Source organism: Leucopleurus acutus (genome assembly GCF_964270905.1).
Source record: "Leucopleurus acutus genome assembly, chromosome: 3".
NCBI classification, from domain to species: Eukaryota; Metazoa; Chordata; class Mammalia; order Artiodactyla; family Delphinidae; genus Leucopleurus; species Leucopleurus acutus.
In genome coordinates, this window is record NC_139145.1 from 138052535 (window position 1) to 138196713 (window position 144179).

Below are 144179 nucleotides of genomic sequence, written 5' to 3' on the forward strand. Positions count from 1 at the left end.
AGATGACACGGGTCTCTCATTCCTAATTATTAATTCTGATTTTTTGTACATGTATTACTCTGCAAGTTATGATTTGAATGGGGTAGAAGATCCTTAATAACATTAATGACATATTATTAAATATTGAAGAAATTAACTTCCACACATAAAAATAGGAAAGACTAATGAGGATTTTTATGCACAAGATAATACTCTGTTGACTAATGCTTAAATCACAAAAATATTTGTGAAGCTACAAATGTTTAGTTGATGGATTTTAAATTTTTAATTACTAAAATGTATTATGGAATATTTTATACATTCCAAAAGAACAAAATGTTAACAACAATCTATATGCTAATCGCCAGCTTAGAAATAAAACACTCCGATATAGTTAAAGCTGATTATGAACCTCTTTTTAATAGCAACACATTTCCTTCAACTTCTGAGGTTACTTCTTTCATGAAATTGCTGTTTATTACCACCATGCATGGCAGATTATATATATATGTATAATATGTATATATAAAGGGTTTAAAAGTTTTATTTAAAAAGCATCATACTATATATATTTTCTGGCAATTTTTTTCAACATTAAATTTGTAAGGTTCACCCATATGGGTTTGTATAGCTTGGATTTATTCGTCCTCTCTGCTGTGTAACATTTCATTTTATGGGTCTATCACAATTTATCTAGTTTCCAATTAATGGACATTTCAGATTTTTTTCTATTATAAAAGTACTGTAATCAGTTATTTTAATTACTATCATAGGTGGATGACTGATCCTGTGACTGGAAAATTCAGGTGGCTTGTTGAAAAAAAGTTCTACTTGCAGATGTTTTCCCATGATCTGTCATATTTTAAACGTTTCAGTAGATTTCTTTCCTTCCAGTTTTATACATTCAAAATACGATTATTGTGTATAGATATTGCCTTGTATTCAATTTACACAGAGGAAAGAAATGGAGTATTTTAAAACCACATTAGAGAACAATTTTCTGGGAGCGGGGGAGAAGGAATTGTTTGGTTGGTTGGTTTAAAACAAACTGTGCCTAGAAAGTGTTTAATACATTTTGTTGAATAAATGAATAATAAATTTAGAAATATTTTATAGCTTGGGAGTCCAATTTAAAATAGCCTCTGGCTTATTGTTTCCCAATTTCCCATTATAATATGTATAAAGACAAAGACAAAGCCCACATTGCCATCAAACACCTAGGATGGCAGTAACCCTACTGCTAGAATCTGAGAGGAATATTTACTATCCATAGGTTGATACAACCAGTTAGAAAAATGCAATGGACAACTTCCTTGGAAGAGTGCATCTCAGATGGTACAATACTGCCTTCTGAAGGTAGGTTGAGAGCAGTGTGCTGCAGCCAGCTCATAGTGGTTTGAAATAGTCAAGTGCTAAATTATCAGAAATTTTGCAAGCTGGTTGTTACATTGGAGCTTGAAATCAGCCACGGTGCGAATATTTACATCATAGAAATCATCAAAGGCTACAAATCAGCCTTTATCCCCCAAGCTGGTTATGAAACATTTATCAACTCATCACTCCTACCGTACTCCCTTCCTTCTCATTACCCCAATCAGAATTCTAAATGGCTGTTATGCTACTATATAGGTACTGCTTTGAAGGCAGCAGGGATATTTAAAAGTGCTTCATTTGTGTGTTTTGTTTTGTTTTTTATGCAGTTGGACACTGTAAATTTCAGAAAACAAAGTAAGGAGAAGTAGGCAAGGGAATAGAATTTACAGAGGCAACACGGTGCCGAGGGGATATGGGCATGGTAAAATCCCTACAATTAAAGTATTGCATTGCAGGTCAGACATGGTTTGGGGAGGGGACTGGTGGACAAAGCAGACCCATCCAAGGACTAAGTTTCATTCCCCAATTATGCAGCCACTTATCAGGGAAGTGACGGGATGGATGTTGGACACGAACCACACTGTTTACTTCAGCTTGGCTTAGCCTACTGAAATGGACTCATTCTATCTGGTCAACCTTATTCCTCATGATTTTGTAATAGGCACAAAAATTAGGCTATTTTTACTAAATTTTTATCCTTCAAATAGTTTCCCCTAAATGGATCCTCCTTTCCCCCTGTCTGGACTGTCTGATCTCTCCCTCCCATAGACCTTCAGACTCAGGGTCTACGCATTACTTGCGTCACCTGTCAACACAGCCATGTTTAAACCTCTGTGTGTTTAAAAAAGTTTCTTAGGCTGATATGTATTGTTTTTATACTCCCTTTTCGATTACCTTTCTGTAGCTCAAATTCTTGAGTCTCTCTAATCTTCCTATTGTGTCTGCGCAGCCTCTTTCATGGCAATTTATTTCTGTGATTTCCACATGTGTTGTTAGTTTTTAACTGTCATTTTATTCCAGCGGGGCTTTTGTCCTCCCTTTCTTGTGAGACTATATATGTGGCACAGCTTTAAGGAACAGCTTTGCACTGGCTGTACCAGGTGGCCTAATGGTAATCACTGTCTCAGGAACAATATGATGCATTAACAATACGTGCTAATTTTCCCTCAAGCCCACCATAGCCATAGGACTAGAATTTCACTTTATTTGGGGAGATATATATATATATATTTTTTTTTTTTTTTTCCACATAGAGTGGAGGAAGAGACGGGACAAGCTTTCTTATTATCTCCCCGTAACATTGGGCAATTTAAAAAATTAAATCATCCACCAAACTTGTAGACATGTGAGGGTCCCAGCTCTGTTCAAATTTCTGAGTTCCAATTCACTGTCCTGTGTAGGCTGGAGAGCACACCCCTTGTTCCCCGTCTCACATGGGATGGACAGCTTGAGTCCCTAAAGTTCTGGGAGAAAAAGCACATCACAGGACAGTCTCAGGTTCCACTCACATGCTTACCATTTGGTTTTCGGTTTCCAGTTTATTTCTGGTATCGACCAATCTGCGTCTTTGTTGAAAACTTAGTTATGCATTTAAAATAAGTTTTGTTATATTTCACCTGCCGTGTCTAGGTATTTACAGTGATGGTAGGGTTTCTTAGTCAACTTTCCTGCTAGAAATAGAAGTTGCATTTTACAGAATTTTATAGTCAGGAAAAATTCTTTGAAAAGTGAATTTAGCCTTCAGTAGGAATAACAATTGCTAGTAAGCACATTTTGGTAGAATTAGATGCTGCTTTCTATACTGCTAAAGTATAATATATATTTTTTAATGGGCACTACATAAAATTTGCCACTACAAATACATGTGGGGGCTTTGAATTGGTAGAATTCTTCTTAAGTTTAATAAATAAATAAAAAGCTCCCTCCAAATGTAAAATATTACTAAGAATATCAAGAAAATAGGGAAAATAAGGCATATCAGAAGAATATAGCTTTGTGGAATATTTGGGGAAGATACAAAACAAATTTTTCTCAACAAATGGGAGTTTATTCATACCCTAACTAAAAACTGAGCTGTAAAGGTAGTCGTATAAATCAGACTGCAACAATGCTGATGTAATAATCCATTTCAATTTATTTCACAAGCATTTGAGATGCATGTAAAACGTGCTGTGCTCAGACCTGGGCAACCCAAACACCATAATTATTCTCAAGCATCTTACTGCCTACTGTGAGAACGGCATGTAAAAAAAATTAAAACCCAGAATAATGGTGTGGTACTAACAGCACGTACAAGAAACACAGGGAAGGAAGACTTCACTGAGGAGATAGCACCCTAGCAAGAATTTGAAAGATAAACAGAATTTGACGTGTTAACTAATAAGGGAAGGACATTCCAGGCAGGCACAATGAAGAAAATGCCTCACACGCTGATGTGCAGCTTAATGGAAATGATGCTTAGTTGGGATCATCTATGTTGAACAAGAGTATATTAATACTGATTCACAGAATTGGAGCCAGAGGACCTTGGAATATCTGAGTCCTCCCTTGTGAGTTTGATTCAGTTACTAATCAAGAAGAAACGCATTTGAGAACTGATGTGGATTTCCCACACACGAGAGGAACAACCAATTAGAAAATAGAATATAAATCTTAGAATTTGCTAGAGTATCCCGCAGTCACATGAGAAATGTGAGTTAACTTGGATGGGAGCCTGTTTTGTACCAATGCAGGTGCATACTGTGTGTCAATGATGGTTGTATGATCAGCACTCAATTATAAGTCCCCCTTTTCTCTACACATTTTGTATGTGATGTGGTGGTTTTGAGCAGAAGCAGGAGCCTATGATTAGCTTCAAATCCAAACTCCACAACTTGCAAGTTCCAAGCCTTACTTAGGTTCAAAGCCAAACTCCACAACTTGCAAGTTCCATGACTTTGGAGAAAGTACTTAACCTCTAATTGCCTCAGTTTACTCATTTGCACGATCAGAATAATCTAGTAACTACCTCGGGTCCTTGTAAGGCTTCAGTGTGCTAATGTGCACACAAGTATTTTAAAAAGCGACTGGAATTTAGGAGATATTAGCTATTTCTATTATTGCTATGTAGATCGTCTGCCTTGGTTTTGTCCCTCATTCCTGTTACAAAATATTTGTTCAGAGTTCTCTTGGGGGAAAAAAAATCCCACATATCCACAAATCAATATTATATGTATTATCTATGGGGTTATGTTCAAAGTGACCTTAACCTTATCTACAATATTTTAAAATTTTTATGCAGAGAAAAAATGTATTACTTACATGTGATACAAATTTACAATCATTCCTACTCTCTGCTTGTAATTTTAGTTTAATGCTGACTGAGATACAAGTTTTATCTTACCAAGGATATTTATTTTATCTTTTGAGCTTTTTTCAGATACAAATACAGATATAATCAGTATCTCCCTTCTCCCACCACGGGTGCATTTACCATTCATTCATTCGTCATTCATTCAGTCATTCATTCCTTTAATCTTCAGTTACTGAGTTCTGACTATGTACAGACATTGCTTCTCATTATTTAGATATGAATTATAGTTTGATCTGCACAATTAGCAGATGGGTAAAAGAGAACAAAAATATTGTGTATACACATTTGAAGCATCTCAGCAGGAAATCAGTATTTTAGGAAAATTTATAAGACTTGTAAGAAACACAGAATAATGATTCTCATATACGCATAAAGAACAGGTAGAATGCTGATGATAGCACCACCTGGGCAATTTTAAATATAGCTTGCAATGGAGGAGGGGATGTTTTTCACATGTTGATATGTGATTTTTTTAAAGGAAAATAAACATAAATACAGCCAATCAACTATGAAGCACACATAGGATATTAGTTCTGTAATATATTGGGAAAAGATTTAAAATGTTTTCTGCAACTTTGTAGGTGGAATAAATGATCCATAGGTGATTAAACTATGCACAAAGAAGTGAGGAAGAAAATAAAATTTATATTAAGGTTTGTTTGTGGTTGCATTACTTATGTTTTCTGCCAATAGGAAACAAAAAAGATACTCTGAGGCTGAACTACATGTTTTTTTTGCTGATTTTTTTAAATTGAGGCAACATTCGCTGATAACATTATATAAGTTCCATGTGCACAAATTATATGCCGACTTCTGTATACATTACAGCGTGCTCACCAGCAAAAGTTTAATTTCCATCCATCGCCATACAGTTGACCCCCTTTATCCATTTTGCTCTCTCCCCACACCCCTTCCCCTCTAATAACCACTAATCTTGAACTTAATTTTTGTAAGAAAATACTTAACCCAACAAAATGTTCTTTCCTTTTTTTCTTCCTTTCTTTCTTGCTTTCTCTTTTAAAAAGAAATCTAAACATCATACTTTTAGAAAGAATCTCCATTTCTGTACTCTGGTGGAAAATACATAAGGTTTGGCATTTTGACCAGTTTCATTTTGAAGTATCTTGATTTTATTAAAGTCTCATGATATATTTCCATGCCGCTTAAAAAAAAATTTTCCCCTCCACTAAGTTTGAGAATCTTTATTAATATGCAGGGCCCTTGACACCACACCTCCCAACAGTCAAGTTGTTTCTCACACTCACCCAGCTTGTTTGTCCTTCCCCATTGCCATTTCAGATGTGTTCCCTCCTGCAGGACAGCTCTATATTAAGCTTTATTAAGCACATTCCCTCCTAAACCCACCTGATATCTGTCATGACTACTCTAAGTCACCCCAGTACTTGTACCATCAATTTAGATAAACTGTTAATTTGTACTTACTTGTTCCTCATATGTAGTGTGTTTGGCTAAAACAACAATAGCTAAATTCTTCTTACACCCACCTTATAAACCTTTTTAAAAACTCTTAAAGAGTAGAAACTATGTTATATTTATTTTGTGTTTTCTTTTCCATTCCCTGAATCTTTATGTAAGATAAAGAACAAGTATTTTATTTCTTCTCTAAATTTTAATAGATAAAGTGTCCAAAACCAAATAAAACAGAGAATTGGTCAGTATAAACTCTACCTGTAAAAGCCAATTTTTCTTTGATTATTACTCTAAGGATGATGACAGAGTCTTTTAAATGACTGGATTTGCTCTGAATCTACAAGAACTACATTTATTTTATTTGCTTAGGGAATTTCTTATCCTAAGAGAAATGTATTTGTGTATCAAACCAGAAACGAAACAGAGGAGGTCAAATGAATTAAATTCAAAGTTTGTTTTCAATATGTACCTTAAAAATAAGTAGAAGTTTAATGATTTATTTTGTTTTCATTTTTAGATTCTCAGAATAGCCTTCTCTCTCAATCCCTTCTAGCTAAGGGCCTATTTTCCAATTTTCTGTGTATCCCGCAAAAGAGAAAAAAAAATCGTATTATATATATGAACATTGACCAAAGGTGTTTGTGAGATATATTTAGCAGTATTATAATGAGGTCATTATCATGAGAACAGAGAGAACTGAAAAAAAAAGTACTGTCAACATAGTAGAAGTACTTTCAACAATTACCTCTTTTTCAAGTTGTTTGATCTGCTGAGTGTTCCATGAGATGATTTTAAATCTATGAGAAAAACATCTTGTGAGAGTTTTTTCCCCTTAAATGTGGGGGACACCACAAGATAATGTAAGTCAAAAATGACAGTGAACATTTGGATAGCTTTAAAACTAAGCTAAATTTAAACTTAGAAATAGATAAAATATTATCTTTCTAAATTTTTAAAGTGGGGATCTACTTTCTCTTTATCTCTATGTCTTTATTGTATATCTTACTACGTACATTTTCATAGATCACATATATGTGTTTGTCATATTTTCCTTTCAAAATGACTCCACCCATGTCAATTTTCCTTCATTCCTTTATTCTGTGATAACACTTAATGCCTGGATAAGCACAAGGCATTATTGCTGCCTCCTGACTTCCCAGGTGTCACTCTTGATCTCATAAACCAAGATCAAGCCTTCTAAAATACTGTTTTTATAGTAACATCCCTTGCTCAAGAACCATAAATTGTCCTCTACTGCCACTCCAATGGGAAAAAAGCACTGACATAGGAATCAGATGGTAGCTCCAACATCCGTACAATAATAAGCCTTCTCTACTATAAAAATGAATAATGATAATATTTACCTCACAAAGTTGTTAAAAGTGGTTTTGTTTAAAGGACCAAAAACGATAAGTATCTCAAAGCAGTTTTAAAATTGTAAAGCACTATACAGATAGAATAGTGTACTATGTAAGTTTCAAGGTTCCTCATAAATGGACTACCACCTACCTGTCTAACCTTATTTCCCATCACTGATGTATAGGCATAGTCTGCTCTAAGTAAATTAAACTCTCTGTCCTAACATGTCATATCGATCCTATCTTTATTCCTGCTTGTCCATTCTATCTGCTCACTTCTCCCCCTTTAACCCTACCTGACTGCCCAGGAAAACTCTTCATTCTATCCTGACCTCCTGCTACATGTATCTTCATGTCCTACTACATGGATTAGATTTACAGTCTAAAGGCAGTTTGTGAACACACAGTAGGTATGCAGTAAATAGTTGTCAATGGGTTTGGTTTTTGTGTCAACTCTCTCTCCTTCCTCTGAATGCTATCGCATTATTTGTTAGGTTGAGAAAACAAAGGAAACTAATTAAAGTCACTTATGATAGTTAATTTTATGTGGCAATTTGACTGGGCCACAGGTATTTGGTGAGATATTATTTTGAATATTCTTGTGACAGTGTTTGGATGAGATTCATATTTGGATCAGTAGACTGAATAAAGCAGATTGCCCTCCCTAATGTGGACGGGCCTCATCCAATCAGTTGAAAGTCTAAATAGAACAAAAAGGCTGAGTAAGAGGAAACTTCTTCTGCCTGGCTTTGAACTGAGATATCAGTTTTTCCTGTCTTCAAACTCAAACTGAAAGATTAACTCTTCCTGGGTATGAAGCCCACTGTCCTAAGGACTGGAACTAGGCTTTAGCTCTCCTGAGTCTCTAACTTGCTTACTCACCCTGCAGATCTTGTGCCTTTTCAGTCTCCATGACGGCATGAGCAAATTCCTTATAATAATAAATTCATATATATATATATATATATATATATATATATATATATATATAGGTCCCTTAGGATGCTTCTTGTCAGTGTCTTTTTCAAATACAAACTACTTACTCTTAAATCTCCATGCAAACAAAACAAGACAAAACAAAACAAAACAAAAAACAACAACAAACCAAGACCAACAAAACAAAAAAGAATGAAAGAAAAATCAAATGGTTAAAAGACCTACAATTAAGCTATACTCTAGGGAGGATACATACAAGAACTTAAAAAAAAAAACCCCAGAAAATTAGCTATAAGCATGAATAACAGTATTCTATCTAATTTAAATTTGAGAGAAAGAAATACTTTAAGACACTCATTCACAAAGCCCAAGGAATAAACATTTAGTTACAGTGGGTATATTAAGATATGAGTATGTAGTAGCCTACTCTCTCTGAAGATACTTTGGGAGTATGTGCATAATGTATACATTCAACTTGTTTTTAAAAAATGAAATATCACTCACGAGAAATCTTAAAATATGATTTCCATCCCACTAACTTGGACAGTTTAATATACATTCCCATCTTGATCTCAAGTGTTGTCTTCCTAGTGGCATTCTTGTACTTTGATTGTAATAAAATTTGAAGCAGAGGCTTACTTTTTAAAGGGAACAGTAGATTATAGTATCATTATTACTATTTTACTTCATCTCTCTATTGCACCGAGCCCTTGATTTATATAGCTTCCAATGTGCTTTCCACTGTATTTTGCAGTTTTGCCTTAGGTCATTGGACTGAACACAGGCTCCATAGAGTCAGGGTCCTTTCTGGTTTTGCTTGCCTTATATTTTCAGCGTTTAAAATAGTGCCCGGCCTATTGTAAAACATCAAAAAATTTTACGGGTGAATACATGGCAAAATAGTGTGCCACAAGAATTCAGCAGAGTCTGTTCAGGCAGATTTCCATTAGAAGATAAGATCTGAGTAAAATCTTAATTTGTAAAATTTTGCTACACTACCTAAACTTTACAGGTAATATTAAGAATAAGATAAAGATAAAGGTTTCTAAATACACCTAAAGCAATACATATATGTATATTTTTAATACATATATATTTATCGGAAGAAAATTAATGGAATCAGTTACCTTAAGTGAAACTTTTTTTTTAATAATATAGAATCTCATTAAGAACAGAACAACTCCCGTTAACTGTTAAATATAAAACATGTCATATTTAGCACTGATAATTTAAGAGAATTTCCAATAATTCCATTGTAATTTTTAAAAGAGAACTTATGCCCTTTTGTGGTAAAAACAACAACAACAAAAAGTTTCTGAAACTGTGTGATTCCGGGGCAGAGAGGAAGAAAGCAAACACACTTTAGAAGTTCCTCATTGCCTATGCTTGATATAAATTTGCAGGTTTCATAGCAGCATTTCTAACCTGGGTGGAAAATAATGAAGATTTTTCCTACTTCAAACTTATCAAACAAGTAAAATATGTAAAAATGTAAATGACTGCAAAATTCAATTAAAGTGTAGAGAAGAAGTACAGTACTTTAAAAAAATTAAAGTAAAATCTGCATGAGTATGTCTGGTGGTTAGATTTTTAAGGTATGGTATTTCTTAATGGTTGTCTTGCTAAATCTTTTTTAATGTAGCTCCTGAAGAATAATGGAAAAATTCCAATTGTCCACTTCTTACCTATTTACATACTTTAACTTCTTGATTATCCAATTTCTTGGATGTTTCTATCTGCTTTCTTATTTCATAGAGTGAATTTCTCTTGTCTTTGTTGTTTGCTTTTATTCTTTTCTAGACTCCCTCCCTCCCTCCCTTTCATTGTGTCTTGTACAAAAGAAATGTATATAGTTGTAATAATTATGTTGTGTATTTTGATTTATACATTACCTTCTATCCTCTGGTACATTCATTGACTAAAGCCTTGTATATAGTAAGATCTTAGTGTGGTGCTTTTTTATTCAACTAAAATAAAGATCTCAGTTTCCTCACTTGTAAGGTAAGGTGGAGTGGATCTTTAATCACAGAATACATCTGCCCCATTCTTCCAACGAATCAGCTTTCCATATTTAACAAGCATGGAAGCACCGGTCACTGAACTACCCAGGCCCCAAATGGGAATTTCAACTTTGGTTTCTTCCCTTCTGTTTCCTATACCCTAGAGCCAAGTAATCCCCAATCCCTATATATTCTGTTTCCTAAATAATTCTTGAATAAATCCATTTCCTATCTTGTTTATTCCAATCCATTTTCCAACAAAAAAGCCATGTTAACCATAACTTGAAACTCCTGCATATTTCCCCTTCCTGTGTGATGAGGTATAAGCTCTAACATACCCTAAGAGGACATTTTAGACTCTGGCTCCAGTCTTCCTCCTTCATCTTGGATTTCCCCATCACTCTCTTCCCTGCCCCACAGCTCTACTCTCCAGCTATGTTGAATTTCTTTCAGCTCCTTGAACCTGCTCATTCACTTGTGCTGGTGGATTCTTTTTCTTGCTTCCTGGCATTTGCTCTTCTCTCTGTCTGGAGCACTCTTTTCTCATTTCTTCCTAACTCCTGCTTATCCTTCAGGATTCATCTTAGATGTTATTTCCATGGGCAAATCTTAACTGACTCTCCAAGACAAGTTCTCTGAAGAACTCTATTCTCGACCCCTTCATGGTCCTTACACATTATTTTTAAGTGGGTAGTCCACCATACTGCCATTTTTTAGAAGGAAATTTTTGTTCATTATTTTGTCTCCAATACCTAGCATAGTACATTACTATGATAAGCACTAATAAAACATGTTTCAATCAGTGAGTTCATATATTTCCCTTTAGTGTTATTATTTTTACTAGATTGGGCACCTGCTTTTTGTGGGTATGGGGCACTTCTTATTTTTTTCTGTTTCTTCCACTTCCTCTGTCAAAGATAAACGAAGCCAGACAGTAAAGTGGTAAGGACAGACTTTAATCAGTAATATACTATTGCACAGTGAAAAGAGTCTGATGTGAACTGAACTCAACTTCGATTTATATAGAAGTGACTGGTTTTAAAAGGAACGCTTTACACAGAGTTTTAAAAGAAGGAGTGAATAGGGAAGGAAGTGAATGAGGGCTCAGTAGAGTCAAGGAAGTGAAAAATTACAAAAAGCAGGTAGAAGGGTTGGTCCATGTGAATGCCATCTGGGTTTGCTAATTGGCGTTTATTACTTACTGAAGATAATTAAGCTCCTATCCTCCATCAATGCTGAGAGACAGGAGCTCCCTCTTCAGGTGTTGGCTGGAATACAGTAAATTTGGGGGGCATCTGTGAGTTTTCTCTGGTCTTGAGCTGTTAGAGAATATGCTACTGTTTAAGCCTTTAAAGGCCAAGGTTTAGCTTTAGTAGAGAGGAGGGCTTGGAGGAGCTTGGCTAGAGTTTGGTCAAGGAGACAACCTTTGTCCTTCTTTGACTAATTTTTTAAATCTCCTCTTTTTAATTTTATTTTGCTTTTGCTAACTCTTCCATCCAATGGAATTAAAATAAATTAAGTGTATTAAATAAATCTTAATATTTAATATAAATTTAACACACCTATATTAGCTTACACTGATTATGCATGTAGAATTTGGAATTGAGAGAAAGTTGAAAAGAACTGGTACTAAAAATTGATTTCTAATACTGGTGCTGTTGCCCCAAAATAGCGGCTTATGTATCTGGTTTATATCTATTCCTGAAAAGCCCTTGCTGGCCTTTCCTAAAGTGACTCTCATATTTCTTTTCTGAAGTGAGTAGTCAGTCTTACCATTTTTTCTGCTCTTATCTTTCTTACTCTACGATAAGGATTATAATCTTACATCTAGCATGTCTGACATCTACATGTCTTCATTATTTCACTAACTCAGAAAGGGCAGGTAATAAAACTTTCTTTATAGTAAGTGTTTTTTCACTCCAAGCTCAAAGAGGGAAGTTTTAGGGAGCTTGAAATAAATGTTATCAGTCAAACCGAACAGACTCGTTAAGCCAGGAAGTTCTTTCCTTCTCTTATATTTATTGTCCTATCCCGATCAAGGACAAAATAATCTATGAATAAATTAAGTAGCTTAAGATTGTTTTTTGAATATTTGATCCACATGCTAAATCATGTAGTTTATTACTAGTATAGTTCTTCTTCAATTCTCCTTTCTGACTCCATTTTTTGGTTTATAAATAAAAATACAAGGGCTTTCAAATAACTCAATTAATTTCTTATAGTTTAATATAGCCCTCTTTATGATATGTCTATTTGCTAAAGCTGTATGGTCGAAGATGATATTTTTCTTTCTTTCTTTTTTTTTTTTGCAGCCGCTCTGCGGCATGTGGGGTCTTCCCGGACCGGGGCACGAACCCGTGTCCCCTGCATCGGCAGGCGGACTCCCAACCACTGCGTCACCAGGGAAGCCCGATATTTTAAAATTCTATATAAAGAGCTATGTTGTAAAATCACCTAAGATCTGTTCTTAAGAATGCCAGTTAGCGGGGAGGTTATACCTGTGAGGGGCGTATGGGGAATGTCTGTAACTTTCTCTAAATCTTGCTGTGAAACTAAAACCACCTTAAAAAATTGTCTGTAAAAAAGAAAAAAGAAAAGTGCCAGTTAGGTCTTTGCTATTATTTATATTCTGATAGTGCGGAAAGGGAAATAGGAAGGCAACTGGTCAGTTGTTGTTTATACCAATTGACAATAATCTCCTTCACCATAAAACAGTTAAGAATAATCTGTTTTAAAGAGTAGAATAGTGGTTGCCAGGGGCTGGGAAATGGGGGAGATGGGGAGATGTTGATCAAAGGGTAGAAGCTTCCAGTTACAGGATGAGTAAGTTCTAGGCATCTCATGTACAGCATAGTGACTAGAGTCAACAATACTTTATTATATACTTGAAGGTTGCCAAGAGAGTAGATCTTAAATGTTCTCACCACACACACACAAATGGGAATTATGTGATGTGATGGAGATGTTAACTAACCTTATTATGGCAATCATTTCTTAATAAATATGTGTATCAAATCGCCACATGTACACTTTAAACTTATATGAAGTTATATCTCAATAAAGCTGGAAGAAAGGATAATCTGCTTCATCTCTAAATTCAGAGTGAGTATAAGTAAAGGTTTTAATAAGGAAAGGAAGAGAAGGGAAGGAAGTTGACAGATTTTTTCAAGGCAACCAATAACTTCAAGTAAGTATTTTATCATTATTTGATTAAGCTTCCAAGCTTATGGATGCTACCATTTTATCTCTGGGACACTGTTACCTTTGTAGATAAATGCTTATTTTTCAGGAAACAGGGAAATAATACCTTTAATGTAAAAATGCCTTGCTACTCTTACAGGGCTTAAAATGGGGTGAGAGCTTATAGGGGAATGTCAGGTAAAGGAAGAGTTTTGTTTGTTTTGTTTTGTTTGGCAGCACCATGCGGGCTTGTGGGATCTTAGCTCCTTGACTGGGGATTGAATGCAGGCCCTCACAGGCAGTGAGAACACAGAGTCTTAACCACTAAACCGCCAGGGAATTCCCAAAGGAAGAGTCCTTGTTTCTAGAGAAAGGTATTACTTTCAGACAAAGCTTTCCTAGAGAAATGAATCCAAAAACCATTGAAGAGAAAATTTCTTTTGCAACACAATCCCCAAACTATTCCTTACCAAATCCATAAAAGATGGTTGCAAATTGCATGTAGTCATACATATATAAGATTGCACTTGAACTAATTTGGGTTTAATAGGATCAGGGAAACAAAGTAGGTTTATATTCAAGAAAAAGAATTTCATATAAAATCAAAGAACTCATATTTAAAATTACCACTAGAGGGCAGAAAACAGGGGGAAAAGGATAAATAATTGGGTTTCTACAATCAAAATTTTTAAGCTCCTGGAATCTCTGAAAACAACTGTAATAATAACAACAGTTAACATTTATGAGGTGCCTACCATGTACTAGGCCCAGTTTTAAGATATATATGTGAAATGTGAATATATATATATAAAATTAACTCATTTAATTTCACAACAACCCTATGAGATAGGTATCTGGTAGATGGGGGAAACTGAGGTTAAATTGAGTAGTGCAAGGTCATGTAGTAACTCAAAGGTATCACTGGATTCAAATCCAGTCAGTTTTACTTCCAAAACTGTACACATACTCACTACCTTTCCTCATGGGTGACAATCTCTTTTTGTGTGTGTGTACTTTATTACAGTCATCCTCTGAACTGTGAGAGCAAGTAGCTTTTTTTCTAGCATGACAAGTTTCCTAACTTGCTTCTACTGCGTTATCTGGCAAGCCACGAATTTTGTGGCTGGCCTCAAATATACACCTGAGAAGTCTAAAAATGTGTTTTATTAATGTTGCGAACTGCCAACACTATTAAGTTTTCTGGATAATCTGAACTAATAAGCAGGGCCTGTAACGGTAACATTAACAGTGTCAGGGGGAGGCTGACCCCAGAATGGAAGAGTAGCTGTATTAACTAAACACAGCAGAGTGATACAGGACAGTGCTGGAGCTCTCCTGGTAGACACTGAATGATACCAGGTATAGAAAGACCAGAGACCCCAGCTTGTCCTTAAGCCATACTGGTGCTGTGTGGAGAAGGGTGCAAATTAAAATAGAATGGTTGAGCCTTGATTGTTAAACCACAAGCTCTCTGTACTCATCCCATTTCTAAACTTACCAGTCAATTGCAAGTTAGGGTCTAAATTTCAAACCTGCCCTGAGCACATATGACTTGTCAAGGTAGCTGATTCTCCAATACCAATGCCCAGGAAAAATTAGGAAACTGTCATATCGGTGTTATAAAAGAAAGCCAATAAACTAAAACCTAAAGTCAGCGGGATTAAGGGACCAGGCAAAATAAGGGTCTAAAATATGCATGGTCAATATTTTCAAGGAGATGCTATCCTATTTTCAATCAAAATTCAATCATGCAGGTTTGGAGGAACTTAGCAATTATATTCAAAAATATACATGGAAGAATAAAGGTCCATGAATAATTTAGTCATTTTTATCTAAAGAAAAGCAAAGAATGGGAACACATCCTGCTAGATACAAGACATAGTACAAAGCCATAATAATGATATGATAATAATAAAATCAGTGCGGAATTCATCACAGAAAGACCACAGAACACAACGGCAAGCTCAGGAATATATATACACACATAAATCACATACATGAATTTTCTATATGATAATGTTGAACTATAAGTGAGTGCAAAAATGATAGATTGTTTGGTAGATGGCATTAGGAAACTGATATAATTCAAGAAAATTAAGTTGGAGCCATACCTTGTACCATAAATAAGCTACCCCAGGTGTGTTTAAACATTATAATGAAAAGTAAAATTTAAAAAGTAAGAAAAAATTCAGAAGAATATATATGTTGCCTTGGGGCAGTGGAAAATCATATTAATTAAAACTCTAGGGACTTCCCTGGTGGTCCAGCGGCTAAGGCTCCACACTCCCAATGCAGGGGGCCTGGGTTCTATCCCTGGTCAGGGAACTAGATCCCACATGCCTCAACTAAGAGTTCGCATGCTGCAATTAAAGTTCCCACATGCTGCAACTACAAGATCCCTCATGCTGCAACAAAGATCCTGCATGCCACAATGAAGATCCTGTGTGCTGCAACGAAGACCTGGTGAAGCCAAATAAATAAATAAATATTAAAAAATAAATAAATAAAAACAACTCAAGGAGGACAAACCACAAAGGAAAGAAAGAGAGTTTGATAGAGAGAGAGAATATGGATTTGATTACATTAAATTAAAGAGCTATTTCAGTGAGGAAAAAACAGAGACAAAGTTAATAAATGGTTAATAAACTAGGAGAAGTGTTGCAATGTATGAAATAATCTAGGGATTGGCATCTAAAATATGCAAGAAATTCTTGAAAATCAACATGAAAAAGACAAGTATTCCAGTTTTTAAAAAATGGGCAAAGGAGAATAATAGACAATTTCCATCCAGAGAAAACTACACAGCTAAGAATTCTGTGGAGAGTTGCTCAACTTTCCCTGTAAACAAAGATGGGTAAAGTAAATCAACAACGAGATATGACTTCACCCATTAGTTTGGCAAAATGTTGAGAGCTGGATATCACCAAGTATTGGTAAAGCAATGGAAAAGGGAGTGTAAACCTGTGTAGCCACTGCAGAGACCAAACAGAGTGGAATTAAAACTGTACAATTTATGCCCTCGTAATCCTACTCCTGGGAGTTTCCTAGAGAACCTTCTACCCAGATCCATAAGGAGACATGTATGAAAACATGTGTTCATTACAAGATTGTTTTGAAAGCAAGAAGTATGTTACAACCTTGCTGTTCTTACAGGAGAATAAATTTTAAAAATGATCAAGGCATACTAGGAATAACAGTGTGGCAGAGAGAAGCACTGAGCTAGATGTATTTGAAGAGCATGGATAGATTTTTAAATAATGTTAACAGAAAAAAGTAAAAAACAGCCAGACCAGAACTTCCCTGGTGGTCCAGTGGTTGAGAATCTGTCTTGCAATGCAGGGCACGCCAGTTTCATCCCTGGTCAGGGAAATAAGATCCCACATGCTGCGAGGCAACTAAGCCTACATGCCATAACTAGAGAGAGGCCCAAGCACCACACAAAGCGAAGAGTCCACACGCCGCAACGAAAGATCCTGCGTGCCGCAACTAAGACCCAATGCAACCAAAAATAAAATAAATAAATAAATATTAAAAAAAACAACAGCCAGACCACTAGGATACAATCATTTAGTTAATAAATTCAAAACACCTACATTCCCCAAATACAATACAATTTTCAGAGTATAGGGGAGAAAAAACTATTTTCCCTCTACCCATCTTAGGTTCATTGACTGGGCCCTATAAATTAGACTAACAAAATACAGATTAGCAAGAGAAAAGCAGTTTATGAATGTATGCATTGTGCATACATATGGGAGCACCCAGTGATGAGTATCTTGGGAGCAGGTGGTTAGAACTTGGGTTTATACAGCATCTTAACAAAAGAACAATACATTTTTAGAGAAGTGACAAGAAAAAAGCAAAGGACTTTGAGCTTCTAGGGGCACGAATTGTGGGAAGGCAAATATTTTGGGACAAATAATGGTAGATAATGCCTCTTAGGGCAAGGTTTGCTAAGTAGATTCTTCTGGTTCTGTCTTCGGCTGATAAGGGTTTAGAGCTGTCTCCTGTGAGCAACTGCTTTTCTTCCTGGTACAGAGGGAGGGGGAGATGCGTTTATAAGTTTATGTCCCACTTTTAGGCAAATAAAGGGCAAGTAGAGAGCTATTCTTATATTTGCTTCTTCTCAGTTACCTTTAGCTCAAAATAATCCTTATGCAAAGTGGCGCATTTTGGAGTGGCATATTCTGCTGCCCTTCAAGGGTAATTTAAGACCAGATATCCAGCAAAGTGCTTAGGTGGTGAGGTGGGAAAGGTGATAAAGGCAGGACCCAGAGCTAATAGGAAAAAGTGAATACAGACCAAGAGAAGGCCTTTTCTGTGCTGATAATACTTTTCAGAGTAAAATTAACTCAATTTCTTGCAACTGAGTTTTTAAAAAGTAAGAAAAATAGAGCAGTTTGAAAGAGGGATATGGAAATCTCTAGAAAAAGAATTTCATTTTTATATGTAAGTAAATTCACATTGCTATGTTTATAAATTATAGAATATTTCCAATATATTTTGAAACACTGTTACTGTTGAGGAAGTACTTTGAACAGAAAATTTTCTCATGTCTTTTAATAAAAATATTTATATTTGAGGTACTGGGCAGAAGGGGCCTTAGATTATGAGCCAAGAGCAAGATGGTCTGTATGCCTGTGAGAAGCCAGAGAGCACAGAAGACACCGTGGAGATGTTCTTTTCTGTAGTACAATTTCAAAGTCAGTAGATGATATCTGACTTACAAAACTTAATAAGAGGAAATCAAGGGTAGGAAAAAAGGGAAGGAACCAATTCATAAAAAAAAGACAAACATTTCAAATTCCTTGAGTTTTAAGAGAATAAACTGGTATTCTCATTGCATCAATAGTTCACTGTGATACAAACACTGGCATTATATATATATATATATATATATATATATATATATATATATATGATACAAACACTGGCATTATACACACACACACACACACACACACACACACACATTTTATATATACATGCAAGGTACCTATATGCAAACCCATAAACATTCCTAAGTGACCACTATTTTGTATTCTCAGTATTTTTATCTGTAAAGTAGAACTAGTCACATTCAAATGAATGGTGACTTCTAAGCCACTGAAAGTAAATAAAAAATGAAGTCATGTTTTGGTCTATTATCTCGTAGGGAACAAATAGACATTACTATCAGGGAAAATGGAAACCTTTACTTCTCTTCCACCTAGTTTTATAATTCAATAGACAATTTCAAGCTGCCCAAGAAAGTATAAAATATTTTTCATCATTGTACTATTTTTATGATTCTATTAAACTATAATTTCTCTAAGATTTGAGATTTTTATGAATCTTTTATGGAGGCTGCTTATGTTTTTAAAGTTTCCTGTTATCTGATTTTTACAACCTTGTAATAACATAGGCTTATGAAGAGATGGTGTGCTTACTATACTGTGATACAATGGAAGTATGGAATACATTTATAGTCCATTTCACTTTTTTTAAATCACTTTACACACGTGTCAATATGTACTGAGCATGGGAAATTAGAAGCATATGTGCACACACACACGCACATAATATTCCCTGCCTTTGTAGAGCTTGCAGTCCAGATGGGGTTTTGACTTTAAATTGAACCAAAAATCTCAAAAAATCTACCTTCCTGTGACATTTTAACTGCTCAACCTCAGCAGCAAACCAATTAAACTTATTACCTCTTCTACATGAGAGGCTCTTTAAAAATTTCAAGATTCACCAGAACCTTCCTTATACAAGTATTGAGTGCATCCTCAGATCACATTTCATTTCCACCAAGACCCTCTTAAAATGCAATACCCAGAATTGAATGTAGATACTGTCTACCCAAACAGTTAAATTATTAAGTATGAGAAAACAGATGGTATGCAGTATTTTAAAGCAGCTGGTGTCAACAACACGTCATTATTGTTGAGGTTTTGTAATGTGTCAATTTGGCTATGCAGAACTACATTTTCCGTAATTCTCTTTCTTGTGTGCTAGGGTGAACCACAAGGGAGATACTTGGGAGACTGGAGGCGAAAGGGGAAGCAACAGTTCTTTTGTAGCTCACAAATGTTTTTGTTCTGCTGACTCACCTCCTTGAGGTGAAGTAGCAGCTGGGTGGGCCTGCAACTGCTCTAGCTTGCCCTGAATCGGAGGTCAGCTTCATTTACACCTGGGTCAGGTGTGTGTGTTAGCTCTGTGACAAAGGACCCGGGAAATTCGGCAGGACACCCTTGTCACCAAGGTCCCAGGCAACAAAAACTGACGTGACTTTCAGTCTGCCCTCTTGTGGTTCCATTCGTGCTTATGGGCTCCCACCTTCCCTTGATCTCCTCCACTTTACGTCCATCTTCCCTTCCTGCCTCCCTTCCTAGTGGACTTCATGCTCCAGCATTAGAATCGGGGACAACCCCCTAAGACTGCTTAACCAGCTCCCACATTTGCCCAACTCCCTGTAACAAATTGTATATATTTATCTCCTAGTAGTTCTGCTTCTCTAGCTGAACATATACAATTACTAAGTTTTTATTATTTTCTAATTTAATTTTGAAATAATTCACACACACAGATATATCCCATTTATGAAGCAAAACATTACTGATCCATCTGATGCTGGTGCCCTTATGCTTCCATTACTATTATACTTGCATGGCCTCACGGATGCCTCTTCTCTCTTAGTAACCACTGATCTGAATTTTATGCTTATCATTCCTTGCTTTTCTTAAAGTTTTAATGTATATATTATTTAATTTTGAATATTTTTTGAACTTTAAATAAATGGCAAAATTTTAGGCAGCCATATGACAGTGAGGACTTAAAAATTATTTACTTAGGGGCTTCCCTGGTGGTGCAGTGGTTGGGGGTCCGCCTGCCGATGCAGGGGACATGGGTTCGTGCCCCGGTCCGGGAGGATCCCGCATGCCGCGGAGCGGCTGGGCCCGTGAGCCATGGCCGCTGGGCCTGCGCGTCCGGAGCTTGTGCTCCGCAACGGAAGAGGCCACAACAGTGAGAGGCCCAAGTACAACAAACAAACAAAAAAAATTATTTACTTAAATCTGTACATCTTTTGTTAAAAAATATTTTCTGTATAGGTGTCTTCCATCCCATACTATATTTTTCTCTTATTAAATGTGGTAACATTGATTTTGGACCCTCAACCTAGACAGTTGACATTAGCTTGGATCTTGGTTCAACTCTCTAGCATATCAGATTTCCCACCTGAAGCTTTGCTTTCCCTCAAGTCTTGCTAAGAATATTTTCTATGTTTTCATTCAAATGATAAAAATATTAAGAGGAGGGCTTCCCTGGTGGTGCAGTGGTTGAGAGTCCGCCTGCCGATGCAGGGGACACGGGTTCGTGCTCCGGTCCGGGAAGATCCCACATGCCGCGGAGCGGCTGGGCCCGTGAGCCATGGCGGCTGAGCCTGCGCGTCCGGAGCCTGTGCTCCGCAACTGGAGACGCCACAACAGTGAGAGGCCCGCGTACCGCAAAAAAAAAAAAAAAAAAAATTAAGAGGAGAGGCTGAAGGACATTGTACAGACATGTGCTACTATTAGCTTCACCTTCGTTTGGCCTTCTAATTCAATTTATATGTTGCTTTGCTGCGTTACCAAAGTGTTCTCAGGCATCATCCTTATCACACATTGCTGTAACTGTTTATTTACTTATCACTCTCAACAGCCAGACAGTAATATCCTTGGTGAAGGGACAAAGACTGATTCAATTCATATTTTCTGTGCAATCACAATTCTTGCATTAAAGAGGCATTCAGTAATTATTTACTGAATGTACAAGCTTCATTTAGAAGGATAAATAGGAATTCAAGAGATGAATAAGGTGGGAAAGGGTGTTTTAGGCAGTGGAAGCAATGAATAGGCAGGGCACATTGGGCAAAATTGAGGACAAGCTCGGTACTATTAAATTTCCTTTAAGGAATTAATATTATAGAAACATAGGTAGGTAAGTAAACCAACCATCAGATTAGGCCTACAGCTGAAGCATCTCCAGAAATTTCAAAAAATACTACAGGAAAATGATAGTAGGGACCACTGACTTTTGAAAGAAGTGTTCGTATTTTAAAAGGCATAAAATGGGGGCTGTCTTCCTGGTCTTACATCTGTTTTTGAATAGTTTGGTGTGATTTTAAACGGGCTGGATAAACCATCATATTTTTCACTTAAAAAAGAAACGCAGAGCTAGGATATTTGAATATTTGCTTTTGTTTTCTTAAGCAAGGATTTCTTGATACTGACTTCTTCATTATTTCTTTGTTTCTCTCTTCCATCTTACATCAGTGATTTTTGTCCTTGTAATATGGTTGAAGAGAGAAAGAGGGAGGGGAGGAAGGAGAAAGTTGGAGGGAGGAAGGGAGAGAGGCAAGGAGGGTAGGAAAAGGGTTATAAGTTTTTCTTCCTAAAGATTCTAATTCAGTAGATCTGAATTGGGTTGTACTGTGAACCTGTAGTTTTAGACATTTCCAGAATTGATGGTGATGTGCCACTCAGGTTGAGAACCATCATCTAAGGGGTATGACAATGAACTGATAGAAAAGTGAGCACAACCACAAAAAAAATCATCTATAATATGAGTCTAGTGTAAGATACTGATCCACCATTAGAATATTAGTGAAGGATCTCTCCAAAGGAAAAAAGATGGCTCAAAATTGGAAGCTCATCTCCATTAAGCTCATTCTCACATCAAGAATTACCTGGAATATTATTCCAAATTATTCCATAACAAAATATGGGAGACAGGAAAAGCCTAAGAAAAACAACTACACAGAATCAGAAGCCATAATAAATTTCAAAGTCAAGCTGTCATGAATATAATATAGAAGTATTAAGGGAGAACATTATCTATTCAGAGTACAGATTTTTAAACCAAATTAACTACAATTGGTTACAATGTTAAAACTGGACTTTGCTGCAGTAGTTATATTTTGAGACACCTTGATTTTTCAGAGGTTTAAAGTTATTTTCTAGTAAAATATCTTTAAAAATCAATCAGTATCAGAGCTTCAGTGATGTGTAGTTTTCAACTATAGTGCATTTCTGGTTTGTCTTTTTTTTACTACATAGTTTAATTTGAGAAAGATAGGGATTGAAATAAGCTTAGGTTTGATCCTAGACTGAGAGAGTTGCTATTTGACAGGATTATGTTGCTATCTTAATACCACTAGTAAGTTCATATACAAAAAAGTTCTGATTAGTTATAAGTTGTATATATAGTTTCATATTCCAAAGGGTAATAAACATTAAATTTTACTTTTTCATGGAATATTTGGACTTTAGTCAAATATTCTGACTTTAATCACATATTTTGGGGATATAGATTTATTAAACTGAAAATTTTTTGTTATATATATGAATTTGATATATATGAATATATATATATATAAAAATCTATATAGAGGTGTGTGTGTGTGTGTGTGTGTGTGTGTGTGTGTGTGTGTGTGTGTGTGTGATTTGAACTGAATTTATGTATTTTAAGGCCATCTTGTTTGCTTCCATTCCCTGAGAGCACTACTTTTGTTATTTGAGAGTTTCTGAATATTCTTTTCTGCAGATAAAATAGAATTAAGGAAAAAAATCTAGACAAAATATTTAACAAGTGTTTTAGATGATTAATTATAATAATTCAGGGCAATAAAGGATATTAAACAGATAACTATTCCTAGTCATGCTAAAAGTCTAATGGTATGTCTAATGGTATAAAATTTTTATAATATATGTATAATGTTGATGAAATTCCTCATTAGATTAGAATACAGAGAAAAATACCATTTTATAGTCCAAGTCCATTTATATGCAATGCAGAATGTAGCAGTAGAGCTATCTGATAAATATATGTAATATTTAACGGTAAATATTATAATTTTCATAAAATATTTTTGCATTTACTCTCCTTGAAATTGGTAGTAGATATATAAGGTACAGATCCTACTGAATAGACAGTAATCAGTACCTCCATATACTACATACACACATGCACGCACACACACACACACACACACACACACACACACACACACACACACAGAACAATACATCTTTAGGACCAGTCTCTATTTGGAACTTTTGGAAATATAAATTTTAGAGAAAAATTTGGCTATTGCTGTCAAATAAGCAATAACTCCGAATGTAGAGATGTTAACCCAGCCAGGTACTAACTCTTAACAGAAATGTATGTAAAGTTGGTGGAATGGCTGAAGTTGTGGAAGAAAGCAAATTCACCCAAGGAGTTTCTTTAGTAACAGATTGGCAAGAGTCCATCTTCTCTTCTGCCTTTCTCTTGATGTTACTTACTTGTCTCCCCATCTATAAACTTGAGTTGATTAGAGAAGTGAAACTGAAAGACAGATGTCTAGAATTTCAGTTCCTTGAGGAGCAATGATATCTGATCTCACACTACTCCACTTCAAAGATAAATGGCTTTGTTAAAATAGGAAACATAGGTAATATAATGCCACTGATGGGTACGATCAGTTGTTTGAAAATACTCTAGAAATTGCAAAATACTGTAGCTTTTAAGATGAGGTAGGAGAAAATTAAAAAAAAAAGAACTTTGCTATGTATTTATAGTTATTTCTGATAATATTTTAAAGTAAAAATGTTTATTTAACTTTAAATATAAAACACTTTCTTTACGGTTTCTAAAGTTTAATTGTATTATATTGAAATAATCATTTTTGTTGAGGTATAGTTGATGTATAACAGACTCATCTATTCAGGAAAATAATTAAATATTGAAATGTAAGGTACATTTATTATTTGTACATTATAATCCTTTAAAGACTAATCTACCAAGTAATCTTCATTAATAAATATGATGTGTGGAAGAATGGATCACCTTTGAAATCAATACATGTAAACTATGAGCCCTCATCTTACACTGAAAATGACATAGAAGGAAACATAGGGCAAACCTTAGTTCCTTCATGTGTCAGTCCTTCCTTACTCATCAGTAAGTTGAAGGAAGAGAGTAGGTATAATGTGCATGTGTCAAAAAGCAAAATAAAAACAGCTGAGTTACTTTTGAGCAGCATTTTCATTCACTTGGTAAGAACCAAATATATACTTACATATAAGCTATGAAATATGAATTGTGTAATTTCAGTGATTCTGCAAATGAGTTAAATGCTCTTATATTTACATCTAATCTGGTATTGCATAATCTAATGACGAACGGTAAAATTCTTTCTAGTAATTAAAAACATTTTTTTTCTTTACTTAGAACACCATTACATAGGAAATAAAAAAGACATGATAAGTCAAGGGAGAGAACACAGAAGAAAGTTAAAAACTTTATAGTTTAGTATTGGTAATGAAACTTCTTCCTGCTTTTTGAACAAGAGGCCCACATTTGCATTTTGCATTGGGTTCTGCAAATTATGGAGCTATCTCTGCCCAGTTTAACGAGGCCCTGGAGAGGATACCACAGTGGCACAGATGTCAGTGATTCCGTCTCGCAGGTGCTGCAGCAGGTACTTTGACCACCCTTCCTGGCTCCACTATTGTGGCAAATCTCTCCAGATTCTCTTTGAAAGCTTGCTGGGGCCAACTCACTCAGACTCACACCATTGCCCTGGCCTGCCCTGTTAACTTGCTTTGCCAACCATGGGGCCAGCATTTCTAAAATGTTTTTTTCACAGCATTGCCAAGACAATGGAGCTCTTTTCCTTTGCCTAAGGAGCCTGGCTGAGTCACAGATGGAGAATGTAATTCATCCCCTCAAAGTTCTGAAAGATACAAAGAACCTGCAGTACTTGCTCGGCACCTGGCTCCTCCATTGGACCCCGTGATCTGAATGAACCTGCTGGTTACTTTTCCGGCTGTCTCTGTGCCAAAGACTTTTCTGATGGCTCTATCTGTCCTTTTTATTTCTAATCCATGCAGAAGCTCATTATAGAAGCCATGAACTGAGATCTATGGTGTTTGGAGTCTAGAAAAGGAGGCTGAGAAACTGCAGTAGACTCTACTTTCTTACACAGACTTTTAAGACTAAGCCTAATCCATCTATATATTGTCTCAAATGCATCCCATCCCACTTTTTTTCAAGTGGAGGCTTTATCTTTTGTACTGATTTATTAGTATTCTTTTAATATTAAGGGTATTAATGCTTTGTAGGTGATATCCTGTACATATTTTCTCCCAATCTGTATTTCATTTTTCATCATGTAAATGTTTTCTTTTAAATTTTATATAGTTAAAAATTTGTGACTTATTTTGATCTTATTGAATACTTTGGAATTCCTATAGTATTCTGCTGTTAAATATATATATTTTTGTTGTTGCTAGATACCCATAATTATACAAAGAAAGTTTCCTTCTATTCCTTGCTTACTGAAAATTTTTGGGTTGTTATTATTTTAATAGAAAAATGGATGTTGACTTCTTATCAAATACCTTTTGAGATGTATAGAGATAACTATATATTTTTCTCCATTAATATAAAATAATAAATTACATGAGTAGTTCCCTAAGGTTGAATTATTCTTTCAAAATATACCCCATTTGACCTTGTGGTGTTATTGCTAAATTGCTATTTTGGTATTATTAGTGGTCTTGATAAATATTCAGTGTTTACATTATTAGGTCTATATATTTCACAGCTGATAATTTTAGCATATTAGGAATATTTTTGTTTTTCCCCCTCCTTTTGTTTTTCTTGTGTGTGTGTGTGTGTGTGTGTGTGTGTGTGTGTGTGTGTGTGTGTGTGTATCTGTTGCTATTTCCCTCCACCGCTTATCAGTAGTAGCCTCTAAATACAATTTCCAACAAGGTCAATCACATAAGGTGAACTTAGACATCTCAATTATTTTCCTGGAAACAACCCTCCTGGAGACCCTCTTTTTCCGGTCTGAGCTGGTTGTACTCTGGATCTGAAGCACAACGGTCATTCTAGGACTCCCCTTTTCCTTCATACTTTGAATTCTTTGTCTTTTTCTGGCTTGGATCTATTGTTTGTGGCTCCCATCTTCCTCTTACTTGATTTGTTGCAGAGGCAGGGGGATGAGAGCCCTCAAAAAGTTACACTACTCTAATCTGAGCTGATGGTGCTCTGTGCTGGTGCTCATTTATCATCCTGGGATCTCCCTTCAATGTCATCCTGATGATTTCTGTTCCTGTATCTCCCCTTTTCATTTGATTTACTCTCTTGATTTTGAGGAGTTCCTTCTTCAGTAGCTTGCTGAGAAAAAGTATGCATGGGAGATAAATTTTTTGAGACAGTTCATACTTTAACATGTGTGTATTTCATTCTCAAATTTAATTGACTTTTCAACAGGGTACAGAATTCTAGGTGGTAAATGTTTTCCTTCAGAATTTTGGAGATATTTCTCTTCTGTTAAGACCATCAAAACTATTCTATTTTCTGACCAGTTCCATACTCCTTCCCCCTTCTATGGAACCTATAGAATTTTCTCCTTTTCCACAGTGTTTTGAAATTTTACAGTGATGTGCCTTGGTGTGGGTCTATTTTCATTCATTTGACAAGGAATGTGGTGGCTCCCTTCAGCCTGAATTTCCTTCAGTTTTAATTTTTGAATTATTTCATTGTTGATTTCCTCCCTTCTGTTTTCTCTGTCCTATCTTTCTGTTATTTGGATGTTGAGCCTCCTGGACTAATCATTTAATATTATCTTTCTTCTCTTCTTACGGCTATCTTTGTCCTTCTGCTCCACTTGCTGTGGGATTTTTCTTAACTTTATTTTCCAAAACTTCTTTCATTTAGTCTATCATGTTTTAAAATCTGATCACCTTTTTCTTTCTTAAATGTTCATTTACATAATAACTTGCTCTCTTTTTCACAGATGTAAAATTGTCTCTTAATATGAGGGTTTTTATGATAGTTTTCTATTGATATTTTTTCTCTGTGTATATTTTTTACTTATAAATGATGTTTCTTCTGTTTTGGTTTCTTTTTCCATATTAAATCTTTTCCTTGGGTGTTTGGAAATCTTTAGGTGTTTATTTTGTTTAAGATTGTGGGATTAAAATTTTATTTTAATCACTGTGAGTGTATTGGACTTTTTTGACTTTAAACTTCACTTGAAGATTATCTTAAATAATATGTTTTGAGGGATCCTTGGGCTGGTCATATACACTTGAAAATATTCTTTCAATCTCCTCTTTGGAGAGTAAAGGTAATGGCCCATTAGTAAAGCTTCTCAGTGTTCAGCATACACTACGTGTGTGGACACTGACCCTCCTATCTTCAGTAAAGTACTATGTAGCCAATTATATGGGGGCAGAACCAAATTGTACAGTCACATTGAGCCCTGAGAAGAGCCCCACACTTGATTTGTCTATTGTAATTATCTTGAAATTAGTAATTTTTGAATAATGAACCCAGCAAGTTATGTATCCAGTCCTGGGTATCCACACCCTCAAGTCTGCAGATCTAAGGCCAAAAACCGTCAGTTTTATCTTCTCCAGTTCTCTTTAAGGGTGGAAGAAGGGCATTTGCCCAGCAACGTATAATTCAAGTGGGCATCTAGGGATCTGTTTCTAAATTGGACTTCACAGAATTCTCTAGCACTGCCTTTCATCCTCCTTCTCCCTCCCTCAAAAAGTAGCTGTGCCTAAATCTAGCTTTCCATGGGCACCAAGGTCACAGACTGCTAGTAGCTGATTTTTCTCTGCCATTCCTACATGTGGCTAGCTACCCAAATCCAGAATGCCTGTTAATATGTAATCTTTTATTCCTCCACCAAAAAGGTTGCTCTATATTAACCGTGGGGTAGGGTCCTTCCTGTGAATGCTAACCCTCCCTCTGTGTCCAGTAGAGCACCCTGGCCCTAGAATACTTCTCTGTGTGATAAGGGGACATATTGGAGGACCTGTGCATTTCTTTCCTGTGATCATGCACTTTATGCTTTGCCAATAAAATTTGTTTCTTAACCCATTAGAGTGACTTGGTAGCGGCTTCAACAAAACACAGCTCCAAACGGATGCATTCGACACTGTGGGGGAGCAAAATTTGCCACCCCAAAATGTGTCTCTTTAGAATAAGGATTAATTTAGGCTGCTTATTTTTAAGAAACAGAGGACTCAGAAGTCTTTCTTTTTACCTCCCCCTTAACTGCAGAATGTATATAAAGGGCCTGTTGAATAGCGCTATCGCTAGAGATATCTGCAAAGAATATGGGCTAGGTGTGGTGGGCAGACTCAGCAAGGCCTGCAGATCAGAGTCCACTCTGTTTCCCATTGTGTCTGTTTGGCTCATAAACCATTTATTTACCAAACATTTGCTTTTCATCTCCATGTCAATTGCCTTTCTCCCCTTTGAAGTCCCAAACCAGTACCCCCAACAACCTCTTTTGTCTTTAGCTAAGGATGGTATTAAAGATGAGGGTTTTGGCCATTTTGGCTAAGTTACCTAGTTTTCCTGGGTCTCTCCCACATATAGATGTTCTTAAAATTTTGTTTGATTTTCTCCTGTTAATCTATCTATCTCATGTCAATTTCATTCTTAGACCAGCCAGAAAAACACAGAGAGGTAGACAGAAATGTTTTTTTCCTCCCTTACACCACAAAACTAGAAAAAAATATAACTTTTGTGAAATCTACAATAATAATAGTAACAACAACAAACGTTCACATATTTTGTTTTATCATTTGCAATACTGCCAAAACTGTTTCTTTCACCTTTACGACACTGGCAGATACGTATTATTTTCCTATGTTATGGAAAAAGAAACTGAGGCTTGGAGTGGTTAAGTGATATTCCCAAATTTACAAAACGATTAAGTGGTATTGCTCAGTCTCCAAACTGCTGCCTCCAAATATCTTCTTAATCAGTGTGAACATGCAAGGCTGTCTCATCCACGGGCTGAGTTTTCTCCTTTTTTATATGGCATCTCCATTTTTGCTAATTTTTTCATTGAGGAAAGCTAATCTTCCTGTCTTTCCCTCTTAGTCAAGAGCTCCTTAAGTAATACCTAAGTTTATTAACTAAACACTTTCCTTAGCAACCATTAATCTTCCAGAATGACTACAAAGCTGCTTTGTATCAGAACGCAAATCAGGGTTACAAATGATAGATCGATTGATTGATTTCTTATGCCACATCTTCAAAGACATTTATAGAGCACCTAATAGGTTGTAAAAACTAAGAATATGTTTCCTTGGCAACAGTTTAATGAAAAAAAAGAGGACATCATTACAAACGGCCAAATATCTAGTTGTTGAGATCAATCAGTTTTATTTAACTTGTCAATCTTATTTTTAAAAAATTTTAACAAAACAGTTAAAATGTTATGGGAAATAATATATTGGCTCTATTTTGAGATAAAACTCTCTGCATAAAGTCAAACATTTGGATGAAAATTGAGAATTTGAAAGCAGTTATAGTGGAAAATGTCCTTTCTCGCCATCCCCTCTTTCACCCCTCACTCCTAGGAGTTTTATTTAACTCCTAGGTTAAATAAAATTTTATGGATCAGGCTTGACATCTTTGATTTTGCTTTCTGTAAACTGCTTTACCTCTAAAATGTGAACATGAACGGGATCTCTTGAGAATCAGTCCAGCTATGAAATCTTCACTTCCATCAGTCTAAATAATCAGATAACTGGGTATAATCAGGTTATTTAATTTTCCTTTCTCATTCATATATTCGGTTAGCCCTCTTCCCCATAGTTTTAATTAGACATTGTCACTTCCTTGAGTTAGCATGAAGTACGAGAAACAGTTAGGAATATTAAACAAATAATAAATGAATAATTCATTTAAATGAGTGGATTATTTTATTGGCCCAAACGCAGAAGCAAAATGAAATTCTAAAATAAAAGATGACTGGATATGACAGGAAGATGAGTCATAACTGTTGTTTATAAATGCATCAAAAAAATCAAACACAAAAAGAGAAAGCAAAAAATACTAGAAGAAATCATAGATATTTTTATATTTTTCTTAAAATAATGAAGGCTTTTTCTAGCTATGACAAAAGCAGAAGTCATTTTTCTTTTTTTCTAAAGACTGGTTAATCTGACTGCATAACACATAATTTTTGGTGATAATGCCCAAGACAAAAGGCATACTGGGAAAAGTTACCACCAGAAGTGAAATAGACAGTGACAAGTGACCCAAGGAGGCTTGGTTTCTCCTGAGGCCTCTTACCTTGACCTGTAGATGGCCACCTTCTCTCTGTGTCCTCACATGACCTTTTCTCTGTATGCACATCCTTGGTGTCTCTTCTGTAATCTTGGATTATGTCCAAGATTAGTCATATTAGATTCTGAGCCCACCCATATGACCTCATTTAACCTTAATCACCCCTTTAAAGGCCTATCTCCAAGTACACTCACATTCTAGGGTACTGGGGGGTTAGCGCTTCAACATATGAGTTTTGGGGGAACACAATTCAGACCGTAACACTTTGTGCCAAGTGATCATAGGGTATCAGGCTTTGGTCTTCCACTCTTCACCTTTATGTTGGGACGCCCAGAATCTCCTCAGTCACAGTGCTGAGTGAGTCCCACAGCAAAAGGTCTGTATATCTTTAAGTCATTTCTAGACTAGGTGGCTAGCAATAACTTGTCTCTATACCAAAGGGACTGCAAAACACAAAATTATATTAGAATAAATCTCTACCAAGTATATCCTTAACTCAACTTCCTTTTAGCAGGACCCCCAAAACAGTCACAGCATGCCATCTGACATGTGGGAAAGTATGACGCAAGAGAAGTTGGAGTAGAAATAAATGGTCATATTGAGTAGTTCCAGTTAAAACAGCTTACTTTAGCAAATTTTACAAAAAATCAGATGGAAAGTGAACATATTACTAGTTCCTGTCCCAGAGCCTTAGAATGCATCTGTACAAGTCATGGATCTGACTTCCCCTTCTAACAAGACTTGCCTATTTCTGGGGTTAGATGGAGTGTCTGCATTTGATATGAGTAGAAGGTATATTAAGTTGAAGGAGTATCTGCTTTTGTTTCAGAGAATAAGTATGAAGAAGGGGTGCCTGTCAACAGTGAATAGGACTGGAGAGAATATTTGACATATTCAGGACTTCTTATATTCTGAAAATGCTTCTGTATTTGGGGAAATTTTCACATTATGAATCCTACCTCCCCCCACTGAGATCAGAACTCAAATACTAGCCTCTCTTGCAGCTAGCACTCAGGCATGTGCCCTAGCCCTTCACACACCCAGGTGAATGAGACCAATTCAGAGATGAGCCTGGCGGCACTCCTGTTTATGCAGGGTAGCCTCCCATTTGGCTGGTGCAGGTGGCAGCAGGAATTGCAGGAACAAGTTCCTGACACACAGGCAGCATCAGTGATGGAGGCAGTAGTGGATGTGGGGCGCTGAGTCCCTGGCATTTCATGTTTGATGGAGGAGGCATCAGTGGTATCCATATCAGACCAGTATACTGTATGGTTCTTGGTGTTCCTGGAAGTTTATCCTTGAGTTTGTTTCTTCAACAACCCCAAGTAGGACCTAATAAGCTTTAAGAGGTTATTTTTCTGGTTAAACTAGCCAGACTGGATTTTGTTGTTTGCAATGTTTGTATATCACATTTTAACATATAAAAAATACACATCCCGACTTACAACTTCTTATAAAGAAGTACAAATTGTAAATACATGCCATTTTTCAACTGTCAGATTGGCAAAGATCAAGGATTTGATTTCTTGGCATTAATATAGGGAAACAGGCCCTTTCACTGTTGGTGAGAATGTAAACTAATAATTTTGAAGAAAAACAATGGTACAGTATCTATCAAAGTTTAAAACACAAATATCTTTTGATGAGGAAATATTATTTCCATGATTATATTCTACATGTATACCCTTGTATGAACCACTAAAGAAATGTACAATGATATTAATTTTTAAGCTGCTTGTAAATGGAAGTATTTAAAACAATATAAATGCAGTCAAGTGAGACCTGGTAAATACATAGTTGGACATTCACAGAATGGAATGATATTTAGCTGTTGAAAGGGGAAAGCTCTATTCAGAGGAAATAGATATATTGTCAAAGTAGAAAAGTAGGCACGGAATGCCGCCATCCATGTGAAAAGGCATAGGCGTACAGAAATGTTTTGCATAGATTTGGAATATCCCTGAAGAAGGCAGCACAGATAACTATCATCTCCGGGGAGGGAGTCTGGGTGAGGGACATGCCAAGAGATGGTTACTTTTCAGAGAGCATCTGTAGATTTTGAGTTTCATTCTTTAATTCATCTCTGTGACAACTGTGTGCTGCTTGCTCTGGCACATGGGACATGAAGGTAAACCAGACACTGTTTCAGCATTTAGGGAGCTAAATGACATAACTACACAGATGATTATAGCATAATGCATTAAGAGCTGGGATAGGTGTGCACACAAGATGCTGTGGAAGCCAGAGAAGAAGCTCTTGAAGTGGCACAAAGAGAACTTTCTGGAAAAAAGGGCACACAGAAATTGAAGTGAGAATTGGCAGTGGAGCTATAGGCAAAGCTATTCCAAGCATTAAAAAAAGAGAAAAGAAAAGAAAAAGAAAATAATCAGAGGTAAAGTCAGTGAGCACACAAAACAGTCAACTTTGGGGGAATTCTAAGTATTTCAGGATGAGTATAGTTTGGGTGGGGGAAGATGTCGAAAGGTAAATTAAAGAATTATTTAAGGTCCTTAGATACTGGATATTATCCTCACAGAAAAGGTGAGTAACTAAAGCTAGGAGGTGGAAGGAGAATCCTGTGTGGAGACAGAATGGGAGTTCCAAGGCAAAGTGCAAGGCTTTTAATTTAAACTAAGGAAGTACTCGAACAGATAGGAATGCATTCAACTGCTATGAACCAAAAAGAGTGCTGTAACCAGTAGTTATTATTTGATACAGGTCTGGAGGGAGGCATCTCAGGGCTGGTACAGTAACTCAGAGATGTACCAAGGACCCAGGTTTCTTTCTTCTTTCTTCTCTGCTATTCTTGGAAAAGTTGCCTGGTCACCACATCACTGCAAAGTTGCCACCGCTGATACTGGTATCATGGTTATATCCAAGGCAGGAAGAAAGAGGCAAAGGGATGGGACAAAAAGCCTTCTCTACTTAAAGCTTTTCTCTCTTTGATGAGGGAAGCCATTCACAGCAGACATGCTCTTGTATTTCATCAGCTATGCTCCCCTTAGACACACCATTGCTAAGGGGAATGAGATTTTACTCATGCTTTTAGACCAATTATGATTTATCTCCTAGCATGTACTAGAGGACTTCCATCCCTGAGATCAAAGGATCTCCATACATTGCATAAATAATTTAGCAATTATTAAATATATATACATATGTGTATATAGTATATATATATATACATGCATGTCTATACATGTAATACCCATGTATATATACACACATGTATGTGCATATATATATATATATATATATATATACACACCTATATATCAATGTATCTATATATTCTTTTTCTTCCTTCCAGAGAAGGAAAGCAAATGACTGTCAGATGGTCATAGGTCCCAATTTAGAAATGGTATAAACTTCTGAGTAGCTTTGGAACTTTTTCATCTAATTCTTAATATCTAGAGACAACTAATGTGGTTTCTTTTTCCTTCCATATCCATTCCTGACCTTGTTCAAGTATAGGATCATTTTTTTACAATGTAACTAGAATCACATCTGATGGGTTGCCCTGTATTAGTTTATTACCAACAACTTAGTGATTTAACACAAATTTATGATCTCATAATTTCCATGGGTCAGAAGAGACAGGCACAGTTAATTGCATCCTCTGCTCAGGGTCTCACCAGGCTGCAAAGTGTTGACTGGGGCTGTGATGTCATCTGAGGCTTGGGGCTTCTTCCAAGCTCACTGGTTGTTGGCAGAATTCAGTTCCCTGGGGCTGTAGGACTGCCATGCTCAGCTCCTGGAGGATGCCCCTCTCCATGGGCAGTTAGTTCACCATGTGGCTGTTTGCTTTTTCCAGACAAGCATGAGGGTATCTGCCTCACTAGGAATGTCTCCCTCCAGCCTGCTGAAATAGAGTCTTATCAAATGTACCCTAATCAAAATAGTGACTACCCCAACATATTCACAAACCTGCCCACATTCCAGGATCACCCCATGTGACCAGGTGTCAAGAATCTTGGGGGGGCCACTGAAGAATTCTGCCTACCATTATCTCATGACTTGGATTTGTATTCTACTAATGGGCAGTAGCAAATTCCCACCTTTATTTTCAGTACTTTACATATTACTGGCTGATATAATGTTTTTTTCTAATAAAATTTTAAAATTAAATATTATTTTCAGTAGGAACTAACCCACTCCACATTCCCATTCTCATTTTCAGAGTTTCCCAGGATCATGTCATACACTTTTCACTCAACAATAGCTTAAGGAAAAAAAAAAAGAAAGATTTTATAGCATTATTTTACTATAGAAAAAGGGAAAACAGAGTTTTAGGAAAAACAGAAGAAAAGAGATGGTTTGCCTATACTGAAAAGAGTTGTAATGTAGTCGGGAAAGAAGATAAAATCACATAAGTTGAATACCAATAAAATATTTAAATGGGGGTTGAAACCAACCATGAAGGTCAAGTCACAAGGCTGTAAATTGTTGTCAAATTAATCCTAGGGAGATTCAGAGGAGAGTGGTTGGATAATTTATTGTGGTGACACAAGCTACCCTTAACTTTAGTGTCTTAAAACAATAGTGTTCTTACATCTCACAATTGTGTGGGTCAGGAGTACAGGCAGGGCTCAGCTGGACAATTCTTCTGCTTCAAGGAGCATCACGTGGCACTCAGCAGGCCTTGTCTGAAGCTCCAAGAAGGGTCCCTCACAAAACTAGAACACCTTACTGCCCCTCAGCCCCTCTTTCTACATGGCACCTCATCCTTCTAGGCCCCCCATGTAGTTTGGGCTTCTCACAGCACGGTGATCTCAAGGTAGTCCTACTTCTTTCCTGGCAGCTGTCTTGTAAGACAAGAAGGAAGGAAATGGACACTCTTGTGGTCTGGATCCGGAAGTAACACAGTGTTACTTCAGTGATATTCAATATGTCAACAGGAGTCACCCAGCTCAAGGGGAGGAAATACAGGACCCTCTTTCTTCCTCAGCATACCTCATGATGAGGACAGTGTCAAAGCAGATGTGGCCATATTTAATTCACCATGGAGGGAAAGGTCAATCTGGACCAGAAAGGTCAGAAAAAGCTGTACATGGAAGGTAGTATATAAATTGATTTTAAAGGATACGGATCATTTGAAAAAAATGGACTGGGGATAAGGCTAAAAAATATCAAATATATAAATATAAACCAGTACTAATGGGGAAAACTTTCAAAATGCTTAGCAAAACAAGAATTATATTTCTTCCTCAATTTATTTTGCTCTAACAGCAAAAGAGAAGTGGAAACTTGCCTCAACCTGGCAAGTCACTTTTTTCTCTTCATAAACACGTTGATCTGACTGGGAAGATAATTTTTCCTTAAATGAGGTCAGCTTATTTGAAGAAAGGTGAATTTGAGCTTAAGGATTTTATTGGAGTAATTGGGGAAGGTCAGTCAGAGTCCAGTTTGTTTCGAGAAGTGCTTAACTGTTAAAACTCTCCAAAGACATAGGGAAATGCTTGTAGTTAGTCTTGAGACAGGATGCAGGGCAGGAAGACAGGGGTGTGACTTAGCGACAAGTGATCAGGCAGTTTGGGTTTAGCAAGTCCGCTCAAGGTCTTAAGAGGGTCATGATGTAAAATGTAGTCCTTCAGGGTCTCTCATAAGGCTTTGTTCAGAAAGGTTTAATCATTATAGCCATAAATTTCTGACTGAGACGAGGCTTTCCTTAGATTTGTAGTTCATAGATAAATAGCTCTCTAGGTGTGTGTGTGTGTGTGTGTGTGTGTGTGTGCGCGCGCACCCGCACATGCGGGCACTCCTTGCAATACAAGAAATGAACACATTGCCTGGCACTTGGTGGAAATTTAATATTGCTTAACGAACTGTATTATTCATGTTCTCTCGATACAAATTCAAATAATCTGCATTTTCCCTCAAAGTTTTGCCTATGTAACATTAAACTGGAAACAGGAATATTTTAAAAATACACACCAATTAAAAATCATTCCTGGGCTTCCCTGGTGGCGCAGTGGTTGAGAGTCGGCCTGCCGATGCAGGGGACACGGGTTCGAGCCCCGGTCTGGGAAGATCCCACGTGCCGCGCAGCGGCTGGGCCCATGAGCCATGGCCGCTGAGCCTGCGCGTCCGGAGCCTGTGCTCCGCAACGGGAGAGGCCACAGCAGTGAGAGGCCCACGTACCGCAAAAAAAAAAAAAAAAAAAAACAAACAAAAAAACACATCATTCCTGTATGAGGTGAGCATAGCTCTTGTCTTCACTTCAATTTTCAAAATTCGTATCTAACATTTTCTTTCAATCCTTTTTTTGACACTGATATATTTTGAATTTATGACTATCAAACCGGACATTGCAAAGACAAAGGCAGAGGGAACAAACTCATGAGAAATACTTTTAAAATATATCTTTTAATGTGTTATAACAGCCTGGAGAATTATCACATCTTACTACTCCTTTATGTGGTAATTAGATTCCTCCTACCCTCTCCGATAAAGCAGTAGCTTTTAGCTGTTTTATTTTATTTGGTCGGGAGCACTGAAAAATTCCAAGCTACAGTAAGGGATAACATCTTAAACGGTGTTGGAGTTTGACAAAGGTCTACAGGCTTGTGCATTTTACACAGTTATCTACTTTCCGTAGTTTTGTTTCTTGAGCTCTAAGTGGCTTCTCGGAAACTGCTAGGTTAAGCAAACAAAAGAAAAAGGAAAACAGACTGCGGGACTCTTGAGACTCTCAAACCGTAATCTAGAGCGAACCGGTTAAGCCTTCAGAGACCGGAGAGGAGGCTGTGTGCGATTGGTAGGCAGAGCAAAGACATTAGTCCAGGATGCCGGGCAGCTGGATAGCGCCTTTCACCAGCGCACACATAAGCCTTCTTAACCCAGAATGGCCGGGGGAGCTGAAACGCGTTCCCACCCTCTGTCCCACTAAAGTAAATAAGTGAACCTTGCTTCAGATGAACTGCAAAGGATAGTCTGCAGATATATCTATAGATATATAAATATTAGGAGTTTCGACCTCTCTCCCAGGAGATGGGCTAGGGGCCACCTGCCAGCGTCTTCAGCTATCTCCCTCCCTGACCTGCTGGGGCGGAGAGGAGGCGGCGGAGGATGCGGCGCGGGGGTGGCCACCGCACATCCGGGCGCTCCTGCAGCCGGCCGCTGGCTGCATAATTGATGGAGGGCCGGGCGCAGCTCTGGGTGTGCTGCTGGCGCGGTCAGAGTGTCTCAGGGGAGGAGGGCAGGGCGGCCGGCCCCTCCCACTCCGCCTTTTCTCGAGTGTCCTGCCCCCGGGCCTGGCAGCGAGTGCCGGGCCGCCGGCGAGTGTGCGCTGCGACTCCGGGGACCGACGGCGGTGGGTGCGCGAGGACCGCGGCGGACCTGCTGGCGCCATGCGCTCCCTCCCCAGTCTGCGGGGGCCCCGGGCGCCGCCCCTGCCGCTGCTCCTCCTGTGCCTCCTCGCCCCGGTGCGCCGGAGCTCGGAGGACGGCCGTACCTCAGGTGTGATGGTTTCTGGGCCAACGAGGGGGCGGAGAGCGCGCGGGGATGCTGGCTACCGCGGGTGGGGAACGGCGTCCGCCTCCGCCCGTTTGCCACGCTAGGGTTATCTAAACTGGCCGAGAGGCCGGTGCGGTTCGGGCTCCTCCGCTGGAACGAACAGCGCCCTACGAGACGGGGTCGTGGGTTGTAGGGCAGTGTCTGGGTGTTCCTAGGAAAAGGGCGTGAGGGTACGGGCAGGAACAAGGCAGCGACTTGGCCTCTGCTAAAGTGGCAGGATTTCTGAAAGCCACATTTCCCAAGGCCCTTCACTTAAATCGATAGTGAGGCTTAAATATCCCCTCCTCCCTTCCTGGCAGGTGGGTTGGCTTTGATGATGTGTTTTAGAGCTGAGCTGAAATAACACAACAACAACAAAACAAAGCCCCACGACTTAAGGATAATAATGTGTGTGTCTTCTTTTCTACCTTGGTCTTTGAAAACAAAGACCATGGGTTTTTCTTTGTTTGTATTTGTGGTTGTATTATTAAGACACTGAAAGAGGGATTTTGGTGCAAAGCATCAGGGAGACGAACACCAGATTTGCCATTTTAGCTTCACCTGTTTATAATTACTTTTTATGGTGAAAGTATTCTATCTAACGTACTTTCTAATGCAAGTTCCTGTGTTATAAATTTCAAAGTATTAGCGGCTGATTAGGATAACAGACCACCTCCAAGTTTGCAAATATTGCCCATCAGTAACTAAAATCAGGATATTATTCTACACAAGGTTTCGAACCTTTAATAGGAATTCATTTTTTATGAGCTTATAGCATGTAGATTTTTTGTAACATACTTTGAAGATGGAAAGATAATCAAATAGTAAGATTACTCATTTTTAAATAAATGTCCTTTAACAGGCCTAGCTGTTAACAACTTGGACAAAACATTTTGGGTTGCCTCAGTTTCTAAATTTCCTCACCCCGCTTTGCAGCCACCTTTCTCTTTTTCATTCACACCACTTATAAAGAATGGTCAAGGACGTTTTCTACACCCTGGGCTATCCCTGATTCACCTATCATTCACCTGAGGGTACTACACTTCTGAGGACCAACGCATTCTAGGTGTGTCCTAGAACTTTGGTTCTCGAGTTGGCTGTATGTTGGAATTACCAGCGAGCATTAAAAATGCTGATAAGTGGATCCTGCCCTCAAAAATTCTGATTCAGTTGGCCTGGGATTCAGCCTACACGTGAGGAGTTTTAAAAGCTCCCATGTGATTTTAATCATATGAGCCTAAGCAGGTTGAAAACCACTGCTTTGAAATGATATGGCCTAGAGAGTGCACTGTTGGATAGGTATTCCATTGGTATCAGGGAGTCAGGTTTAAATTGACACTTAGAGCAGACTTCCAAAGAGAAAAGTAGGAAACAAATGAAGGTGGGATAAATTAACAAATAAAGTTTTAAATAAAAAGAATGATGTATATATGTACGGCCGATGTCTGTGTGTGTATGTAGCACAAGTCCTGTCCTTTAAGCTCCACTTAAGCTAAAATTATGGAAGAATGTGACATATAAAAGGCATGCAGTTACTTAACATTTCATTTCAAGGCAGAATTAAAACTTGTGAGGCAGCCTCATCTCACTTTATAGATACTGTATCGATGTCGGTGAGGTTCAGTTTCCTCCTCGCTAAAGACCATTGTGAAGTTTACTCGCTGTTTTTTACCTAGGTGCTTTTAACTACTTGGAAGTAGGTGTTCTATAAACCTAAGATTTGGGGCCAAATTTTAAAAATAAAAATGTTTATCATTTTTTATCATAAATGTATCATATTTACTATGTAACAACTGTGTGCCAGGCATTGCACCATATAGTTTATAGCTCTATGGGTTAGTTTTTATTATCCCTGACTTTCAGATGAGGAAATTGGAATTTAGAGAGGCTAAATAGTTGCCTAAGTACAAATGATTAAGCAGTAGAGCAGGAAATTTAGCATGTTCAGTCCGATTCCAAATACTGTGTTCTTAAACTCAGTTGTCTCTCTGAGATGAGTGGGTATGTTTATGAAAGTTTGGAATCACTGACAGCAGAGTGTGTGGATACAAATGCTAGATTTGGGTTGTAGGGCTTGCTGACTCAGTTTGAGTCCTGGAATAAAGTTGGCACAAGGACTCACCTTAACTCTTTTAGGCTGTTTTAATTAAATAAGAAATGTAGAATATCTTTATGAAGGAGAAATATTACATAAATGGGAATGTTTAAAAATCATTATTATTACTCTTATGGGGGAACAAATTGAAGGAAAGGGTCATGCTTATCCTTTGAAAAATGTTTGCAGGGGAGTCATTTGAAATGATCATTTTTAACTTCTAAAGGATGTTGCTTACATGCTTCCTTGATCAATGCCCCCTTCCTTTCTAGAGACACACAGAGCAACTGCCCGGTAGTAAATATTTGTTGGAACAAATATTCGAGTACCTACATATACCTTACATTGTTAGTCTATATCTAAGCAGAAAACTTTAGCAGTTTTTACCTTTCATGGCATTTAAACTTTAAAGGAACGGATGGGATATAAGCCTGTCTTTAATAGGGTTATATCTGAGGCATCAAAATTTTGACCCTAAATTACCATCACATTTGAAATTACATTATATACACTTTTGTTAAGAATTAGTTCAACTGGCTCTTCCTCGTCCTGGTCTTTTATCCCCACCTCTCATCCCCATCTCCTTCCCTTCCTTCTGGGAATGAGTCCTGTAGTCATTAGGTGGGGAAATGCGGAAGCGTCTCCCCTGTTGAAGGGACCCAAACTGTTTCAGATCAGGGAATTAGAAGCTGAGCCCAGTCAGGATGGCATCCAGGTAGGAGGGCAGCCCCGTGTAGAGTGTTAGAGCCGAAGCACATGAGGTGGGCGTTCCTACAGAAGGGTGGTCTGGCGAGAGGCCTCAGCGCTGAGCAGAGTGACAAGGGCTTCTACGCAGCTATGGCATGCAGGTCTGATCTTGATCACAGGATGGAGGTAAAGCATGCAGGAGCAGACAGTGCAGGATGCTGGAGCCTAAGTGGGCGAGGAAAACATCTCTTTGGGGGCCAACAGGAGATTAGTTATATATGGGGGGATTGATCAGATAAGTAAAGCTGGTGAGGATAATAGAATCTAGGTTTTTCTCTAGAGAAGAAGGAAATAAACGGGGAAGACTAAAATGAACCTTGTGGTGTTGGACTGCAATTGGCAGCATTAGCGTGAATTCATGACTTTAAATATCTATCTCTATCCATGTCTTATGTCTATATATATCTATATAAATAGATGCATAAATATAAACGTGTATGTGTAAATATATGTATAATGCATATATGTGTCATATATATTGACAGGTGATCCCTGAACACAAAGGTTAATCCATGTATAATTTATAGTCAGCCTTCTGTATCAGTGCATCTAAGGATTGAACCAACCATGGACCATGCAGTAACGTAGTATTTACTCTTGAAAAAAATATGCATATAAGTGGACCCTTGAAGTTCAAACCCTTATTGTTCAAGGGCCAACTGTATATATGTATGTATATTATACCCATTATATATATGTTGTGTGTGTGTGTATGAATATGTACACATGTATTCTTAGGTCTGCCCACTGCGATGGAGCAGTGATGAACATACTTAGCACCCAAATCTTGACTCTAAATACATTTTTTTTTTCACTAATAATAACTTGGACTTTTTATAGAAATGGCTGATATCAGGACTGGAGTGGGGAAAGGATAGGATAAGCCTGGAACATCTTATGCCAGAAAGCAGTGAAGTGTTCAAAGAATAATGGGTGATGTCAAAAGGATACAGAAGCCAAAGTGAAGTGGGTACGAATGGACAAATAGAGCGTGAAAGTAAATAATAATACTAATGGACTAGTATCCATATGCACTGAATAATGTCCATTGAATTATATAGGTATTCATGAGTACATACTGAACTTAATTAATTAAATGAGTCAATTGAAAGTTTGATGAGGCACAAAATATTATATAGTTTCAAAGTAACTTCCCACAAAATTGGCATTAATGAAAAGGGAGAAAGAATAACTTCTAAGTGGAGAAGCCTGGCAGACACCACTTTAATCAAATGATCAGAGTGTAAATCAGTAAAGAAAGAAATAAAATTGTGTGTCATCTGATAGGATGCAGTGAGAAGAACACAACATCTCCTCTGTGATTTTCCTGCCAAAGATGTCTACTCTGAATTAATCGTATTACAACTTAACTATCCTGGAACTTTCATAAGCATCAAGGTCATAAAAGTCAGGAGAGACTAAAGCTGTTTAGAGTGAAGAGAATAGAGGGACATGGCTCATGACAGCTCATGTGATCCTGAGCTGAAACCTTTGACTAAAAAAGTACATTATAAAGACTTTTGTTGAAACTTAGATAAGATGTGGGATGAGATGATAGTGCATAAATGCTAATTTCCTGATTTTAACAGCAGTATTGGGGTGAAGTGGACTATGTCCTTTGTAGGAAATAATGTTGTAATGTTTCCGAGGTCGAATGGGTCATCAGGTGACCAACTTGTTCCCCAGTGGTTCAGGGGAAACATTCTTTACTCTGTACGGAAAACTTTTCTGTTAGTTTGAGATTGCTTGAAAAGCAAAAAGAATTTCAACTCTGAGAAAGCTTGAATTAACAGACAAACTACAAGGATAGCTGAGAAATAGTCATCAGTTTATGTAATTAGGTACGATTTTCCAAAGGAGTATTTGCCCTCAAACAGAGACAGATTGTAAGTGTTGAGGCTGTCTGTCCTAGATTGTAATCTTTTCAAGTTACTTTTGTATAGCTGGCCTCACATATTTCACAATATTAGGTGAACCTCGGAAATAAACAACTTAGGACACACACATTGACATAGAAGGAAAAAAACCTCACAATGGTTTACTAAAATTAAACTCTCTACTCCTAATAAAACATAGTCACTATTCATGCACAACAAAATATCTCAAATAATATATTGTTAGTATAGAATTAATAGATGTTATATTTAAAAATGGTGTTTCTCTTTTAATTGAAAATAATATTTTTCTGGTATTTTTAAAGTTACTGTGGTCATATCATTACTAATGTATCCCTACTCTCAAGATAGAATCTTTTTTACTATTGCCTTATAATTATATAGTTCTGAGATCCTGAAAGAGAATTTAGATGTCTCATCTGATTGATCTTGAAGCCCAGAGTGCTTCTGTGATGTAGCCAAGAGCCTGGAGCTAGCTAACAGCTGTAACTGGTTTCCTAGCTTGCATTTTAAAACGCCATCCAGCACTTGGTGCCTCTTTGGAAAAGGTCCTCAAAATAGGTAGGGCTGCAAATGTTCATGCTTTAAAATATCTGCACCTAAACCATGTAAAACAGGACCTCAGGGCTATAGGGCCACTTGAAGATTTTTAAAAATCATCACTTTGAGGAATGAGGGTTGAAGATGGACCTGTTGTGAAATCAGGATTTCTCAACTTTGGCATTATTGACATTTTGGGCTGGATAATTCTCTGCTATGGGGGGCTGTCCTGTAGAATGCTTAGCAGACTCACTGGCCTCTACCTTTGTAGTGGGTGAGTTGTGTCACCCCCCAAAAGATGTTCAAGTCCTGACCCTTGGTATCTGTGAAAGTGACCTTATTTGAGAGTAGGGGCTTTGCAGATGTAATCAAGGTAAAATGAGGTCATGTTACATGAGGTCATGTTACATTAGGATAGACCCTTAACCCAATGACTGTGTCTTTATGAAAGAAGTGAGAGGGAGACTTGGATCTAGAGACACAGACACACAGAGGGAAGATGGATGTGTAAAAATGGAGCCAGAGATTGGAGTGACGGATCTACAAACCAGGGAATGCCAAGGATTGCTGGCAACCACCAGAAGCTAGGAAGAGGCAGGAACAATTCTTACTTGGCACCTTTAGAGGGAGCAAGGCCCTGCACCTTGATTTCAGGCTTCTAGCCTCTAGAACTCTGAGCGAATAAACTTCTGTTGTTTTAAGTCACCGTATTTGTGGTAATTTGGTATGGCAACACTACGAAACTAATATAACCTACCAGGTACAAGTAGTAACCTCCAAGTTGTGATAACCTGAATGTCTCCAGACATTGTTAAATATCCCCTGGGCAGGGTGCAGGGAAGAAGAGAATCACCTCTAGTTGAGAACCATTAAACAAAATCTAAGTCCTATAAGAGAATAACCTAGTGCGTGAAACATTTAAAAAACCCACAGTCTCTAGAAAGAGCAGAAATCCTAGTTTTATTTGGCGTAAGTTTCACTGTTAAAATATCTTAATGACCCAGGTGGAGGTAGTTTGAAACATTAGTTTCCACACTGCCCTTCAAAATATATTTTATTGCAAAAATCATATTTTAAAGAAAAGGTCAATTTATTTGCATTTCTGTGTGACCAAGTTTTAAAAATAGTTTTACAAGGCTGTGTAAAAGTACACATTGCTTTTGTCATTAGGCTTTTTAATTGTTCTTTAATTTTTTTTAAACTAATCTAAAAATGACCTTCTTGTCCAATAGTTCCCATGTATATAAAAAAATATGAGTTCCCTATCTAGACTGTTACCTGTCCCTGACTTAGAAAGTCTGACTTATAAATGTTCCCATCAGGAATTTATTTTCTTGCCAAAACTTCTTTCCTCTTCTTTTCTTGACAAACTCTCTCTGGGGTATAGTGTCTAGGAATCCAGGTAGCCGTATTCCCCTTCTCTTCTTTTACTACTGCCGCTAGGGACAGGGGATAGGGATCCTATATTCCTAGAGCCCAGCGGTAGAACTCTAAATGTAGTATTGGTAATTAGATATTTTAATGCTATAGTTCAGCTATATCATGGCTTAAATGGCTTTTACAATTTGGTGTGGGATCTCATGGTTATGTATAATGATAGTGTTGCTTCCACGGGGAAATATATTCTGAGTTTGAAACCTCTGTTTTATAATATATGTTATCCATTCCTAGGTTGTGTTTCTGTCATTGGGTTGCACATTTATATTGCTATTTATCAGAACGCTAAAACTAAGACTTATTAAAATAATTTTAATTATACATGTTGATAGCAATCAATACATTATGTGGATGAGAGAGAGAAAGGCAGGGAATGGTATTTATCCTAATAGCTGTTTCTTATACCTTTCTTTAAATGATGTCCAGACCCTTCCAAGATTTTAAAATATAAGAGATTTGCGGGGGGTATGTTAGAGAAAATGCTTTTTTTTAAAAAAATTAATTAATTAATTAATTAATGGCTGTGTTGGGTCTTCATTTCTGTGCGAGGGCTTTCTCTAGTTGTGGCAAGCGGGGGCCACTCTTCATCGCGGTGCGCAGGCCTCTCACTGTCGCGGCCTCCGTTGCTGAGGAGCACAGGCTCCGGACGCGCAGGCTCAGCGGCCATGGCGCACGGGCCCAGTTGCTCCGCGGTATGTGGTATCCTCCCATACCAGGGCTCGAACCCGTGTCCCCTGCCTTGGCAGGCAGACTCTGAACCACTGTGCCACCAGGGAAGCCCCAAAATGCTTATTCTTAAACAGAGGTATAGTTGAACTGATTTTCTGACTTAAATAAAAGCAAATCTTAAAACCCAATGTAGTATTTTAGTGTTTATCTTTTTTTTCTTCCCAATTTACTTCAATTTAATAGGGCCCCATTTAAACTAGTGAAAATGTTACCTTAATATTAAATAGAAATTATAGCATGTTTATTTTATTTAAAATGTTAATAGCATAAATTATAAACCCTTCTAGGAATGTCTGTTTTAAAATGTAATATGTTAAAGATATCTAAGTGGAGATCATTTTGCAATTTCCCATGAAACAATATAGGTGAAAATTAGAATGTTACACAGTTCTTTGATGCAACACCCTCATGCCCCATCGCCCAAGTAGAGGGAGAAAAATCTTTTAATCTCTGTCACAACTACTAAAAGCTACTCTTTTATGCTGGCATTTTGGCCACTACCTGTAAAAGAATGCTGAGTGGAAAATTTCCAGCAATGATTAATAGAGGAGTGAGTATGATAACTTAAGGAATGCGTGTTATGATCTTGGCACCATCACTCAATATTATCCAGCTTTTCTGATCCTCCCTTCTCTATGAAATGAAACCCCAAGTAACAAGTCATTGGCAGAACTTGGACCAGGATACAAATCCCTGACTCTCCATTCTGTACTTCTTTTTGTGACTCAGCCTAATCCTTTCAGGGAAATATTCAAACCACATCTGCCTGAATCTCCTGCCAGTTTCCTTTAGACACTAACATCAGCTGCATCAGCCTCCTGCCAGCTGTCCTCCTACTGAAAGCAATAAGGTTTACATTCTCACTTTTTTGATTAAAAAATATCTTGGCTAAACAATGAACTTCTCACTTTAATATTCTAACACCTTCTGCAGACTGCCCTGCTCTTGTACTCAAGACTCTTAGAGGAACTTTTCCCAAGACAAAAATCACAACAGTTATACATGCCCTTTTGCACCTGGGGCTTCTTCAGTGGAGTCTGGAGCCTGATCATGAATGCTTTAAAGGCAATAGGAAGTTAGGATACAGGTGGTGGCTGGATTATAGATGTCTGTTTGTATTTTTAATATATGAGTTGGCAATTGGAAGTGGTCACAACAGTTACTATATTCTGGAACTATCCAAATTTTCCTACTCTTGAAGCTTGGTTTTTCCTTTTCCTCCTATTCCTTCAACTTTCATAAGCTTATATTTTGCCCAAGCCAAGCCTAGACCCCTTTTCTCTCCTTGTTCTAATGTAGGTCCTAGGGGGACCCATCCATCCACATCCTGTTGATGCAAAATGGGAAGATAACCCCAGCCTCAGAGCTCATCTCCTTGGCATTATCTCCAGCTCTATTCTACCTCCAGAGTCCTTCAAAGATGTAAATCACACTTCATACTCTGTAGCTCACATACCAACTTGTATACACCACATAGGCTAGTTACAGTCAATACTATAAATGGGTGCCACTCTGACATTTTAATGACTCTCAATCACAAATTGTGGGCCTAAACCAACATTATTATGATCCATGCAGCCCTCCAGGAACCAAATTTACTCAGCTTCATATTCCTTACTGGCATCAAGCATGTATGCTGTATGTGTTCACGTATTTAAGTGAAATGAGAATCAGAATGACAGCATTTTTTCAGCTTACGTCATCCTTACTATTGCTGATACTGTGACTAAGAATAATGATAATGATAATAATTATAGTCAGACCATCTCAAAAGGGTTATGAGCTTGTTTCGGGGATAAAAAGTGTGGTGAAGATCTTCATGATGGCATTCTGCTCTGCAATAGGCTAGGCCAAGAAAAAAGGTCTCCCTAGCAAAGGAAGCAAAGATATCAAAGCTTATGTTTGCAAGCTTCACAGAACAGATGATAGAGTGGAACAGTTCTTTCTTTCCCATCTGCTGTTCCCAGATGCTGCTCCCTCCTGGCTTCCTGCAACCTGTAAGTGAGCTATGCCCAATAATAGAAAAAAAGAATTTTCATATTGATAGGTGACTTTTTGGCAATGTGTGTGTGTGCTTGAGAGAGAGTGACAGAGAGAGAGAATAGGAATGAATGAATATTAGGTGTGGGTGGAGGAGAAGTTTTGTATTCCTGGCAGCCTAGTGAGAAACTCAGGGCATATTTTCCTAAATAATCAGTGTCAGAGGGTGGTATGATTTAGGTATGTTATTTGTTAAAGGACTATTTTATGGGAAAGTGCATCCCACCTTCCAAGACTGTATTAGAAGTGATAAAAGCTCTGGAATATGGCTAATTGGAGACCTAGGTTCTGCGAGGTAGGTTTTTTTATTAGGCAATATTGAAAAGCTGTGTGTAAGCTGAAGCAACAAAAATGATCACTTGCTTTGGTAACATTTTTCATACATATAAGAAAAGAACTAGAAGTCTAATCTTGCACTAGGAATAACTTTCTGAGCACAGTATTAAAAATGTGGTGTAAAAAAGGCCCAGGTTTAATTTAAAGTGAATGAAGGGTCTTAAGAATGCAGCCAAGTTTACAATAATGAGCCTTTCTCCTCTGACTTGTTTGGTAAAGTTGGGGTAGTTTTCGTGGGAGGTAAGGTCTGTGTCCTAAAGTCAAAACAACAGTAGCTAGTGTTAAAAAAAAAAAAAAAGAATCTTTGAGGAGAGTGGGACAGGTGGAAATGGAAACCTTGTTTCTTCGATGAATGTTTTTGAAAGAAGACATAAGTGACAGAAAAATGGAAAGTTGGTTTGGTAGAGGACACACTGGACCGTCACCATAGCTGGAAAACAGAGCAGCATAGACTCTCCCTGTCCATCCATTTATGTTCTCTGTCCTCTAGCGCCTGGTGCACTCTCTCTTATTCCTTTTTTATGCCCTTTATTTTGGTCTCTCTGTCCCTTTTTGTGCTCTCATCTTCTCTCTGCCTTTCTATGTCCTTTTTTTCCCCTGGCACTCTTATCTAATTTCTCCATATCCTCATTTATGTTTTATAAAGAAACTATGAATTTTAGGATAAGGAAAGGTTTTTTTTAAAAGCCATTTGATGTAATCAATAGGGATTTTTCAGTAAGAAAAGAACATAGAAAAATTGGAAATTTTGTTACATTTAATAGCTCAGTGTGTTTCTGAATGTCTGTGGAGCGTGTAAGACCTAGTGAATCAGAGCTTCCTGAAAACATTTTTCATTAATAGTATACAATATACCATTTTAGCTGCTGTGAACTAGCTTTTAGAAAGTCACTTAACCTTGATAATAATATGTAATCACATGTTCTTATTCTTACAGCTGCATCTTTCACAAGCCTACCTGTCCGGGAAGAAATGATGGCAAAATACTCTAACCTTTCCTTGGAGAGTCATAACATATCACTGACTGGTAAGTGTATTGTGTTTCAAATAATATAATGCCAGATAATTTTTCATTTTTAATTAAGCTACTGTATGAATTATGAAGTATTAAAGCCTGCCAGACTGGCGGGAGAGACACACCAGTACCTTATACAGTCATAACACAGTGTGATGGGGTCCCGTGCGACCAGGCTGACGTGCCCTGTGTGAGGGAGGAGGCAGCCTTTCCAGGCATGGGGGTTAAATGCTCTCTAGAAGGAGGGCACCTGGGACGAGAGGAGGGCTCATTTTGATGTGCAGATGCTCTTCGGTTTTCATCACACCTTGCTGGTACGTCTGTTCAAACCACTGTTCACTGAGAGGAGAATTCATGTATCTGCTGGAAGGCCTTTAGGCAAAAAATTAAAGATGTTATCTATGACTGCTATGGAAAATCAAGCGAAGAATCCTGACATAAAACTCAAGTCTGCTTTCTCTTTTCACAGTTTTGGATTCCAGTATTTTAAAAGTAATCTCAGAGTTCTTTAAATGAGCAAGAGTAGTTATCTGTTTTAGCAACAATATCAAAAGTATAATAGAATTTTAATCCTATTTTTTAAGTCACTAATAAGTTTCATCCAATTATATGTCCAGGCTTTAACTGTCCTCTAGTTTAAGAACGGTTTCTCTATTTCTGTTTAATATGAATTAAAGGTGTGCCCCTCCCCGCAATCTGATACCAGTGGAATATTTGCAGTGAGTTTCCTGGTAGGAGAACATTTTTATGACTTTGTGCAACCCCTTTTTGTTCCCAGATGTCCCCATCCTAGTATTTGGAGCTTATTCCTACTTGTAAAAAGTAATTACAACACTCCTGTGTTGCTACTTCTTCTTTTACTTTTTGCGCGTTCTAGTTGTTGGTTTCCTTTGTTAGGATGGAATGTTTCTTTAAGAGAGATTTATGTGAAAACATAAGTTTGCAAATCCTTTGATGGGCCTGGTAATGCTGGCAGCAGCACACCCCTCACTTATCCTGTGTAGCTGGAGCCTGGGAAAAAAAGGATCAGGTGCCCAAAGGGAGAGCAAAAATTGGACTTTTTAGTTGATGTCAGGTTGGTTATTTACTTAACCCGTTTGGAGGGTTTCACTCCTAACCACTCTTTTATTCTGATACCAGTATTCCTACAGTATTCATGAGAGCAGGTGTTCACAACTGTCCATCACTCACCTTCAGCTTTGGCCTGATCAAACTTTAGTCAGGCTTTTCTCTTCCTCCCAGACCCCTGAACTTGGCATGCCCCAAGCCTGAGCAAGCAGTAAATGCATGGCCACAGCCCAGTCGTGCTGTCTGCTTCTACCCAACAGTTGCCTCATTTCTTCTCAAAAGTTCCTGCTAGCCTGCTTACCCCTCCCTATAGAAGTCTTTTTCTATTTGACAGTGAGATACTTGTAGATCCAAACCCTGGAGCATTTTTCCCTATTGCAATAGACTTCTGGAATAAAGTCTCTCCTTATTTAAGTCTAGGTTTGTTTTTATTTGACAAAAGAAAAGATTTGACATTAATTTCGAAACACAGGATCTCTGAACTGTGACCCTTGTTGTTCTGTTTGCCTTCACATCAAGAAGTTTGGTCTTAGGAACTGCCTTTATTGAAATATAGAATTTAAATCTGAAGACATACTTATGCTTATTAGGAACCATAGGCTTTCTTCTTATTGTTACCATCAGGATTTTTAATCTACTTCATAAATAGAATGTTTTCATATTTTGTCATATCACTGTTTATTTGAATTGTGCTTAACATTTCTGTGTTGTTACTTATTTTCTCTTCCCCTCTGGCCATTTTAGAAGTTGATCTCTCTGTTGGGATAAAAATTTTTTTTTACAGGGATGCAAATGTAGTACATTAGCTGCAGATTCTGGACCAGCATGACAACTTTTGGCCCAGTTCATAGCACATTTCCTCAAAGATGCTTGAGACTAGGAAAGAGGTCCTGTGCCTTGGAGAGTGAAAAACATGACCTTTGGTTCATGAAAGCCTAATTGTTTACTTGTTTTATGTTTTTAAAATACTGCTAATCATTTACTTAACAGACATATGGTATCGACTATGTACCATGTACGTATTTCTACATATAACTTAGTTTAAACCTCATAAGAACCCTAAGCAATGGGTACTGTTACTATTTGCAATTTGCAGATGAGGAAAAAGAGGCACAAAGAGATCAAGTGAACTGACCATGGTCACAGGTGGTAAGTTGGGTGTTTGATTTTGAAGCCAGACTGTCTGACACCAGGCGCCACGCCATTAACCATCATACTTTGCAGCCTTTCTTAATGCCCAGTTACTCATTTCTTTCAGCAGTGTTATTAATACAATTATTTAAGGAAACTTAGATTCGCTATGAGACTATGGAAAGAAGTTTCAAAAACAATGAAAACAAAGGTATTTTGATTGCCCTTTGCTAAATAGGTTTGTCTTGGAAATTGCATTTGCTGAGATAATGGATATCTTTGTAAAAGTATAATTGACTTCACTAAGCATGAAGTGTTTTTTTTTTCCAGTTGTCTGATGTCACTGTGTTTCAAAAATTGATCTTTTAATAATGGACTATTTTAACATGACTGTGCTAGGTTTCCCAATATCAATATTCAGAAGTCATTGTATTACAGCAATGAGATTATTTCTTTATTGTTTTATTTTTTTCTTTCTCTGTGCATATTATAGTGTTTGGTGCCTCCATTAGTGTGTTATAGTTTAACCCAAGAGGTTAAAACCAAAGCATCAGCTGGCAGCTTTCTTGACTACCCTGGTAAAGTTGGCATAGGCTCTCCCCACGGGCACATTTTATTTATCATTTTGAGATGTGAGCAGCTGGCCTGGCAAGGACCTCGTGAGACAGGGAGATAGACAAAGCAGGCATTGGAGCTACAGATACATATATTAAGGCATGGAGTAAAATTTGGGAAATTAGTCAAGGTCGGGAAAGGCAGCCATGTTGCTTAGACCAGCTAGACAAGAAGTTGGATTAGGACCATTCAGATTCCTGGTTCAAGTGCCTGGTCAATCAGATTGAAAAAAGAAAAGAAGCGAGAGTCCCTTACATTTGGCTGCTCAGACACTTTGTTGCAGGGAAGATCCCAGAACGACTCTAATGAGGTGCACATGTTTAGGATGTTTCTCAGAAGCAGACCACCAGTTATCAAATCTTATGTAGACTGTAGATGTACAGAGGAAAAAAAATGTGAATCCTAATATATACAGAGAGTGAAAGAGAAGGTAGAAGAGGGATCGCCCATAGTAACACAATTGGTAGTGGCTGTTAGCAACTTTTGTTTTACACTAGGGTTTCTCATTAGCATAAATATTGACAGTTCGGGTTGGATAACTCTTTGTTGCTGGAGCTGGGGGGAGCACGTTCAGGGCATTGTAGGTTGTTTAGCAGCATCCTTGGCCTCTACCCACTAGATCTGAGTTTGTTTAAATTTTTTTCTATTGTAAACCATGAGCAATGAACACTTCTACATATCTCTTTCTGGGCATGGTTGTGTGTGTTCCTCTAGAATAATTGCCGCAAGTAGAATTGCTGAGTTAGAAACTATGCACATTTTAATTTTAATACATATTGCAAACTGCCCTCCAAAGTAGCCTGACAATTTACCCCTTCCCCCATCTGCATATTTGAGTATAATTTTCTCTAGATCCTGACCAACCTTGATAGTATTAAACTCTTCGCTTTTCTGAGTGTGAAAAACTGTTAATAAAACAAATTATTGTTTTAATTTGCATCCTGGAGTTAGGCATACTTATATCTGTGTATGTTTATCTGTTAAATACCCTTTATTCATTTTCCTATTGGGCTTATAAATTCTTCAATGTATGTAAATGAGACAGCTATACATTTTGAGTACTAATCTGTACTTTTTATAAAAGTTGCAAATGTTCTTTCTTGTCTCTAAAATTTTACATGGTGTTTTTTATTGTGTAGAAATTTCATTTACACATTTCTCCTAATATTTTCATAGGAGTTCTTAATAGGAGTTTTTAACCTTCAGTTTTTAAACCATTTAAAATATGGTTTTACGTATTGTGTGCGATAGAGCACTAACTTTATTACTATTTTATATAGATAGCTAATGTTCCAACACCCTTTACTGAACAGTTCTTTTTCCTACTGCTGTGAAATAGCACACTAATCATATTCCAAATTCCCATATGCTATTCTGTCTCTCTACTGTTTCAATGTTTTTCAAACTTTTTATAGTGCTACACAAAGTAAGGAACAACTTACCTTGTAAACTGATGCACTACCATGCATGCACCCACACGTCAAGCAACACCCACACCTAATAGATGTGTTACACTTGATGATTTCTCTTTTCTTACAACCCATTAAAAAACAAATCTGGTGGTAACTACCAAATTTATTTCCTGATCCACTAATAGTTTCCAACTTGCTTCTGAAAAATTCTGCTTATTTATTCCATTAATTTTCTAGGTGTTTTCTAGCAGCACTAACAAATTAATATTAATTTTTGAAACATTATACTTTTGTTTTTTTTTGTTTTTTTTTGTTTTCCCGGTACGCAGGCCTCTCACTGTTGTGGCCTCTCCCGTTGTGGAGCACAGGCTCCGGACACGCAGGCCCAGCGGCCATGGCTCACAGGCCCAGGCGCTCCGCGGCATGTGGGATCTTCCCGGACCAGGGCACGAACCCGTGTCCCCTGCATCAGCAGGCAGACTCTCAACCATTGTGCCACCAGGGAAGCCCCTGTTCTGTTTTTAAAAGATAACTTTTGCTATTTCCTGGACTTTTACTCTTTCATGTGGGTTTTTTGTTTCTAATCAAGTTCCATAAAAAATACTTTTTGGATTTTGACTGATTTTTCACTGAATCTATAGATTAATTTGGGGGAGAATTAGTATTTTTATGATACTCTATTATCACCTGTGATGATTTAGATCTCATTTGACTTAGGTTATCTATTATAGTTAAATTTTTCCATATATATATAATTTTTAATAAACACTGTATATAATTAAGATGTACAACATGACTATATGGATATATATATTACTACAGTCAAGCAAACTAATTAACATACCATCTCACAGTTATCATTTTTTGTATGTGTAGAATGCACTTGAAATCTACTGTCTTAGCATATTTCCAGTGTTCAGTACAGTATTAACATAACACACAGCAGGTGTTAATCATATTTATCAAATTGTACATTACATCCCTAGTACTTATTTATCTTGTAACTGGAAGTTTGTACCTTTTGGTCACCATCCAGTTTCCCTTCCCCTCACCCCTGCCTCTGGTAACCACAGATCTGATCTCTTTTTCTATGAGTTTGTTTTTGAAGTATAATTGATTCCACAACACTATGTTAGTTCCTGGAGCACATTTTAGTGATTAGATATTGCTATATATTTCAAAATGATCACCACTATAAGTATAGCTAAGTCTATACCATCTGTCACCAAATATGTTACATTATTTTTGGCTATATTCCCAACACTGTACATTTCACATTTGTGACTTATTCATTTTGTAACTAGAAGTTTATACCTCCTAATCTCCCTCACCTATTTCTCTCAACCCTATACCCACCTCCCCTCTGGCAGCCACCTGTTTGTTCTCTGTATCTGTGACTCTGTTTCTGTTTGGTTATGTTTGTTCATTTGTTTTTTAGATTCCACATATAGGTGAAATCATACAGTAATTATCTTTCTCTGTCTGACTTATTTCAGTTTGCATAATACCCTCTAGGTCATTCATGTTGTTGCAAATGGCAAGATTTCATTCTTTTTCATGGCTGAGTAATATTCCATTGTGTGTGTGTGTGTGTGTGTGTGTGTGTGTGTGTACACCATATCTTCTTTATCCGTTCATCTATTAATGGGCACTTAGGTTACTTCCATATCTTGGCAATTGTAAATAATGCTGCAGTGGACATAGAGGTACATATATCTTTTTGAATTAGTGTTTTTGTTTTCTTCGGATAGATACCCAGGAGTGGAGTTGCTGGATCGTATGGTAATTCTATATATAATTTTTTGAGAAACTTCCATAGCGTTTTCTGTAAGGGCTGCACCAATTCACATTCCCACCAATAGTGCACAAGGGTTCCCTTTTCTCCACATCCTCACTGGTACTTGCTATTTGTTGTCTTTTTGGCAATAGCCATTCTAACAGGTGTGAGGTGCTATCTCATTGTGCTTTTGATTTGCATTTCCCTGATGATTAGTGACGTTTCACATGCTTGTTGGCCATCTGTATGTCTCTCTGGAAGAATGTCTGTTCAGGTCCTCTGCCCATTTTTTAATCAGGTTGCTTGTGTTTTTTTTAGAAGATGTTGGGGGTAGGAGTTTATTAATTAATTTATTTATTTTTGCTGTGCTGCGTCTTTGTTTCTGTGCGAGGGCTTTCTCTAGTTGTGGCAAGCGGGGGCCACTCTTCATCACGGTGCGCAGGGCTCTCACTATTGCGGCCTCTCTTGTTGCGGAGCACAGGCTCCAGACACGCAGGCTCAGTAGTTGTGGCTCACGGGCCTAGTTGCTCCGCGGCATGTGGGATCCTCCCAGACCAGGGCTCCAACCCGTGTCCCCTGCATTAGCAGGCAGATTCTCAACCACTGCACCACCAGGGAAGCCCCTGTTTGTGTTTTTGATGTTAAGAAAGGTCCATATACTTTTTTGTTTAACATCTTTATTCGAGTATAACTGCTTTACAATTATGTGTTAGTTTCTGCTTTATGACAAAGTGAATCAGTTATACATATACATATATCCCCATATCTCTTCCCTCTTGCATCTCCCTCCCTCCCACCCTCCCTATCCTACCCCCCTAGGTGGTCACAAAGCACCGAGCTGATCTCCCTGTGCTATGCGGCTGCTTTCCACTAGCTATCTATTTTACATTTGGTAGTGCATATATGTCCATGCCACTCTCTTTGTCCCAGCTTACCCTTAAATTTTTAAGAGAGTATTTAGACAGAGGTAAATTACTGTATGATTTAAAGAACATTCTTTTTAAAAGTGTAGTTCAGAAACCGAGCAAATGGGTATGGTCTTGGAAATGTCGATGTCATGGATGTTTTTATAACATTCTAAAACAGCAGAAATGCATTGCAGTTGTGGAGTTTTGGGGAAGTTGAAACATTGTCCATTGAGTTAAATGGACACATTAGTTTTCTGGCTAACCAAAAAATATTTTAGTATTAGGGATAAAACTTTCTACGTATTTTTGATGCTTGTGATTTCCTGATAGGAAGGAAATCAGGCTGCAGAAGCATCAGCAAAGTATAAAAAACAGTGAGACAACAATTAGGGCTTGGAGGATGGCTTGGCAAGAAGAAAGGTTACGTTGCGGTCTTAATAGAAGCACTTAGTTGAAAGTATGAATGTTTAAAATATGTTGATCAAGGAAAAAATATTTTTTCTTTTTCATTTATTTTGTATCTCTATGAAGTGATGGATGGTCTGTAAACTCACTGTGGTAATCATTTCATAAGGTATGTAAATCACAACATTATTCTGTACACCTTAAACTTATATAGTGCTGTATGCCAATTATAGCTCAAACTGGAAGAGAAAAATTTTTTTAAATTAAAAAAACGTTGATCACATCATCTATCATCACACTGCTAAATTATAAATTTGTTTCATCTTCTTTTAATGTTTTCTTTCATTTAAAACCTTGGTTCAGTAGTTTGAAAGTGATGAAGAAGTTAATTTCACTGTCATGAGCATTTCATATCTTTGAGAGTTGGTTGTGAGAATCTGGACTCAGTCACACCTAAATTTGAGATTCTCTGCTGTTATTATCTTGATGCATGGTTTTGGGCAAGATAGTCGACCTCTCTTTGCCTCAATTTTCTCATCTATGAAATAGTGATGAGAATAATGGTACTTACCCCGTAGAACTTCTGTGAAGATTAAATGATATAATCAATGTATAACTTTTAGCAACATACATGATAACTTTTGTTATACTACCCAAATGAGATAAATGGTGATAGGGAGGAAGTGTGTAATTATTCAGCAATTACTATATTACTAATACTTTTCTTATGATAGTTCATTTAATCCTTTCTACTATCTTATGAAATATGTATTGTCCCATTTTATAAATGGGGAAACTGAGATGTTCAATATAAATATACTTTGTTTTGCCCTGTAAGTAACCTCAGGCACAGAGCCCCTGACATTGGGCTGCTCTCTTGTGAAATGGGGTAATAATTCATATTCTAACTTAGGAGGCTCCAGTGAACCACATCACCAAGCAGAGCACCATGCCCTGGAATCACCTTCTGGAATGTTAATATCTCTGTACTGTTTCCTGCTAGGGGTGATAATGCAGCTACATCTCCCTGCCAGTTCTCCCCAGGAAAGTCTGTCATCAGCCTCACGAGGTGCAAAGAAATAATGCAAGAGTCAAACAGCCTTTTCTGGGTGCTCTGACTGCCGGAACCTCTTACAGCTCCATGCACTGGAGCGAGGCCTGGGCCTCCTCGTTCTGAGCAGGGGAACCCTGCACGAGTTAGACTTGGGTTGAGCAGCATCCAGCAGGAATCAGCTCAGCTCAGACCTAGGGAGGAGACTCACAGACGTCTACAAAGATTTTATTCCTAAAGCAGAGTTTTGCCAGATGTGAAAGAGTCTTTTGTAGAGTTGAGTGATGGTCCACCTACCACATGTCCTAGGCATTTTGACCTCCTGAGGCCTCTTCTTTCTTTATAAGCTAAGCTTTCCTTTCATACACAAAGCAGGAAGATAAACCAAACCAGTTCAGTCTTCAAAGGAGCCATGCAGTACCAAAAAAAGGCTGTAACTATGAGCAGAGACTGCAAAAATGCAGACCCCTCCATATGCATGGAATCGTGCAGTGTTCGTCCTTCTCTGGCTGCCTTATTTCATTGGGCCTGGTGTCCTTGGGGTTCATCCATGTTGTGGCATATTGCCAAATGAATTTCCTCCTTTTTAAAGGATGAGGGATGTTCCATTGTTTGTATATACCACACTGTTTTTGTCCATTCATCCATTGACGTTTGGGTTGTTTCCACATCTTGGCTATTGTGACATGATGTATCTAAAAGAGTCAAATTCACAGAAGCAAAGAATAGAGTGGTGGTTGCCAGGGGTTGGAGAGGGGTGGGAAATGGGGAGGTATTAGTCAAATGTCTAAGTTTCAGTTAAGCAAGGTGAATAAGTTCTAGAGATCTACTGTACAACATTGTGCCTACAGATAAGAGGGTAGGTCTCGTGTTACTACCACAAATTAAAAACCAAAAAAATGTATACTTTTTTTGGCAAATGAAAGGTACCTAATCAGAGTAGAATAATAATATGAGTTTTACTTGAGAAGGACAACTTTGGTGTTGTTAAAAAAAACATGTAGAGGAGGAGAAACTGTAGCCAAGAGAAGTTAGGAAGTCATTTTTCTCATCCTTGTGAAAGGTAATGAAGGTGTAGGGGAGGAAAAAGTTTTCCTTGACCCTCTTAGGGTCCCTAACTGGGTCTGAAAATTAAACTGACAAACATAGTTTAACAGGATTAAAGCATACAAATTAATTTAAGTTTTATGTGACACAGCATCCTTCATAAGGAGAGGAGGACCCAAAGAAACAGTTAAATCTGAGTATTTTTATGCTAGGCTTGATGAAGAGTGGAGAGTCGTGGGAGAATATGATAGATCAGAGAGTATGAGATAAGTGTAATAAACTGGGGGAAATTTAGCAAATCCTATTTGTTATAATTCTTCTATGTGTCCCTTTGTCTGTGGAGATAAGGATGCTCCTTTCCCCCAGCTATAGAGAAGGCACCTCTCCCATGAAGGTTTTATGACCTGTTTCAAGGGAGAAGCACAGGGGGAATGTCAGAGTGACCTTTCTGCTTCTGCTATTTTCACAAACTCCTTCAGCTTAAGACATTTAGTATACCAAGGTGCCATATTTTAGGGATAGCATGTTCTCAACCCCATCAAAGCCCTACAGTAAGAAGAGTTGGAGACAACTGAGCAAATCTGATTGACATTTCAGAGGTAAGAATCGACTGAATTCTACTGGATGTGATTTAATCTTAGGGGTCAGGAGAAGAGAAGGCTAATGCATCTCCCTCGGATATTTTGAGTTTGAAGAACCTTTGGGATATCTAGGTTTAGATGCTCAGTAGGCAACTGGAGCTGTGGGCCTGGGGATCAAGAAGGAAGTCTTGAATGGAGCCAAGAGTTTTACAAGTAAAGGATATTAGAAATAATAGTTGAATCCAACATGGGAGTGTCAAACAGAAAAGTAAAGAAACCAGAGAGCAAAGTCCCAAGGGAGACCAACATTTAGGGGTAGTTGGAAGAATTGGTGTGGCTAGCAGAATGTTAGGATCATGAAATAGGAGTGAAGTAAAGGGAATTTCTAGGAGTCGGTAGTCTCTGGCAACATCTGATATTTCAGAGACATCAAACAAAACATGAGCTCTGAAAAGAGGTCATCAGGTTCAATAGGCCATTTTTAACCCAAGAGAAAGCATTTTCTGTAATGTGGTAAGATACTAGAATATGCCGTATTGAAATGAGAACATGGGTGAGGACACAGACTGTGTGTAGAAAACTCTTAAGAAATTGGCTAACGAAGTAAATTTCTTTGACAGACAGGACTAAGTTTTAAGGCTGTCATAGAGCTAAAGATGAAGTGAGGAAAATTTAGAGAAAACAGAAGCTCAGAACCAAATACAGCAGATCTTGAAACATTTTCTCCTATTACTAGTACCTAGTATAATTTCTGCATGTACATATGCTGAAATGTATAAATCCCTTCAGTTTTACTGACTCAATTTTTTTTCCCTGTATAATTGAATTTTGTTAAGGTCTTCCCATAGCTAGGGTTTTTGTTTTGTTTTGTTTTACTTTTTGGGCATAAAATTCAATTCAGCAATTTTAGAATTACACGAGCGGTTATTTCAAGCATGTGCTCACAAAGCACTTCACACTAGTTGTACTTCACTGTTGGCAAAACTTTGCACGTAGTCATTGCTTAAGGAAGCACTTTTGTGAAGTTTTAAATGTAATTAAAAGGGATGTTATGCTGTTTTAAGTTCTATTTTTTTTCTTTCTACATTTTGGCTCTGCATTCTACTTTTAATGATACAATACTATTGAGCGTGAGATGGAGAAATGTTTATATAATGCAGTGCCCTCTCCCAAACACAGCCCTTTCCTTCCCATTAAAAGTAACCATCACTGTTCTGATTTTTGTATAGTCACTTCCTTGCTTTTTAAAATTGTTTTATTACATAGGGGTACATTCCTGGGGTGCAGTGGTTAAGAATCTGCCTGCCAATGCAGGGGACACAGGTTCGAGCCCTGGTCTGGGAAGATCCCACATGCCGTGGAGCAACTAAGCCCGTGTGCCACAACTACTGAGCCTGTGCTCTAGAGCCTGCAAGCCACAACTACTGAGCCCACATGCCACAACTACTGCCGGAGTGCCTAGAGCCCATGCTCTGCCCCCTTCCACTTTACTTTTTTTTTTTTTTTTTTTTGGACAACATTACTTCTTAGGTAGTGGGGTGTTCCTCCTCAGGAGACACACAATTCTGTTTTTGAGATGATTGCAGTAGTTGATGCAAAATGACTGGATTCATGATTCACCAGGGTTTCCTGCATCATTGTACTGTACTTCTATGATTTCTTCATTTATTTGCTGGAATTCTATAAACAGAAAGTTATCTTCCTTTATTATTTGGTTACCAGTGGTACATTTAGTATAGGAAGAGCAGTGTGCTTACTTGATATTTTTTTCTTTATTTACCACTGTTCAAAATTTTAAAAAGCTGGCTCTAAGTTGGATATATATATCAATATCCATATCTACATATTTATATATAGATATATCACCTAATGGCTTTGTACTGATATTTCAAATGCAGTGAAAATTCACAACTGCAAGATGTTTATTTAAATTCTTCTATCTCACGACTATCTTTATCCCATCCCTACAAATTCTTAAGGAGTAAGAAGACTGGGAACGATAGAATTAGTATATCACACAAACCCACATTACACACAAAACTTTCTTGTAGTAACTACCAATAACATGATTACTGAAAGGAGCTGAAACAGTCACTCCTTTCTCTCCTTACTAGTTTCTGTTTGTTTCTACGGTTGTATTGTTTCTGCACTGTCAGAGCACATGGCACTTCTTTCAACGGTACTCTTCCCCCTGTATCCTTGTCAGCTAGTGAGTTTAAGCAGATTAAGATCAGAGCGTTAGGCTTTTGTGATTCCATTTCTGTTGTAACAAAACTTTTCTTCAGCTGTGCCTATGAAAGAAAATAATAAAGGGAACTAAATATATGTTACAGAGGAATAATTCTTCAAAGGAATGTTACATTAGGAAACTGTTGATGTAGCACTGTTGTTACATTAGGAAACTGCTGATATAGCCCTATTGTTGATTATTTAAACTTTTTTATATCTTGGATTTCCCCTAAATGTAACTTTTACAGCATCTTTTTGTTTGTTTTCTTTTGTGGTAAACAGAACATTCCAATATGCCAGTCGAAAAAAATATCACTTTAGAAAGACCTTCTAATATAGAACTCACATGCCAATTCATGACATCTGGAGATTTGAATTCAGTAAATGTGACTTGGAAAAAAGGTGATGAACTACTTGAGAATAACTATCTCATCAATGCAACAGGAAGCATCCTGTATACCCAATACATGTGAGTAAACAAAATTTTAACCTGTATGGCTAGATGAAATTAAATTCTAAATATTTTCCTGAATGAGCATCCTTTCCTTTGCTGTCACTTGAATGTTATGCTAATATTCTAATTTGCATATTTACAAATTTTTTTCATCTTTAAATTTTGATTAATGGCTGAGTCTTTCATTTTCATTAAGGAGGGTTTTTTGAGAACTAAGCCTGTATTAATAACTTAAATTATCTTTAGGTTCACCATCGTTAATAGCGAACAAATGGGAAGTTATTCTTGTTTCTTTGAGGAGAAAAAGGAACAAAGGGGCACATTTAATTTCAAAGGTCAGTACTAATAATTTGTAGAGTAATAACTTTAGCATTATATTCTTAGAATTCTAAATCCTCAAATTTGTTGGGAAGAAAATATCTAGTTTTTGTGCTGAAATAAATCTTTACCATTATGTAAAGGTCTTGGATCTTATGCCATCATCTAAAATCCTGTTGTGTTCACAAAATAATTGTTGTAGAAAATAAACAAATAAATCCTCAATTTTTAAAATTATTATTACAATACTAAAAATACAGCTGAAAAAAAAGGCATCATGTGCTTTCTATTGAATCATAAGTGGTGACCTTGAAACTGGAGCTTCACAGTGTCTTCCCAGTGCTCCCTCCCCCAGTTTAAAACACAGGTTTTAGTTTGAAAGATCAGGCTGCCAGGTTATTTGTACCTCTCTTGTACAATAAATTCAAGCAGTCTCTTGAATTTATTTATTTATTTAGCCCTCCCAACTCAGACCTTTTATAATACTCCTCTAGGTGTCTGAGTTATTGCATTCCTAGACTGTGAGAATATGCTTTGGTGTTCTGTATCAGTGGCTCCAGGACTTGGGATTTTAGGAACCCATAAAATTTAAAAATAATTTGGAGACGCACAAAGGTTGCCTGCTTTTGATTTCATCAAGTAAGGACAAACCCCAGAATGTAATCCACAGTTCTCCCCCATAGGAAAAAATAAACTCAAAGTATTTTACTCTTACCATCATTAAACCAAAACTTTAAAGGTCTCAATCTCATAATAGAGACTAGTTGCTCAAGTTGGGTAATTATCTTCATGAAAAAACCATATTCTCTGATAGATAAGTGAATGTCACTGTCCCTGATGGTATTTGGGAAATGCAGTCTGTTGCCATATTAACTATCTTGGGCTTTGCTTCACATTAATTTACCAGCACACATGAGAAATTGTTTACTTTTTCCTAAAAATTGTGAAATCCAGCTAGCTGCTATGACAAAATACGAATTCTATCCCCAAAGTCCCATCAGTAGCAGAATGGGCTGACTCATCACTGCCATGATTTCAGATGGTCCCCTCCTTCATCCCTCCCTATAGTCCCTCTGCACTCAGACTCATTTCCTTCCTGTGGTTTTATAAATATTCCTACTGGGTAAATATAATAAATCCTTGTATTTATGCACTTTGGTCTCTGCAAAGGCAGAAACTATTATCATCTTTTGATTATTTTGATCATGTACATTCTCTTTTAACCTTCTTTCCTCCATTTGCCAAATTTAACCTAGTGAAGGATAGATATATCATATATATTTCCTTCCCTTATTCCTTTTCTTAACTTCCCTTTTCTTTTTCTTTCCTCAGTCTTTTTCTCTTGCCCCCGCCTTGCCATCCTAATGAACTAACAGATACTAAACACATGGACACGCATACACACACACAAACACACAATCCTAGTACACATTTTATGTGTCTCCTTTAAATGTGTAAAGAAGGCCTACAGGTCTTGAGGAAATACTCATCAAATCTTGAGGCTCAAAGTGCCTCCAGGAGATTCAACTTTAAAAATTGCTTTGGGCTTCCCTGGTGGTGGGTTGGGAGTCTGCCTGCTGATGCGAGGGACACGGGTTCGTGCCCCGGTCCAGGAGGATCCCGCGTGCCGCGGAGTGGCTGGGCCCGTGAGCCATGGCCGCTGAGTCTGCTCGTTCGGAGTCTGTGCTCCGCGATGGGAGAGGCCACGGCGGTGATAGGCCCGCGTACAGCAAAAAAAAAAAAAAAAAAAAATTGCTTTTTCCCCTCTTTTAAATAGCACTGTTTTCTAGAAATATGTACTAGTCATGCCTGTTCAAAGTTTAAATATCGAATATATTACATTTTTTCTTATTAGCACTGTTATAGATAAATTACTTAAATTATTACTTGTAAGTGATCATTCTAGTCTCTAATGTGAAGATTAACAGAAGCATTTTAGTTTTCAGTGTACTAATAAATTTAATGCCAAGTAGTCTTAAAGAAGGCCTCTTGATCTGTATCTATTTTGAGTAACTAGGTTGATGCTGGCTGGTGTCAGAAGCACCTACACAAGGTCTAGGTTTGAAATCAAGTGCTTGAGGAATGCAAAGAGCCACTGAATATTTACTTTTTTTCTTTTTATAGTTTTCTTAAAGCAGTTTAGTTCAGTTTATTTGTTTTAAATGCCCACTTAACAATGTAACTTTTAAGTATGTACTATATCTTAAAGATTTTTATACAATTAGTAAGTTGGGCCCTTCCAGATTTTCTTTGGTAAAATAATAATTCTCTTTAATTTATCTAAGTTGAATATTGCTTGGAGGAATCATTTCATTTGAGTACAATTTAAAGGCATCTGCAGAACAATTCATATTATAGTTATTATTTAATTAGATCTTGTAAGGCTTCTAGAATGGTGTATGTGTTTATTTTTACAAATATCCTATTTTACTCTTTCTCCACATGGATTGCTTATGGCTTTTCCTAAGAAGAGGATTATCTGTTCAATTGAGTGTGGATGAAAAGCCTGTTTTATCCTCCCTTTAAAATTGAGCCAAAAAAAAAAAAATTCTGCTATCGATCACATGAGTCAACTAAAGGGCATGAGCCTGAGTCCTCAGAACAATTTATCAGCAAAGTCCCTCCTTCTGCCTTTATGGGAACTGGTTGATTTATTACTACAAGATTATAAAAGGGCCTCAACATCACTGATTAGTACAGTGTGGAAAAACCTGCTGACTTTGTGTGTTTGGCTGTTGATGACAGTACAGGGAGAAAGCCAAAGTCACACTGGAAGCTTGCAACTGCTAATGTCACTGACTGCCTTTCACCAAGAAAGATGGGTGGTGGTCTGCAATGTTTTTTAGTAGTAGGTCAAATATTCTGAGGTAGATGCTGAAAATTTCTATAATAACCATCAATGTTAAAATCTCTTAGTAAAAAGATGCAGAAACTTAGTTGGTAAATCATAAGTAATAGGACATAGAACTTCTTGGAAGACATGGTGAGATTCTGATAGTACCAAGTGCTATGAAACCTGCCTTGGCCCAGCCATCTGTCTTCACTGGGAAGCATCCAGGGAGTCAAATGGAAGAGCACAATAATAGAATCAGTTTGAACTTAAGCTTCAAACCCCAGTGCTAAAACCTAGTTCGCTGTCTTTGACTATATGGAAGAATCTTTTTCCCAATTTGATAACACCTAAACATCCTTGAGCCAAAAATGACACAGGCTAATGTTTTCCAGTCCATAAATATGCAAATATAAATCTCTAAGATTTACAACTCCATAGGGTTTTCACTTTCACTGAGTAGTTCCTAGACCTCATCTTCCTAGACACTAGTTTGAATCAGCAATTTCACCATCTTTAAACTTGAATTCTTTCAACCCCAAGATTTTGTGTGTCCTACTTTATCCAGAGTTCCCGCAGCAGTGAATTCCACCATTCTGTCTTCCAGGTCACTTATCTGTTCTTCTGCCTCAGTTATTCTGCTATTGATTCCTTCTAGTGCAGTTTTCATTTCAGTTATTGTATTGTTCATCTCTATTTGTTTGTTCTTTAATTCTTCTAGGTCTTTGTTAACCATTTCTTGCATCTTCTCGATCTTTGCTTCCATTCTTTTTCCAGGGTCCTGGATCATCTTCACTATCATTATTCTGAATTCTTTTTCTGAAAGGTTGCCCATCTCCACTTCATTTAGTTGTTTATCTGGGGTTTTATCTTGTTCCTTCATCTGGTACATAGCTCTCTGCCTTTTCATCTTGTCTTTCTGTGAATGTGGTTTTTGTTCCACAGGCTGCAGGATTGTAGTTCTTCTTGCTTCTGCTGTCTGCCCTCTGGTGGATGAGCCTACCTAAGTGGCTTGATGGGAGGGACTGGTGGTGGGTAGAGCTGACTGTTGCCCTGGTGGGCAGAGCTCAGTAAAACTTTAATCCACTTGACTGTTGATGGATGGGGGCTGGGTTCCCTCCCTGTTGGTTGTTTGGCCTGAGGCAACCGAACACTGGAGCCTACCTGGGCTCTATGGTGGGGCTAATGATAGACTCTGGGAGGGCTCACGCTGCCAGTGTCCTTGTCCCCACAGTGAGCCACAGTCCCCACGGTGAGCCACAGCCCCCACCCCCCACCCCCACCTCTGCAGTAGATTCTCCAACACTAGCAGGTAGGTCTGGTTCAGTCTCTCCTGGGGTCACTGCTCCTTCCCCTGGGTCCCGATGCACACACTATTTAGTGTGTGCCCTCCAAGAGTGGAGTCTCTGTTTCCCCCACTCCTGTCGAAGTCCTGTAATCAATTCCCACTAGGCTTCAAAGTCTGATTCTTTAGGAATTCCTCCTCCCATTGCCAGAGCCCCAGGTTGGGAAGCCTGATGTGGGGCTCAGAACCTTCACTCCAGTGGGTGGACTTCTGTGGTATAAGTGTTCGCCAGTCTGTGAGTCACCCACCCGACAGTTATGGGATTTGATTTTACTGTGATTTTTATTTTTTAATTTTTATTTTTACATCTTTATTGGAGTATAATTGCTTTACAATGGTCTGTTAGTTTCCGCTTTACAACAAAGTGAATCCGTTATACATATACATATGTTCCCATATCTCTTCCCTCTTGCGTCTCCCTTCCTCCCACCCTCCCTATCCCACCCCTCCAGGCGGTCACAAAGCACCGAGCTGATCTCCCTGTGCTATGCGGCTGCTTCCCACTAGCTATCTACCTTACGTTTGGTAGTGTATATATGTCCATGCCACTCTCTCGCTTTGTCACAGCTTACCCTTCCCCCTCCCCATATCCTCAAGTCCATTCTCTAGTAGGTCTGTGTCTTTATTCCTGTCTTACCCCTAGGTTCTTCATGACATTTTTTTCCCTTAAATTCCATATATATGTGTTAGCATACAGTATTTGTCTTTCTCTTTCTGACTTACTTCACTCTGTATGACAGACTCTAGGTCTATCCACATCATTACAAATAGCTCAATTTCGTTTCTTTTTATGGCTGAGTAATATTCCATTGTATATATGTGCCACATCTTTTTTATCTATTCATCCGATGATGGACACTTAGGTTGTTTCCATCTCTAGGCTATTGTAAATAGAGCTGCAATGAACATTTTGGTACATGACTCTTTTTGAATTATGGTTTTCTCAGGGTATATGCCCAATAGTGGGATTGCTGGGTCATAAGGTAGTTCTATTTGTAGTTTTTTAAGGAACCTCCATACTGTTCTCCACAGTGGCTGTATCAATTTACATTCCCACCAACAGTGCAAGAGGGTTCCCTTTTCTCCACACCCTCTCCAGCATTTATTGTTTCTAGATTTTTTGATGATGGCCATTCTGACTGGTGTAAGATGATATCTCATTGTAGTTTTGATTTGCATTTCTCTAATGATTAATGATGTTGAGCATTCTTTCATGTGTTTGTTGGCAGTCTGTATATCTTCTTTGGAGAAATGTCTATTTAGGTCTTCTGCCCATTTTTGGATTGGGTTGTTTGTTTTTTTGCTATTGAGCTGCATGAGCTGCTTGTAAATTTTGGAGATTAATCCTTTGTCAGTTGCTTCATTTGCAAATATTTTCTCCCATTCTGAGGGTTGTCTTTTGGTCTTGTTTATGGTTTCCTTTGCTGTGCAAAAGCTTTGAAGTTTCATTAGGTCCCATTTGTTTATTTTTGATTTTATTTCCATTTCTCTAGGAGGTGGGTCAAAAAGGATCTTGCTGTGATGTATGTCATAGAGTGTTCTGCCTATGTTTTCCTCTAAGACTTTGATAGTTTCTGGCCTTACGTTTAGGTCTTTAATCCATTTTGAGCTTATTTTTGTGTATGGTGTTAGGGAGTGTTCTAATCTCATACTTTTACATGTACCTGTCCAGTTTTCCCAGCACCACTTATTGAAGAGGCTGTCCTTTTTCCACTGTACATTCCTGCCTCCTTTATCAAAGATAAGGTGACCATATGTGCATGGGTTTATCTCTGGGCTTTCTATCCTGTTCCATTGATCTATTATTTCTGTTTTTGTGCCAGTACCATACTGTCTTGATTACTGTAGCTTTGTAGTATAGTCTGAAGTCAGGGAGCCTGATTCCTCCAGCTCTGTTTTTCGTTCTCAAGATTGCTTTGGCTATTCGGGGTCTTTTGTGTTTCCATACAAATTGTGAAATTTTTTGTTCTAGTTCTGTGAAAAATGCCAGTGGTAGTTTGATAGGGATTGCATTGAATCTGTAGATTGCTGTGGGTAGTAGAGTCATTTTCAAAATGTTGATTCTTCCAATCCAAGAACATGGTATATCTCCCCATCTATTTGTATCATCTTTAATTTCTTTCATCAGTGTCTTATAGTTTTCTGCATACAGGTCTTTTGTCTCCTTAGGTAGGTTTATTCCTAGATATTTTATTCTTTTTGTTGCAATTTTAAATGAGAGTGTTTTCTTAATTTCACTTTCAGATTTTTCATTATTAGTGTATAGGAATGCCAGAGATTTCTGTGCATTAATTTTGTATCCTGCTACTTTACCAAATTCATTGATCAGCTCTAGTAGTTTTCTGGTAGCATCTTTAGGATTCTCTATGTATAGTATCATGTCATCTGCAAACAGTGACAGCTTTACTTCTTCTTTTCTGATTTGGATTCCTTTTATTTCCTTTTCTTCTCTGATTGCTGTGGCTAAAACTTCCAAAACTATGTTGAATAAGAGTGGTGAGAGTGGGCAACCTTGCGTCCCTCCTACTGTCTCATTGTGGCTTCTCCTTTGTCTTTGGGGTATCTTTTTTTCGTGAGTTCCAGTGTCTTCCTGTCGATGATTGTCCAGCAGCTAGTTGTGATTCTGGTGTTCTCGCAAGAGGGAGTGAGAGCACGTCCTTCTACTCTGCCATCTTGGTTCCTCTCCACAAACTCTTACTCATCTGCTTTAGCCAAGAACTTGCATAAGTGTTTCAAGCAGCAGAATTTGTTTTACAGCTTCACTGAAAAGTTTTTTAATATATGTTATTAAAGGATGGATTGGTGCCACCTCCAGCATCTCAAAGCTACTGTTTCTTCATTCTTCTGGGCCTTGTCTCCTGTGAATTCATCTTTTATTTTTCATCATTTTAATCTCTTTTAGTCGCCTTTCTCAGATTGTCTGGGTGTTCTGTAAATGGCTCAGTTTGGACCCTTTTCCACATTTGAGGGTGTTTTTATACATTCCTATGGTTCTGAGATGAATTCAGGTGAATTTCCAGTTCTCCTTTTATTCTGTGTCTTATTTCTTCTCTGTTCCACATGGCCAACTGGCCTAGAAATCATTCTTGCACGTGACAATAATCCATGCCATTAAGCTGGCTAATGTAGGAAGGCTGTGGGCATTACAAATTGTATGAAAACTCAATTAAGAAAAGCAATACCAGTACGTGATGACAACAAATGTTCGAATTTTGTGGTGTTTGCTCTACACCAAGCCCTTTATATATTGTGTTCCTGTACTTAATTCTTTACAGTAACATTGTAGAAGGGTATGACCAACCTATGTCCTCAACACTAGTAACACTGAAGCTATAATTCTAATATTTCCTGGACCCAAATCTTATATGTTTGTCACATCATTGTCTCATTGTGCTGACTACTTCAAACACTCATTGAGCTTTGAAATGGACACATATTAACCACATTTCCCTTAGTGTCCCTCAGCCTAATGGTAACCAATAAGGAGTGTGGGACACTAGTAGCCATTCGAAAGGAGTGTTCAGAATATCCTCTGGCAAGGTCAACTCACCAATTTCTTCTGGCTGGGATGACTTCAGTCATGCCAATCACAAGTGTTCACTTCTCTCCTACCTCAGGAGTACCCTAGTGGTACCTTACTAGGTGCTCATAAACTATTAGTGGGGTGATTATAAATTCTGATTGGCAGTTCACATCTTTGGGTAATGTAAAATTGTAGATCATTCAGTTTTATCAAAACATATTTCCTTGGTTATGAAAAGTATGAGAACCGTTGACTTATAGCTTGCTCTGTCATCTTATGATTTACACTTTCAGTGGTGATATACCTTCCTTATTTGCATCTCTTTATTATTAGCAGTGCCTCATTCAACACTCTGCTGGTCAGCACTGCTGATGAAGGAGGGGGTGATATGTGCAATTGTATTTAGGCCCACGTTAAACCATAAGGAAAACTGAAGACTTCTGACACTCATCACTGTAACATTAATCACCTAAAGACAGAACCTGTGAAGAAATCCAACGCTATGTTTACCCCTATACAAGTGGTTATAGAAGTCAGAATTTCTTTTCCACTTATTACCAGTTATTTCCCCCTTCCTCATCTTTACAGTTCATACATCCAGCAAATGCCCAATATTCTTCCGGTAGTAGAAAGCCAAGAGCGTTTAGAAAATGTATTTAATCTGTAAACCTAATTTTAGCAATTAAAATTGATCTTTCCATTTTCCACCCTGACCCTCCCCAAAATAAAATCTAAAAATAGGATAACAAGTGAATAGCAAACAGTATCTATAAAATTTGTCAACACAGTATTAAAAATTTAGACATTGTCTCTCTGCTGGCAAACCAAAAAAACAAAAAGGAAAAACAAAACACAAAACCTGCTAAAATCAGTAAAAGAAAAAAAAATCAACAAAAGTCATCTTTGTTGATAAGTCTGTCTCTCATAAAAGTGTACATTTTATAATACATCTTTTGAGGTCAATCAGAAGGAACTGATTCACCATGGAAGCTGCTAGTTGGCTTTTTATTGCTTTGCTTATGTTCTTATGCTTTAATTTTCTTTACCAAGTTATTCATAGCCTTAAAACTTAATTTTTCTAAATTCAGTGCTCATTTTTATTGTTACTAATGGCATCTGCTTCAAACTTTAAGAAATTTATCACAATGAATATTAGTTTTTGTTTTTTTCCTACAAAACCACATGAAAGTGGGTGTGTTTTTTTTTTTGTTTTTTTTTTTGGTATGCGGGCCTGCCTCTCACTGTTCTAGCCTCTCCCATTGTGGAGCACAGGCTCTGGACACGCAGGCTCAGCGGCCATGGCTCACGGGCCCAGCCGCTCCACGGCATGTAGGATCTTCCCGGACCGGGGCACGAACCCATGTCCCCTGCATCGGCAGGCGGACTTTCAACCACTACACCACCAGGGAAGCCCAAAAGTGTTTTTTGTCTCATTTTCTTTCCTATTCTTTTCTCTTTCTCTAAAATTTCCTTTGCTCCTTTCTCATCTTCCCATCTTCTCCAACTCTTTTCATAAATCTGTGTCAAATAAAAATTTTAAATCCTGAAAATTTTGTCTCCTCACTAGAGTGCCATTTAAGGGTAAACTTTGAAAAAATATTTGCTCTAACGTAACTCAGTAGGTGGGAAGAAAGAACAGTCTTGAAAACATGAAGTTTCTTTCTTATCCAAAGCATGTAACAAACAGTCTATTACAATACTTGTAATTGTTATTGGCTCAATAATAGAAGACCTTCCTTCTGTTTCTATATTACTGACAATTATATTGCACCACCTACCTACTACAACTATACGTCTATTCAACTTGAATACATTCCCCCTATTCAAACTCTTTCAGTAACATATGTTTCTCTCCATTTTTCTTAGTCCCTGAACTTCATGAAAAAAAGAAACCGTTGATCACTTATGTAGGGGATTCAGTTGTCTTGATGTGTAAATGTCAAGACTATTTTCCTTTAAATTGGACCTGGTACCGTAGTAATGGGAGTGTACAGGTAAGATCGTATTTCTTTGACTTGAAGAAAACAAAATAAAAACTTTTATTTGATAAATAATAAGATTATAATACACTCACAGTTCTTAGGACTATTTATACTTCTGTTATCTTGTTCCTTAATATGTGTTCATGAAGAAAGAACAGTGATGAATGGAGCTGTCATTTGGTGTTTTTAGCATATTACATTATACATCTGAAGATACTCTTAATGTTTCATTAAGTGGTACTTTGTTTTTTAGATTTAGCCATTTATTAAAATTCTATGAAAGGAAGTTACAGTTCATTTTTAGTTGACAAGTTTAGATATAACCCCAACAAAAAAGATTCTTTTTTTCCTTATCATTTCATGAGAGTAACTAGAAAAAAAGCAAGGGAGTTTTCTTTTCCTGCTTCTGTCTCTGGAAACATTTGTGATAGAATGCAATACACTGGCAGCATCTGAGAAAAGAATGAAAATTTGGTAACTTAAACTCAGGTTTTAGGTTCTTTTAGTGTCACTGACCTCTTTTGGACTTCCAGAGACCTAAGGGAAGCCAAATACTTTAAATTCCTATTAAAGAATTAATGGCTTTTCAAAGAGCTGATATTAAGAAAAACATGAGTACTTAGGAAATTATTTCTGGTTTTCTTCCTCCCAAATAGCCTCTAATAGCAGGGAAATTTAGGACATTGTCCTTTAGGGGACACCCTTTTATTGCCCTGGTGCTAATGAGCATTGAAATTGAAGTCTTGTAAAGGCAATTCTAGAAGGAACGGTATGAGACAGGGTAGATCTTAGTGAAATATTAAATTCCTTCTTAGACAATATTGATGCTATTGTAGACTGTTGACGACAGAGGGAATGACTTAAAAGGGTGAGTTACTGATTCTGTGATTGGTTTGAGTTTTCAAAGAGATAGCTCCAAATCACTTAGGAGTAGATTTAAACTATTAATATTTGTACTTATCTTGTTATTGATGATTAGGAAAGGCAATCATTTTGTGTATGGAAATAGTTTTAAAGAGCATGTAAATTTGTAAAAACAAGTAACAGACATAGTTTCTGAATTACATAGCCTAATTTATTTATGCACATGTGATACTAGACAAAAAAAGCTTGTCTAATTATATTAAACTTTTAGAATGTAGTCTGTACTTCTCTCCATTTGCTATACTAAGTTTCTCTCAATTTGGCCCTAAGCATGGGTTATGTTAGGATATGAGAAAAGTGCAGGGAAGAGGGTGCAAGTCAAAACTTTAGGTCAAGTGTTTTTTCAAAAAGTAGGCGAACCATCATCTTCATCAGACTTACCTGGGGCACCTATTAAACAGCTCTGAGTTAGAGTACATTTGTAACAAGCATCATAGGCAATGCTGTGCACAGTGAGCCAGGTTGCTATAATTTTTTTGGCAAATAATAAACGCACAGACAGTTCTTCATCAGATAACCTCCAAGAATATTTGTATGCAAATTAGCATTTACTGAGCAGTGCAGTTGAGTGATAGAGCAATGAAGGCATCAAATGGCCTGAGAATAAAATTTAATTTAAATGGATTAAATAAATTAGCCACCAAATAGCTTAGTATGGATCTTAAAAGGCTGAGGAAAACCCAGTGAATCTCAGAAGCCAACATGTCAGAAAGAGAGAGAAATCCAGCCATGAGAGAAGACAGAAGGTGCGCAGACCACCATGTATACCAGGCTTGGAGGGATTTCTACCCTTTCTTCTACATCAGCTTCAAAGGCCTGAAGATTTCGTCTTCAGTTCCAGTTTGAGGAACTCCCAATGCCATGAGCCAGTGAACTTCCTTTACAGGAATGATCAGATATAATAGCTTCATTAATTTAATAGTTGATTTAATGAATGTATGCCTGCAATTGTGAAGGAGGAAGTATTCTGAACTAGTCAGGGATTGTAACATGAAACCCGGATGGCTGGAAAATTTCTGTATTTCTAATTCGCATAGAATATTTACCCACGATGACTTGCACACTGTAGTTTCAAACATTCAGTGCTAAGTAGTTAAAGCAAAGTGTACTTTTCCTTTGTTTGCTACCTTTAAAAGATCAAACTATGGTAAGACTTGAGCTCTGTATGTATAACTTCTCACATACTTTAATGTGCTCCCTTCTTTAATAAATTTATTTATTTTTGGCTGCGTTGGATCATCGTTGCTGCGCTCATGGTTTCTCTAGTTGCGGCAAGCGGGGTCTACTCTTCGTTGCGGTGCGCGGGCTTCTCATTGCGGTGGCTTCCGTTGTTGTGGAGCATGGGCTCTAGGTGCGCGGGCTTCAGTAGTCGTGGCTCGCGGGCTCAGCAGGTGTGGCTAGCGGGCTCTAGAGCACAGGCTCAGTAACTGTGGCATACAGGCTTAGTTGCCCTGGCCCAGGCTCGAACCCCTGCCCCCTGCATTGGCAGGCGGATTCTTAACCACTGTGCCACCAGGGAAGTCCCTAATATGCCCTTTTTCTGGTAAGCAGTTTTCTTGGTACTATCTTGTAGCTTTCACTCAAAACTAGATCATTCAGGACATGTATCTTTTATGCAATATGATAGGAATGGATTTTAATGTCTCCTTCTATTAGGTTCCTGTTGGTGTTCCAATGAACAATAAGTATGTGATCAATGGAAAAAATGCTAATGAAACAAGGCTCAAGATAATGCAACTTTCAGAGGAAGATCAGGGATCTTACTGGTGCCATGCAATATTCCAATTAGGCGAGAGTGAAGAACATGTTGAACTTGTCGTGCTGAGTTATTGGGTGCCTCTCAAAGCATTTCTTGGAATAGCTGTTGAGGTGGTTCTTTTAGTGGCTATTATTCTGCTTTTTGAAATGTACACCCAAAAGAAAAAGAAGCACTCAGGTAGGATTTCTTTTTTTTAGATAATTCTCATGTTATGACTTAATCCATTATGGTGGCTTTAGAAAAAAATCTAACTTTTGTTTTTTGTAGTGGTATTTATGTTAATAACAATGGTGACAGTGAGCTATGAGCTTATATTGATGGTCTTCCTGTATCAACTTCCTAAAAAAATTTAATGTTAAAATATACCTTTTTTCCCTTTTCTTTGGTGTTACTGGGACCAGCACACCAATTAAGTGATATGTGCACTGGTACTGGAATATTAGAAAATTCTGCATTAGCTTAATATAAAAGATCTCAAAGACAAACAATTATTCTTTCATTTAGATAACTCATTTTTAAAAACGTTTTATCAAACATTCTGAAATTCTCGTAAAAGACATTGCCTGCCAGCTTTCTGTCTTCATAGCCTGTGCCTGATGGATAACAGACTGAGAAACCAATGGTCCCCTAAGAAAATTTATTTTATATTCTGTATTTTTTCCTGATTTTGTACTAAATTTTTCATAACTTAAATAATTACAAATCAGTCAGTTCTGTTTTTGATGATCCCAGGCACCAGACTATGCTTGATCAAAACTGCAGGCAATTTTGCAAGTCGGGAGAGCAGGGAAGGAGTGGACATGATGGAGGGGCAGCTGTCTGATGGGGCCCATCTCTTTCATTCCAGAGCTGGAAAACAGCACAGGCAGTCAGGGGATGTTGAATTCAGGGGAAAGTAGAATTGAGCATATATGCTTTGTATGAATAATAAACCAATCTTAAGAGTTAAATTGTTCTTTTGTTACACAGATGATGGGAAGGAATTTGAACAAATTGAACAGCTGTAAGTATTATTTTTATAGGTTAATTTTCACGTGTAAAATACAGATAAATATGAAATTAAATAAAATGTTTGCAGTTAGAGGAAAAAAGTACAAGAGTATATAACGTGTGTGTTATTTTCTGTAGATGTCCATGTTATGGTGAAGAATGCCATTTGGCATTTACCTGCATGCAACAGAATCCCCCTCCACCACTTACTTTCACCTCTCTGTGCTTCAGTTTCCTCTTCAACAAAATGGGTTTAATGATATTACTTACCACATAAGGTTTCTGGATTAAATGACTTTCTATGTGTAAAAATTCTTAGCATAGGCTTTGATGCACAGGAGGCACTCAAGAACCATGAGGAAGTATTATTTGTGTAAAGCAATGATTCTCAACCCTGGCTATATTTTTGATCACTTAGGATGCTCCTTAAAATTACAGTTACTCAGACCTAACTGGATATCTTAGATCAGAACCTCTGGGATGGGTGCCTGGGCATCTGTATTTCTTTAAAGTGCCTATCACTGATTCTGATTCTCAGAATTCAGTGTTGAAAATCACTGGGCTAGAATTGTGTCATTATTTTTGAAGGAACACAAATTGTGGCATATTTCTGTTACAGTCTCCTTTGTTTAGAGTTGAGCGGAGCATGAGGAGAACTAGGAAGAAAATTACCAGGGATATCATTTGGTTTGGTGAACGTGGGAGTTACTGAGCCCACCAAGCCAGAGAACTGACAGTGGAGCCTAGTGAGAGAGGTGCTTAAAGTCCAAGTAACACTGCCAAGGGCTGGGGACCAAGAAAATGAGACCAGATTAAAGGAGCCGAAAGAAACCTAGGAAATGGGAGGGCTGAGCAACTATTACCAACGCAAAATGACACCTGAAGTTTATCTTTTTCAGTCAACAGGGGCTCTGAGGTGTGAGTGCTATAGCCACAGTTAAAGAGCAGGAGTGGGACGGACAGCTGTCATGCAGATATTCGTAGACATTATTCAAATAGTTATTTTTTACTCAGTTCACACATGGCAGGTAACTTAAATCAACAGGATATGAACTTCTAAATTAAGAGCATAAAATAATAATTAAGGGCATAAAATAATTATTTTATGGGTCAGGAGTTCCATAACCCCAGATAGGAAAAAAGTGTTGTCTTAGAATCAGAGACTCTCATGGTTGGAAGGAATTTGAATCTCTTTCCGGAGAACTTGGACATCTTGTTTGTATTGATTTGAACATTTTACCTTTCTGGTTCCCATGTATTGATTACCTTTCTTATACTCAGAGTCATATAAAAAACATGACCGTCATTCAGGTATTTGAAACAACTACTCCCTTGCCTGGATTCTTTTGTTCTCCCAGCTCAGCCTCCCCAGTGCTTCTATCCAGTCCCTTGCAGTCACATTTCTCATCTTTAGGTTATTTCAGTATCTTTAGATTTAAATCAAGTATCAAGGGCACTTGTACTCATTTAGAGCAACTTTCACCAATGCTGTTTTTAGAATTTTTAGTTTAGGAGATAAATTTTTCTTTACAGAGAATATTGTTTATCAATACATTTTATATTTGATGCTTATATATGTGTTTAGATACCAGTGATTCATAGAATTTCTTGGTGAAAATGACTTTTAAAAATAGTACACTACTAAATAAGCATATAACATCAAAACAAGCTAGTCATTTCAAACAGCATTTATCTGATCCACCCAGATATTTAACCCACACAATTTCACACAATATTTAACCTACCTGCCCCATCCCCCAAATTTTTAGACAGCCGATTAGGTTGTTGAATTTATTATCTGGTGGTACTAGTTTAATGAGCTCAAGCCTGCCAATAACATCTAGAAGGGTATTTATTATATACCCTTGTAACCTAGTTTAGTTTTCCTTAAGAATCTGGAGCCCACATTGTGGTCTTACTCTGATGCACATTGGGTAGATAAAGAACCATGTTTAACCTCTAATTCAATGTAATAAACATGTTGAATTACAGCACCTGTATTGCACATACTGGCTGAGCTCCTGGTTGGCTATTATCTTGCATGTGTCAAAGCAACATATAAGTTAGGCTATATACCCAAGCCTCCACTCATGCTTGGGGAGAAGCAATTCTCCCTCTGCATAAAAGAAACAGGCCTTTGTCACTGTCATCTGTGACAACAGTTCCTCTACAAGCAATGGCATACAAATAAAATCAACACTATGAGTAAAACATTTTTAGGAAGAATAAATTCTGTCTGTATTGACCTTTTAAATTTTAACCTGATGGCCATGATATAGGTGGTGTACTGACCTTAGTTTTATGCAATGTAAACATCTAGTAATTTTCTTTCTTGTTTACAGGAAATCAGATGATAGCAATGGTATAGAAAATAATGCCCCCAGGCACAGAAAAAATGTAAGTTGCTTCAAAATGGTATTCCAAATAAAATTCAATATGCATAGGCCATTAATCCATCTACATTTTTTAGTTTTAAAAAGACCTAGTCATTCACTGTGTGCTTGGATATGCTTTTTTAAACAATATTGTAGGAGAATATATATAGTTACACAAAAATAAGCATCTTTTTTCCACCAGAGAACATGTAACAACCAATCTAAAAGTGAATCTATTACACTGCAGATATATATTGTTTCTTTTGTCACCACAGGCTAGTTTCTTTTACAATTTTTTATGTAGTCTTATTTTTTTTCTCTCTCAGTTTTTCTGGATTCTCCTATTTTATTGTCACATATTCCCATATACTTGGTGCTATGAATGAATCAATATTAGCTTATTTTCTTCACTGATTAGAATCAAAATTTTCATAGTTCATAAACATTTTTTTCCTTGAGTATTTAGAATAGGAACTGTTGGTTTTGGCAGTAGTTTGGATCACCTCTTCCAGACATTTTTGCTTTGCTAAAGTGATAATAAGTTATTATAGAATAACCAGGTTATGCTAATTATGTTTCATTATGCTTTATGTAACTCAGGAATCTGTGGGCCAGTGAATGAGAAACATCATGTCAAGAGTCACAGGAAGATGTCAAAGAGTTTGGATTTCAGCTTTGTTTCTGCTTCCTGTTAAGAACACGTGAATTTTTATTTTTAAAAGGATGAAAAGTTTATGCAAGATGCTCAGCAGTAGCTTTGTAAATAATATATGCTATTTCGGATCTAAAGATATATTTTCATTCTATTATTATTTTACATTAAAGCAAGGTAAATTGTATTAAGTATGTTCTATGAGCTGTAACCCAGGACAATTAATTTCATTCTAGTCCTCAAGTGACACACAGAACAGACACCAGCAAAACCAAATAGTACACAGAGCGAATGTCACTCAAGACCTGTTTATAACCAAAGAATTCATTAAAGACAAACCCTTTGCCATTTGTCTTAAAAAGCTTTTTTCCCCAATCATGTTTACTAGGTGTAAAAGTATTTGTAATAATTTTCATGTAAAGTTCATCCTTCAGTCATATTGAAAAAAAGTGTCCTCAAGGGGAAATTAGCACTTTCTACCTTTGTTAATGATGGTTACTGTACAATGTCCATAAGAAAAACATACTTTTCTTACAAAAATATTGGTTTAAGGCAAGGAAATAAAACCATACACTTGCCCCAAATCTCCATCACCACGAAAGCAGATTTCCTAATCTCATTCCACTCATTGCCACTGTTTTCCCACACCAGGCTAAAGTGATATTTAGTTTTTATGGAGAATGTTTTTTTATTTTTTTTCTTTGTGGTACGTGGGCCTCTCACTGCCGTGGCCTCTCCCGTTGCGGAGCACAGGCTCCGGACGCACAGGCTCAGCGGCCGTGGCTCACGGGCCCAGCCGCTCCGCGGCATGTGGGATCCTCCCGGACCGGGGCACGAACCCGCGTCCCCTGCATCGGCAGGCGGACCCTCAACCACTGCGCCACCAGGGAAACCCCCTGGAGAACATTTTTTTAAAGCTATGGGTTTTGGATTTCTTAAGTGACAGCTGGTGTTGATGTTGTAGGGTACAGGTTCACACAGACGGGATGTAGCACTGCTACTGACATGCTTCCGTGCTTCATGATTTCCTGGTATCCATGGCTGGCTAAATATCTAAAAATGAATTATTACTGGTTTATAATACTAATGCCTTTGTCTGAAATCAAGAAGTACTAAAGCAGTTCTATGTTGCTGCCAGTAACTTAGACTATTCTTTAAAATAGAATACTTTGTTTCTATTGCATATATAACTGAACTATTTTATAAAAATCACTGTAAGTCCAATGAAATCTGAATAGACATGAAAAGTTGTTAATGGTTTTGAATGTAACATTAACATCATATGGCAGGATACTAGGTTAGGTTGAAGACAGTGATGTGAAACCTGCTGGGGGGCCCCTGGTTCTGATGTCCCCCTGCTCACAGTGCAGCAGGGTTCCGAACAATCACAGGCAAAGAGGGAAGGATTTGGGATGGGGGCAAAGAACCCATGATCTTGGTGACTAGGGGATTAAAGCTTGAAAAAGAGGTGTTCAATTATTTGAAAAAAATACTTTTTAGACATTTATATGATGTTCTGGCTGAGAAAATTATAATAAAATTCAGGTAGTGAAAAATTATACTTTATATGGCATCTTAACTAATGATGAAAATATTACTAGTATAAATAATACACATAAAGTGTCACTTGGAAGCTACTCATTTTGTTGCAGCAGTGTTTTGTGTAAAGATGTTAACTGTTGACACAAGTTTTGTTGAATAGACTACATCATTTAAGTAATGGCAAGTTTCATCTTATTCTTGTTTTAGAGCAATAAGCCAGGCATTTGTTTTGGTTTAATTAATTATTAATTTGATAAAATGATCTTGGGTGGTATCTATATGATGGCAGACAACCAAGCAGTTCACTTATTAATCTAAACAATTTGAATTCAGTGAAAAATTATTCAGACCTGCTATTTGACTAAGTCCAATTCAAAACAATGTATTTGTGACTGGACATATACAAATCCCCAATTTGTAGCTCATATGCAGTACGTATTCTTCTCTTGTGCCACCACAAAATGGTTCTCAAGCAAGAAAAATTGCTACCCCAATGTAAAATAATCTGAGATATTTATGTAGTAAATTGAATTTTTAAGTGTTAATGCTTGCTATTTTTCCTAGCAAAGACAATTCACTTCAGTAACTTTAAGCAGAAAAGGTACTCAGAAAATTAAAGTTGAATTTTGGCTTTTCAGAGTCTCTCTGGAGAACTTCCAGAAAATTATTCCACCACTGTTAGGTTAAAAATGGAATGCTTCCATTAACTAACCTCACGGAGATGAATGGATTAACTAAAAATGACCAATTGTAAATTGAAATGACCAACTGAAAATACTAAGCAAGCAGAAAAGCTGAAGTAGGAAAACTACTCCACGTTTATATATTAGACACCTTGGGAAATTCTATCAGTCTTTCTAGCCAACAGAGTTTTGCAGCATAATAAGTAGATTTAATGATGTCTTAAAATTCCCAGATTTTTCATATTCAGTTTATGCTCTAATGTAAATCTTCTCTTTGCAGTCTTTCCCTTTTTTCTCAGCATCTAGTTACCCAGGCCAAAACCTAGAGCTCACTGTGCTATTTTCTTCTCTATTAACTAATGTTTATTAGTCATGAATCTCTATTCCTTTGGCCTTTTTAATAGCTCATTAATCCACCCACTGCTTCCCCTACCCCATGCTCTCCAGCTGCAACAGCTAAGGTCTTGATTTTCCTACCTCAGTCTCATCTTCGGTTAATCATTTTTTGCATTGCTGCTGGGCCATATTTCTGAAACACAAATCTCACTATGTAGCTTAATGTAGCAGGCTTCCATGACAAAGCTCTACAGGCTCACCTTTGCCATATCTTAGTATTGCAGTTTTCCAAATTGTGAATCCTTTCCCACTGTCTTGATTTAGCCTTGACATAGAGAGTCTGTCCAGAATGCTGCCCCCTGTGCTCCTCCCTTTTGATGAACTCAAGTTCAGCTTTAAAGACTTTAATCTGATGTTACTTCCTGGCAGATCCCTCATACCCAGCTGAGTATGTGCCGTCTTATGGGCTCAAATAACTCCATGTTTCTTTGTGCTTATTACCCTGTATTATAAATATGCACTTATATGTCTCCTTCCTGGATTCTGCTTTTATTTCTGTATCCCATACCTACCACAGAGAGGGTACATTGGAGATGCCATGAAGTGTGTGGTGCATGGATAAATGTACAGGTAAACATCAAATTTCATAAAGTTATACTTATTTTTAGAAGAAAAATCTAAATTATGACTTCAGAATTGAAACAAAATACTTTAACAGAGATAAACAAGCCTTTAAAACTTCATTGTTTGCTTCTACTTCTTTGAAAAACAGTAATAATAGAATAAAAAGTCCTGTCAGATTTTAATAACGTGTAATAATCAAATGAGCAAAGGGAGTTCTGATTCCTAAACTATTATACAGGGTATGTTGCTTTCAACTTATCTAAATTCCTATTGGGACTTCCCTGGCAGTCCAGAGGTTAAGACTTCGCCTTCCAATGAAGGGGGTGCGGGTTTGATCCCTGGTCAGGAAGCTAAGATCCATATGCCTCCCGGCCAAAAAACCAAAACATAAAACAGAAGCAATATTGTAACAAATTCAATAAAGACTTAAAAAAATGGTCCACGTCAAAAAAACTTAAAAAAAAAAGTTGTCCTATTGTCCTTTATTTTTCATAGGCAGTGCAAATGTTAACCTTATTTTTATCCTTTATTTTATTTTTATTTATTTATTTATTATTATTATTCTTTTTGCGGTACGCGGGCCTCTCACTGCTGTGGCCTCCCCTGCCACGGAGCACAGGCTCCGGACACGCAGGCCCAGCGGCCATGGCTCATGGGCCCAGCCGCTCCACGTCATGTAGGATCCTCCCAGACCGGGGCACGAACCTGTGTCCCCTGTATCGGCAGATGGACTCCCAACCACTGCGCCACCAGGGAAGCCCAATCCTTTATTTTAATAATACAGTGTATTGACTTTATATACATAAAGAATTTTAGTAATTGTAGTTCTTTGCATGGTACTGTAGATATTAGTGTCCACTCCACTAATTTTCTCTTTCCTCCTCCCTGCCAATACCTCAAGAATATCTCAGAGTACCTCAAAAGTACCTCAGAATATCTCAGAATCCAATTCAAAATTTGTATTAAATATATTTTTTAGAAAGCTTTCGTTGGTTAGTTTTGGTCACTGAAAGTTTGTCGTTAATTAAATTCATCAAAAGAAAAAGAATGTCAGTTCTGCTCACTTATTCCCTGGGTTTTCATCTTTGAGGCATTTAAATAGATTTATGCAAATTATTTACTGAATATCTACTTCTTTATGTAGAATATCTACTTCTTTATGTAATCTTTATAGAAAATGAATCTTCTCTAACTGAACAAGTTATGCAATGAATTAGGGACTTGCTTCCCGTTAGCATGTTTAGGTGGCAGCAAGTTCAAGTGTGTGTTCCAGTATTAATTAAAAGGCACACTGACCTATTATAGCTTTCTCTGAATTTATATTTATTGAATGACTGAAAAATAGATGAATGACTCAATTATTTTGGAATCTTAAATTATACATATTTATGTACTATCTACTTTGATTTTGATTAATTGCAAATTTATCTTCTCTAGCATAGATAAAAAGAAAACTGGAAAGAAATGTGCATTTCTTTCACGTGATATTTAGGAATGTATTTGCAGTATACCTGAAAGGTCAGTTACATGCTCAGTTTATCAGCTGAGTTCTTTATTGAGGGTATATCATATTATTAAATAGTAATAAACACATTTGTTGAGTGCTTAGCATGTGACAGGTACTGTGCTAAATACTTTGAAATGTGTTATCTCATTTAATTTCCACATCATCTTATGCTACAGAAACTATTAACTACTTTTTTATAGATGAGGAAACTGAAGCTTGAGAGATTAGGTATTTGGATCTGGGATTGAAATCCAAAGAGTCCTCCTCAAGAGTCTAGGTTTAACTACGTTGAACAGCTTTGGCCTGCTACTTAGGTGCTTCTTAGAAAAATGAGGCTATTATCTATTAACTGTCTTTCTTTAAAAAAAATTTCACTCCTTTCGATGGTCAGTTAAATAATAAGTTCCATAATTTTATTCTTAAGGCTTATAGAACCTATTCTGTGGCATACTTGTGTTCCTGCAGTGGTGCTGGGGAATCAATATACTTCTGTTTGAGAGTCTTCATTGTTTTCTCAATAACTAGTGTGACCATAAAATTTATCATCCAAACACTGAGAATGAAATAAAGTGCTATTTGTAATTTTACCAGGACAAACAGAAAACAGACTAAGTCACATTTTTAGCCTGTAGGTAGGAGCTAAGTACTTTATGGATGATCTAGCCTAGACACAGCAGTAATATCTGCAATTTTGAGTAATAAACACTTTGAAATTTACCTCCAAGGAATGACCTATCTTTAGCAAATGCCAGGTGAGTTTCACTATAGAGATGTGCCTATAATGAGACAATTTAGTAAGCTTAAAGATTTATTACTTTTCAAAAGTAGTATGATTAAACTGTATCAGCATTTGAAAATGTGATTCACAAGTTGTAAGAGAAGCTGGGAAAGAAAGTCCTGTTTTTGATGGCCTGTGAAATGAACTAGACAATTCTTTGGACTTGCTTACCTTCATGATTAATGTGTCATAATGATAATATCTATATAATTCTCAATAAATCAGGAATGCCTGATTATGCCCTTATAATAAAATTTACCTATGAAATCAGTGAACATCACTCATGACTAACATTGTCAAAATTACTTTTAATCACATGATTAACCTGTAACATTTATATTTCATTATTTCTCATGTCCCAAATGGGAGAATGCTAGTGAAACTTGTTTAGGATATTGGTTAAAGTCTATATATTATTTTGGTGTGTTATCTATTAAGAACTTTTGCTTATAAAAATTGATTTTGCTATTTAATTTGTAATTTACCTCAGAAAATAATTAGCACAAACTCTTATTTTTCTAAAGTTTATTTGATAAACAAATGAAAATATTAGACTTATTACATATATAATTAACTATAATGCTATGTAATGGTTTAAAAATACCATAAAATATGATGACATGAACTGTTTTTGTGTCTCTTAAGATAGAAATTTGACCATAAACTTTACTTTTTTTTTTTTTTAAATCAAGGACCATGGGTTTATTATGACATATATCCTAGTAGTTGTAATGTTTTTTTTAGCATGTGTGTCTATATTCTCATTAATGTCTTTCTGTATTTATGTAAACAGCACAGAAAATGTTTGTATTAGAATGTTTAAAAATGTTTTTGGGGCTTCCCTGGTGGCGCAGTGGTTGAGAGTCCGCCTGCCGATGCAGGGGACACGGGTTCGTGCCCCGGTCCGGGAAGATCCCACATGCCGCAGAGCAGCTGGGCCCGTGAGCCACGGCCACTGAGCCTGCGCGTCCGCAGCCTGTGCTCCGCAACGGGAGAGGCCACAACAGTGAGAGGCCCGCGTACCGCAAAAAAAAAAAAAAAAAAAAGTTTTTGTTGCATTAACTCAAAGGATATGCCTAATATGTATTTCAATTCAATAAAATGTACTCTGAATTAAAAATTTAAGTATTATAAAACGTATTTTAAATTTTTAATAATCACTTAAATGTGAATTTAAAGGCACTAGATAATAGAAAACACTGACTTTTTGATTTTTGATTATACACCCAGGAAATTCAAGTTTTGTAAAACAATTTGTGCTTCTCAAGTCCAACAAAAAAAACTGCCTACAGCTGGGATTCTGTATTTTGACACATCAAATAGAAAGTTAGAAAGGAATTTTCAAAACATATCAAGATATGTTTAGAAAATTTAAGACAACTGTGGCCTTGACAAAAATGGACATTTAAAATGAAATTAATGTATAGAACATATTTGCTTGTTGTCCTGGGTGATTTTTTTTTCCAACATTGCAATGTCATTTTCAATTAGTTTAGCAAAAACAGTTACAAAATATTTCAAAATCTGTATTCTATGAAAATGTCTACTGCTACAAAAGAGAATCAATATTCCAAACAGAGCATTTTAATGGTCCTGCCAGTCAGTCAAGGTAAAAAGAAAAACACATTAGGGAGAATAATAGCATATTTTACTATATATTACACTTGACTCTTACTTTAATTGAAATAATTAAATATATATATTAAAATGATGAACGGCTAATAAAGAAGTGTTTGTGTTGTAAAGCATATGAGGCCAATTTAAAAGGAGTGAGTAATTGTATTTGGGCAGTGACTAGATTAAAAAAAAGAAGAAATGATTGGGGAGATCCATGTCTGGAAAGACGTAGTTGACATATTTTCCTCTGTTCCTCCATCCAAGTATAGCTAACAATCTGTGCCTTATTAAATAAGTAAATATTTAATATTTACAGTAAAATATTCTGAAAAGTGAGGACAAGAATGCAGATCAACTAGGAACTTTGGGAAACAAGTTATGACACACCAATGAGATTCCTGATTCTAGGTGCTAGAGAAGCCAACAGCCTGGAAAAACCAATGGGTTCAGGTACAGAAAGCTCTCCTCTCTTTAGCCAAAGAACCAGGAAAGGAAAAATCTAGCGAGGCAGAAAGACATTTAGATAATAACTATTCTTCTCCAGCCAAACACCACCACTGTGGCTCCCCCATGCACAACCAGCAGCAAAAGTTGAGTGGGGAGCTGAGACTTTTAACCCACCTGGTGGTAATAAGGCACCTCTCCCACTCCTAGCGGAAGGCTGAATTCCTACTTCCATCCTAGAGGGACAAGGTACCCCTCCTTCCCTGGATGTCAGTGGAGGCAAAAGAACTTGGATTTCCAACTCTACCTGACAGTAACCAGGTGAAGTACCCCTTTTCCCACCAAAGTGTCTCACAATACCTAAAGTATCCAGGTTTCAATAAAAACCTCACTCGTTTTACCATAAATCATGAAAATGTCTCGCTGAATAAGAAAAAACAATCAACAGATGCCAATACCATGATGAAAAGAGAATTATCTGATGATGATTTTAAAATAACCATCATCAAAATGCTTCAGTGAGCATTTATGAACAAATGAAAAAAAAGCAAATAAATAAAAAGTATCAGAAAATAAATAGAAGGTATAAGGAAGACCCAAATAGAAATTTTAGAACTGAAAAATACAATAACTGATTTTTTTTTTAAAACTCAGTAGATAAGCTCAACAGCAGGATGGAGATGATAGAAGAATAAATCAGTCATACTTAAGACAACAACAGAAACTGCCCAATCTACAACATAGGTCATCTAGACTAAAAAATATGACAGAGCCTTAGGGACCTGTAGGATAACAACAAAAGATAAACATTTGTGTTACTGGAGTCCCAGAAGGAGAAGGGAAATGGCAGCACTGAAGATGTACTCCGAGAAATAAATAATGGCTGAAACTTTCCCCAAATTTGGCAAGTGACATAAACCTACAGATTCAAGAAGCTGTGCAAATAACACACCATAAACCCAAAGAAATCTATGCCAAGACACACTGTAATCCATGTTGTGAAAACTAAAAATAAATAATCTTGAAAGCAGCAATACAGAAACACCTTATCTGCTGGGACAAAAACAAACTGAATGACAGTGGGTTTCTTATCAAAAACCATGAAGGACAGAAAGAAGAGTCACAGCATTTTTCAAATGCTCAAAGTACTGTAAATCCAAAGTTCTATATCTGGTGAAATGATCCTTCAATAATGAAGTAGAAATCAAGACATTCTCAATGAGGGACAGCTAAAAAACTTTGTCACCATCAGACCTACCCTAAAAGAATGGCTAAAGAAAGTTCTCTGCAGGGGGTGAGCAGGTGGGGCTCACACCTATGTGGCCGGGTGGGGAGCCCGGGGGATGGGGGAATGAGGAGGCGGGGCAGGTCTTGCAACACCGTGCTTCGGCTCACATGGGCATTGGGTGCACGGTTGCAGCTGCCTGGTGGCGGGAGAAGTGGCGCTCGAGCCAAGGGACGTGCAACTGCCCTCGCGTGGTCATGGAGGCGCTGCAGCGGCTACCGGCAACCACTTCGGCCCCTGGCTGGAGCCGAAAGCTACTGCTGCTGCTGCTGCTGCTGCTGTTCCTGCTGCCGGCCAAAGCTCTGTGGGTCTTGGAGGTGGAGGAGAGGCCCCCAACCCATGAAGAGGAATGCCACTTCTATGCGTGTAGACAAGTGTACCTGGTGGGTACACACTCCCTGCACCTCAGCAAAGCCAAGATTTCCAAGCCAGCACCTTATTAGGAAGGAACAGCTGTGATAAATGGAGAATTTAAGCAGCTGGAAGTTAACTGACTATTGTGGGAAATAACTGTTTTTTTTCTTCTACCCACTTGATTTCACTTTGTGTGTCCAACTGAAATCAGTTATTCTTTGGTAATAGAACTGAGGAATTCAGATCCATAAACACTGAAGTGGTAGCATGCTGTCAATTCACAGTTTACCCATTTGGCCTGGATTAATACCCCTCGAAGACAAGGAGGACTTGGGCCAATAAGGATTCCATTTCTTTCAGATTTGAACCATCAGATCTCAAAGGACCAGAGCGTATATCTGGAAGACTCGGGCCACACTCTTAGAGGTCTCTTCATTACTGATGACAAAGGAATCCTAAAACAGATTACTCTGAATGACCTTCCTGGGAGTAGATGTGTGGATGAGACACTGCGTTTGGTTCAAGCATTCCTGTACACCGATAAACATGGAGAAGTCTGCCCTGGTGGTTGGAAACCTGGTGGTGAAACAGTAATCCCAGATCCAGCTGGAAAACTGAAGTATTTTTATAAACTGAACTAAAAAATACTTCCTCAGTTCTTGATGCTTGAAACTTCTCAATAAAGTTCAGTATTTTATTACCAAAAAAAAAAAAAAAAGTTATCTGAAGAGAAAGCAATTGTAAAAGAAGAAATTTTGGAACATCATGAAGAGAGAAATAACAATGGAAAAGAATAAAAATATCAGTGAATACAATAGACTTTCTTCTCTTGATTTTCTCTATTATTTTTTACTGTTAAAGCAAAAATTACAACATTGATCTGGTTGTCAGTATAATGTAAATGTAAAGGAAATATTTAATATGTGTACATAATAAATGGGAGTGTAAAGGGACATAAAAGAAGATAAAGTTTCTACACTCAAACTGGTAAAATGTCTACATCAGTAAATTGTAATAAGTTATGCATTATGATACCTAGAGAAACCACTAACAAAGATATACAAAGCTATTATAGATAAATCAAAATGGAATGTAAAAAAATGTTCTAGTAACCCACAGGAATGCAAGAAAAAGAAAACAATGATAAAACAGTAAAGTAAAAGGATGGAAATATATGCCATGTAAACTTTAATCAAAAGGAAATAGGAGTGGAGACTATTACTATCCAATGAAGTGGTTGTCAGAGCAAAGATAATTACCATTAACAGAAAAGGACAATTCATAATGGTAAAAGAATCAACCCACCAAGGAAATGTAGACCAAACAGCAGAGTTGCAAAATATGTGAAGCAAAACTAATAGAACTGAAAGAAGAAATAGACAAACCCACAATTACAGTTGGAGACTGCAACATCCTTCTCTCAACTGATAGAACAACTAGACAGAAAAAATGGCAAGCATGTAAAATAACAACACTGTTACCAAATACAAGTTCTTGTGCCCCACACACAGTGAGGACAAACTGAAACATGAAACGTCAGAGTTTGGAGCAGAGAAATGTTTATTACAGAGCCATACAAGGAGACAGGTGGCTTGTGTCCAAAAGGCCCTGAACTCCTTGAATGGCTGCAGCAAAGCACTTTTAAAGGCAAGGTGGGGGGAGGGGGGAGAGTGGTTAGTTGCTACAAACTTCTTGGTGTTGAAACCCTTTGTTCTTGCAGCTGTCCACGAAGGTCAGGTCAAGATGTTCCTGTAAAGCTCCAACACATGCTATACTCTGTTTTGCAACTTTTTATCTCTATATGAATGGACTCTTACAGGTCAGAGCCCTGAGAATAGGGCTCCTATATATTTCAGGCTATAGGCAACATTCTTTTTTTTTTTTTTAGGCAACGTTCTTTTACAAAAGCTGCAGAGCCAGCATGACTAACCACAGGCAACAAAGCACAAGGTTAAAGTAAAAGGAACAGATCCAATATGTAGTCGGATTTGTTCTTCCCTATTACACCATCAACAAATAGTATCTAATTTACATATATGGAACACTAACACAAAACAGCAGAACATGTGCCCATGGAACACATACCAAGATAGATCATATCTTGGATCATAACCCAAACATCAACAAATTAAAAAAAAAACAAAAACTAATGTCAGAGTATTTTTTTCATCCAAATGGAATCAAAGTAGAAATCAGTAACAGAAAACAAACAGGAAATCTCTAAACTTGAAAGTTAATACACTTGTAAATAACCTATGAGTCAAAGAGGAAACCTCAAGGGAAATTTTAAAAATACATTAAACAGAAAGAACATGAAAATACAACATCAAATTTATGGGATACAGCTATTGCAATGCTGACAGGGACATTCATAACATTAAATTCTTACATTAGAAAAGAGGAAAAGTCTGAAATCAATCTAAGCTCTCACCCCAAGAAACTAGAAAAAGAAAAAATAAATCCAAAGCAAGCGGAAGGAAAAGAATAATATATATAAGAACATAAATCAATGAAATTGAAAGTACAAATAATAGACAAAATCAGTGAAACAAAAATCTGGTCCTTTGAAAAGGTCAACAAAATTGACAACCTCCAGCAAGACTGACAAAGCAAAAAGAAGACAGAAATTACCAATATCAGGAAGGAAACAAGGCAATATCATTAGAGAACCTGCAGACATTAAAAAGATAATAAAGATATAGCATGAACAACTCTGCCCACATAAATTTTGACAATTTAGATGGAACAAACTACACAATTACCACACAAACAAATCACACAATGTACAAAAGTTAATAGAATTGCTCTACAATTATTAAGGAAATTAAATTGATAATTTAAAACATATCAAAAAGGAAATCTCCAGGCCCAAATGATTTCACTGGTGAATACTACCAAACATTTAAAGAGAAAATAACACCAATTCTTCATAATTTGTTTCAGAAAATAAAAGAGGAACAAACATTTCCCAATAATTTTTATGAAATCAGTGTTACCCTTACACTAAAACCAAAGATAGTACAAAAGAAAACTATAGACCAATACCCCTTGTGAATATAGAGCAAAAATCCTTAAAAATATATTACCAAATGGAACTTAGCAATATATAAAAAGAGTTATATACCATGACCGAGTGGAATTTATTCCAGGGATGTAAACTGGCTCAATATTTTAAAATCAATCCTTGTAATCCACCATATTATCAGTGTAAAGGAGATAAATCACAATTATCAACAATTGGTGCAAAATAAGCCTTTGACAAAATGCAACACCCAATCATGATAAAAACTCAGAAAATGAGGAACAGAGGGGAACATCCTCAACTTGATGAAGAACATCTACACAATCCAATAACTAACATCATACTTAATGGTGAAAGTGGAAAGCTTTCTTTTTAAGTTTGGGAACAATGCAGTGGTGTCTCCCATCCCCACTGCTAGTCTACATATTACAGGAAGTTCCAGGAAGCTCAATAAGGTAAGAAAAAGAAATAAAAGACACACAGATTGGAAAGGAAGATATAAATCTGTACATATTTGCAGATGACATGATGGTCTACATAAAAAATCCTAAGAAATATACCAAAAACTTCTAGAACTGATATTTAACAGTTTACAGTTCAGTAATGTCTTAAGATCCAAGTAAAACATACAAAGATTAATTGTATTTCTATATAAAAGCAATGACCACTCAAACTGAAGTTAAGAATATGATACCGGGGCTTCCCTAGTGGCGCAGTGGTTGAGAGTCCGCCTGCCGATTCAGGGGACACGGGTTCGTGCCCCAGTCTGGGAAGATCCCACATGCCGCGGAGCGGCTGGTCCCATGAGCCATGGCCGCTGGGCCTGCACGTCCGAAGCCTGTGCTCCACAACGGGAGAGGCGACAACAGTGAGAAGCCCGCGTACCGAAAAAAAAAAAAAGAATATGATATCGTGTATAAGCTCTAGAAATCAAAAAGATTAAAGACATGTATAAATCTAACAAGACATGCACAGGACTGCTATGCTGAAATCCACAAAACAGAAAGAAACCAAAGGAGATCTAAATGAATAGACATTTGGTGTTTGTAAATTGGAAGACTCAACAAAGTAGAGATGTCAGTTTTCCCCAGAGTGATATACAGATTTAATTATCATAATCCAGTAAGGTTTTTTCCTGAAGATAATTATTAAATAATAAATAAATAAAGCAAAATTATTCTAAAATTTATTTGGAAAGGAAAAAAGAATAGCTGAAACAATTTTGAAAAATCAGAATAAAGGAGGAATCTCTTCATTCAATTTCAAGATTATACAACTGTTACACAAGACTGTGTGGTACTGACAGAAGGACAGACATACAGAACAATGGAATAGAATAAAGAATTCAGAAATACTCCCACACAAGTACTGCCAAAGAGCCTTTTCAACAAATGTTGCTGGAGGAATTGGTTATCCAAAAAGATGACCCTCATCTTAAACTTCACATGTTACGCAAAAAATATCTCAAAATGGATCACAAATTTCATTACAAGGCTTAAAGCTAAATCTTCCACATCCATGTTCATACAGCACTATTCACAATAGCCAAGAGGTGGAAGCAAAGCAAACATCTGTTAAGAGATGAATGGATAAACAAAATGCAGTAGAGTCATACAATGGAATTTATTCAGCTTTAAAAGAGAAGGAAATCCTGTTACCTGCTACAACATAGATGAACCTTGAGGAATTATGCTAAGTGAAATAAACCAATCACAAAAAAGACAAACACTGTATGATTTCACTTCTGTGAGGTATCTAAAGTTGTCAAATCCACAGAAACAAAGGAGAATGGTGGTTACCAGGGGCTGGGGAGGAGGGGAAAAAAGGAGTTATTTAGAGGGTATAGAGTTTTAGTCCTGCAAGATGAAAAAGTTCAGAAGATCTGTTTAACAACAATGTGAATATATCTAATACTACTAAGCTGTACACTTAAAAATGGTTAAGGTGGTGAATTTACAAACTTTTTTTAAACCACAAGAAAAAAAAGAATGACAGGGTAAAAAAATAACCTATATATCCTTTGGGAGAAAAATAGGAGAAAATCTTCAGAAACTAGGGCTTGGTAAAGAGCACATAGGAATGACATCAAAAGAACAATCCATAAAAGAAAAAACTCGTAAATTATAAACCATCAAAATTATAAACCTTTACTCTGCAAAAGACATTCTTAAAAGGATGTAAAGATAAACTACACACTGGGTGAAAATATTTGCAAGTCACATATCTGACAAAGGACTCATATTTAGAATATATAAAGAATTCTCAAAACTCCACACTAAAAACAAAACAATCGAACTAGAAAATGAGCAAAAGGCATTAAGAAACATTTCACCGAAGAGGATATATAGATGGCAAATAAGTACATACAAAGGTGTTCAACATCACTAGTTATTATGGAAATACAAATTAAGATCACAATGAGCTATCACTACATACACATGAGAACAGCTAAAATAAAGAATATCAAAAACACCAAATGCTGACAAGGATGCACAGAATGAAATCTCTCATATATTGTTTGTGGAAATGTATAGACACTCTGAAAGATGGTGTAAGAGTTTCTTAAAAATAATAAATATGACCCAGCAATCACATTCCTAGGAATTTATCTCAGAGAAATTAAAACTTAGGTTCACACAAAAAACCTGTACATGATTGTACACAGCAGCTTTAATTATAGTATTAGTTTTTGCTATGACTATAAAGAGGTAGCACTGGATATGACTATAAAGAGATAGCATTAAGAAGATCTTTGCAATGAGGTGTTAGTTTTGTATCTTAGTGGTTACATGAACCTACATATGTGATAAAAAACAACTAAATATTATATCAATGTCAATTTCCTGCTCTTGATATTGTGCTATAATTATTTAATTTGTAACCATTGGGAGAAATGGGATTAGGATAAATGGAACCTCTCTGTACTATCTTTGCAATTTCCTATGAACCTATAATTTTTTCAAAATAAAACGTTTAAAAAATGTTTGAATCAACTTAGTCTAAGCATTAAGTGATTGAATTAGAAAAGAATATGGTAGAGACTTTTTCCTTTTTTATTTTAAATTCACTTTAAAAATCAACCTAAAAAGTCAGCTAAAATCACTGACAAAAAAGCAAAGTATAGGATTAGTAACAAGCCCCTAGGCTCACATTATAATACCTTATCATTTAGTACTCGCCAAAAAGAAGAGAAAATCTATTTTTATTCTTATTTAAATGACAATAAATGTTTATAAGTTCCTCCCCATCACTGAATTGACAATATTTATGTACAAACTTGAGAAAGATCATCTGAGCATAAGAATCTTTATTCTGTGCTATTGTAGTGCAGATAAAAAAATGCTGCCTGCCATTCTAGTAGACAATGAATGTTGCTGTCCATCAAGCTATCAAGCCATCAAGTCATCAGCCACTGTGGCTGCCCCCAAGGGTGCTCCCTGAGGGGAATACAGGATGGAGAAAAACAGGATATTGGACCTAGATAGTTAAGATGCATATCTAAGGAATAATTTCAACAGCCCAGACTCTTACATCATATAGGAAAGCACTAAAATCATTAACTTGAGAAGTCTGTATTTTTTGTGATCAGCAGTAATCTTTTGATGTTTGACTACATGTTTTTGTTTTTTTCAGAAAAGACTTCTACATATCCTGGCTCCTCCCTTACTTCTTTGGAATAGTTCCTCACAGCTACCGGAGAGGCTGTCTCCCAGCCTTTAATTCTCCTAAGGTCCTCGAATAAATGTAACTCACAACTTTTAGGTTGTGCGTTTTTCTTCAGTTGACAGTAGTTATAAAAGGGATGGAAATTATTTATATTAAATCGTTCATCTTTCCTAACCATAGCTACAAGAGCCACATTAGCTTTCTGCTGACCAAAAAAAAAAAAAAAAATTGTTTTATTTTGGAAATAAATCTATAATCAAGGTTGAATCAAAACCTTGCCCATTTATAAAAATATATCGGTATACACAAAATACCAGAGTATATATATATATATATATATATATCCCCATTCATATCACCTCCCTATCCTAACTATACTCATATATTTGTTTATTTGAATAGGGGTTCTGGAGCCATTATAGTTGTTACCGTTTGGAACAGGAGATAAGAGTGATCAATCAGTGTCAGTGTTCACAGTGATTGCAGTGGCAGGAGACAATACAAGTTCACAAGTGAAAGAGACAACTGTTGATGACACTCTTCTAGGTCAGTTAGCTCAGAAAGCATTAACATTCTGTGTTACGAAATATTCTATGTTTTAAAAACTTCTGAAATTCTGAAAACAATGATCAAATTATAGTCTAATTTTGCTCTCAGTGATGCCCTGAAGGTTCCTTAGTTGGTGCAAACAAAAATCTTTAGTTAAATAATAAAAAAAAAGTTAGTTTAAAGCACTATAAAAAATAAGTATATTTTACCTAAAGAGAAATCAAAGCTTTGCATTTTTTAAATGTTATAAAAGTATACGAAGAAATGACAGAAACAATACAAATTTATATGGGGAAAACCACAATTAAGAAAATTAATCCTCAGTCATTGATATTAGATTTCTGTTTTCACACCTATTAAGTGGTGCCTTGCTATTTTCAATGGTATTGTTTGAGCTTAACAATTCATGGTGAAATTACAGTTTGAGTTCATGATGCAAAAATGTGTCCATTAAAGTCAGTTGTAGAAAGAAATGATGACATTCCCTTTTGAAATGGCAGTAAACATCATATCATTTTGGGCTCGTAATCTGACTTTAAACCATGTGAAATTTATCTGTCATTCTTACTTTTCTGTTTTAATCATAGAAGTTTGCCAAAGTGCTAATTCTTTTGTATCTGTGTCCCTACCATTGTGCACACAGACTAAATGGGCCCCAGTTACTGTAATAATATGTTTCAGAAAAGCAACCAGTATCCATAGGATTAAGCTTAGGCTGGAAACTTCTCAGCCCAAATGAGAGTTTGGGCTGAGAAATGAGCCCAAAAGACAGGAGCTGAAAGCCCTTGCACTGGGCTGACTTGAGAAAGAATGTTGCCAAATGAGTGGACTATGACACAGTTGAATTTTGCAAAATCCTGGGAGCTGTGGCAAATGAGCTTTGAACCACTGAGATCATAAATAAAAACATGCTCATTTTTTATCAATTTTCCTTTTACGCCACACATAATAGAATGTGGTAGAGTTATATTTAAGTTATACCTGGCAAAATTGTTGCTAATCAGTATCTAGTGAGGGAGAAAGCCAGGCATCAGCCAGCACCTTGCTTTAGCCTTAGAAACCCCAAGAACTTACCTTTGGGGAAGGAAGTTAAGGTATTTAAGAGAGATCATAATTTGAAGCTAGCTTGTTTTCTTGGAATTAGGTCACAGTTGGGCTGACAGGAAAGCATCTGTTTACTCACATGTTTCTTCCCAGGCTCTTTCCCACCCCAAATCCTAGTTTTGGGTGTCTTGAAAGACAGAATAGGAATTGCAAGAATGTGGGAATTAAATTCTTGAAATTAAATTGTACAGAGCATTCTTTTCACTTCATTTCATATCTTCTTCTGTGACAATACCAAGAGCATTTTTGCAATAAGTGTTATTGAAATTTTCCTTGCTCATTTTTTTAGTGTGTGTTTGTAAAAAGCCCTTAGCACCACTTAAGATTCAATTAACATTGTTATGACAAAAGATTCAATTAACATAGTTATGACAAATATTTTATGTACGTTATTTCATTCAAATCATGGGAATGACTGTAAATGCTCTTAGAAAGGCTGGTTTATGCCTTTCACAAGCAACTGTTGAGGATTTACTTTGCTCAGCAGTGTGCTGGCCACTGGGAATACACGGATGAAAGAAGCAGGTCCTAAAGAATTTACAGGCTAGTGCTGGGGAAAAAAATAAACAGCAATTTTCAGTACAATGTGAAAAATGCTTTCTTCTTTGCAGAATACTTTCTGGACTAGAAACAGAAAATACAGAAGAGATCTTCGTTAAAATGGAATGACCTTCCCACAGGCTTTAGTGCAGAAAAGAACACCTTCTCAAAAATTCTCAATTTTAACAATTCCTGACAGTTTTCCAGAGTCTGGGCTCTTAAATGTCAGGTCCCTCTAGTTTGTCCCTACAACTTCCTTCTTAGGCTATGATGCTGCTGCCTCAGCTATACTGCCTGGGTTAATTGCCACTATTTTGGACACAGCCCCGGTACCCTGAATTTTGGAAGAGGCCTCTGCTTTCTTTCTGCTTCATTCTTAGATGTGGAATAGTTCCTTTCTCTTTATTCATCATGACATAGAGAATATTTATCCAGATGTTACTGAAGGCTTGACAATACTGGATGAGAAGTACAGCATAGAAAATAATTTATAATTACTCCAAGGTTGCAGCCCTATACTACAGAGTTCTTACCCAGCTTCATTCCTGTTTGAATCCAGCCTGCCTCCACCAATAGGAGAACTACCAGTGTCTCTCTCTCAGAGCCCAGGCCACATGTCCAAAATACTCAGAAAAGATGAAAGCTTTTCAAACTTCTCTGCCTGTGGTGCACCACTGGAGGCTCACTTTCTTCCCCAAAATTGACGTCTTTCCAGTGTGACTGACTGTAGGATAATTCATTGAGGGAAAATTCCACTGTTCATAAAACAATCACAGCCAAACAATCCTACAGTCATGTGAGATCAGTATATTTCCTGAATTCTGAATTGTATAATGTGGGATTATACCTTGGCCAAAACAGTCAAGTTCAGGATGGGATACACAGAATTCACTGCATTTCCATTTCAGTCTCTTCCCATCAAATTAAAAAGAAGACTAAATTTATGGTCTAATCTCACCAAGATTCTTCCTGTTTCCTGAGTGTAAAAATGAAACCAACAACACAATAATTCACCAAACAGCACTTTGAAGGCTCTAAGAGAACTTTAACAAACTCACCATCAAAAAAATGACCAGTGTTGACTTCCCTGGTGGCGCAGTGGTTAAGAATCCGCCTGCCAATGCAGGGGACACAGATTCGAGTCCTGGTCTGGGAAGATCCCACATGCCGTGGCGCAACTAAGCCTGTGCGCCACAACTACTGTGCCTGCGCTCTAGAGCCCGTGAGCCACAACTACTGAGCCCACATGCCACAACTACTGAAACCTGCATGCCTAGAGCCTGTGCTCCGCAGCAAGAGAAGCCACGACAATGAGAAGCCCGTGCACAACGAACAGTAACCCCTGCTCACTGCAACTAGAGAAAGCCTGCACGCAGCAACGAAGACCCAACGCAGCCAAAAATAAATAAATTTACTTAAAAAAAAAAAACCAGTGTCATATCAGTTTACCAGCCTAACTCTCCTGGGTATAACAGATAGGATGATAATATGAGTAAACGGGTATGTACATGTATAATCAATTATTCATATGTTCATACATTCAAGAAATACATACTGTGCAGTAGTGCCTGGAATGGTTCTTGGTCTGGGAGACAGAGTAGCAAACAAAATGAAGTGCCTACCTCATGGAACTTAGCTTTTAGTGGGGAGGATAAACTAAAAGGCAAATAAAAAAAATATATTAACTGGGATTAATAAATGCTATACAGAAAATAATAAAGCCGATGAAGGAAGACTAAATTGTGCTTTTATTTAAGATATACTGGTTAGAAGTCTTTTCTGGAGGAAGTCCAAGCAGAGACCAGACACTCACAGGACTCTTATGCTCCGGGAGAGCACGACAGACTGAGGGACAGAAAGCACATAGACCCTAAGGTAATAATGTGCTTGATGTGTCCAACGAGTAGCAAGCAGTTCAGTACAGCTGGAATAGACTGAATGTGGATGAAGTGTAGGAAATAAGGGATAAAATTAGCCAAGGAGCATGCAGGCCATGGAGAGGATTTTAATTTTATTCTCAACCACATGAAAAGTTAGAATTAGGTACAGCTGCAAATGATGAAAAATTTATATTTAGACTAGCTTAAGAAAGACAGAAGATTACTTCTCTTTCATATAAAAACATCAAGATATAGGCATCAAAAATTTCAAAAAATTAGCAGGGACATAGCTCCTTCTATCTTGCTCTTCAGTCATTCTCAGAATGTGGTTTTTAGCCTCAGGAACTGAGATAGCTGAAGGAGCTCCAGCTATCAACTCTGTATTTCAATCATCAGAAAGCACAAGGGAGCACCCTTGTATAAATGCTTCTATTTATAAAGTTATATCCCCAAAAGTGTTCCAGACATTTTTTAAAATTGAAATAGAGTTGATTTACAATGTTGTTTTAGTTTCTGGTGTACAGCAAAGTGATTAAGTTATACATATATATACATATTCTTTTCCATGATGGTTTATTACAGGTTATTCAATATAGTTCCCTGGGCTATACAGTAAGTCCTGTGGTTTATCTATTTTATATATAATAGTTTGTATCTGCTAATTCCAAATTCCTAATTTATCCCTTCCCCACCTGCTTTCCCCTTTGGTAACCATAAGTTTGTGTTCTATGTCTGTGAGTCTGTTTCTATTTCGCAAATATGTTCATTTGTGTCATATTTTAGATTCCACATATAAATGATATCCTATGGTATTTGTCTTTCTCTTTCTGACTTACTTCACTTAGTATGCTAATCTCTAGGTCCATCCATGTTGCTGCAAATGGCATTATTTCATTCTTTTTTAAGGCCAAGTAGTATTCATTGTATATATGTACCACATCTTCTTTATCCATTCATCTGTAGATGGACATTTTAGGTTGCTTCCATGTCTTGGCTATTGTAAATAGTACTGCTGTGAACACTGGGGTTCATGTATCTTTTTGTCTAGATATATGCCCAGGAGTGGGATTGCTGGATCATATGGCAACACTATTTTTATTTTTTTAAGGAACTTCCATACTGTTTTCCACAGTGGCTACACCAATTTACATTCCCACCAACAGTGTAGGAGGGTGCTTTCTCCACAACCTCTCCAGCTTTTGTTATTTGTAGAATTTTTAATGAAGGCCGTTCTGACCAGTGTGAGGTGGTACCTCACTGCAGCTTTGATCTGCATTTCTCTAATAATTAACGATGGCCATCTGTATGTCTTCTTTAGAGAAATGTCTAGTTAGGTCTTCTGCCCATTTTTTGATTGGGTTGTTTGTGTTTTTTCTGTTGTTGAGTTGTATGAGTTGTTTGTATATTTTGGAAATTAAGCCTTTGTTGGTTGCATGGTTTGCAAATATTTTCTCCCAGTGTGTAGGCTGTCTTGTTTTGTTTATGGTTTCCTTTGCTGTGCAAAAGCTTGTAAGTTTGATTAGGTCCCATTTGTTTACTTTTACTTTTATTTCTATTGCCTTGGGAGACTGACCTAAGAAAACACTGCTATGATTTATATCAGAGAATGTTTTGCCTATGTTCTCTTCTAGAAGTTTTATGGTGTCAAGACATGATTACACTCCATTGAATAGAACTGTGTCTTATGGTCACACCTAGCTCTGAGAGAAAGCAGAAAATGTAGTGTCCATTCTATACATCTGTGAATATATTGAGGGTTAAACTCTCAAAGAAGAATGGTAAATAGGTATTGGTGGAAATAAGCAGGCTCTGACGTAAGAGCCATTGGATGGTGTTCAGCAGTAGCATGACATGATCTGATTTACATTATTAAAGGACTGCTTTGACTGGTGTATGGAGAATGGAGGATGCAAGAGTTGAAGCAGGGAGACCAGCTGAAAGTATACAGTAGTTACCTAAATTCTTTAAGGCCACCTTAGTTATGATTTAATAGATACGTAGTTGTAGGGTTTACCCGGAACAAGCCAAATACTAGTTGTTGGTGTTACTTCCCCAACTTTACCTTTTCTTAATTATTCACTTAATATTTTCTTCAAAAAAACAAAGTCGGGCTTCCCTGGTGGCACAGTGGTTGAGAGTCTGCCTGCCGATGCAGGGGACACGGGTTCGTGCCCCGGTCCAGGAAGATCCTACATGCCGCGGAGTGGCTGGGCCCATGAGCCATGGCCGCTGAGCCTGCACGTCTGGAGCCTGTGCTCCACAATGGAAGAGGCCACAACAGTGAGAGGCCCGCATACCGCAAAAAAACCCCCCAAAAAACAAAGTCAATTGACAATACAGAAGTCTTTCTGAATCCCTATTCCAATGAGGTGCACATCAAATCTCACTAACTGTAAATTCTATCTATATTAAATATATAAATTACTGCAAAAATTATGATAAAACAAATTAATATATGTTTGGTGATACTGGCAGTCTTTAGAGAAATCACTGAAATCAATGTTAATCACTGCAGAGCATAATCTCAGTAGAAAACATTTTGCCATCATTCTCCTTTCAGTCTACATGGATTAGAATTTGAAATATTATTTCTACTTAGTACAAATCTCTTTCCAGTGAGAATCCAGACAATAGTTGAAAGAGAGATAGAAAGAGAGAGAGAAGGAAGGTAGGAAGGAAGGGAGGGAGGGAGGGAAGGAGGGAGGGAGGGGGGAAAGAGGAAGAGAGGGAGGAGGGAGGGAGGAAGAGAGGGAGGAAGGGAGGGAGAAAGAAAGAGAGAAAAAGAAAGAAAAGGTAACAGTCATCCATGGCTGAAAGGCAGCAAAGAAGATAATCTGGTAAGGTTACTTACAGTTTTGAGTGTTTTCCTGTTATTTTTCATATTAACCATCCCTACCAAATGTTTTAATAATGTATGATTTTTTTTTTCACTGAGGAAAGAAAAGATTATGCTCTGTTTCTGAGCAGACACGTCTTCCAACTTGGCTAGGGAAATGCAGTTCGTGTTGTGCATGCTTGAGGGCAAGGTAGAAGGAGAGAAAAATAGAAAGTAAGAAAAGAAGCCAGGAAACTAGTCATTATTTTCTCATCAGCTAAAGAGCATTAAACTTGATTTTCAAATACTTGATGTGTTTGGTATCTTGATATCAAGGCCAGCTGTCTGTGCAGTGGTCTAATTTGAGGAGTATTAGGAAAGTTCTACCAACTATAAATATTTCCTCCACTCCTTCAGTGAAATCATTGATTTGTCAAAGCACCACTTAGAAAGTCAGGGACATATAAAGAGGACACCAAAAATCAATTTTCTAAGGGGCAGTATGATGGATGGTGCAGTGCCTGTCTATATATAGGCTAGGAAGAATAATGTTTCAATATTTTTATACTTCATTTTAGTATACATTGGAGTTTAACAGAATTATTTCAAGAAGCTCTTCAATAAACAAAATGTAAAAAATCAGCATCAAATTTACACTGTCAGGTTGGAACTATAAGGACCATGTAAATTTAGTTTAACTAGACTAGAACAATCTCCACAGTCTAAGAATGGTTAGGAACTGAAATGCAGTAGTTGCTTTAGAAATTCTTGATGAGTCGTCATAGATTGTCAGTGAATTAGATTTCCCCCAAATTTTATTTCCTTCTTATTCTGCTGTAAATGTTTGTATATAACCCAAAGAATACCCAAGTTCATGAATCCAGAAATGGTGGAGGTCAATCACCCCACAGTTATAAACTGGACAATATCAAAGTGTCTTCTTTTTACAAAAGCATGGATGGCTTCCTAAAAAAATTTGAAATGGGCAGCCAAGCTCCTCATTATGCTTCATATAGTAGTCAGTTAAGAACAGAAAATATTCATGCTGTGAAGAAAAATTCAGGCATTTAATACTTTAAAATTTTCTGTACCTTTAAAATGTCTCTTTGGAAGAAAATGAAATATTACAGGAACTGAAACTTGATAATCATAATGTTTATCAAGGAAAAGCTCACCATATGTTATCAAAATGCTAAGTGGGAGTTCAACTTTAATGAATCATAGATGATTGATCTAGCTGAATTTATTCCTTTAAGAGAGAAAAATATTCCCTTACTTGTATGTTCCTTCTAGTCATCCCACCCTGTGGTACCAATCTCAAGAGTGAGAAAGGATTCCTAACTTGATTTCTTTTTGTATAATCATAGAATAAGTATTTAATTACAACTAAAGGAAAAGGTAGAAACCCAATGGACAAATATTTTTAACTACTGAATAATTAAAGGAGAAATTTTTCAGGGAGAAGAAAGCATAAACAAAGGTATAGAGATAAGAAATACAAGGCAAAATCAAAGAATGCTAAAAATAGTGACACCGATTATTAAAAGGGAGGATAGAAGTAGGGGGCTGGGAGTTAAGTGTTTGTTGATGAACCTACAAAATTAAATTATATCCATAATTTGAAAAATCTTGAGTAGAATCTTAAAGAGTTAATTAAGTGTTTACTGATGAAACACAACTATCATTCTTTAAATTACATACCTTGATTTTGGATAGTTAAAGTAATGGTGGCCACCTAAATTAAAATCTCCCAACGGGCTTCCCTGGTGGCGCAGTGGTTGAGAGTCCGCCTGCCGATGCAGGGGACACGGGTTTGTGCCCCGGTCCGGGAAGATCCCACATGCCGTGGAGCGGATGGGCCCATGAGCCATGGCCACTGAGCCTGTGCGTCCGGAGCCTGTGCTCCGCAACGGGAGAGGCCACAACAGTGAGAGGCCCGCATACCGCAAAAAAGGAAAAAAAAAACAACAAAAAACATGTAAAGAAAGCATATCACTTAGAGAACGCAAATATAACAGATATGGTAATTGTAACATAAATACTTGGATAGAGTAGAGACCAAACATATCAGACTTTCCAATAAATATGCATGGGCTTAACTTATCTACTGAAAGAAAGAGATTTTTCAGTTTAACTGACAAAGCAAGACTCAACTCTGTGATGCATCCAAGAGCACACCCAAACAAAGGATTTAGGAAGGTTAAAAACAAAAGGATGACAGAGGTATACCAGGCAAATGGAAACAATAAGAAAGAATGGGTTGCAATTCTTATATCAGACAAGTAGAAATTTAGTCAACATGTGTTAAACATGACAAAGAAAGGTACATTTTATCTCAAAGCCACAATTTAAAATGAAAATATAGTAATTATGAGTATGCATCAAATAACTAACTTTATAAAGCAGACACTACAGTCAATGTAAGAAGACACTGATAGAAACATACTTTTAAAAATAAGAGACTTTTATACACCTCTCTAAGATTAAAAGGACAAACAGTAAGTAAATGTATAAAAGATCTGGGGACTTCCCTTGTGGCACAGTAGTTAAGAATCCATCTGCCAATGCAGGAGACACAGGTTCGAGCCCTAGTCTGGGAAGATCCCACATGTCGCAGAGCAACTAAGCCCATGCGCCGCAACTACTGTGCCTGCACTCTAGAGCCCGCAAGCCACAACTACTGGAGCCCGCATGCCACAACTACTGAAGCCCGCATGCCTAGAGCCTGTGCTCAGCAACAAGGGAAGCCACCGCAACAAGAAGTCTGCACACTGCAACGAAGAGTAGCCCCTGCTCACCACAACTAGAGAAAGCCTACATGCAGCAACGAAGACCCAACACAGCCAAAACTAAATAAATAAGTTAATTAATTTTAAAAAAAGTAATGCTTAGAAAAAAAATCTGTACAATAAAATTAACTAGGTAGACCTTATAGTTAGATATTGATTTCTACACCCTGATAAAAGAGAATAGATTGATAACATTTTATAACAAGGCAATAAAACTAGAAATTAGTTACAAGGTATAAAACACAAAAGAGTCTTTCCACCAGGAATAAAATCCTTCTATTAAAAGCAACTCTTTGAATATTTTTAAACATACGTTTTATTATTATTTAGGTACAACAAGGTCAACAGATCAGGAGATAGCTGCCATTGAAAAGAGTTTGTCATACAGATCCCAAGAGGAAGGGGCATGCCTTGCTTTGGGGGTCACACAGGGAGGCACGTGGGTTGGTCAGAAAGCAGATAGAGTAAAAAATATATATATAGGCAAGAACTTTTATTATGCTGGAAGGAACAGGCAAGGCTGTTCCAGGTAAACAGGTTTCACATTGGCTAGTGCAAATAATTTTGGCAGACCATATCTGGTACCAGGCACTGGGGTGTTTAGGGCAGATAGATAGAGGCCCAGATTGTGAAAACCTGATGAAGGAGGTGGTTGCGAGCATGGGTTTTGAATTGGTTGGTCTGCATATGGAAGGCATGCTCCAGGTAAGTTGCTGACTGTTTTTACGAATTAGGTAGCCTTGAGAGGGCAGTCTCTCCAGAGTCAGCAAGGCTCCAAGGTGTCAAAGGATCAAAAATACATAATAAAAAGACACAATTTATATATTGGTGAAAGGGGAAACAAAAACTAAAATTAAAGAACTTTAAAAAATAATGATAAAAACTACAGCCAGTGCAGTAAGGTAAGAAAAATAATATAAATGCTTACAGGTGGAAAGGAAGAAATAAAATTGTTCTTATTTACTGTTGACATTATTGTTTATATAAAATATTGCAAGAGTCTAGAAAAAGAAATTCCTAGCACTAAAAAGTGAACTCAGGTTACAGGATACCAGGTTAGCAGACAAAAATTCATTCATATACTAAGAAAGAAACTGGAATAAAAAACACACGATCACAACTGCTCCAAAGAAAATGAAATTCTTAAGTATAAATCTGAAAAAATGTACAATATATATATGGTGAAAATTACAAAATACTGATGAAAAAATATAAAAAGACCTAAATAAATGAAGAGGCAAACTATGTTCATTTACTGGAGCCTCAATATAACAAAAAAGTCAATTCTCCCCAAATTGATCTATAGATATAATGCAATATCTATTTTTTAAAAATCCCAGCAAGTTTCTTTTGTAGACATAGATAAGCATATTCTAAAATTTTTAAGTCACAGGACCTAGAATAGTGAAAACATTTTGAAAAAAAAAAAGAATAAAGTGGGAGGAATGAGTCTACCTGATATTAAAGCTTTCTATAATAGCTAAAGTAATCAAGATTGTGTGTGTGGTATTGGTGGAAGAACAAACATTTTTGCAAGCTTAGTTTGGGCAAAGATGTAACAGCAATGCAATGGTGGAAGGATAAGACTTTTCAACAACCAGGGCTAGAGCAATTGAGTATCCACAGGGGAAAAATTAAAACTAAATCTAAATCTCATACCTTATACAAAAACTAACCAAAATGGATAATGAACTTAAATGTAAAATGCAACTCTATCAAATTTTAGAAAAAACAGAAGAAAATCTTCAAGATGAAAGGCTACGTGAAAATTTGTTAGATTTGACACCAGAAGCATGATCCATAGAAATAAAATTGATAAAATGGACCTCATCAATGTTATAAATCTTTGCTCTACAAAAAAGTTTTACTCTGTAAAACCTTTGCTCTATCCTGTGAAGAGGATAAAATGACAAGCTAGAGATTGGGAGAAAATATTTGCAAACCACATATGTGAAAAAGGACTTGTAGCTAGAATATGTAAAATAAAATTTTCAAACCCAACTCTAAAATAATAAAAAATCCAATTAGAAAATTGGCAAAAGACTTGAACAGACATTTCACTGAAGAGGATATACAGATGGCAAATAAATATGTGAAAACATGTGAAAAGATGTTCAACATCATTTGCCAGTAGGAAAATGCAAATGCAAATCACACTGAGATAATCCTACACATGTATCAGAATGGCTAAAATTAAAAAGCAGTTACAACACCAAATGCTGATGAGGATGTAGAGAAACCAGACCACTCATATATTGCTGATGGGAATGTAAAATGGTACAGTCACTCTGGACAAGAATATGGCAGGTTTTTATAAAACTAAACTTGTAATTACTGCACAACCCAGTAATTAAACTCTTGGACATGTATCCAAGGGAAAAAAAACGTATGTCCATACAAAAACCTGTACATGAATGTTTATAAGAGGTTTTATCCATAACAGCTAAATCTTGGAAACAATTCAGATGTCCTGCAACAGGTAAATGGCTAAACAAAGTGTGCTACATCCATGTCATGGAATACTACTCAGAATAATAAAAAGGAATGAGCTATTAATATACACAACAACTTGGATGGATCTTAAAGTATCAGGCTAAGTGAAAAAAGCCAATCTGAAAAGACTACATACTGTTTGATTCCATTTATATAGCATTCTTGAAATGACAAATTATAGAGATGAGGAACAGATTTATTTGTTGCCAGGGGTTAGGCTGGCAACACAAGGGGTCTTTGTAATAGAACTGTTCTGTACCTTGACTGTGATGGGTAATTACATAAATCTATGCAAGTGATAAAACTGCATAGCATTAAATACACACAAATAAATACATGAAAAACTGGTGAAATCTAAATAAGGTTGACAGATATGCAAATTGTTACCACTGGGGGAAGGTGAATGAAGGGTACACTGGACCTCTGTATTATCTTTTTTTAAGTGCATGTAAATCTACAATTATCTTAAAATATTAAAAAAATCACTACATCTCAGAATTTATGAAGGATCAGAGAAAATGTATAACCTTAAATACTTGTATTAATAAAAATGAAAGAATGAAAAATAATATAGTCCCCAATTCAAAAACCTAGAAAAACAACACCAAATAAAGCAACACACACACCAAACACACACACAAGGAACTAATAAATATAAAAATGGAAATTAAATAAGGTAGGAATATGAAAACATTATATCTAATTTATAACTCAAAATCTTGGGGGTTTTTTTTGAAAAAAATTAAAATAAACCACTATCAGACTTAATTAGAAAAATGGAAGAACACACCAAAAATGGAAGAACAATGGAAGAAAACAGAAAACGTAATACATGACGAGTAAAATAAGACATTGAAAGAGAATAAATTATAAACATACAAAACTGCTGACCTTTCTTATAAATAAATATCTAGATTAAATAGATATTGTTTCTAGAAGACATAACAAGTTCTGTAGAAGAAATAGAGAAATTTTTCTAGAAAATAGTCTACAAAAAAGCACTAATGTCATATTTTCACAGGAAAATTCCACAAAACCTTTAAAAACAAAATTTTCCCAATTTCCCATGAGATTTCTTAATTCTTTTTTAGATGAAAGTATAACAGTGGTGCCTAAATCTGATGAAGTCAGTACAACAGACGGTAAAAATAAATCTGATGAAGTCAGTACAACAGACTGTAAATCTGTTGAAGTCAGTACAATAAATCTAAATCTGATGAAGTCAGTACAACAGACTGTAAAAATAAAATTACAGTCTAATGTTACATAAACATTATTGCAAAAATATGAAATAAAATATTAGTAAATAGAATCTAATACCACAGTAATAAAATAATACATTATACATAAATGAGATTTATTCTAGGAATTCAAGGTGAGGTCAATATTTTACAACGTAATAATATATAAAACATCTAGCAATCCTACTTCTAGGAATTAACTCTGAAGATACAGTTCGAAAAAGACAAAAACTTACATGCTTAAATTGAACTGCAACATTATCTGTAACTGCAAAATATTAGGAACAATCTAAAATACTCTAACATAGGTGATTATCTGAATAAACTGTGGGATACCTACACACTGGAGAACCATGCAGCTGTATAAAAGAATGAGCAAGCTTTCTAGGAACTGATGTGGAGGGATTTCCAGGATATATGCTTAAGTTAAAAAAGTAAAGAAAGGGCTTCCCTGGTGGTGCAGTGGTTGAGAGTCCGCCTGCTGATGCAGGGGACACGAGTTCGTGCCCCGGTCCAGGAGGATCCCACATGCCGCTGAGCGGCTGGGCCCGTGAGCCGTGGCCACTGAGCCTGCGCGTCCAGAGCCTGTGCTCCACAATGGGAGAGGCCACAACAGTGAGAGGCCCGCGTACCGCAAAAAAAAAAAAAAAAGTTAAGGGAAAAAGATTAACGTATGCTACATTTGTATAAGAAACAAGCACAAATAAGAACACATATGTATTTAATATAACAAAAAAGAAAGGCAGGAAGAAATGCCAGAATCTAGTGAGAGTGGTTACTTACAGTGAATGGGTGGCATCATGATGGGAGAATTAAGGGTGTATGAATAAGGGAAAGGGATGTGGAGAGGAGTGATAGTTCTCTGAGTATATATTTTGTATAGGTTTGACTTTTGGAACCATGTTATGTTTCCCATTCCAGAGTGAATGAGTGAATAAAGTAATGAATAAAATTAACAGAGATTGAAAAAAAAAACCCCTAAAATGAAATACAAACGGAAACAAGCCAACCTAAGTGCATTTCAAATAAATACCATAAGCACACTGAAAGGGAGAAAAAAGAACTAACACTAGTAACCTTTAAACACAGTATTTGAACTACATACCTTAAGACAAAAAAAAACAATAGCTAAACCAATGTTGAACTCCAGTTACTAGTTTTTCTCCTTCAAACCCTCAGTGGGATGGGTTGGCAGTTTTGAAACTACTTTTAGTATTTTCTAGCATTGAGCAAATAAGTAAATATTATATATTGATAATAATCAGATTCAGATATGTTAAAAGGAGGATCATAGTGAAAACTGCGGTATGTCCCCAAATCCCCTTTTAGGACTGAAGGAATTTTTCTCCTGGTTGCTGGAAATGCTGCAGGCTGACAGCCCTTAGCTGTCAGCAACACAGGAGAATTACCCTTGGCTAAATAGAATTGCCTAGGTAATTATGAAGTGTAGGATCCAAAAATACAGCTTACCACTTTATAGAACTCTTAGATTCTTAGTTTAAATCATGTGCATGAAAAATAATGTTAATCAGCAATTGACAATCTATGACCCATGAACCAAATCCAGACTACCTGTCTGTTTTGTAGTTAAAATGTTATTGGCTTCCTGACTTCAGACTATACTACAAAGCTACAGTAATCAAGACAGTATGGTACTGGCACAAAAACAGAAATATAGATCAATGGAACAGAATAGAAAGCCCAGAGGTAAATCCACCCACATATGGTCACCTTATCTTTGATAAAGGAGGCAAGAATATACAGTGGAGAAAAGGCAGCCTCTTCAATAAGTGGTGCTGGGAAAACTGGACAGCTACATGTAAAAGAATGAAATTAGAACACTCCCTAACACCATACACAAAAATAAACTCAAAATGGATTAAAGACCTAAATGTAAGGCCAGAAACTATAAAACTCTTAGAGGAAAACATAGGCAGAACACTCTATGACATAAATCACAGCAAGATCCTTTTGGACCCACCTCCTAGAGAAATGGAAATAAAAACAAATGGGACCTAATGAAACTTAAAAGCTTTTGCACAGCAAACGAAATCATAAACAAGACCAAAAGACAACCCTCAGAATGAGAGAAAATATTTGCAACTGACAAAGGATTAATCTCCAAAATTTACAAGCAGCTCATGCAGCTCAATAACAAAAAAACAAACAACCCAATCCCAAAATGGGCAGAAGACCTAAAGAGACATTTCTCCAAAGAAGATATACAGACTGTCAACAAAAACATGAAAGAATGCTCAACATCATTAATCATTAGAGAAATGCAAGTCAAAACTACAATGAGATATCCTCTCACACCAGTCAGAATGGCCATCATCAAAAAATCTAGAAACAATAAATGCTGGAGAGGGTGTGGAGAAATGGGAATCCTCTTGCACTGTTGGTGGGAATGTAAATTGATACTGCCACTATGGAGAACAGTATGGAGGTTCTTTAAAAAACTAAAAATAGAACTACCATATGACCTAGCAATCCCACCGCCGGGCATATACCCTGAGAAAACCATAATTCAAAAAGAGTCATGTACCACAATGTTCACTGCAGCTCTATTTACAATAGCCAGGACATGGAAGCAACCTAAGTGTCCATCAACAAATGAATGGATAAAGAAGATGTGGCATATATATACAATGAAATATTACTCAGCCATAAAAAGATATGAAATTGAGTTATTTGTAGTGAGGTGGATGGACCTAGAGTCCGTCATACAGACTGAAGTAAGTCAGAAAGAGAAAAACAAATACCATATGCTAACACACATATATGGAATATTAAAAAAAAAAAAGTTCTGAAGAACCTAGAGGCAAGACGGGAATAAAGACACAGACCTACTAGAGAATGGACTTGAGGATATGGGGAGGGGGAAGGGTAAGCTGGGACAAAGTTAGAGAGAGGCATGGACATATATACACTACCAAACGTAAAATAGATAGCTAGTGGGAAGCAGCCGCATAGCACAGGGAGATCATCTCGGTGTTTTGTGACCGCCTGGAGGGGTGGGATAGGGAGGGTGGGAGGGAGGGAGATGCAAGAGGGAAGAGATATGGGGACATATGTATATGTATAACTGATTCACTTTGTTATAAAGCAGAAAGTAACACACCATTGTAAAGCAATTATACTCCAGTAAAGATATTAAAAAAAAAAAGCTGGAATCAAATATATCCTTCATTAAAAAAAAAATGTTATTGGGCTACAGGCATGTCCAGTCGTTTATATATTGTCCATGGCGTCTTCCTTCTATATCTGCAGAGCTGAGTAGTTGCAACAGAGACCATATGGCTCACAAAGCGTGAAATATTTGCTATCTGGCCCTTTCCAAAAAAGCTGACCCCTGCTCTAAACTACAATATTATTAATTTAGTTGCTATAAAATATGAATCAAGGTAAAAGGACTCACAGGACTTAAGTCAACTACATTTTGTCATCTTCTCTATAATTAACAACAAGAAGGAACTCATTCAATGCATATTTTACTGATTGCTTAAGTCAAAATTTTCTAACATTTCTTGTAGGAAATATTGGTCTCTGTGGATATTCTTTTTTTTAAAAGGTTCTGCAGTTAAATAATTTTGAAACATTGCATACATCTTCCTCTTCTGCAAAGTCCCCACACTCATTGCCATGATTAAGGCCCTAAGCAGCCAGACTTCCCATTTTCTTTGTTAAAAAATGTATCTCTGACCTGTGAGTTTTTTAAAAAGCACCTAATAATCCAAAAAGGAAAACAATTATAGCCTCTAATCTCACTTTACACATAATACTAGTGGAATTAAAAGCAATCAAAAACAATAGTAAAAACTATAGACATACAAGGATAGGTAACGAAGCAGTATGGAAAGTTATAGGATTAAAAAATAATTTCCTTCCTCCATTTTCCCTCATTCCACCTCTCAAAGGCAATTATCATTAAACTTTTTTTTCTGAGTTCTTCCAGTTTTTTCAAAAAGAAAGAAAAAGAAAATTGGCGTGTGTCTCCTTGTATATTCTTTTTGTTGTTGTTGTTTTATACAAAAGGGAGATCATATAATACACCATGTTTCCCACCTTGAAATTTACATTTGAATATGTACTTTGAAGAGCTTTAACTATTAGCATTCACTTTTATTTTCTATTTTGGTAAGTATCCCCAAACTCATTTATCCCTTGTAGACAACACAAGTTTTGCTTTTTTTGTATATGGTGTTTTGTTGTTGCTGTTTACTTTTGCAAATACGAAAATGCTGAAATGACATCCTTGAACATATGTTTTGATACAGTTTGTGGATCCATCTATAAAACAAAATCCTGACACTGAGATTTCTAGGTGAAAATTCTAAATATAATTAAATCATCATTAATAAATATATAAGGTTAAACATTGTACTGTTATATACTCAACAAGGAATGGGGTATTCTTTCTCCATACTCCTACCAGCACTAAAAATCCTTTTATTTGAGAAATACCTTTAAATGTCTCATATTTAAAGGTAAACATTGAGGAAATATAGTGCTGTTATAATTGTTCCTCCTTTTGTGAAATAAAGCACATGAATAGTGATATGAATAAATAAATATGAATTAAGAAGTAAGCACATATTTATTATATTATTATATATTTATTATTTTTAGGATATTATTTATTCCTTATATGATATTTAGAAAGTTGAAATTTATAAAGATGTATCACTGAGTTCAAGAAACTGGAGTAGCATTAAAGAAAGATTTCAGCTGATTATTGAGCAAAGTTATCATTATGTGATTATTAAACTTACCAATAGTAACTCCTAAGAATTCCTTCCTAAAATTAGATAGCTCAAATACCAGAGAAAGTATCGGTGTCCTGCAGATGTTATTTTTACAATTGCTTACAGTTGTTTGCTAGAGTCAAATGGCCAGTGATTTGAAACATAACTCATGACCTCCATCTGTCTTCCTGTTTGCCTCTATTGTTAGGTAATAATCCTGTTGGGTATTTTAGATTTCTCTCAGGAATATCACATTTACATTAACCACAGCCTAACAATGAGAGGTTACAGCCATGGAAAGATTCAGGTGTAAGGACAGGACTTGTGTTAGACTGTTTTCCACCTGTGTTTCTCTCCTGTGTGTCTCCTTTACTCACATAGAACACCTCACTTCTGACACTTCTGGTCACCAAATATGTGGGGTTTTTTTCCCCCCCACACTAAGCAATTTTCTGTGACACCAGCTGGGTGTCCTACAACTTTCTAATACTATCAACCTGTATATAGTGTCAGATCCCACAGGTTAAGGGCTCAGTCCTGCAAGATAGCTCCCACCCTACTTCATATGCTAATTGCAAGTAGTAGGTCCCTAGGTTACCCACAACTTCTGTCCAATTCGGCTAAAATCAAAGTTTCCCATGACCCCTCTCCCTAGGTTCAATTAATTTGCTAGAGAAGCTCACAGAACTCAGGGAAATACTTATATTTACCAGTTTATTAAAGAATATGATAAAGGCTACAGATGAACAGGGAGATGAAGAGATATGTAGGGTGAGGTCTGGGAGGGTTGTGTGTGTAGGAGCTTCTGTCCCCATGGAGTTGGGAGGTGTTATCCTCCTGGCAGGTGGAAGTGTTCATCCACTTGGAAGCTCCCATGCTATTGGGATTTTATGGAGGCTTCCGCATGTAGGCATGATCAATTATAAACTACATTTTCAGCTCCTCTCCCGTCTCTGGAGAAGTGGGGGTTGGGGGAGGCTGAAAATTCAAAGCTTCTAATCATGGCTTGCTCTTGTGGTGACCAGCCCCCATCCAGGAGTCCCCCACAAGGTCACCTCATTAGAACGAAAGATGTTCCTGGTGTTCTTACCACTTAGGGAATTACAAGGGTTTTAGGAGCACTGTGCAAAGAACTGGAGGCACAGACCAATATGTCTATTTTTGTAACTGAGCAGGACCCTACGGGGCCTTCCTGGAACAGACCCCACCCCCATGTCTTCTGCTTTAGTTCCTATTTGACTACTTAGATAACAGTATCTGATGCACATTTCCTGAGTTGTTTTACAGATGCTAAAACACCCACCAAATGGAAGAAGTTAACTACTTGATGACCATGAGCACATAGCCCCCAGACCTACTGGAGCCTGAGAATTAATAACGTTAACCCCTGTGACACTGCCCTATTACCTCACCATCAACCAATCAGAGAACTGTTAATGAGCTGATGGATCACAAACCCTGTGACTCCCCTCCCTCACCTTGCCTTTAAAAATGCCTCTCTGAAACCCATCCAGGAGGGCAATAAACACTGCCCTCTCCTTCACCACAACCTGGGGTGAGTAGATTGACTTTACTGCTTGCAGGCTAGCGGATCCAAGTTTGGTTCGGTAACATTTTCTGTTATCTCACAGGACTAGAGCTGTTTTCACAAAGAACCTCTCTCTGGCAGCACTTCTATAGCCTTCCATTTGAGAGACAGTCTGTCTCTTCAAAAATTAAGGCTTTTTGGCATTGGTGCCATTTTAGCATTTGGCACGAAATGCATTTATATGTGTATTATGATGAATGTAATGATACAATAAGAATTTATATTTAAAGGAGTTTATAAAAGCTTGTCACATGTAAGCTGGCCTCTTGTCTGAATTAGAAAGTTTAGATATTCTCTTAACTAAAGGTGGTAAGAACCAGATAGTTTCTTACTGTTCCCTCCCTTTCTATGATTTTTATGATACAACTAGTTTGACTGGCAATGGTTGCTCTTATTTTCTAAATTAACTCCTGACACCTCATGGAGCCAGGGTTAAGAATTCACTTAAAATGTTGGAAAATTCCATATTTGCAACTTTAAAGAGACACAACAAAAGGCTTCTTTTTTCCAATCACATTTGAAAGGAATGAGTGTTGGTTAGGATGGTTTTCTTGTGGTTCAGGGAAAATGTTATGTTCATTCCTGAACTTCTGGCCCTCCTCCCTTCCCCCAGCTGAACACTTTTTTCCAGCTCCTTATTCTAAGGGTATTCACACTTAAAAACTCAACTATACTCTCCTCCTGCAAGTGTTCCCTAAAAACTTCAGAATTTGTTGCCAGATTCTTCTCTGAATTTCTATACGAATGTTCTTTACCTTTGAAAACACTTCATTTCAACTGATTCCACAATTGAATATGAGATAGGCACAGCATATAGAGATTTGCTTATTTTATAGATAGTGTAACAGAGAACAAACCTGACTCCATATTGAATCTATTCCTTTAGCTCTAAACTTCGTGCTCTGTTGCCTGTGCTTAGTCATGCTGGCTCTGCACCTTCTAAAAGAATGTTGCCTAGAGCCTGAAATACACATGATAGCCCATTCTCAAGGCCCTGCCTACCAGGCTTGACTTTTAAAGGTATAATGAACAGTTGCAGAAAAGAAAATAACAATTCTCTTGTTGAAGTTTTACAGGAACATTGTAATTACGGCAGCTGCAAGAACAAGGGATTCCAAAACCAAAAGTTTGCAACAACCGCCACAACCCCCCTCCCCCTTTTAGTATGAAAGCAGCCTGAATTCTAAGGTGGTACAATGGTTCTCTGGGACACTAGTTCACCAACTTCTCAGTCTGCTGCCCTTCCAGATAAAGTCGCTATTCCTTGCCCCAACACCTCGTCTCTCAACCGATTGGCCTGTCATGCTATGAGCAGTATGAGCTTGGACACAGTAACAACAGTAATAATGAGGCTTGTGGATTAAATAACTTGTGCAAAATTAGCCAACTGATAAGAGACAGAGCTGAAACTAAAGCACAAGTCTACTTTCCACCTCAGGGCTCTTTTGCCTCAACAGGCTGACTATTTAAAGACAGTACGAGTTATCCTGCAATTGTTTATTGAGTGAAAACTCTGTGCTTGATAATCTATTTGGTATTGAAGGCAGACATAAAAGATGTAAAACATATATGAGCTTCTCATGTACGCATAATCTAGTTGGATTGAAAGAAACATATAGATAATTGAGGGATAATGTAAACTAAAGGAATACTGAGAGGGGGTTAGACAATGTGATTCGGAAAGGTCAAAGGTCATTTGTGAGTTAAGACCCAAAAGTTGGGTAGGGAATGAATTATTAGAGTGAAAGGCAAAGAGAAGATACTTGAGATGAGAGGTGCTCTTTGAGGAATATCTTACTTGCAGTTGTGGGCAATAAAAATTAGAGAACTGGAACTGAATGTAGTAGGTATTTGTTCATTTCTTCCCTGACATTTATTCCTCCTTTCTGCTGCTGAATGTACTCTTGACTGTTTTTAACTATGAGGTAGGATTAACTTCACCCAAATTGCTTAAGCTAGGGACTTCCCGGTGGTCCAGTGGGTAAGACTCCATGTTCCCAATGCAGGGGGCCTGGGTTTGATCCCTGATCAAGGAACTAGATCCAGCATGCATGCTGCAACTAAGAGTCCACACACCACAATTAAGAAGCCCACACGCGGGCTTCCCTGGTGGCACAGTGGTAGAGAGTCTGCCTGCTGATGCAGGGGACACGGGTTCGTGCCCCGGTCCAGGAAGATCCCACATGCCACAGAGCGGCTGGGCCCGTGAGCCATGGCCACTGAGCCTGTGCGTCCGGAGCCTGTGCTCCGCAACGGGAGAGGCCACAACACTGAGAGGCCTGCATACCGAAAAAAAAAAAAAAAAAAAGAAGCCCACACGCCGCAACTAAGACCCCACACAGCCAAAATAAATAAATAAAAACCAAAAAAATTGCTTAAGCTAATAAATTTGTATACTTCCTATCCTCAGTGATTAGTACAGTGCTGGGCAAATTAATGTCAGTGATATCACTTATTGTGGGATCTAAAAAATACAACAAAATAATGAATACAACAAAAAAGAAACAGACTCACAGATATAGAGAACAAACTAGTGGTTATCAGTGGGGAGAGGGGAGGTGGGGAGGGGCAATATAAGGGTAGGGGATTAAGAGGTACAAACTAGTATGTATAAAACAAGCTACTAAGACATACTGCACAACACAGTGAATATAGCCAATATTTTATAGTAAGTATAAATGGAGCATAACCTTTAAAAATTGTGAATAATTATCTTGTACACTTGTAACATATAATCTTGTATATCAACTATAACTCGATTTTAAAAAGTATAATAAAAATACTCAGTTACACACAGAAAATAAAGTCAGTGAGATGTGAAGAGATGTTTATGGGACTATGGGAAATATCTCTTTCTTTTACAGGAAGTGAGGTCTGCAACTTTGATAACAATTTTCCCATCATAAGGGAAGGGCCCAGATATTCCAGAGACAACTAGGTCAAGTCTGAGGATCAACACAGTACCTCAGAAGAGGAAAGAAAAGGGAAAAAAATGTTATTGGTAATAAAGTTTGAGCAAGATCAAGCCTTGCCTGAAGAGGTCCTTGCTCTCTTCTACAAAACAATAGATCTCACTTTTAGTTTAAATTATGAGGGAGGGAGGGATGAAGGGAGGGATGGAAGGGGATGGGGAGACAGGGAGAATGAATTGGATATGTAAGTTTGAAAATCAAATGTGTGGTAGGTTTAATTAAAGTCATAAATAGGATCTGTTCATGAATACCAAAACGGAGCTTTGTAGAATATCTCCTCCTAGGAGGCAAGAGGTATAAGAGGAACAACTAAAGGAGTTACGGTGGTAGCAGAAAATATAGTTCAATATAATAAAAGTTAAGAGGTGATAATTAGTTAGATGTCTATGCCAGGTCTCCAGTTTTTGAGTACTGCAATAGCTGGGATGAAGAGTTTCTGGAGCCTATAGATTTGAGATCTACTGCCACTTCAGTCTAATGAGATAAGTCCTCTGGTCATTGTCTTAAGACCTTCCTTTGAACACTGTGGTTTGTGGACCAGCACAGGCATCTCAGATATGCAGAACCTTGGTTCCTATTCGAGACCTGCTGATTTAGAGTTTGCATGTTAATGAGCTGCCCAGGTGAATGAATGTGTGGAGCCTAAATTTGCTCTGCTTCTCACCCTATATCCAAGAGTGATAGTATCCCCCCAATGGCTATCCTTTGCTACCAGATTGTCCCTATAATCTCTTTTCTCTTCCTTTTTTTTTCTTTTTTTTGGTTTGAGATTATTTTTATTTTCAGAGCCTGCAACAGTTTGTCAGCAATGCTAGCTAAGCTGGTACAAACCAAAGGCCGTCCCACTTCCCTCTTCCGTCATTCAACCAACAGAATCCCTACAAACAAGATCAGAGACCAACTGAGATGTACATCGATGTGTGTGGGGGAAGAGGCCTTCTCCCTCTCCCCTCCTCCTCACATTAATTTCCCCATTTTGAAAAGCAAACCTCCCTTTACCTCTTTATCCTAAGTAAAAACCCTACTCTTTCCTCTAGAGCAATCAACTATTCCTATATACCACGCTGCATTTATGTGGAATGGTAAAATAAACAAATAAATTTATTTATTTATTTTCATTCATTCATGCTTCAGGCCCTCTGGATTTGATGAAGAATCAAAATAGGATACAGCTCATTACCAGTGGGTGGGAATGCCCACAGCAACCACATGTGCCCCATGTCTTGCTTTGATAACTACATTCTGATGTTCCCATCCTCTTTCCCTTCCTCCATCTCTCCTCTTCCATGTTTCTGTTTGAAGAATATGGTGATGAAGGTGGGCAATTAAATATAAGTAGGGAAAAGGAGAAAAGGAAACAGAACACATAGTCATTGTCCACATACCTCTATGTTTCCAGAATTGGTCCTGTTACTTTTTTTTTTTTTTTTTTTTTTTTTTTTTTGCGGTACACGGGCCTCTCACTGTTGTGGCCTCCCATTGCGGAGCACAGGCTCCGGACGCGCAGGATCAGCGGCCATGGCTCACCAGCCTAGCCGCTCCGCGGCATGTGGGATCTTCCCGGACCAGAGCACGAACCCGTGTCCCCTGCATTGGCAGGCAGACTCTCAACCACTGCGCCACCAGGGAAGCCCGGTCCTGTTACATTTAACCAAATCAGATCTCTGGGGATAAGAGACAAAAGATAAGCCTACAGAAAGACAGAATAACTACATTTTCTTCCAGAGTCATTCTCTCCCCACACAACCTGAGTTCTTAAATGGCCACTTTGAATTCTGTCATTTTGGTGATTTTCTCCCTCTATCTATGGGAAATTCAACTGTCACCCTCACATGATGAGCTTGAAATGATTCACATATCCCTGGGGTATTTGGTTAGGAGACCCAGAGAGTTATCACAGAGACAGACTCCCAGACAACTGTGAGCATACTGTGACTAAGTGATCACTTAGTCATTTCTTGAAAAAAAATGAGAAAAATAAAATCAATATAGTGAGCTGTTGAGAAAACTACAGCTACTAAACATAGAGTATTATCCTTCATTCTGATATTATGCCTTTCCTATATTTTGCCATTACAATATCTTTTATTTTATGAAATGATGGCTAGAAAAGGTAGTTTAAGGTAGCTTTAAACAAACTGTCCTTGGCTAAATACAAAGTTGTCAACCCTGGGTCTAAACATCTATTATATAAGTTGAGATACGGGGTCTGCAGGATGTGGTGGGTCCTTGTTTGAAGAACTGTTTTCTTCCTGTCAAGTCCTATATAACCCAATAACCTTCCCACCTCAAGAATATAAATCCAACAGCAAACAACTGGAGGCAATGACAGGGCACAGCCCAGCAGAGAAGGAAGGCCTTCATGAGGTGATGGGTAGTAGGTATTTCAGATGACAAGAAAATCTCCCAAATTATATATTTTGTAGATCTGAGTAGTAATTATATGACATGTGGATAACTAAGTTATAGACATGCTGGTATTAGGACAGTATGCCCTAGTAGAGATCTATTCTTCAAAAAAGCAATAAGATCTAATAACAGGATCAGCAAATGCAATAGCTCTGGGACAAGGAAAAAAGACTTGTAAAGTCTCTTTGTTACAACTCCCTAAGTGTGTGTGTGTGTGTGTGTGTGTTTTCATGCATTGGTAAGGATTGGAAGTTAACTTTACAACATTTAGGATGACTTAGGAGGCAATCTGGGACCTCATAATGCCTTCAGGTCATCATTATGGACATTTATTATCATGGTACTAACTTTGCCTAGCTGCAAAACACTATCCTGTCCTATACCACTCTGAGTTTGGATAGGTGATTTATTGTAGTGGATTTCCAGAACATTAGGCTTGGAAAGGACTTGAACTTATAATTCACTGTCCTCATTTTAAGGATAAGAAAATTGATAGTCAGAAAGTTTAAGAAATTTTCCTCGGTCACAGGTATAGAAAGTGGCAAAACTGGGACTTGAATTTAGGTCTTCTGACTCTAGTATAAAATTTTTTTTATTATAATTGCAACTGTTCTAATATTTTCCAAAATGAACATTCAATGTCAAAAGAACATTTCAGTCAAAATTATTACCATTCAATATAAAATTGTTAATGCTCTAGAAATAAATTACCAGTAAATTTGGATTTTACTAGATTTGTCAACTAAAGCATCACATTAACATGTGGGCCTCTTTAAGTACATAATGCAGAATTTATCATTCATTTATTCAATAAATATGTATTAATAAGGCCTTATTAATTGCCAGGAAGACAAAGATAAAATCAGGCATATCATAGTAAAAAATGGATCCCAGCCAAAAAGAATTATTATTTCAAACATTATTTTCAAAGTATAACTTTAATTTAGTCTTCATTTGTTCAATAATTAATTCTTTCAACAAATATTTTCTGAAAATAGACTATTCTAGGTATTGTTCTAGGCATTGTTCTAGGTTCTAAGTATATAACAGTAAACAAAATAGACCAAGTTTCCTGCTCTCTTATGGCTTACATTCCAGTTGGGGAGGCAGAAGAGAAAAATAAAATGTATTAGCTGTATGGAAAGTTAGAAAGTGATGAGAGTTATGGAAAATTATACTGCTGATAAGAAGGGTAATATGGAAGTTCTAGGAGATTTGTAATTTTAAATGGGATGGTCACAGAGGCATCAATGAGAGAGTGCTATTTGAGTAAAAATTTGAGGAAGGTAAAGAGCTGTATATCTATTTTTCCAGTCATAGAAAACAGTCAGTACAATGTTCTGAGGTGGGGATATACTTGGAATACTCAGAAAACAGCAAACAAGCCAGCGTAGCTACATCATAGTGAGCAGGAAGAGCAGACAGATGAGAGCCAAGAGGTTACATGATAAAATTGTTAAAAATCACTGATAAAGAAATAAATATTAAAAGCCCTCCCGTTCTCCCAGGTAGATTGGGGAACAAGTTACATATGAAGAAATAAAAATAAAGATGACAGCATATTTCTCTTAGGAAACAACAGACGTGGGAATATCAAATACTTAAGGAAGAAAAAAATTGCTTACAGAAAACAGAAAAGGAGGGGTTGTTTCCAACCCATTTTATGAGGCCAACATCACCCTAATATCCAAACTAGACAAGGATATCACAATAAAACAACCCAACAAACTATATGAGTATGCATGAATATGCATGTAAAAGTTCTTAACAAAATTTTAACAAATCAAATCCAACAATATATTAAAAGAATAACATATCATGCTCAAATGAGATTTAGCCCCAAAATGCACAGTTTACTTAACATTAAAAAAATTAATCAATTTACCTTAGTAACAAACTAAAAGAGAAAAAGTATATGAGCATCTCAATAGATGCAGGAAAAAGCATTTCAAAAAAAATCCAATAATCATTCCTAATTAAAACCATCTTGAAACTAAGAATAGAAAGAGATTTTCTTAACTTGATAAATGGCATCAATTAAAACTACAACTAACATCATAATTAATAGTGAGAAACTGAATACTTTTTCTCTAAGATCAGGAACAAGGATTTATACTCTCAGCACTTCTATTCAACGTCTAGCCAGTGCAATAAAAGAAATAAAAGGTGCTCAGACTGAAAAGGAAAAAGTAAAACTCTTTCTTTGTGGGCAATATGATAGTCAACATAGAAAATCCTATGGAATCAGAAAAATAACCAACCAAATATAAAAACCAAGAAAAATTAATTCGAGTTAAGTTGGCAGGATACAAGATTAACATATAAAAATTAATTGTAAAAAAAAATTAATTGTACTTCTCTTCAGCATCAAAGACCACCATTAACACACATTGTAAGTATTATACACACATCATAGGAAACCATGGGGGTCTCAATAAAAGTGTGTTGGATGGGCTTCCCTGGTGGCGCAGTGGTTGAGAGTCCGCCTGCTGATGCAGAGGACAGCGGTTCATGCCCCGGTCCGGGAAGATCCCACATGCCGCCGAGCGGCTGGGCCCATGAGCCATGGCCGCTGAGCCTGCGCGTCCAGAGCCTGTGCCCCGCAACGGGAGAGGCCACAACAGTGAGAGGCCTGCGTACCACCAAAAAAAAAAAAAAAAAAAGGTGTGTTGGAAAGAACTTATTACAGAACTTGAGTTTTAGTTAGGTGATTTGGGGAACAGTCCAAATGAGCATAAATATAAAGTATATTACTATACAGTATATCACTATAAAGAAGAAATATACTCAATGTAGTCATATGAGCTTGGAGAGGAAGCTATTAGATATTTCGTTGTTTGCCTAATGACCTTGTTTTTTTCTCTACTTAGACAAAACTATCAAGGGGTCTTGTTTTGTCACACAGCTTCATGGTTGAAGAGTGACCTTTGTCCTCTGTAAGATTCATTATGGCCAACAAGAACATGAGTTCCAGGACAGCTTCTAAAAACACTGTGGTGTCAGTTTGGTTCTCTAATGTCAGGCACTGCTTTTTTCTTTCTACCATAGCTCCTCTAAGGTCAGGTTTCTGAGAGAGGAAGCAAGGGTGGAGGTAAGGGTTGGGGAAATCTGACACACTCTTTCAATGGGCTCCCTCCCCCATTGACTAACACAGAAGCTGCAATTTTAGCTACTTTGTATGTTGAGAATCTTCATAAAATTCCTTCTATTACTTAGAAAGTCTTGAAAGCCACACTGTATGTGTGTGTCTTTATTAATATGTCATGAACAGAGGCAGGGATGTGTAATATGTGGGTTGAATTGCCCTTGAATCTGATCTTGCAAAGAACAGGTGAATCTGGGAAAAATAACCAGATCTGCAGAAAGTCAGCCCTATTAGTATTCCTTCGACTACATTGTGCTACAATTATACAGTAAATTTATCCAGTAAATTCCAGAGAATCCCACTTCAATGTGTAGTAATAGTACCTCATAGGTTTCTCATATAAATGATTCAGATCATGAAACATCTCCAACATAAAAATCATAATTTTGCTAACATGTAGAAATGGAATGGGTGAAATCAGAAAAATGGAATTCATACCTCCATTTTTAATTTACTTTCTATTAATGAAGCCTTCCTTGAATATTCCTTCTGGAAGCCATATTTTTCTTTGACCTCTATCATTCAATGATTCACTTCTGCTTTGCATTAGAAATGTTCATTTGCATATCATCGCCACAAAAAATGGTATTTTTCAGTGCAAAAAGTGAGACAACTGTGTCTTATTCCTTCTTACACTTAAGTCAGTATTTCACACAAATGTGGACCCAATGAATAGTTGTCCATTAGAAATATTTGGGATCACAAAATAAATCTCTATCATATGCAGTTTGCTTTAGAATTTGAATATATTTAATATTAGCTTTAAATGCCCAAAGAATATTCATCTTGGACACAACTTTCAATCTCTGATGTGTAAGAATGTCTCATTTTTTTAAATAAAGAAAAGCTTCTATGATAAATTATTAATTTCAGTATAATTTTGAGTCAAGCAAGAAACATCAAGCACTTAAATAAAAAAGTGGATGATTAAATAAATCAGTATGTACTCAGAGCATCATGAAAAGTAAAGATGTTAATGATTATGTGGGAGGAAAAAGGAAAAATTCTAAGTAGATAATAACTGCAAAGGTCAAAATACTGACATACTGTCATTATAATTACAAAGCTTGTAAGCTGGTAGGTTTCAGCTTTAGAAACTGGTAATAAAAATTCCTGAATGGGAGTTTTATTTTCTATTTGCATGGTGGGGCAATACTTCTTCATTTTGAAAAATGTTTTAAAAACAATCAACTTGGTAATAATATGACTTTAAAAAAACTGTTAAGGATATTTATATTTGATCTTAGGTTAAAATATTATCATATGACAGTTTTTAAATAAAATTTAAGTAATACTGAGGTTCAAGTCTTCCCTAAAACTTTTATTTAAAATATTAACCCATCATTTCGAGTCAAAAAATATCAAATGATAAATAAAGAAAATTAGAATGCAAAATGCCTACCAAAAAATGACAAATGATCCTTACTTCGCAAAGGAACACTGAGACCAGATTCTCCTTGTTTTGTAAACTGAAATTAAAATTTAAATTTAAACTAGTAACAATTGTGCAACTTCACAGGCAGCCAGCAGGTGTCAGACTCATACTGCCTTATGTAATATTACAAATTCCTATCAGGAAAGCGGGTGGAGTTTTGAGATTTTCTTTGAGATATTCAACAAAGTAATTTGAATATAAGGGGGAAAACATACAATACTGTTCTAGAAGTTGGGAAAAGAACATTTAAAACATGCTTCTAGATAATAACTATCTACTGATTGTGAAATGGCAAGATCTGGAAAGTAATTTGGCATTATTTATTCATAGTTGAGATAAAAAATTCATAGTGTTTGAATTAAAAAATGAGGCAAATGTTTATGCATAAATATTAAAATGATTTTATAATGTTAGGTGGAAAATAGTACAAAGTTATCATTGCATATATAATAAAATGGGTATTATGATATATATTAAAGAATGATAATTTTTAAAAGTATATATATTAAAGGGCATCATATTATTAACAGTGATTATTTATGGATGGTGGTGTTGTATTTAAATGTCTTACTTCTCTCCACTTTTTTCTCAATACGAGATGGGGACCTTTTAATGAATGTAGTTATGATAGGTGCTGGAATTTGATTTGTGCATTCCCTTACCCTGCTCTCCACAATGTTTTATTTAGCATTTGTTCTACTCTTGAGCAAAATGGTTCAGTTTCTTCATTTATGATGTCACTTATTTTAATATATTATTCCTTGTTTCATTCATTAAACATTTAAGTAGCACAGACTGTGACATTAATTCTCATAATGACCTTAGAAAGTAGGTGCTATTTTTATTAAATTAGGAGACTGAAGCACAGAGCAGATAAATGATTTGCTCAGCTCATAAGCAGAGGAGCTGGGATTTGAAATCAAGCAGTCAGATTCCATGTTCTAACTCCTCTGCTAAACCCAGAAATGCCATATGGATGGAGGATGACATTTTAAAGTGATAATTATTTTGAAAATTAGCTGGATACAAATCTCAGTCCATGGAAATTAGATGTAAAGAAATATAACTTAATGTTTCTGTGCTTAACACTATTTTAGATCTAGTGGGTACTTCTACTGTTTGCATGCCATTCTTGTGATCATGGGAATTGCCTGACTGCCTTCCTCCCTCACCAGCTCAGGGACTCTCTCTGAGGATTTGGTCCACAGCCCCGTCTGCCCATGCACAACAGATACCTATGTTTTCCCTGTGGTCTTGCTGCTTCTGGGGTGTTTTATTCACGACGCAGCATACTAACCCTCCTGTTCTCAGATCCCACCAATTTATCTGTGGTGTTGATACTTTCTCAGGACTCTCTGGGCTATTGAGCACCTGTTCCTTGTCTCCCAGACCCTCTGATTTCTCTCACCTAATGTATCCCTCTCCTGAGGAAATGGGCATTAGAAAACAAAACAAAACAAAACAAAAACTGAGTAGTTGAACATGGCAAAAGGTAAAATATGGAGGGTACTGGAGAAAATATCAGGAAAAAATATTGATTAATATTTCACAAATATTTTCCAATACGTCAAGAAATAGTAAAAGGAGAAAATTAAATTTTAAAGGTCAAATGTATATGTATTACGTCAGTGCAATATTTTACAGATCTCATATTGTGTCATTAACTCAGATGAAGCCTCCCACAATTTCTAAGATGTATGAGAGTAATTTTATTTGTGGATTGGTTAAGAGTAGCCACATGAAGACTATCGTTTTCAAATTTCTCTTTCTTTGTTTCATAAAAGAGAGAGAGACAGTCAGAGGCCGTGACACAGATTGAAAGAGAGAGAGAGAGACTCATGATTACTCCAGGACAATAAATCTTTTTCATGCTGCTGCTATTTCCCAGCTCTCCACTGTTTGGAGCCATTGCTTTATACTTCAGTGGGTCTCTCTACTGAGTTTTGTGTTTTAATTTTTGTATATATATATATACATATATATATATATATATATATTTTACAATATTTACATCTTCTTAATAGTTTCTCAGATATGAGTTTCCAGCTCCCATTAGCATATGTCTTTTTTTTTTTTTTTTGTGGTACGAGGGCCTCTCACTGTTGTGGCCTCTCCCGTTGCGGAGCACAGGCTCCGGACGCGCAGGCTTAGCAGCCATGGCTCACAGGCCCAGCCGCTCCGTGGCATGTGGGATCTTCCCAGGCCGGGGCACGAACCCGTGTCCCCTGCATCGGCAGGCAGACTCTCAACCACTGTGCCACCAGGGAAGCCCTAGCATGTGTCTTTTCAGTGGAATTACCATTTCATTGCACCCTGTCTGACTGAAAGGATGAACTCTGTCAGCTCCTGTGGATGACTTCACCTCACTGCTTGATACTAAGTTGTGCAGGCCACTAGCTAAACTATTTAAGAAGTTGCCATCTGTGAAATGTTAGGCATTCTGAAGCTGGGGCATTGGTTTTCAATGATCTATTGAATTGCATTATGGTACTTTGCATGGAAATCAACACATGTATATACAGTCAAGGTTTTGTTGTTTATATTCATTTGCTTGCTTGTTTTTGATGTGAGCAGACCAGTAGGGTCAATAAACGCTGGAATGAAAGGTAAATGTGTTGTTCAAATCGATGTGCAAGACTCCTGTGCCCACCTATTTCTTGCTAGAGTAGGCTTTTATATCTGCTGAGATGAGGATGTACTATCCGTAGCATAGCATTCTGGAATATATTTCCCTATGTACAAAGAATGCTGATTTTGTAATTAACAAGGCAGATTATTTTTTGTAGGAGAAACCATGGGTAAAAGTACTATCCTTCATACCTTCCAGAAATGTTTGTCCATTAGAAGATAATTTACATATTCCCTAAAATAAAAATTCTGACAGGACTTCCCTGGTGGCGCAGTGGTTAAGAATCTGCCTGCCAATGCAGGGGACATGGGTTTGAGCCCTGGTCCGGGGAGATTCCACATGCCGCGGAGCAACTAAGCCCATGTGCCACAACTACTGAGCCTGCGCTCTAGAGCCCGCGAGCCACAACTACTGAGCCCATGTGCCACAACTGCTGCAGCCCACGTGCCTAGAGCCCATGCTCCACAACAAGAGAAGCCACTGCAGTGAGAAGCCCACACGCACTGCAATGAAGAGTAGCCCCTGCTCGACACAACTAGAGAAAAGCTGATGCACAGCAATGAAGACCCAATGCAGCCAAAAATAAATAAACAAATACATAAATTTATAAAAAAAAAAAATTCTGACAGAAACTGTTGCAATTGCTGCCATCAATGACTCAAAGGCTCTTAGACTTTTTTACCTGAAAAATAAATTTATGAAAAGAGCTGGCCACTTATCAGAAATGTAATTTAAAAAGTATCTTAATTGTGAAATCATATAGAAAGGCTTCTAATTAAATATATTCAGTTCTGAACCCTAAAAACTTCTAGGCTATTCAAGTAGCCATCAGCTGTCTAGAGATATTATTTTTCGTCTCCTGTGCATGCATGTAATCATGTAACCTTTACGTAAAAATTACATTAAATATTATATATACACTTGAATGCATTTTCTATTCTCTTTCAAAATTGCTGGAGTTTTTGGTAAGCTTTATTGCTTTTTGTAAAGATTAAATTTTCCTTTCTGAAATTTTGATCACAGACTTGAAATTTGGAGTCAACTCAAAAACGATTTTGAGTGACAATAATCATTTCAAGTATTTAAAATTTACCTAAATTTATAATAGCAATTATACTTTATGGTTTTTTTGGTTACAATATATTATGTCCAAATGCTTCTGATGACAAATAGTTCTACATGAAAAGTCTTAATAGTACTTAGCAGTAAAAAGCAAAACAAAACAAACAAAACCAAATACATATTGTACTAGGAGTTGGAAGGCAGCCAGAAGTGAAGGAAGGAAGAAAAAAAAGAAGAGAAAGGAAAGGAAATACTCATTGCATGAAGACTGCCCAACTTGGTGAGCCAATGTTTCAAACTTCTCATGAAAACAGACAGAACAAATGGACCCTTAAGGTCTACAGCTCACATGAAAAAAGCTTAAGAATAGAGTCACCTGTGAGATAACTCTGTGAGACAACGGACCAGGACTATCTACTGTTAGCCAGGGAGGACAGATTCAATGAAGATTTTGATATAGCTCATTCTTCCCTTCTTCAGATAACACATGCCTGGACTCTTAAGTCTTTTTATGAAGGCTACATTACTTGACTGTATTTATTAGTTGTTCTTTATACACACAAAGTTGTTTTTTTTACACAGAATTGGTTTTTATTTTCTTCCTTCTTTCCTTTCTTTCTGTTTCCTTTTCTTTCCCTTCCTTTTCCTTTTTTACCCCCCCTTTTTTTGTAGGGGTAGAGCTTGCGGGATGGTAAAGAAGAAATAACTCTTTTTTTTTTTTTTGAGAAAGAACTTACCAAGCAGCCAATAGTTTCAAAACATAAAAAAAAATCTGCTCCTTCTCCAGGAAGGCTATTTTATTGATTACACTTAATTCCCACTTTCACAAGGTTTTCTTCAATTACTGAATAAACATCAAATATCTTTGCATAACACATCATCAAAGGATGTCTGAATGGTCTTGAACTCCGTAAAATAAAAGTGATTTTTGTTACTCTAAGTGTCCCTTAAAACTTTTTAAAATAATCCCATATTTTAAAAAATCTCTACTGAATTCACAGTATGATCAACCAAACAATTGACGGAGACCTCTTTTCTGTAAGATCCAGGGGTAGCTCCTAACTGGATAGATAATAATTCTATCTTGTTTTGGCTGCATTGGGTCTTCGTTGCTGTGCGCAGGCTTTCTCTAGTTGTGGCAAGCAGGGGCTACTCTTTGTTGTGGAGCACGGGCTTCTCATTGTGGTGGCTTCTCTCTTGTTGCAGAGCACGGGCTCTAGGCACACAGGTTTCAGCAGGTGTGGCACATGGGCTTCAGTAGTGTGGCGCACGGGCTCAGTGGTTGTGCCTCGTGGGCTCTAGAGTGCAGGCTCAGTAGTTGTGGTGCATGGTCTTAGTTGCTCCACAGCATGTGGGATCTTCCCAGACCAGGGCTCGAACCTGTGTCCCCTGCATTGGCAGCCAGATTCTTAACCATTGCGCCACAAGGGACATGCCCCATTATTCAGTTTTGAGACTCTAAAATAAATGATTTGACATTACAGTGTGAATTAAAATAATCTGCTCTTCATTTTCATGTATCTATAGTTGTCCAACCCTGCCCCTATCTTCTTTAACTCTACACAAGAGCCTACTTCTGAACTGTTAAGGAGACTTCTTTGTCACAAGAACAAGTTGTCAACTACTTAAGTCCGTTTCCCCAAGGTCTGTGATCTTGAGCTTAATTTTACCTTTTCTCCTTTTCTGTATTCCCAAACCTTCTACAATGGAACCACCATGCTTCATATCAATATTATTCTCTATTGTTGTGGGTTGGATATTGACTTATGAAAACTGTATCTGTTGAGATAGCTTTCATTTATATACAAAAATGATTCCTCCATAGGTTAGTTTCCAGAAATGGTAATACATTTTTATTCCTTTCTCTACTCTCTCTTCCATTCCTTTGACTTTTCTTACATATATAACTTGGCCAGATGGAATCAGGGGTTCAGTCAACAGAACATGTTCTTGGATTGGAAAGACTTGCCCTAACTAAGCATTGATTTCTCCTTAGATTGTGGCTCAGGCCTGGCCAGTACAAAGCACTTAATAAATGGTTGAATGAATGACTACATACAACTTCTGGATGAGGAGTTGGTTCATGAGGGAATTGAACTTGTAACCTTAGCTTCATCAATATATCGAATGTCTCTATATCGAATGCGATTGTCTGGATCCTATGTATTTAATAAAGAAGTTTTAGCAGCAACAGTTTGGATTTCCCAAATATAACTTTTTTTTCTTTTTTTTTTTAACCACTTAAATCAAAATGTAGAAATCTTTTAAAATAAAAACTGAGCTCAGACAAGAGAAATAACCATGCTTGTCAAGTTGCTGAATCAAGTCTGTGCATGAAGTCTAATAAAGCAAGTGTTCTCCTGGGCCCTGAAATTGTTGAAGGACATGAATTGCAGCTTACGCATACAGCCTTCTGGAGAGAAAACCAGCCACAGACAGCGTCACACTATACAGGGACATCCCTTGTCACTGAGGGAGGCATCAGAGTGAGCTCAACTGCTAAAAACATCTGTTTATTTGCTCCTGATTTTAAGCCACAAGGTATTAGACTCTACTTGTCTGTACTGACTTGTCTTTACCTCCTTCAAAGACCCCTTTTCCACAACAGCACCAACAGTAAAAAAAAAAAAAAAATCCCCGGTCTGAGATATAGAAGGTTCCCAGCACCTGAATTTATCATGCTATTTAGAAAAATCATTCTAAATACAATATTGCTCTTCTTACTATAGATAAACCTCAACTTTCTTAATAACCCCTCTTTCCAGGAAAGCAATAATGCTGAGAAATATGACATTTGGACAACAGTATCTTATTCACTATTTATTGCACCTAGAAAGAATAAATTACCACATGCTTTTAACATTTTCTAAGTGTGAAGGTTTCTTCCAGTTCTAATGTTTTGTGATTCTAAGAATAGAAAGATATTCTTTAATAGTTGAAATAATGAATCATCAGTGTTTACCGAGCATTTTCTATGTGGCAGACACTGTTAAATAACATGCCTTATTTATTTCATTCTCAGAAAACATCTGTAAGGAAGGCAGTGCTATTATGCCCTACTGACAGGTAGGAAAGTGAGACTTTATGAAGTTGAGCCTTGCCCAAGTTCCCAGAGTGAAAAGTAGAACTGAGCTTTGAACCCAGGCAATTTAACTCAAAGGCCCAAGAGTTGGGCACTCTATACTACCACCCAAAACACTGAATGATCTTGTTTGTTACTACAAGATTTTACCTGAAATAATTTTATTTATGAAGTGTGTAGATTTAATAAAAATTCTAAAGACAGTATTTCTAAGCTAAGTGGGATGCTTATAACTTCTTCATGGACTCTACTCTCCCTGTCAAACCTTGCAAACATGAGAAAAAATGGAAAGGAGAAAAAAAGGAAGTGACAATGAATTTACCAACACAATCCACACAGGGTAAATAGTACACTTTAATTTAAAAACCACAGCAAACAAGCAAAAACCCAAACTCTCAGGAAAGAATGAAACACATTTCTGAGCAGAATACAAAAGCACAGTCTGGTACGGTTCCTCATACCAACCCCAAGCCCAGAACCCCTCTTAGTGAGGGGAGAATTTCCATTAATAACCCCAACTTGGAGGAAAACAGAATGTTGGTCCTCACCCACTCCCCAGACCACACCTTCTGAAGAAGCATAGTGGAGACCCGTGCCAGTAGAAATGAAGGAAATAATAGGCCTTTGGAATTGAAGTTCCAGTGCTACATTCTGAATTGGGGAAATGATCCAAAGTCCAATGGTATTTCTCCCATAGGATTGGCCTACCCCTGCACTCTACCCCCATTCTAAACTTGGTAGAGTATAGAGCTGCCAGATAAAATACTTATAATAAACATTTATTCATTGTTTATCTTAAATTAAAATTTAACTGAGTGTCCTATATTTTTATGTACTACAGGATGTGTAGTTAAACTTGAATTTCAGATAAACAATGAATATTATTTAGAACAAGCGTACCCAAGTATTGCATGGAACATTCTTATACTAAAAAAATACATTGTTTATCTGAAGTTTAAATTTAACTGTGCATCTTGCATTTTTCTTTGCTAGATCTGGCAACTCTAGTGAGGTAGAATCCTTAGTATAGGATATATAACCAAATCTCAGTATTAAAAACAAACATCAAAATAGAGGCCATGAATTCTAACAAAGACAAGCCAAAAATACTGGACTCAAACATAGAATCATACTTAAGAACATGCTAAAAATGGATATATATAACAGAAAATAAAGCCTGAGATATATAATAATATAAGGCTGAGAAATAAGAAAGGGAATTTAAAAAAAACTGTGATCCAAAAGGATAAGATAAGAATGGGTAAATCTGGGTGGTGAGTAATTGTTATCTTCTTCTAGGTACTGTTCTATATATTTTTAAAAAGTAAAGAAATTCTAAGCATTACATATAATCTTCAGTATCATTTAGAACTAAAAAGCTAGAAGAAATGGGAAGAAGGCTTATAAAATATTAGAAACTATTTTATTTCCCCCTGAGAAATGAATCTGCCTACTTATAAGGAGATGATAATATACATATTGGGCACAAAGGGTAAAAATAAGGCAAGAAGAGGGAATAAAAAAGACAAAGGAATAAGAGAGATTTAAGAAAACTTATTCTGTCTAAAGCTAATTTTAGACATTTTATAGAAAGACAGTCTTGCATTATAATATTACTTCATGGAACAATCCTCATTTAGTACCTTGTGTGAGGACTGGTTCAATTTCCATTTGATTGTCTTCTACTCTTGGAATTTGTCTGGTGATTACAGAAAAGCAGTAAGAGTCACAATTTTCCTATCTCAATTTTCCACATTTGTTAACAACTGGTGACTGTTCTACTCAGAGTGAGAGACAACAGACTTCTGCCTGGGGACTGACAGTGAAGATTGATGATCTGGTATGTCTAGACACCCCTCTCTCTACTGTTAGGCTATTTTTCTTAACTACCTTCCTCAGATCTTCAACTAAGCTCAAATATCTCATTCTGCAGTATTGGTTATGTTATCCAAGCTATAATTAATCTAAAATGGCTAACTAGATTATTAAATTAAATCTAAATAGATAAACCAGGGAATTTTTTTTTTTATAGAGAAACTTTAGAGAGGTGTTTTGTTACTGCTGCTACAACTATGAAACCTCAAAAATAATAGTAATAATAAAAAAGTAATAATTAAAATGCTGATGAATAATAGTGATGAAATTATAATTGTTTACATGTGTGTCTACTTTTTATACAGAGGTATGATTCATGAGTATGTTTTCTTTTTAAGATTACCTAATTTACATGTATAAACAAATTTTTTAATAATAATAATTATTGTTTTGGCTATAAATCTTGGGAACACTCCCCCCTTCCCCCCCATTCCACGCGAATAATAACCTCAGCACATGAGATGTTCACTTAGTCATTCGGGCCGCCTGTGTCACCTTCAAACAGGTTTCCGCGCCTTCCCGCCCTTACTCGCACCTGGTCAATCTCGCGAGACCAGGTCAAAGCGATAACACCACAACCTAATCAACGAGAAGTTCTCTCACCTGGCATCTCAAAGCAAGAAGCTAAATACCGACAGCACCAAGGACCACCTGCCGGACCAGGCGCTTGCGTGACTCTACCCAGACTTGTCATTCTTAAGTCAGGCTCAGGCCACCTAGCAAACAAACACGCATCCTCGCGGAAACTTCCCTCAACCCAATGGTCAGAGTCACCTTGTGACTGTAATTTGTCCTAGGAGCTGGCAAAGAGTGAGAGATGGGACTATGTCCCACCAGAGGTACAAGAGCGGGAACAACTGAGGCGCGGTTTAGGGAGAGAACTGCATATGTACCTACCGGAGTCTGTCGTTTTCCAGAAGGCCAGGGCACCAGGCCGAAGCCACAGGATACAGGCACAGGCTCCTGGAGAGCAGGTCTATGTCTGGCAAGGTCCAAGGCCGCAGCAAGCTGAACTCACGGTTCCATTATCTTCGAGGTCAGTCGTTCCTCCTGGCAGCTGTGAGGTGTCTAGAATTTGTCCCAGGAGACTGACTGCTCCTCAAGCCTTGCCGCTGAAGAACAGCCTCAAGACATTGCTCTCGTTCTGACCCAGCCCGCTGCCAGCACCCTGCTATGGAGAGCTGGCTCCTTCGCCCAAGCCGTTTCATCAGGAGAAGTTCTTTTTTTAAAAAACACCTTTAATGTCCGAGGGTGGAGCCGAGGCCTAGGGGCGGTGGGCGGGTGGAGTGTTGGGCTTCCCGGGAAGGCAAACAGGAACCCATAGCAGGAGCCAGCAGGGTGTGCTAATGTGGCTTGGGCGTATTGGGGGAGTAAGTGCAGGTCCCTTGGAGGGGCAGGGAGAGGACGAGACCAGTTGCAGATTCGCTGAGCATCAGAAGAAGCTCCGACACAGGCAGAACCAATCCCCACGCCCTGCGGCCAACCGCTTTTCCGAGAGGAAACGCGATCTTTTGGGATCTCGCGAGACTACGGGGTCTGCCAGGGAGTCCTGGGATGACAGACTCTTAGGTGCACCAGGTGCTTGAGGCCTCTTGTCTCACACTCTTACTTAGGAAGTCTGGCTCCTGCCGCCAGCAGACAAATTCCAATTCTCCTTGATGCCCCGTCCGCCAAAATGCTGGGACTCTTTTGGAGCCGGGGAGGGAGGGGGCAGGCTCTGGTCCAAAGGCTGTGGAGCGGCGGAAACACCTGAGGCCAGAAGGGGAAGTAAACCGTGCATGCAAATGCTGTCAATCTAGAGCTTTATAGGGGACTAAAGGCCCATAGCAGTGACTTGGGACTATGGTGTGGAACCCTGGGGCCCCAATCCCAAGTCTGCGGTCCAAAACCGCAGCAACACTAACCGCAGTTTCATTATCCTTAGGGCATTTGATCCTCTCGGCAAGGAGGTGCAAGCTGCAAGATGTCTAGAATTTGTCCCAGGAGACCAGCTACAGGTGAGTTAAAAGAAAGTATATTTAAATTGTTTCTAATGATAATTATATCACTTCTACCAAAATAGCAGGTAGAGAGATATGGGTTGTGAGCTAGCTATGTGTTTTGGAAATCCTCCCCTATTTATGATCCTACACAACACCACCTAATATTTTAAATATTATTTTTAAACAGCCATTATTTGTAGGCTATTATTTGTTTATTTTTCTTTATTTCAGTATTTTTGTCTAGATAGTTGTCATACAAATGAAGTAAAAAAATTTCCTCTTTAGTAATGTCAATGGAGGGCAACTACTGTACTTTGTGACTTATATGTCCTGTGATTGGTAAAGAATATTCTAGCACATAGAAAAGTGAAGTATATGGTCAAAATAGAACAGTATTCTGGGAGGTAGAAGCCGGTATTTAATCCTTAGAATGAGTTTGGTATGTGTACTGTGTAATAGTTGTATTTTCTGAACAAGTTTCCGTTTTGGGTCGAGAGATACCCAAATATTATTGACCAAACTGGGGTCATCCACCCACCCATTGGTCAGAGGAGAATTGAACCCCTTGATTTACAGTCTTAACAAGGCTGTACTCAGTGGGGAAAAGTTATTTCCTTAAAGAAAAACTGAGGTATTTTTACCAGAAGAAAGAATAGATCCTGGACAAACAGAATGATTTCCACTTAAGATAGGTGGTCGTTAGTGTCCAAATAGCCTTGGCATCTTAACATTCTAAACTTGGTTTATTCTACTGATACTTTATTGGCTCACATTCATTCTTCATTTAGAAGTTGCTAGAAACTTCTCCAAATTCAAATCTTTCATCTTTGATGACAGTAATCAAGGTCAGTTTTTAAAATGGGATGTAGTGTACTGCATTTGTGCTGTACATTTTTCCTTTTGTTAAAAGAGAAACTGAAGCATGTTAGAATTTTCAAGAATTTGAGCAAATGTCAATTTGAATTGAGCAGCACCAAACCAAAAGTGGTTAGGAGCTTTTTGCTGACAGGACCCAGAGGAAAGGCTTTTATAGGGCAGATGTGGTAGTGAAGCAAGAAAATTGTTTGATTGGCTGTAGCTTAAGTTGTTGCCTTATTTGGGAAAGACTAGTTTCCTGTTTGTGATTGGTTGTTCATAAATTTCTTTTTCTCACATACAGATGTGTTTACTGGAATTGACTGGCTTAGATTTTGGTTTCCTTACAGAGGCTGCTAATGCATTAGAGCCACCTCAGTCTAATGGCCTCCTTGTTTAAGTAGGTTAATACTTCTTAATATCATTATCCAACTGAAGAAATGATGAGTTGGAGAATAGGTAGAAGGATCTTTAAATAATTATATTCAGGAATACATTAGAACTATGTGATACATTGGAAAGAGTAAGAGATGTTAGATTACTAAGAGTTCAGTAGGCTTGCATGCTACCTGAATTTTCATATACTATAAAGAAGAAGTCTCATTTAAATCTCTGGGTGAACTCATTCTTTCCTGTGTTTTTTACTCTACCTATATGATGATGAATCCTAAATCTGTCTCTAGGGCAGACCTCTCCTTCTGAGCACTGAGTCTATTTGTCCTATTGCTTACTTGACAACACTGCCTAGACATCTTTCTTCCTCAACTTTCTCTTTTTCTAAGGCTCTAAATCTTAATTAATGGCTAAGCTACAAACCTTGGAGTTGTCTGTGTGTCTTCTCTCACCACAGATTTAAACAACATTTAAATGTTTAAAAATTAATTGGCTGTCCCTTCTAATTCACTTTGTTCTCTGCTCCCATTTTGATCCATGTTGCTAACACTGGCCACTAATTAAATACAGCATGTTGCCTGCCAATTGAATAATTCACAGAAGTGGAGAAGATTCACATAAAAGATTGATTTTAGTATGTGATAAATGCTGTTACGGTGGTATGGTAGGTAAATTGACTTATCTACTCCTAGATGGTGTGCGGTAGTGGGAAAGAGACATTACAGAAAGACAGGCCTGGATTTGAATTCTGATTAGTTGTATGACTTTGGGCAGATTATACAATTTCTTTTAACCTCCTTTCCCTGATCTATTAAAATGGAGGTAAAAATATTTATCTTATGGGACTCAGGCAAGCATTACATGAGTTTATATATATGTATATCACATATATGTATATTGCATATATGTCTATTACATGAGATTTTGGATATATATATATATGTTATACATTTGATATGCATTTATTAAGCAAGTGCTGTTTTTCAGGCACTGTTAAAGGTTTCGTAGTGCCAGTACTTAAGGAATTTATAATCTAGGGGAAAATATGGAAAAATAAAGTCTAACGTTTAGAGATGGCTTACTCTGTGATCTGTGTGTTTCTAAGTATCCCGTGGATAGTAATCCATGTAATTCATAGGGTAATCCTTTGAGGTAGGTGCTATTACTACACTGACATTACAGATAAAGACATTGAATTGAAGATATGATAACTAATTTGCTCAAGGTCATACACCTGGTAAATAGCAGAACCTGGGTTTGAACTCAGGGACTGGTAGATTTGGGGCTTTGGATATGCTTTCCAAAGGAGGTGGACCTTATATCTAGTTATGACAACTGGTGGGTCTCTTGTGCCTCTTCCCTTTATCTTACAGCATCCTGAACTAGGTTCCTATCTCTCCACACTTAACATTGCATTATTGACATACAAAGTGAGGATAGTCATTGTAAAAACACAATATTAATCTCTCTTTCTCCTCCATGATTGTTTCACAAGATGGAAGAAGCCTTGGTCTCCAAATGGCTATTATATGTAGAGCTGACCTGTATTGAATAGTAACATGAGTGAGGTATGTGTGTGCATGTTCAGGTGCACACACTTAACAGTAGATAACATTGTTTATGATGAATAATACAGAGAGAAAAGTATTTTCTCTTAGGCTGAATCACAGAATGTTCACCATTCATTTCAGGAATTTGAGAGTAAAAGAAATAAAGGGAAGGCAGTAATAATGTCAAATTAATATTATGTTTTGAAAGGGCAACATTTGAGTAGTGGGAGTAAGGAGCAGAGGTTTACCAGAGAGGTTATATAAAACACTGAATAAAATCCCAGCGAAGGCTGAGTACTGTAAGAAGGATTCTTTGTCTTGCAAATTAATATCCACCCCCCTCTCCTTTGAGGCAGAAGCCTTAAAGGTAAAGTTTAGAGGAAACAGATGTAGGTAAGAATGAAAAGTAATCAATTTTTGGAAGTTTATATCTGATAGATGCTATTTTCTTGATGAAGCTGAATTTAAATTAATCTTCTAAGAGTGAAAGGAAGTGCTGGGAATTTTACAATTTATCTTAAAATATAGTGAATTACACATTAACGTAAACTGTTGGGCTTATAAATCACAGAAACAGACAAGTAATTTTATAACTTTACAAAATACATTTTGGGAACAAAACCTAACCTATGGTATTGGGTTAAATTCCTGCAAAGACATTACCTAGATAAATCTATTCATTGAACATGTTGTCAGTACAATTATCTTTCTTTGGGTGTATGCATGCAGAGAATCATCCTCATTCTCTCCTCATAGAATGCCTCAACCAAATGCCGGAAATTGGGCTGGGAGCAGGAAGAATGAGATTTTAATTTTTTGGCTTCTTCTAGATGATGAGTGAAATTTCAGTCACATCCATCTTACTTTTAATAGGTTGACATCCTTAAAGAAACTTGTCATCTTCTGAAGAGGGCTAGGAGAAAATAGAAATTGCTCAGAACAGCTTCCTGTATTTCCCTAAGGGGAAAGTAACTAGACACTGTACCTGTCTTTTACAGCTGGTACAGCATGTAGTTTAGCAGTTTACATTTCATTTATCTGTACACGGCTCAGTAGAGCTTAGTTTTTTTTTTTTTTATGTATTACGTTAGCAAGATGACTTATAAAAGATCCAAAGAAAGAGTTTGAATTCCATTTGGATTTCCATCTGAGCTTTTTAAATGCTGATGCACTGGCAGGCACTTACATGAATACTTGATATTGTTCTCTGACACCATCTTAGACTAAAATACACCTTTCTTTGAGTTTTGCATACTCCACGGGAAACCACAAAATTTAAGGAGCTGCCAGATGCAAAGATCAGCAAGGCTATAAAAGAACGAACAACCCAAAGTACCAAATGTTTCTTCTCTGGTTGGAAATTTTGCACAGAGCATGAAAGATGAAAATGAGAGCAAGGGCTGCACGAAAAAAGAAATGCAGGGTTTTAAAATAAAAAGGAAATGTGAATTTTGTGAGACTATGTTCTCACCTCTCTATCGCTTTTCTCAGATGCCCTTTACTTGACAATGCCCTGTTATCATGCAGTGTTTAAACAAATGATATTGGCACTCAGGCATTTTTAAAGAAAATACTCTTTCTTAAGGTAGTTGAAAACTACATGAAAGAAAATTTTAAAAAAGATTTGCACATACAGTGAAAACATTTTGCCTGTTAAACATTTCTGTCAGATATTTGTATCAACTTTGTTCAAAGCAGTAGTTGCTCTGCATATATATTCTTGCACACTTTTTTAATGTTGTTTTTAAAGTCTTTGATGGGAAATAAATTTAACCTTATCCAAAATGCATTTTTTTATCATATAGGCTGGATATATTAGAACACTGTGATGAAGATCTGAAATGAAGTTTTTAATTAGAGAAAAGGAATGTACTTTAAAAGTGAAGTAGCCTTGGGCTTCCCTGGTGGCGCAGTGGTTGAGAGTCTGCCTGCCGATGCAGGGGACGCAGGGTCGTGCCCCGGTCTGGGAAGATCCCACATGCCGCTGAGCCTGTGCGTCTGGAGCCTGTGCTCCGCAACGGGAGAGGCCACAACAGTGAGCGGCCCGGTACCGCAAAAAAAAAAAAAAAAAAAAAAAAGTGAAGTAGTTTTAAAAAATTCCATATATCATGTGGAAATGACAAATGAGAAATTTTTAGTTCATACTCTTAATTAGCAGAAGCAGATAGTTTCTTGTACGTTTTGCTTACTTTTAGGGCAGTAGGCCTCTACTCCAACTCCTGGAGATTAATCATGATTTATTGAATTCAGGTAATCCCTAAATTCTTCACTAGTGATTGGATACACAATCAGGGTAGAGTGGTAGGTGAGTGATTCAGTTCTGGCCAATGAAATGTAAAGAGATGTCTGCTAAAGTGGGGGGTCTCTGGAAAGGCATTGATTTCTTGATAGCAAGGGCAGATATGACTTTCTTCTCAACCCCCTCTTCCAGCCTTAAGCAAAATCTTAATGCCTGAAGCTCGAGTGGCTATATTTTGGTCGAGAGGCAACATTAGCAGGAGGATAAAAAGTCAACAGGCTAAGGATAATGATCTGCAAATAGAAAGTGCCTGTGTCTTGACAGAATTCTCAAGCAGCTAATCACATAAGACACTGCTTATTTTGGGACTTCTTAGATATGAAAAATAAACCTTTTCTGATTAAGTCAATATTAGTTTACCTTCCTATTTTTTGAGGCTGAGAATATCCCTAACTAATATGAGTAGCTTCTGTTGATCCCACTATATTTTATTATTTTTTTATTTTTTATTTTTTAATTTTTTGTGGTACGCGGGCCTTTCACTGTTGTGGCCTCTCCCGTTGCGGATCACAGGCTCTGACGCGCAGGCTCAACGGCCATGGCTCACGCGCCCAGCCGCTCCACGGCATGTGGGATCTTACCGGACCGGGGCGTGAACCCATGTCCCCTGCATCGTCAGGCAGACTTTCAACCACTGCGCCACCAGGGAAGCCCGATCCCACTATATTTTAATTTTATTTAATTTTTAAAATTAACTTTTGGGAGATACAGCTCTGTGAATTATATAAATTTGGGTAAACGTTTCCACAGCCAGGGTACAGAATAGCTCTGTGACTCCCAAAATCTCTCTCCTGCTATCCCTTTGTAGTAATACCCTGCCCCTACTTCTAAACTTTGGCACCCAATATTTTTTTCTCTGTCACTATAGATGTCTTTTTGAGAATATCATAAAAATGGAATTGTAAAGTACACAACCTTATGAGACTGGCTTAATTTACTCACCATGATGTTTTTGAGAGTCATTCAAAACATTGTATTAAGTTTGTTCTTTTTTACTGCTGAGTTCATTGCATAGATGTACCACAGTTTGTTTAATCATTAACCTATTAAAGGACACTGGGTTGTTCCCAGTTTTAGAGGATTATAAGTAGAACTGTTGAAAACATTTATGAAAATGTTTTTATGTAAATGTATGTTTTCATTACTCTAGGGTAAATACTTAGGAGTGGAAGTGCTAGGTTGTATGGTAAATATATACATATTTCACTTTGTAAGAAACTGTCAAACTGTTTTCCAGAATGGCTGTTTCACTTTGCATTCTCACAGCAATGCATGAGAGTTTCAGTTGTTCCACATCCAAACTAGCGCTCGATATTGTCAAAAATTTAAAATTTTAAATCATTTTAATATGTAATCACTGTATATCTCTTCATTTATTTAGGACATCTTTAATTTTTCATCAGTGTTTTTCAGTTTTCAGCATTCAGATGTTTTATTAGCTTCATACTTAATAATTTCATACTTTTGGAGATATTGTACATAATACTGTTTTTTAATTTTGGTTTATAATTGTTCCAATTTCTAATTGCTGATATATAGAAATACAATCGATATGTGTTTTCCTTATATCATGTGATGTTACTTTACTTACTAATTAGTTCTAGGAGTTTTAAAAATAAATTTCTTATGATATTTTTTACATAGACAATCATGTTATCAATGAGTAGGAAGAATCTTATTTCTTCCCTTCCAATCTGTATACCTTTAATTTCTATTTCTTGTCTTGTTGCACTGGTTAGGACTTCTAGAAAGATGTTGAATAGGAGTGGTGAGAACTGACATCCTTGTCTTGTTCCCAGTGTTAGGGGAAAATCATTCAGTTTTTCACCTTTAAGTAAGATACTTGCTGTAGGTTTTTTTGTGAATACTTTAAAAAATAAGACTGAAGAAATTCCTTTCTATTCTTAGTTAGCTGAGAGTTTTTATCATGAATAAATTTTGAATTTTGTCAAATGCTTTTTCTGCATGAAGTGATATAATTTTTTCTCTACTATTAATGTGGTGGATTATACTGATTGATTTTCAGATATTGAACCAGGCTTTGCATTCTAAATATAATTCTCCACTTTGTTGTGGTTTACTATTCTTTTAATATATTGCTAGATTTAATTTGTGAATATGTTGCTGAGAATTTTTTCTCTTCTTTACTCATGAGGAATACTGGTAGGTAGTTGTCTCTCTTATCCTATCTTTGCCCAGTTGTAGTGTCAGATTAATGCTGGGCTTCATAAAATAAGTTGGGAAGTATTCTCTACTCTTCTGTTTTCAGGAAGATATTTTATAGGATTAATGTTATTTCTTCCTTAACTGTTTGGTAGAAATCACCAGTAAAACAATTCAGACCTGTAAATTTCTTTTTAAGAAGATTTTAAACTGTTGATTCAATTTTTTTAGTAGTTATAAAACTGTTCAGATTATTTATTTACTTTTAGATTAGTTTCGGTAGTTTACGGTTTTCAAAGAATTGGTCCATTTTATCTAAGTTGTTGAATTTATGTGCATAGAGTTATTTATAATGTCCCATAATTACCATTTTAATGTCTACATGCTCTGTAGTGATATCCTTTCTCTTTTTCTCCACATTGGGAATTTTTGTCTTCTGTCTTTTTTTTTTGTGAGTCTTACTAGAACTTTATCAATTTTATTGATCAGTTTTTAGGTTCATTGATTTCCTCTATTGTTTTTGTTTTCTATTTCATTAATTTCTATTTCTATTTTCTATTCTATTTAAGATAGTAGTTCCCAGCTTTTTCAAATATGAAGCATGTTTTAACCAATCCATTTTTTAATTTTTAAATTCTTGACATTATAGAACTATACTGACATTTATTAACATTCCACTCTTATATTCCTTATCCACAAACAGAAATAAAATTCATGAGCCAAAAACCAAAAACAAAGCTAAAAATAGGGAAAAGATTATAAAACTAAATATGGATCCCAGCAATAACAGCTGAACAGAGAATGTGGTTTTTAAATTAGAAGGTGATAAAGTTGTGTAGAAACTGAACACTTAGAAATTATTTAAAACTTGGAATCACTGACCAGAAATTACACAATTGGATCATGGGAGAACAGCAGAAAGGGCTTATGAATGAACCTAGACTGTTCTAGCTGCACCCAGGCTCTTCTCAGAGGAAAGCCTGGCATTGATTAGATACTGGGCTAGACTAGTAACCTGCCTACCAGAAGAGCTTTCCACTGGGTTGGCAATTTTGATCTGGGCCCCAGACAGCTGGTGGATCTCATTAATGTTGGTGCCTTGGCACCCGATTATACAGCCAATTAAATTATTTGGAAAGGTGAGTTCATGGATGGTTTTAGTAGATGCATCCATACTTGCCTAAGAGCCTTTCATCTCTGGAGAGCTTTTAATTTTATTTCTTACTTTCTTCTGCTTTCTTTGGCTTTATACAGCTCCTCTTTTTCTAGTCTTTTAGAATGGAAGCTTAGGTTATTGATGTTTTTCTATTCTAATATAAACATTTAATACTATAAGTTTCCCTTTAAGTACTCCCTTACCTGCATCTGATAAGTTTTGATAATATGTAGATTCATTTCCATTTAGTTCAGATTATTTCCAAATTTTCCTTGAAGCTTACTCTTAGAACCATGGATTATTTAAAAATGGGTTGTTTAGTTGTCAAATGTTGGATATTTTAACATTGTATCTTTAAATTATTGATTTTAGTTTAATTCCATGATGGACAGAGAACACACTTTGTATGATTTCATTTCCTTTAAATCTGTTAAGATTTGCTTTATGGTTCAGGATATGTTATATTTTAGCAATTGTTCCATGTGCATTTGAAAAGAATGGGTATTATGCCTATATTGAAGGAATGTTCTGTAGATTGTAACTTACATCCTATCAGTTGATGATGTTAATCAGTACTATAATCTTGCTGATTTTCTGTTTGCTAGTTCTATTGATCAATAAGAAACTACCGTTGAAGTCTTCAACTCTATCAGTGAGTTTGTCTAATTTCTCATTTTTTTAAATAAATAAATTTATTTATTTATTTTTGGCTGCATTGGGTCTCCGTTGCTGTGCACGGCCTTCCTCTAGTTGTGGCGAGTGAGGGCTACTATTCAATGTGGTGCGCGGGCTTCTCATTGCAGTGGCTTCTCTTGTTGTGGAGCATGGGCTCTAGGCACGTAGGCTTCAGTAGTTGTGGCACACGGGTTCAGTAGTTGTGGGTTGTGGGCTCTAGAGCACAGGCTCAGTAGTTGTGGCGCACAGGCTTAGTTCCTTCATGACATGTGGGATCCTCCCAGACCAGGGATTGAACCTGTGTTCCCTGCATTGGCAGGCTGATTCTTAACTACTGTGCCACCAGGGAAATCCTTCTAATTTTCATTTTACTTTTGCTAGTTTTTCATGTAATTGAAGGTATATGGTGAGATGAATACACATTTAGGACTGTTAAGTTTTCTTGCTGAATTGATTCTTTTGTCAT

At 37.1% G+C, this 144179-nt stretch overlaps 1 protein-coding gene and 1 pseudogene across 2 annotated transcripts; both read left to right on the forward strand.

The window, feature by feature from the left end:
* The first annotated feature begins 37872 nt into the window (after nucleotides 1-37872).
* On the forward strand, nucleotides 37873-79663 carry EMB (embigin). The gene is made up of 9 exons (XM_082835914.1): nucleotides 37873-38183; nucleotides 48976-49065; nucleotides 61560-61746; nucleotides 61978-62066; nucleotides 71614-71741; nucleotides 74310-74589; nucleotides 75382-75415; nucleotides 77745-77799; nucleotides 78378-79663. Exons 1-9 carry the CDS (start codon nucleotides 38075-38077, stop codon nucleotides 78393-78395), a joined length of 990 nt encoding a protein of 329 aa, XP_082692040.1. The 5' UTR covers nucleotides 37873-38074; the 3' UTR covers nucleotides 78396-79663.
* Nucleotides 79664-87442: 7779 nt separating this feature from the next.
* LOC309960612 (peroxiredoxin-4-like) lies at nucleotides 87443-88240 on the forward strand (annotated as a pseudogene). Its single transcript has one exon. The product of its transcript is annotated as a peroxiredoxin-4-like (transcript).
* Nucleotides 88241-144179: the final 55939 nt, after the last annotated feature.

Bases quoted from the DNA above. Each gene is read 5' to 3' on its own strand.
- EMB (XM_082835914.1), top strand. From the start codon at position 38,075: ATGCGCTCCCTCCCCAGTCTGCGGGGGCCCCGGGCGCCGCCCCTGCCG. The intron at 38,184-48,975 runs GTGTGATGGTTT...TTATTCTTACAG, and splicing joins GGAGGACGGCCGTACCTCAG to CTGCATCTTTCACAAGCCTA. The intron at 74,590-75,381 runs GTAGGATTTCTT...TTTGTTACACAG, and splicing joins AAAGAAAAAGAAGCACTCAG to ATGATGGGAAGGAATTTGAA.